The 126,577-nt window shown below is 39.1% G+C and overlaps 1 protein-coding gene and 1 pseudogene across 2 annotated transcripts; both read right to left on the bottom strand.

Moving 5' to 3' along the window:
• Positions 1 to 21,746: 21,746 nt before the first annotated feature.
• On the bottom strand, positions 21,747 to 61,821 carry Mrap2 (melanocortin 2 receptor accessory protein 2). Of its 2 annotated transcripts, XM_047558788.1 has the most exons (4): positions 61,701 to 61,821; positions 41,743 to 41,876; positions 33,953 to 34,052; positions 21,747 to 23,368 (listed from the first exon to the last, which is right to left on the bottom strand). In XM_047558788.1, exons 2-4 carry the CDS (start codon positions 41,867 to 41,869, stop codon positions 22,975 to 22,977), a joined length of 621 nt encoding a protein of 206 aa, XP_047414744.1. In that variant the 5' UTR covers positions 41,870 to 41,876; positions 61,701 to 61,821; the 3' UTR covers positions 21,747 to 22,974. The 2 variants fall into 2 exon arrangements, with proteins under 2 accessions (XP_047414744.1, XP_047414745.1); XM_047558789.1 differs by lacking the exons at positions 33,953 to 34,052; positions 41,743 to 41,876; positions 61,701 to 61,821 and adding an exon at positions 33,839 to 33,929.
• A 40,055-nt stretch (positions 61,822 to 101,876) lies between these two features.
• On the bottom strand, positions 101,877 to 102,320 carry LOC124989246 (40S ribosomal protein S23-like; annotated as a pseudogene).
• Positions 102,321 to 126,577: the final 24,257 nt, after the last annotated feature.

A 126,577-nucleotide genomic window follows, 5' to 3' on the forward strand; every position in this document is an offset into this window, starting at 1 on the left:
ACTCCTGAATATGTGTCAATAGACACATGGACATACTTTAGATTTCCAAATTCAGGGATATGAGTGACATCCATTTGCCAAACATGATTAGGCAAAAGGCCACGTGGATTTACTCCAAGTGATTGGACTGGAATAAGAGGTGCACAGTTTTGACAATCTTTGACTATTTGTCTGGCAATATCTTTTGAAATAGGAAATTTTCTGCGTAGGGTAGTGGAATTTACATGAAATTTATCATGGAAAAGTTTGGCCTGTTCTGTAACAGAGAATACATAGGTTGCTTTAGTGGCTATATCAGCTAAGTTATTGCCTTTTGTTAAAGGTCCAGGCAGCTTGGTATGAGCTCTAATATGACCTACATAAAAGGGATGGGATCACTCATGGATCAATTGTTGTAAGCTGTTAAAATAGGAGGTAATGGTAGAGTGTTGAGAAATGTAAGGCACTGTTTCTAACACAGCTAATGAATTTTTAACATAACAGCTATCAGTAAGTAAATTAAATGGTATATCTTTAATAATTTAAAGGCTAGTATAACTGCAGCTAATTCAGCAATTTGGGCAGAAGAGGCTGGAATAATAGTAGTATGTACTTCTTTATTAATTATTACAACTCCAGATCCATTTTTGGATCCATCAGTAAACACTATAACACCTTCTAGTATGGGATTAACCTTCATTATTTTTGGGAAAATAACAGGAGTGTTTAAACAAAATTGAATCCAGGGATGTTTAGGATAATGATTATCAAATTCTGCATTTGTAGAACATCGAAGTATAGCCCAATCTGTATCATGATTAATCAACCATTGTAATTGTTTAACAGTATAGGGAGTAATAATAAACCTTGGATGTGTCCCAAATGTAGATATGCAGCTTTCTATGCCTTTGAATATTAGCTGGGACACAGCATTGGGGTAGGATTGAAGCACCTTAGAGGGAGAACTAGGCAAATTAAGGGTACATAAGGGACCCCCCTGCCAGATAATACCTGATGGACTGTGTGCTTCCGGGATGACAATAAATGACAGGGGTTGAGTTAAATCACAGCGAGATACTTGACAAGATTTTAGACGTTCCTGAACTAGCTGAATAGCCTGTCTAGCTTCAGGTGTGAGAACTCTTATAGAATTTAAGTTAGGATCTCCCTTGAGCAAATCAAAGAGAGGCTTCAGTTCTCCTGTAGATAGTTTTAGATAAGGCCTAATCCAATTGATGTCTCCCAATAACTTTTGAAAATCATTAAGCGTCTTTAAGTGATCTATTCTTATGGTAAGTTTTAAAGGTTGTACTGTAGTAGCTGATAATTTAGTTCCCAAATAGTCTTGTAAATTTCCTGTTTGTATTTTGTTTGGGGCAATAATTAGACTCCACGATGCCAATTCTTTGGTTATAAATATTAAAGATTCCTTTAAAAGGGCTTTTTCTTTATGGCATAAGAAGATATCATCCATGTAATGATAAATTAAAAGTTGTTTAAATCTTTCTCGGGTAGATTTTAAAGCTTTATCCACATAAATTTGGCACAAGGTAGGACTATTAGCCATACCTTGGGGCAATACAACCCATTCAAATCTTTGATCAGGTTGAGCATGATTGATAGAGGGTAAGGTGAAAGCAAATCTCCAGCAATCACTTTTATGTAAAGGTATGGAGAAGAAACAATCTTTTATATCAATAATAATAGTAGGCCATCCTTTGGGCAGAGCTGAAACTAAAGGTAGGCCATATTGAATGGGCCCCATAGGGTACATCTGATCATTAATTGCTCTGAGATCATGAAGCAGTCTCCATTTCCCTGATTTCTTTTTAATAACAAAAATAGGTGTATTCCAAGGAGAGGTAGAAGGTTGGACATGACCAGCATCAAGCTGTTCCCTGACTAGATTTTGGGCAGCCTCTAATTTTTCTTTGGTTAGGGGCCACTGAGGTATCCATCGAGGCTTATCATCTTTCCAAATTATTGGAATTTTATCTGTTTCAGTGGCCCCTAGGAAAAACCCAGCCCTGTGGTATTAGCTTTTGGAATAGGTATACTTGGAGGGGAAGTATTACCTTGATTGTGTTTGCCTAAACCTTTTCCTTCTTTATACCCCATATGTTGTAACATATTTTTAATTGGAGTACCTTTATAGATTTGATCAGTAGTTAGTTTAACATCCATCTGTTGTAAAATATCCCTTCCCCATAGGGAGATGGGTAAATTACATACATATGGCTGAAATATTCCAGAATGACCTTCATTATCTTTCCATTGTAAGGAAGCTGCACTCTGGTCGGGACTGGAAGCTACGCCCAGTCCTCTTAGGGTCTGGTTGGCTGTAACAAGTGGCCAGTCTTTTGGTCAGTCATTGGAAGAGATAATGCTTTTATCTGCTCCTGTATCTAATAACCCTGTAAATTCCTTTCCCCCTATGGTAAGTTTTAATAATGGACGGTCCCCAAGATTCATAGTGAAGCAAGCAAAAGGATCCCCAGCAGATTCAAATTTTTGAGATCCCCTAATTTTATCGCTTCTGGACCATAGGGTATGATTACTTGGTAGAATTAACATTTGAGCAATTTGATCTCCCGGAGATATTACTGTAATTCCTCTAGGAGATGAAACCATAATTTTTACTTTTCCCTCAAAATTAGAATTAATAACCCCTGGATGAACTATAAGTCCCTTTAGAATAGTTGAGCTTCTTCCTAATAATAGTCCTACCGAATTTTGTGGTATTTTGCCATTCCAATCCGAATCTATCATTTGAACTCCCATATCAGGAGTTAAGACCAGTCTGGAGGTGGCACAGATGTCCAGTCCTGCATTCCCTTTAGTAGCTCTGGATTCCCTCCTTTCTCCGTAGGGGGGTACCATTGCCTTGGAACCTGTTGAATTACCCCGCAAATTTGTTGTGGGCCCTGGGGTAGGCCCTGCTTCCCGTTTTTTGTCAGTCTTGGGTTAGGTCCTAAATAATTACCATTGTTGTCCCTAACTGATTGGCACATATTTGCCCAATGATTACCCTTTTTACATCTAGGACATAGCCCTGGTTTTTGAGTTTTATTTGGAGTTTTATTTGGACAATTGGCTTTGTAATGTCCAAATTGTCCACAAAGAAAGCAAGTCCTGGAGGTTATTTTATATGATGGGTTGGTATTATAGGGTTTTTGTAACCCTTGTACAATGGCTGAAGCTAACACTTGTCCCTGGATAGTAGAATCATTTATATCCCTGCAAACCTTTAAATATGCAGATAAATCTTTATTTTTCCAGGGTCTAATGGCTTCTTTACACCATTTATTAGCCTGCTCATAAGCTAGTTGTTTGATCAAAGGCATAGCTTGATCAGCTTCCCCAAATATTCGACCAGCTGTTTGTATTAGTCTGTCTACAAAATCTGCATATGGTTCATTAGAACCTTGTATTACTTTAGATAATTGACCTTGTAAATCCCCTGAGCCTTGAAGAGTTCTCCAGGCTCTTACTGCAGCAGTAGCAATTTGTTGATACACCGCGGGAGGATATTGAATTTGAGCCTGAATATTATCATATTGTCCTTGCCCTGTGAGCATATCTATATTCCATGCAGGATTGCCTGCTGCTACATTCCTTCTGGCTGTATCTAAACAGATCTCATGGTGAGTTGTTTTCCACATTAAATATTGTCCACCAGTCAAAGTAGCCCTAGCTAAATTTTCCCAATCTCTAGGGATCAAATTTAAAGATGAAATAGTCTCTACAAGTGACATGGTGAATGCAGCTTGAGGGCCATAAGTACCAGCTGCTTCTTTTAATTGTTTTATTAATTTAAAATCCAGCGGTTGATGATATCTCTGATTTTGTGGATTTTCAAATACGGGAAAACAAGAACTAGTATTAGGCTCACATTCCTTCCAGGATTGTTTTAGGGGGTTCTCTGGGTAATTATATTCAGGAGGAGGCACTTTAGGAGGTTCCTTGGGCTCCGGGAAATTAAACTGTACATCGGAGCCATAGGATGGTGGAATTGATTGTGGTAATGGGCTATTAAAGGATTTTTGTATGTTAAAACTAAAGTTTTTAAGCGAAGGATATATTTTCTTACTACCAGGTGGTGCCAACTGCATATCATTAACCCTTGGTTCAGGTTCCTCATCTGATAATTCCTTTTCTGACTCGCTTTGGTCAGATTTAAGGGGAGGAAAGGAACATAACGATCTTTGTTCTTTCACTTCCTCCAAAATATTATTTCCTTCATTTAGAGGGGGTTGAAATTTCCCTTTTTGTGAGGTCAAACAACCTTTTACAAGAGACCATATAGCCAGAGAGACACGACACATCAGTTGTTCATCAGAGCTCTTTATCCTCAGATGATGATTTTACAAGGCAGTTACAGTCATATTTATATGAATCATGAGCCAATCAGGTTACAGAGCATGTGGGGAGAGCATGATAATAATGTAATACAATAAGCATGATAACAATGTAATACAATAAGCATGATAACAATGTAATACAATAAGGGTGAAGCGAGCATGAGTCACCTTGTCCAATCAGAGCAGTCCATTCTGGCACTGGCTTAGTGCCGGGGCAACTTCCTTAAGCAGTGTCAGCTGTTTGTTGCAAACCAGGTTGCCCCGGCTCAGTGCCAGGTGCCACACTGAAGTCCTTGTCAGCTGTTTGTTGCAAACCAGGTTGCCCCGGCTCAGTGCCAGGTGCCACACTGAAGTCCTTGTCAGCTGTTTGTTGCAAACCAGGTTGCCCCGGCTCAGTGCCAGGTGCCGCACTGAAGTCCTTGATGTTGCAACCCAGGCTGCCCCGGCTCAGTGCCAGGTGCCGCACTGAAGTCCTTGATGTTGCAACCCAGGCTGCCCCGGCTCAGTGCCAGGCTAGGATGGGGTCCGCGGTACCCCAACAATCTGTTTCCTTATTTCTTATCATACAAATTAAAATGTCTTGACTACACGTCAGTATTTAAGTATTGTTAACTTTACATCTTAGTGTTTAAATTCTAGTATATTGGGAGAAGAGGACTTTATGTTCACTTGGGGAGTGGATTTGTGCATTTTTGGTTGTACACAGAATAATTTTTTTGTGTTTAATATATCTATGACCTTGTTTTTATTTGACGGTTCCAAGGAGATGTATGGGGATGCCAAGGTGAAAAGAGGTAGACTCATGATGGTTAATTCTGGGTACCATCCTTTCTGGGTTAAGCAATACACAGAAACCTAGAAAAGCATTATTTCTGGGTATGTCTGTGAGGTTGTTTCCACAAGAATCTGGTAATGCAATCAGTACACAAAGGTAGATCTACTCTCATCTAGTGTGAGAGGACACCATCCAACTGACTCAGGAGAGCCTAGAAAGTGCAAAAAAGAAAGAGGAAAGGCGAGTTCACCTTCTTCTGAAGCTGGAGCAGCCATGTTTTCCTGCTCTTGGACATCAGAACCCTAGGCACTTGGGCCTCCAGACTCAAGGAGTGGCACCAAAAAACCCCTAATTTTTCAGGCCTTTGGTCTTGAACTGAGAATTTCACCACAGGCTCCCCTGGTTTTCAGGCCTTTGGACTTGAACTGAGTTCTGCCATTGGCCTAACTGGTTTTCCATCTTGCAGCCAGCACATCACGCACCTTAGTCTTCATAAACATGTGAGCCAATTCCTACAATAAACACCTCCTGTATATATCCTACTGGGTTCTTCCTCTCTAGAGAGCTCTAAGACACCACCAACTTCATCTTCCTCACCAAGTCACAAAGCACTTGCATCCACAGTTCTTCCCCTTCGGGAACCTTATCAAGTTAAATAACTTGCTGCTTTTGTGCAGACACTTCTAATTTAATCTTCTACTTGTGAGCACACAGTATTCTTCAGTTAGCATCTACTGATAAACGCTGAGAAATGTAGGCTCTGATAGTGGAGCCTTATTCCACGCTATAGAAATACTAAATTTGCTTTTAAGTACTAAATATTTTTAAATACCAAATAGAGGTTATTCATCCCATCATACCTACTAAGGATTTCAATTAGGTCTAAGATCTTCAGGTACACTGTTCAACAGAATATTCTTACTCAGAAAAAGATAAACATTGTGTAGTTATTTGGTTACTTGACATCTTGCTTTAAAAAGTTCTTAGCAATGAATGATGGAAAAAGTGATAGTTGAAACTTACTGTTAATTCTATTTTAGTATCTGAAACTGAAGCCAGAATTGGGGACAGGCAGTTAGTGTAGAAATAGGGGATGGGGTGAAATCGAAGAAATGAAGCCATTAAGCCATCTGCCTCTGGAAGTTGGAGACTGCCCCTGGAAGAATGGAATGTCAAGGATCTCTGGAGCCCATTGATTACCAAATTTACCTGCCTTTATCAAGGACTGCAAGCATGGAGCTGCTAATTAATCCCCCCTGGGCCCTTACCTGCCTGAATCACCTTGGCCCTCCCCCTGCCCATGGCTTTTCACTTTATGCAAAACCAGGCCTAGTCATATAGGCAGGAAGGAGAGATAAGGGGGGAGAGAACTGGAGAACAAAAGAGAATTTAACCTATAACTTCTTGGGACTTTAGAACATCAGCCATGGCCCCCTTCTTCCTGCCGGGAGAAGTCTGTATTATTACCTTTAAATAAAACCTGCTTAATCTGCTTACCTTGGCGTGCTTCTCTAGTGTTCAATCTTCAACATTAGAAGGAGCAGAACTCGTCACCGTTAAACAGCGTTATCAAAGCCACTAATATCCTTTTCTTTCAGTTTTCATAGAAAAGTCTTTAATCAAAAACACATGTATTTCAGCCAGGCCTGGCAGTGCAGCTGTAATCCTAGCTACTTGGGAGGCTGAGGCAAGAGGATCACAAATTCAAGTCCTGCCTCTCAATTTAGTGAGATCCTGCTTTAAACAAACAAAAAAAAAATGTTTAAAAAGGAGTGGGGATGGGTATTGTAAGGAAAAATGCAGCTCAGCTCAGGACCCACGGCAGTTCCAGACGGAACTGGCACTCCGTATGCCCGGTCTCAGTTGCAGCTCCACAATAGCTCCCAGAAAAATCCACGATGGACACAGGGCCTCACGCAAGAGACTTTATTATGCGGACGACTAGTGCGTCCTCTCCGGGGTGAAAAAGAAAGGAAAAGAGAGAGATGGCGTGGACGCTTCTCCCAGATATTGGAATCTCCCAGGCTGGAAGGAACCAATAGCAGAGGAGAATACTTGCAAGCTGGCTGATGAACCAATAGCTAGCTAGCATGTTAGGACATAACGTGGGAAGCAAGAAATGGCTGTAGTGTAGGCCGGAAATTCCTCTAACGTAAGAGGTGGGAGGAGCACAGATTGACAAGTGGTTGGGAGGCAGGGAGAAATGGCTGTACCTGAAGGGCAGAGTATCGGTTTTGTATTACAGGTATCAAAATGATGGGATAGAGAAGGTCACTTTCCTGGTTGCTCCGTGATGAGAAACCAAGAAAGCAGACATCAGCTTCTCAGCAAGGTGGGTGAAAAAGGCAGGAGACACTTCACTGGGAATTAATTCTGGACATTCAAAGAAAATCCATCTGGCAGAACAATCCCCCACACACAAAAATGTGGAGGAATAAGTCAATTAAAGGAACCAGCATTTTTAGGATGCCTGAGGCATGTCTGGATACAGAGAGATCAGAGATGAAAGACAATGCCTAACTAACCTGAAAGGTATGCTGCACAAGATCCTTGTGCTGGAAAGCAACCCCATCTCTCTGGGATAACAGAGGAAGGAACAATTTTGCAGCTGTAGCACAAGAGCCAGAAGGTGGGGAAGTGATTCCTGACAACTGAGTTTGGCTGGAAATACAGGCCTGGCAAACCCACACTGCAAAACAGAGTGTGCATAAGTGACCAGGAGAAAAGAAAAGGCAGAGAGGGGTTTACACGGGGGAATACATGGGAAATACCCCATCCCCCTCCAGACTGGCTGCCTGACAGACCAGCTGTGAGAGATGCGCCCAGCTAGGAATTTGGAAGGGCAGGGGTGAGATTGATTGAGTTTAGAGACTAAACCCGAGAGACCAGAAAACACAGGGTCCACAGGCGACTGTGGGAAATAAGAATTGGCTCTTCCACCACAGAATCGGCACCCAAGGGACCTCCTGGGGAGCAGTCTCCCAGAGAGTTCTGACAACTGCCAGGCTGGGGAGGGGCACTGATTTAAAATCTTCAGACCAAGTGCCATTCAATGAAGAATGTGGAGCCTACCTAAACCTAAACCCTGCCTCCAGGAGCTCGGCCTTTGGGATTTCCTCTCACACTCCAGAGATCCCACCTAACAGCTGGAAAGGGAAGCAGAGAATCTCTTGAACTCCAACAGAAACAATTCTTCAACTTTTCATTGAGATATTTTCTTCATATCTTTTTTTCTTTTCTCTGTTCAGTTGTGACTTGAATGGATACTTATACATATTCATATTGATTTCTTTTTTCTCATTTCTAAAATTTTTTAAAGGCAGTTATTTTCAAGGATCAGTATTTTAAGGACCATGATATTTGATTAGTATATTTCTGTTTTGTTCTTGTATTCTTTTGTTTTTAGATTTTTATTTTATACATTTTTTGCTTTTACATATCTATTTCTCTTGATTTTCCTTCTTTTCCTCTTCTAAAAATGAATCTCTATTGAACTCTCTTTCACTCTAATTTTTTTACTTCTATTTTCTCTCCTCTTCCCTCATAATCATCACATCTTACATCACTTCTGTTCTATCTCTGTTCACCACTTGAAATTATAAACACTATGTTTATAATTTATTTTTACCATGGGAAGTAACTGATCATATCATTTCTATTTATTGTGACAACATTGTAGATGTCCTAAGCAGTATAACTATTTGGTGTAATGCTGTAAATGGTTTGCATTGGTTGTTGTTATTATCAGTCTCCCCTAAAATGTGAGGTACTGGAAACCTTCAGGAATACTGTAAGTCCACAGGGTAGAAACTCTACTTCCTCAAATTCATACTTTAGATAGATAGACACACAAACAAGATGAAAAAGCAAGGTAACTAATCACCCCAAAAAACCAAGATACTCCAATAACAGAATCCACCCATGACACAATGGAAGTAATGTCAGAGAAGGAGTTTAGAATATTCACAGGTAAACTGATCTTTGAGATAAAGGATGACGTAAGGAGTGATATCAGAGAGAAAATACAGAAATTGAAAGATTACTTCAATAAAGAGAGTAAGAAAAAAAATCAAGCAGAAATCCTTGAAATGAAGGAATCAATAAACCAAATTAAAAATTCATTGGCAAGCATCACCAGCAGACTAGATCACTTGGAAGACAGAGTTTCAGGCAATGATAACAAAATATATAATTTTGAAAATAAAGTTGACCATGGATAAAAGATGTTTTGAGACCATGAATAGAATTTGCACAAACTGTGGGATAACCTGAAAAGACCAAATTTAAGATTTATTGGGTTAGCTGAAGGCTTAGAGATATAAACCAAAGGAATGCACAACCTTTTCAATGAAATAATATCTGAAAATTTCCCAAACCTTAAGAATAAAATGGATAATCAAACACAGGAAGCAAAACAAATACACAAAATTACAACAGACCCACACAATCACATTATTATGAAAATGCCAAACATACAGAATAAGGATAGAATATTAAAGGCTTCCAGAGAAAAAATAGAGGGAAATCAATCCAGATCCCAGCTGATTTCTCAACCCAGACACTCAAAGTTAGGAGGTCTTGGAATAATATATATCAAATTCTTAAAAAAAAAAAAAAGGATGCCAACCAACAATAATTTGCCCAGCAAAACTAAGCTTCAGATTTGATGATTAAATAAAAACTTTCCATGATAGAAGTTAAAAGAATACAAAGAATTCACAACTAGAAAGACTGAACTACAAAACATACTCAATAAAATATTTCATGAAGAAGAAATAAAAACTAAAAATGAAAACTAGAAAAGGGAGGTACTACATTAGAAGAATAGTTAACCAAAGGAGAACCTAAATCAAATTAAAAATCAGAAATAAATAAAAATGACAAGGAATAAAAATAATTTCTCAATAACAATATTGAATGTAAATGGCCTACACTCATCAATCAAAAGACACGGGCTGGTAGATTGGATTAAAAACCAAGACATACAATATGCTGCCTCCAAGAGACTCACCTCATAAGCAAAGACATCCACAGATTGTAGGTAAAAGGATAGGAAAAAGCATATCATTCAAATGGATCTCATAAAAAAGCAGGAGTTCCTCATATCAGATAAAGTGAATTTCAAGCCAAAGTTAATCAGAAGGGACAAAGAAAGTAATTCCATACTTCTTAATGGAATTATACATCAACAAGATATAATAATAATAAGTATTTGTGCCCCAAACAATGGAGCATCTACATATGTCAAACAAATCCTTTTCAATTTCAAGAATCAAATAGACCACAACACAATAATACTGGGTGACTTTAACATGCCTCTCTTATCACTGAATAGATATTCCAAACAAAAACTAAAAAAGCTATAGAATTAAAAAATATGATTGATAATTTAGACTTATCAGACATATACAGAATACTTCATCCATCTATGACTAAATGCACTTTCTTCTCAGCAGCACATGGACCCTTCTCTAAAATAGACCATATCATAGACCACAAAGCAATTCTTAGCAAATACAAAAAAAAAATAGAGATGATACCTTGCATTCTATCAGATCATAATGGAATTAAGTGAGAAATCAACAATAAAATAAAAAATAAAGGCTACTCTAATACCTAGGGACTAAATAATACACTATTGAATGACCAATGGATAGCAGAAGAAATGAGGACTGAAATTAAAAAAATACTTAGAGGTAAATGAGAATAGCAACACAAAATATCAAAATCTCTGGGACATCATTAAGGCAGTTCTAAGAGGAAGGTTCATTGTATTGAGCTCATTCATTGAAAGAATAGAAGGTCACCAAATAAATAACCTAACATTACATCTCAAAGCCCTAGGAAAAGAAAAATCAACACCAAAAGTGGAAGACAGAAAATAATTAAAATCAGAGCAGAAATCAATGAAATTGAAACATAAAAAACATTTCAAAAAAAGTCAATGAAACAAAAAGTTGGTTCTTTGAAAAAGTAAAAAAAAAAAATTGATGAAATGAAAACAACTCAAATTACTAATGTTTTCAAAGAAAAAGGAAATATCACCATGGCCACTATTGAAATACAGATGATAATCAGAAACTATTTTGAAAATCTATACTTCAATAAAACAGAAAGCCTTGAAAACAAATTTCTAGAAACATAAAATCTACCTAAATTGATTCAGGAGAACATAGAAAATTTAAACATATCAATTTCAAGCAATGAAATTGAAGATGCCATCAAAAGCCTACCAACATGGAAAAACCCAGGACCAGATAGATTCTTAGCCAAATTCTACAAAACCTTCAAAGAATAACTAGCATCAATCTCTTCAAATTACTCCATGAAATAGTAAAGGAGGGAACCCTTCCAAACTCATTCTATGAAGCAAGTATCACCCCATACCCAAACTAGACAAAGACACATGAAGGAAAGAAAACTTCACCAATATCCCTCAAGAACACAGATGCAAAAAATCCTTAATACTGGCAAATCACATATAAAAAATAGTGCACCATTGTTATGGTTTGGATGTGCAGCATCCCCCAATAGCTCATGTGTGAGATAATGCAAGAAGGTTCAGAGAAGAAATGATTGGGTTTTGAAAATCTTAACCCAATCAGTGAATTAATCTCCTGATAAGGATTAACTGAGTATAACTGAAGACTGGTAGGATGTAGCTAGAGGAGGTGGGAATTGAGGGTATGACTTTGGGGTATATATTTTGTATCTGGTGAGTGAGGTCTCTCTCTCTGTTTCCTCATCACCATGTGAGCTGCTTCCCTCTGCCACACTCTTCCACCATGATGTTCAGCCTCACCTCAAACCCTGAGGAATGGAGCCTGCTGTCTATGGATTGAGACTTCTGAAACCATGAGTCCCTAAATAAGCCTTTCCTTCTTTACAGTACTTTTCATCAAGTTCTTGTGTCACAGCAGCAAAAAAGCTGACTAAAACAACCATGATCAAGTAGGGTTCATCCCAGGGATGGCTCAACATACAGAAATCAATAAAAATAATTAAGCACATCAATAGACTTAAAGACAAGAATCACATGATTATTTCAATGGATGTAGAAAAAGCATTTGACAAGAATACAAGAATACAAGTAACAATATATGTTGGCAAGGATTTAGGGAAAGAGATTCATTCATACATTGCTGGTGGGACTGCAAATTGGTACAACCACTATCAAAAGCAGTATGGAGATTCCTCAGAAAACTTGGAATGGAACCAAAATTTGACCCACTTATCCCACTCCTCAGTCTATACCCAAAGGACTTAAAATCAGCATAATACAGCAATGCAGCCACATCAATGCTTATAGCAGCTCAATTAACAATAGCTAAACTATGGAACCAACCTAGGTGCCCTTCAACAGATGAATGGATAAAGAAAATGTAGTGTATATATATATACGCAATGGAATGTTAGTCATAAAGAATGAAATTATGGCATTTGCCAGTAAATGGATGGAACTGGAGACTGTCATACTAAGTGAAAACAATAAGATGGGGGAGGGAAGAATAAAAGTTCACTAGGTTAGACAAAGGGGAATGAAGGGAAGGGAGGGTGATGAGAATAGGAAAGACAGTAGAATGAACTGGACAGAACTTTCCTATGTTCATATATGAATATATGACCAGTTTAACTCAACATCATGTACAACCACAAGAAGGGGAAGTTATACACCATACAAGTATAATATGTCATAATACACTCTACTGTCATGTATATCTAAAATTAAATAAAATGAAAGTTTTTATTACTGCAAGTGGAAATTTATTATAATTTACTATAAAAAGAAAAAGGGTCAGGGTGGAGTTCAGTGTTGAAATCCACTCTGGGTTCAATCACCAGTACTAGGGGGGGAAAAAAACTACATGAATTTCTTAGAATCCATCCAGACTGATCAGAGATTAGGTTCTAGCCTTAATTAACCTACTTTCCCCTCTCCTAGTCTAAACCATAGTAGGTCCATTTTTCTTCCTCTAGGTTTGCTGAAAGTTTCAACCACAACCACCTAAATAGTACAAATAGGAGGAAACATTTCTCTTTCCCACTTAAACACCTAAAGATCGTTCTAAGAATTAAGGCTATTGAGGAAAAGTATGAATCAGATGGAAAATCTACTATGTAGGAGGAGGAGGAGCATCAGGTTTATCAGAATACATTGAGTCCTTAGTAAGTTTAGGGAAAAAAAGAAATGGAGTATTTCATAGAGAAGCAAACAAAAATAACAGGGTGATTGTGCATCCTGGACCTGCTTGAAGCCCAAAAGTGAAAAATCAAGACCACAGTGGCAGTCTGGCCAAATCAATTCATCTTGGTAAAGGATGCCCTGCACTTGAACTCTTCCTGAACATCCACCAATGATCCCATCCTGTGGTACTCTCATCACAATGAGAAAACTTATGCAGCTACAGAGGACAGATAATAGAAATGCAACTTCACATGCTTTTTGTAACTTCTTCTTGGAAAGGAGTCTGGAAAGAATTTGGAGGGAAAACTTGTGAGGTAGACAAAAATGAAGTCAAGGAGAAAAGAATTTTGAGTTATTTGTAAAAGGGAAAATTTGAACTTCCTTATTGGGAAAAATAACTGGTGGAATGATCCCATCATCTTGGGGCTGTCCATGAGAACAATATCATTATGGGTGAAAGGAGCCCTAAGGAAAAGGGACAGGTGCTCACTCCCCTCGTTTGGGATCCAAATCTTCACACAGTCCATCCTCTCACAGATAGTAGGGGACAGGAAATTAACCACATGCCTTTGTTCCTTGGCTTCCTATGAACACAACTTTCCCTCCTCCCAGTCCCCAGAGACCAAACCTGCTCTCAGGAACAACTAAATCTCCAGCAGGATAACATTGGATTTACTTCTCTACCCTTCCTCTCTCCTGCATGCCAGCTCCTATATCCAATTCCACTGTCCTCATAAAATTTAATGTTTAAAAAGAAATAAATTTATCATCTTACATTTCTGTTGGTCAGAGGTTCAGAGCTGTTCTCCTTGTACTAAAATCAGAGTCTCTGCAGACCTATGTTCTTTTCTGGAGCTTAGGACAAGCTCTGACTACTTGCCTTGCCCCATTTCTAGAGGCCACTACACTCCTTGACTTGTGCCTCCCTTCCTCCATCTTCATCCCATCTCTCTCTGAGTTCCTTCTGCAGCCATGTCGCCCTCTGACTCTAAACTCAGCTGGGAAAGATTCTCTGATTTTATGACCCTACTGTGTGATGGGCCCATGTGGACGATGCAGGATCTCTGACCTATACCCATATCCCAAGGATTTTAATTTTTTTTTTTTTTTTGCGGTGCTGGGGATCGAACCCAGGGATCTGTGCTTGCAAAGCAAGCACTTTACCAACTGAGCTATCTCCCCAGCCCCCAAGGATTTTAATTTAATCACGTTTGCTAAGACCCTTTTGCTGTGCACAATAACATCTTCGCAGGTGAAAATCTTGGGGAGAGGAATTGTTCTGCCTACTACACGCCCCTTCCTTCAGGCCATCTATTAATCTAACCATGTCTTCCCTACTTCCAACTTTGCTTTCGTCCTCCCCTTTCCAAGACACCATCTCCCTCTTACCTCGCCACACCGGTTTTCATGATCATGTCCTTCTCTTAATGAGATAGGTATTCGGCACCCAATGTCTTTTTGTTCACAATGTTCACAATCACACATCCCTTCAGTGACCATCTCTTTATTTCCTAGGATCTTTCATGGTAATCAGTTCCAGGATGGCAATGGTGACAACACAGCCCTTTCATTACTGAGAGAGAGGGAACCACTACAGAGCTGCCACAGAAATGGACTCACAGGCATTGACTGCTACTGTGCTTAGTAAAACCAACGAAGAATTACTTCTGAATTTTACATCTCTGTGTTTAATATTTTAATGTAAATTTTCTTTAATCATTAACCAAGGTTCTACTTTAGTACAAAAACCTGGGGGCACTTCTCATAAATTGTTTACTAACCTTTAAACAAACATGATGCTTTAGTGAAGATTAGTGCTGGCTATAAATAAATAGGATTCACATGGTCTCACCAGATGTCATGAATGTGGAAAGACTAAGGAAGAACATTTTTAAAAATTCATAAGTGTCCTAAGCTTTAAATTGCTTATAGAAGAAACCTTCACTAGTCAGGTGAATGTCACATCGACATAATGCCTGAGGGTGATGGGAAGTTGATTTTCTTACTCATGGTTAACATAGTTATGCTGCTAATTTGTTAGGCACTAAAACATTTTCCTTGTTGTATTTGTTCCTAATAAATATGGAACAGTTACGGTTCTACAAAAAACAGGCTAAACACATTCCCATGCTGCCAGATCTCACTAGGTTGAATTTTCTCCCCTAAGAAGGATATGATTATACTCCAGACAAAAACTCTTCTTAAGAAAAACAAACTTTCAGAGGTTGAAGGCACAACAGCATTTTCCTCAAAAGGAAGGCTAGAATAGGGCTGGAAGACCCAGGGAAATATAGTTGGTCTGGGTAGACACACTGCTTCCCTGGCAGTCAGATATCATTGATATCTTTAAGGCTATGATGTTCCCCCAATAGTACAAGGATGAGAGAAGATGTTAACAAGAAATTACTAAAACACAGCTGCATGTAATCACCATATGAGTCAATTAGAATATGTTTGAATATTTGGAAAACAAGTATCCCATTATTCTTTAAAAGTGCAGTAGTGCAATAGAAATCATAAAGGCTGAAAGACTTTGGAGATATCAAACAACAGAATAAACAATTCTAAATCTGTTAGATTCCTTGACAATATGTAGGAAGTAGCTATTTGTCTTCCACAGGTCTCTTAATACAAGGATTACTGCAGCAAAGAAAAAAATTAGCTGTTTGTTTCAGACATAGGGAACATGCCAAGATTCTGATCTCAAGAAATTTACTGTACATTAGGAAAGATCAGACCTATAGCTAAATATGAATAGATGCAATAAGAATATTGTGAAGTGTGAACATAGCACAGAAGAAAGAAAATGTATTAAATTGTGCACTTTAAATATTTAAAAACTATTTTGTCAAGTATACTTTGAAGTTGTTTAAAAAAAATGGAATTTAGACCTGGCCCACCTTGAGGCCCAACTGGAGTGAAATGGTAAACTTCCCACCCTATTTTCCTACAGGGAAATGGGGAAACTTCTCTCATGGAAGATAACATCATATAGATTTTACATATACTATGTCTGCCAAATAATAGGAAATGTGTAGAACTACAATGTCAAGATTGATAATATGAGAATAAGAAATACCAAACAATAGATGCAAACCCACTGATGAACTAGTTATTAAAGATAAAATAATCTTTTTTAAATACTATAAAATAATTATTTTTAATAGGTTCAAGAACACAGAAGAGATGACAGAAAAACAAATGAAAAGATATTTTCATCAGCGAAATATACTAAAATATATTTTAAAGAAACACAAGACAGATATTTGAGACTGAAGACATGAATGTTCTTCCAGTTCTAGAGACATGGTAGACTAAACTGATTTGGATCCCATTTAAATAAAATTTTTAGTAATGTTGGATAAAACAGAGCAACAACAAAAATGATAGAGTTAAACAAGAGGGAAAAAGAAGTTTCCAGGGGTCAACAATAAAGAGGAAACTTAAAACCAGACTGGTAAGCTTATGAGCTGATGGCACAGTTCCCTAGAGGGCTGGAATCCTAATATCCAAAAAAGGGGCAAATCCCAGGTGTAGACCCTCTTGGTTTACTGAGACTCCCTGCATAAAGGTTATTGGAAGGGCTGTAATGGTAGTGTTAGGAGACATAGATTACATAGGCTTTGAGGTCACTATAAGGACTCTAGTTTCTGCATGCAATGAAACAGGAAGACACTGTAGGATTCTGAGTAGAGAAGAGCTATGGTTTGGACGGGAGGTGTCTCCCAAAAGCTCACATGTGGGATGATGCAAGAAGGTTCAGAGAAGAAATTATTGGGTTGTGAGAGCCTTAATTCAATCAGTGAATTAATTCCCTGATGGGGATTAACTGAATGGTAACTGAAGGTGGGAAGGGTGTGGCTAGAGGAGGTAGGCATTGGGGCATGGCTTTGGGGTATATATTTTGTATCTGGTGAATGGAGTCTCTCTCTGCTGTCTGATCATCATGTGAGCTGCTTCCCTCCAACATGCTCTTCCACCATGATATTCAACCTTATCTCAAACCCACAGAATGAACCCTGCTGTCAATGGACTGAGGCCTCTGAAACCATGAGCCCTCCATAAACTTTCCTCTTCTACAATTATTCCAGTCAGATCTTTCAATCACAGTAGCAACAATGCTGACTAAAACAAGAAATAACTTATATTGGAAAAGAATCATGGAGATTTCTATGTTGAGGATTCTTATAGAAGGCTTACAAAGATTAACTTAGTGCAAAGGCAGATGAGTGCCTTAGAAACATTGCCCATTATGGTTGGTAATGGGTGCCCCCTTCCTTTACGAGTCAGCACCCATTCCCAACTATTGGTGATGTTGGTCAATGCTCCCTTCTCTCAAGAATTGTCCTTGGTCAAAGATGAAGCTATCTTACAATGATAAAAAGGTCATGCCTGCCACAAGAGGGGTCTGACTCTGTCATGCAATTTGTGCAGCAGAGCTTCCTATGAGATCAGAATGAGTCCTATCTCCAGTTGAGATGATGTTCTTGGTAGCTTGCTCAGCCTGAGCTACTGCCATCTCTCCCCTTCCAGTAAATCACTTCAATAAGAATCTTCATCTCAGTCTGTGTTTTTGTGGGACTTGACCTAAGGCACTCTTTCTATAGTAATTGCCTTTCTACTTATTATCTCTTTTTAATGCAATTCATCCTCATCATTTTGCTTGAAGCCAAAGACTGGCGCTTCCAGTCTCATTGTGGGAGTTCTTAGGCTCCATGGGTACGATTCAGACAGACCTGTATACAAACTCCCCTGCACTTACACTTGGCTCTATTCTGCTGTCCAAAGAGATGTTTCTGAAATCAAGTCTAACACTGTGTTAAAGTTTTAATATCCATCTTTATTAATTTTATTATGAATGCACACCCAAGGCAATATGGGTCAGATCAGGTTCTCATTCATTTAAAAAGCAAACCGTAATTACATAGTCCCTCCAGGGCCAGTTCTAACCCCTGAAGTAACAATGCAAACTAGGACAGTCTCCTAAGCATATAAAATCTGTAACCTAGATGAGAAAAGTAGATTCTCTGCTTAAATACAGGAGGAAGATGCAGAAAAAGAGAAAGAAAAACCTTTGCTCATAGACAACAGAGTGGAAAGGATTCTGGAAATGTAAATACATCTTTTCCCAGTATATCTGAACTCTATGAGAGATGCCTTCCCAGATCCTAGAACTTGTTTTCCCTTGAAATGTAAATATGTAACCTCAAAATTGGGCATATGTCTCTGGAGTCCTCTCACTAGCTATTTAGTTACAAAATGAACTTGCCATGGCTTGCTCTCAGCCTGGAATCAAAAGTTGCCACAAAATTTATTCAAAATTACCAACTTTTAGGGAAAAAAAAATATATGTTCTTTATATCCCAAATGTGTCTGCCTCAAGAATCAGCAGAGGCTAATGACTTTCTACCTCTGATTATGGGCTGGCTCAGGTCACCTCCCTTAAGAGCCTGGTCTACGGAAAGTTTTTATATTTCTACCATGCACCATTTCTGGGTGGCATGATGGATTATTGTCCTGACAATAAGATTATTCCAGTAGTAATAAAATATTTCATATACATAGTGTTTGTTCTGTCAGTCTTAGTTATCGAAAGGGGGGAAAAGTCCATTGAATTTAACCTGAGGTGTTATGAATCTCTGAAAGATAAATTCAGGAATGTTTAAAATCACCCTAATTATTTTTGAGATTTCTTCAAAGTTGTCTTTTTCTACAAATTCCGGATGACTTATACAATATACTCTCTGGTCATTGTAGGTTTGGTAGACAGTTCTCCAGGGAACTATCAGTTTCTATATTTCATATAGAAGAAACACTGAAAGCTTTTGTCTCAATTGTCTATTCAATGATGTTTGGAGAGAGAATGATCTTAGAAGATGGAGATTGTGTTTTCCTCTAGAGAAGAAAGCAGGCTTGCTTGCTATCTAGTATTAAAAATATAATGTCTCCTTAAGGGCAAAGTTCAAGCAGATTTGTTGCAGCTCTTGCTAAAACATGAAGTTGGTTAATCTCAGGGTTGTTTTTGGAAGTGTTTTAAGATACCATGATAGAAACTGCCTAGATTACCTTAAGCAGATTGTCAATAGCCGTATGGATGCTAATGACTCAGTGAGGACTCAGAAGGAAATGATAGGAAAAAAAGAAACATGTCTCATGAAACACTTATATCATGAGAAGCCCATTGGTACAAATACAGACTTTACAGGTGAAAGTTCAGATGGAAATGAGGGACATGTTATTGGAGACTAGAGGAAAGGGGAATCTTTCGTACATAGTGGCAGAGATCTTAGGAGATTGTGCCTTGCAGTTAATAAGAAGAAAACAAAATCCATAAACAATGAACTTGGGATATTTAGCTAAGGAGATTTCTAAGCAAAGTCTTAGATTTCTTTTTCTTGCTGCTTATAGTAGAATGAAAGATAAAATAGATAAATTGAGGGAAGAACTATGAAATGAAAAGGAACCAGGGCTTAATGATTTGGGAAATTCTCAGACTATTCAGATCACAAAAGACACTAAAATTTAAAAATTCACTTTCAGGGAGTGAATACTATGAAGAGAAAATGAAAGGTATGACAACTTTTGCTAGAATCTTGAAAGGAATAAAAAGGTAGACTATTTGATCACACAAAGGGCCCTTTGAAAAGATTAGGAGTGTGATTCATGATCCTTTCATCTTTCTGAGAAAAAACTAATAGAGATAAGGTTATCAGGAACAATCTGTGGAAGAGCCTCCCATCTATTGGAATGAATTCCTGAGATATATTCAGGAGACCCACAATGTTCTTGAAAATGTTATACCAGTTAATACTGCCAACTTGAACTGAAAGGGAAAAAAGCAAAGGAAGGCAATCAGACTCCCCAAATTCTACATGTGGGAAACAGACTGGTAAAACTACTCAGTTATAAATATGTACTACCCTTCAACAAAAAGGAAGAGTGATTCCAAGAGCAGAGCTGCAGGCACAGAAGATGTGGCCACAGCTAAAGGAGACTCCAGGCTTGTCAACCCAATGGAATTTTCTCAGTTGAACTTGAAATATCTTGGAACTGGTGACTCTTTCATTTTCTCTTTTGAATGGGCATAGTTATAACTGGTATCTTTCCCTTGTATTTATGGAGCAAATAACTCATTTTCTAGTTTTAGAGGTCCACAGATGGAGACTACTTTTCCCTGGGGCAGCTCAAACCCAAGATTCATCAACATCTGACTTAGATGGTTAAGATAAATAAACTTGGGAATTTTTAACTGATAAGATATAGACAACATATTAGACTCTGAGTCGATGCTGTAATTGATTGAAACTTTGGAGTACGTTGTGATGAGGTGACTATATTTTGCATGTGGAATAGACATGACTCTCTGGGGAAAAGAACGACCAATAGACACTTCATGTGAATGTTGGTTTCTAGAACTTTGCAGATGTGATCAAGTGAAGGATCTTGAAATGAGATTATCCTAGGTAATCCAATATCATCACCAGAGTTCTCATAAAAGGGAGGTAGTCAGAGACAGATATGTTAAGTGGCAGAAGAGGTCACAGTGATATGGGGCATAAGTCTAGGAGTATGAGCAACCTCTGGGAGCTGAGAAATGCAAGAAAATGAATTCTTCCACAGAGCATCCAGATGGAACAGAGCCTTGCTAAACCTTTGACACTAGCCCACTGAGACTACTTTAGACTTTTGTACTCTATAACTGTAACAGAATACATTTGTGTTGCTTAAAGTCACTGAATTTGTCACAACAGCATTAGGAAACAAACCTTGAAACCCACATATATATGAAGTGCATGCAGCCTGCTGTGCTATAATAAAGTGCTTGGTCTCTCTGACTAGGAGTCTTGGGTCTTCTGAAAGTATCTATGACACAGAGACAAGGTAATTTATAAGGGGGATAAAACTTTAGACACTTCACAATTCTTAACATTTAGTTCATAAAAATGATGGTAAAATGTTTTTCCAACTTTCGAATATCATTTAGTCTTTTAATAAATATACTTCTAAATAAGATACTTTAAATTTGACCTTAATAATAAATAGCCCATGTTTTATATTTTATCGAGTAAATTATGAATAATATTCATATTCTGAATTAATAAAATCAGCATTCTTGCTCTTGCTTTCTTGCATAAAAATATTCATGAAATAGTATCTATTTGTAAGAATTTGTTAAATTTTATTTAATTACAATAAATATTCCATGCTTTGTTCTGCTGTTTAGTGATAAAGCCTTAAAGAATATTATTTTCTTAAAAGACATTATGGGAAAGGGATTTATTTTGGTGGAATAATTCCTAAATAAAATCTCATGCATGACTGGTTACTTGAATTACAGGATGAGTCAGCATTGCCCACCCCAAGAAGAGGCATTACAGATGTGGAATAGTTTTTAAGGACATAAATAACTGGATGTGTAAAAATAAAGAACCAGAGAAGATTCCTGTGCAGTCATATGCATTTATTCTGTAGCTTAAACAAAACAGGTGGTGAACAAATTCACAAGGAAAATGCACTAAGTGATTAGTAGTTGGCCATGCATACAACTGATGTTGTTTCTAATGCTAGTGGTTGATTTGATTCCTTCATGAAATTAACTGTTTCCCTCATGTTAACATAATCCAGGCCACCCTGGGTATCTGTGTGGTATGGACAAACATACAATACCCTGAATATATCAGCTCAAAGCCAGATGATTGTCACTTACACATCTGTCAAGTAACAGAGGATATTGAAAATTATGTATGTGTGTATAGATACATATATCTATACACACATATACACTATATGTACACACACACACATGTAGATAGAGTTGTGGTGGTGTTGTTCTGAAGCCAATGGTACAGCAGTGTGTGACAGTAGATACAACGACACAGACACACAAAAGGTATTCCACTCACTCAGCTGACAACTTCCCTGCATTTCTTTGGGACAGAAATGTCATATGAGGTCCCATGAGTTGGCACTCATTCCAAGGGGGACAGATCTATCCCCGCTTTTAAGCATGGGTGGTTGGAGAACCTCAGAAGAGCTGTTTTAGCACAACCCAGCAGACAGGTTGGCCAGTCACTGTGAGTCTCCTGACATCCTGGTAAAGGTCTCCTACTAAAGCATGACTTAGTTAAGGATTGACTGAAAGGTACAGAGACTTGAGGACCTTACAAGGGATAGGAGTGCCTAGTTTATATTGCTTTATGCATATCTCAGCTCGTCTTGGATGCAAAACCATAAGTTCACAGACCATTAGAGCTGGGATAGATCATCTACTCCAGACACATCACCTGACCACTAAAAACATGGCAGCCCAGAGAAGTAAAGCAATTTGCTAAAGGGAGAGCAATGGTGGAAGGGTCAGATTAGAAAGCAGGGTTAAGCAGTGCACTAACCCTTGCTCAGGAGTGCCAATGTAAGCATCTGGCCAAATTTTTCAGCAAGGAAATGAGATAACATAAAATAAACATGTTAATCCAAAAAATTCCCGTATGTGTTAAAAACCAAAACATCAGTTCTCTTCTGAGGGGTCTCTCTCTCTCTCTCTCTCTCTCTCTCTCTCTCTCTCTCTGTCTCTCACACACACACACACACACACACACACACACACTTTTGGTGGATGGGGACAGCTTGCTATATAAAGACAGAACCCACATTCTCAGAAAGACACAGAGCATGTGTTAATCTAGGTTTTTGTGGGAAGTTTGGCCAACTGGCTTATTTTCTAGAATAATAGGTGGTTCCGAAATCAGAAGATCATCTTCCCCAAAGGAGGAGCTCTGGTCTGTGTTCACAAAGTTGGGGATGTCAAACTTCATGAGCCTATTGAGCTCTTCCTCTGGCTGCCTGCTGCTTTGGATGGCTTCCTGGAGTTGGAACCCGCTGTCAATGGCTGTGGTCTGGTGACAGGCTTTGGCCCTGCCCAAGTGTTCCACTTCATTGATGTAGCAGTGAAAGAGAGACCTCGACTCATCATTGCCCTGGCGAGAAAACACCTTGTCTGGCTCCAGAGGTTTCCCAAAGTCTGACACAAAGCTGTTCATTCTGAATCTTTTCTCTGAAGACTCTGCATTGCTGTATAGAAAATGAAAATAAAAGATTGCTTATGCTGCAGTTCATTCACCTGCAGGATCATGGTTTTCTATGTGTAGGACAAGCCAGCGTATTTCCACCAACTACCTACTTATGTCCCTTTAAGGACACACACACAAACATCAGAAATGACAAACATTACTTTTGGACATATACAAATAAACCCAAGACGAAAGCCTCAAGATGAAGAGTCCCTGAACCACCTCGAAGACAATCAGCTCACTGGGGAATCCTCCAATATACCAGTGTATCCCAGGGGATTCTTTAATCTCCACATCAGACTTAGTTGAAGTGCTTCTTAGAATACAAATCCCTGGATCAGATTCTCAGGATCTCTGCAGATATGCGAAGTAAAGTATTTCATAGAATCCCCAAGGATCATCACTGTACTAAAGTTTTGAGCCACGAGCCTACATCATGCTGCCTGAACAACAATACTCCCTGATAGGGAGCATTTAACATTTGTCAAAACACAATAATATCCATTTATCTCACTTGATTCTCAAAACTGACCAATGTAGTCACTTAGGACAAGAATTGTTATACCCATTTGCAAAATGGGTATAAACTAAGGTAAGGAGCTATCAAATTGACCACTTGAGGTGTATAACCAGTTAGTGATATGAGTGCAAGTAAAACTTAAATGCCTGATTCCTGATTTCATTTAGTGTGGAAGAAATTAGTAGTCAATGGTCATGCAGTGAGTAAATAAATAAATAAAATAACTCTCAATTAGTCCCATAAGTCTGTGAAAGAAAGAGCATAAACTAAAATCCCTGATATTATTCTCCTTTATCACTATCCTTTCCAATGACTCTGGAAGGATATGTCACACGTTTTCAAATCAGAACAGAATGAATGAAAATCAGCCTCTAGCGTCTGTGTTTAATGGGTATGTCATCTTCTCAGAGATACTAGTTCTTAAATGCTTCCTTCCCATCCCCAAACTCAAGAAAAAGTGCTTATGATCAAATTCTTACAGGGCATGGAAGCATGGATCCTATTTATAGGTCTGGAAAATCTCATATCTATCACTAACCTCCAAATTATCAAGAACCACCTAAATTTCAGATTGTCAGCAATCCTGGAAGCTTTGCGATCCAGCAGCTGAGGTATTTTTATATAGCTCCACCTGCTAATATGATTGCCTAGGTAACATCAAGCAAGGAATTTCACCCAGAAGCCTGTGAGTGATGGTGGTTGTTTTTTTATTTGTTTGTTGGATTGTTTTGTTAGTAACAAGCCTGGTTAACAAATTCAATTGCCTGCTAAACTAAACAAATGTGTCAAGATCAACAGTACCACATCCACTGTTTCCTGTACTTAGAATTCACTTTAGACTATGAGTGCATGCTTTAATGCAAATTTAAGTTGTCTTCTTTGTCTTTCTATAAATGACTGTTCCTTCAATTGTCACTTCCTTGGGTTTAAAAGGTGTTTGAAAAAGGGGATGAGTGTGCCAGTCAGTGTTTAATAAGCTAAAATGTCATCCAGGACAGAGGGGCTTTAAATCATTTAGAAAGTGTGTAATTAAGACTGCCTAGGCCCATACCATTCCCAGATTCAGGGCCAAGCAACTCTGAGAAATACTTTTCTGCCTGACCCGGGCACCAGCTGAGCATGAGAATAGACCCAGAAGCCCACTGTGCAAAGCAGCCCTTCCTTATATAAGCAATTCTCAAAACTCAGAACTGGCCCACAAGCCATCCTTGCTGAAGGACCACAATGCCCCCATGGCCACGCATGCCCTCCAGCTTTGTCTCAAGGATTTCATGTTGTCACAACAGTGCAATGTGTCTGATTCTTCCCCTAAGAACAGAGAAAAGTTCACCTCTGTACCTTTTGTGTGGCAAGTATTAAATAATCAACACATCTTCCTTCTCTTTTTTTCACTAACTGATAAACTAGAGGAGGTATTAGTTTCCTCTCATCTGCAAATTCACCTTCTATGGTTTCAGTTACCTGTGATCTGAAAATATTGATGGAAATTTCTGGAAATAAACAATCCATAAGTTGTAAAATGCCATCTAAGTAGCATGATGAAGTCTCACACAGCCCTGCTCTGAAGGACATGATCATTCTTTTGTCCAGTGTGTCCATGCTGTGAATACTACCTGTGCTGAGGCAGCTGAAGAAGAGCCAGGGAGAACACACACTTCCACATGACTTTCATTACAGTATAGTTTATAATTGTTCTATTTTACTATTATTGTTGTTAATCTATACTTTTATAAATAAAGCTTTATTGTAGGTATGTATGTATAGGAAAAACAGTACACACAGCATTCAGTATTATCCAAAACTTAGTGAAATCCATACCCCACAGATAAGGAGATTACTGTATGTAGAAAAACTCTGATCATGGACACCACTTGGTTCAATTCAGTTACTATTCACTATTCAATTCAGTTATACACCATCTCTGGGTAAAATTTACCTACTACCTCAAGTATCAATTAAAATTCAATGAGTTTTTATTAATGAATACACACGTGTAAACACTACCCCAATCAAGACATAGAATATTTATTTCCTTTATCTAGAAATTTTCCTTATATTCAATTTCCATCCTTTTAGGTAACAATATTCTGATTTCTACTCCATTGATTAATTATGTCTAATTCTTGAATTTCCAGTTAGTTGCCACTTCCTATAGGCAATGTTTTGATATTTATCATCACACATTAGTTTAGCCTATTCTAGAACTTCATATAAATGGAATAATAGAATGTATAGTCTTTTGTGCCTGAATTCTTTTGCTCAATGTAATGTTTCTAAGATCCATTCAGGTTGCATGTGACAACAATCTGTGCTTTGTCCTGCTGAGAGTATTCTACTGTATAAAAATACTACCATTTGTTTATGCATTCTCCACTGAAGGGCATTTAGGTAATTCCCAGCTTGGAGCAGTTGTGAATAAAGCCATGATACATGCTATTGGAAAGTGTCTTCAAGAATATATGTTTTTATTGCTCTTGAATAAATACCTAAGAGTAGAATTACTGAGCCACATAGGAGATGCATGCTTAACTTTACAAAAAACTACAAACAGTTTTTCAAAGTAGTTGTTACATTTTAGATTCCCACTGCAATGTATAAAATTACCATTGTTCTCCATTCCTGCCAACTCTTGACATTGTTAGTCTTTTAATGTTAGTCATTCTAAAGGAAATGAAATGGTATCTCATTGTAATTTAAACATGCATGTCTCTGATGTATAATAAAACCAACTGATTTCTGATGTTTCTGCACATATCTTTTGCCCACATATCTTTTGGATTTTTTTTTATTATTGACTTGTAAAAGTTTTGTAATATATTCTGAATACAAATTCTTTGTTAGATATACACACTGAAAGCATTTTCTCTTGATCTGTGACTTTGCATTTTCATTTTCTCAAAGAGTTCTTTTGAAGAGTTCTAAATTTCAACTAAGTGCAGTTTATCAATTTCATTTTTATATTTAGTGCTTTTATATCTTCTCTAAGAACTAACTGCCTATCCTAAAGTCACAAAGATGTTCTATGTTTTCTACAACTGTGCTGTGCAATACAGTAGCCACTACCTATGTGACTATTTAATTAAAATTAAATACAACTCAAAATTTAGTTTCTCAGTCATATTATTCACACTGCAGCTACTCAATGTTTACAAGTGGCCACTGACCTCCTAACTGGACAGCACAGAAAACACTCTCATCACTGTAGAAAATTCTATTAGCATGGTTCTAGGATCTTTTACTTTGGGGAAATAAACCATGATGAAATCAGGGTCAAGATTCATCTTTTCCCCTTGTACTCATACATTGTGCCTGCACCTGTTTATCCAGTAGTTTAAAAATATTTTCCTTTCAATTGACCTTATACAAAAATCATTTTATTTCTACATGCTATTAACAAACATAAGAAAATGAAAAAAATTCCATTCACAATGGCATTAAAAAATAGAATACTTAGGAATGAATTTAACAAAATATGTTCACGACCTGTGCATTGAAAATTTCAAAACTTTACAAAGGTATATTAGAGAACACCTAAGTGTATGGAGAAACCATGCTTGAGAATTGAAAAGTTTTAGGTAGAAAATCATTTAAGTATGGATGTAAGCTAAATCAGTTGCCTTCTTTCAACAGATGAAAGCTCTTCCATTTTGGTCTGTTTGTGTTCATTTTTAAAAACCTCTCTATGATTACTTTTTATATCTTGTCCATATTTTATAATTGGTATCTACAAGATTATTCTACAAGTGCTTCTGCCATTACTAGAACTGGGACCCATATGCCTAATTCCTCTTGGCCCTTCATGAATGATCTATGGTGTCATCTCTTGTGAGAAGCCTTCCCTGATTCTCCCAATCTAGGTTAGTCTGTTTCTCTGCATCTTCTCACTCTGTATTACACTCATTTCTTTACTTCTCTGTCACCCTTATTAAGTTCATGAATTCTTGAGGGCAGGCACTGTGTTTCTTACTTATGTTGCAAGTACCCAGGACAACAATAGGCATACTCTATACACTTTTGTTAAATGAATGACTGAATGCATCAGTCATGAAGATATCTTAAAAGTCAAGCAATGCTTGCCTTGGCAGGATACCTCTTCTACAGTTTCTATGGGGTTGGAAATAAATTCAAGGGCATGCACAGGTTTAAAAACAGTAGCAGATGAACCTATGTGGAGAGATGGTTGACTCCAACTATGCACTCCAGAGTCCATGATATGAATAAGAATAAGAAATGTGGAGACACTGACTGAATTAGTAATTGATATCATGTTATAACTACAATTAAGAAAAGAATATGAAGTATTGCCAAAAGTGATCTATAGATTCAAAGCAACCCTCATCAAAACATCAATGACATTCTTCACAGAACTAGAAAAAAAGAGTCTTAAAATTCATGTGGAAGAACAAAAGACACAGCATAGTCAACGCAATCCTGAGCAATAAGAGCAATGTTGGAACCATTGTAATATCATCTCAAATTATACTACAGAACTATAGTAACAAAAACAGTATGGTATTGGCATAGAAACAGACATGAAGTCCAATGCAATAGATGATACAGAGACAAATACACATAGATAAAATCATCTGATCCATCACAGAGGTGCCAAAAACACACATTGGAGAAAAGATAGACTTTTTAACAATGGTGCTGGGAAAACTGGATAGTTTTAAGTAGAAGAATGAAACTAGATCTCCCTCACCCTGTAAAACAACTCTGAGTGGTCAAAGACCTAGCAATTAGACCAGAAATATTGCAACTATTAGAAGAAAACGTACAGTCAACACTCCCAACATTATGGTACAGACATCAATTTCCTTAATAAAACTCCTAAAGCTCAAGAAATAAAACCAAGAATCAATAAGTGGGAAGGTATCAAATTAAATAGCTTCTGTACAGCAGAGAAAATAATTAAAAGCATGAATAGAGCAATGACAGAATGAGAGAAGAACTTTGACAGCTATTCTTCCAATGGGGGACTAATGTCCAGAATATATAAAGAATTCAAAAAGTGACAGAAAATCAAATAACCCAGTCAATAAATTGGCAATTGATCTAAACAGTCACTTCTCAAAAGAAGAAATACAAATGGTCACTAAATATATGAAAAGTGTTCAACTTTCTCAGCAATCAGGGAAATACAAACAAAAACTATACCGAGATTTCATCTGTCCAATTAGAATGGCAATCATCAAGTATACAAATAACAATTGGTTAGGATGTTGGGAAAAAGGTACAGTTACACATTCTTGGTGGAACTACAAAAATTAGTACAACTACTTTGGAAAGCAGTATGTTTATTCCTCAAAAAACTCGGAATGGAACCGCCATATGACCCAGCTATCCTAATCCTTAGTATTTATCCAATAGAACTAATGTCAGCATACTATACTGATGCATGTGTATCAGTGTTTATAGTAGCATAATTCTCAATAGGCAAGTTATGGAACAATCCCAGATGCCCATTAACAGATAAATGGAAAAAGAAAATGTGATGTACACACACACACATACCCACACATACACATATATGCAATGGACTTTTAATCAGCAATAAGGAAGAATGAAATTATGTTATTTGCTAGTAAATGAATGGAACTGGAGAATATTATACTAAGAGAAATAAGCCAGACTCAGAAAGTCAAGGGTCAAATATTTTCTCTCATTTGTGGAAACTAAAGAGAAAAAAGGGGGATCTCAGGAAAATAGAAAGTAGATCAACAGAGTAGAGAAAGGAGATAGGATAAGGAGGGCATGGGGAAGTTCTGGAGAATTAAATCTACCAAATTATGCTAGGTCCATGTATGAATATATCAAAATGAATCTTGCATTTGCATCTAATTATAATGCACTAATTAAAATAATAATATAATATAATAGTAATAGAAGGGAGATCAGTAGAGTAGAGCAAGCAAATTAGGGGAAAAAAAGAGGGAAGGGAAAAGAGAAGTACTGGGAAAGGAGATTGATTGAATTACATTAAGTGCATGTGTGAATACACCATATAAATTCCACTATTTTGCAAAATAAAAAGAAAAGTATATGAACAATATTTCTCAGAAAATTTAGACTTACTAAGAATGTCAATAACTTTACTTTTGCTAGGTTCATACCCATTCTATATTGTGTCATCGTGAAATTAATATCTAGCAACTGTGTTCACAGGAAGTTCTGTGTCTTCCTAAGGTTTAAAAACCACTGCTGTTCATTTCAGTAGAAACCTGAACCCATTTTTCTCACTGTTTTGTTTTGTGAATTTGTACTCCTCATGTTCAATTTGTACTTACCTTACTGACTGCAAGATCACTGAGCTACCCCAAGTAGAACAAAGACTGTTCACACTGCCTGACTCTTGACCTTTTCTTCTCACCATGGGCTGCACTGTGTATTCTCTGCACATGTGGAATTTTCTGAATTTGAACAGAGAGTAACTCACAGGAAGATCCATCCAGTCCTCCAATGTCCACAAAATGATTGCCATGATGCCCCATCGCCCACTTTCCCACACACTAAGTTTCATTGACTCCCAATCTCTTTGGCTGATATTCTCGACCTCCCACTCTTGTATCACCTTCCAGTGTCTTCTTGTACCAGTCTCTAGCCAACCCTAAAGTCCAGTCACATGGGACCTGACTGCCCTGGGTGTGCCTCTGCTTATGCTATCCTTCTATCTAATAGGCCAGTCCATTCCTTAAATTCCTTCTTCACAGCTGAACTCCAAAGCCACTGCCAGACATGGAGAGTCTGATTTCTCAACAGGAAGGAATCTGTCCATCCTCTGTGTTCCTACCATGCTTTCCTTACCTTCTCTCACAGGATGTCTCCTTTTCTGTCTTGAGTCAGAGCTATGTACATGATCTTTTCTCTCCTATATAGTGATATGCATACTATGCTCATCTTTGTATTCCTCAAAGGATCTTGCAGTATTTAGACTTCAATGAGTGTTTTAGGAAAGATCGTGAATTCAACAGCTATGTAGGTTTGCCCAAAGCCCTGACTTCTATGAAAAGCACAGCAACCCCTCAGTTTGTCTTTCTGTGATGGAAAAACCAGTAAAGTCAGGAGGATAGACTACTCCTACTCCCCATCTGCAGAGGTACAACCCAGGTAATGTTCTGAGTTATTCCCCTATGGATTGACCAGATTTATAAAGGTGTTAATGGATGAAGTGCTTGCTGCTAATGCTGTGCCTTTGCATGTTGAGGACTGTCCCCATCCACTCATGAAAAGCAAATACAAATCAGTCTTGGGGCATCTGGTATTGCCAGTGGTCACTTCTAGAGGACTTTTAAAGACATACAAGTTAAACAAAGAACTACTGGGAGTAACACTTTCTTTGAGGAAATAATAATAACTATCAACCTTTAAGGGGCCAAAGCCTGTATTTAGTGCTTTAGGCTATGTCATAAGCCCTAAGAGAAAGCATGCTGAATAAACTGTTGTGTAGAAAGGCCTTTTGGTTGCTTTCATGGAGTGCTAACTTACCAGGGAGAAGTCAGTCTATATGGAACAGGGAAGATTCTACCACCTTAGAACTACCCTTGGCACAGCTTGAGTAAGCTGTAACTGTGCACTCAGTAAATACTTCTTGGGTAAATTAAAAGTAACTTCCAAACAAAGGTTTACAGATTGAACCAGGTATATAATTATCAGACTTTCTACCTGTTCACAGTGGTAGACATCTTGGGATGACAGGATTTCCCAGGAAACCACTCACTACACATGCACTTTACCAGCCAGTCTGAGGGCCAAGGCCATTGTCAAAGATTTTGACCACTGACATTTTCCTTCCATTAGCTCTAGTTGAATACACCCATCCTTTAAGGGAGTACTGTATTCAAGTAAATGACAACTTGAGATAAAATGTGATTCCCATTTTTACAAGGTCAGGAATAATCCTGTTCTCACCCCTAAATGAAAAACACCCCCACCTGGATGAGGGGCACTTGCAAAGGCTACAAAAGGAGGGGATTTGAGATATGCACTGGTTGAGGCTTGATAAATTTTTAAGAACTCCAAAATATTCCATATCAAAATGTAATCCAGGCCTTTCCCATCACTCTCTACCTGGCAGATTTATGATAATGGAGCTATAATGCTCTAACAAGACAGCATTCAGAGTTCAGAGTAAATGACTCCTCAGCCGAAAAGCAGGCAAACTGGTTCTTTATCCTCTCTGGTCCATAAAGAATCCAGATAAGAGTTTAAGAGCTTTTTTTTTTTCTTCTTCACTCTGAGATCTCCTTTCCTCATGGTCCCAGATACCTGATTCTCTTCTCTTTAGATCACACAACAAGACCACTCTTACAGGGGCAGTCAGGTGTGTGGCTAATTTCAACCAATGATGAGCAGCGAGAGGAAGGGGTGTGTGCCACCTGCAGGCCAAAGAACAGCAACCCAGGAGGCTGAGGGTGGAGATGTTACAGCGGTAGGTGGAGAAGCTTCTATCTGCTCCTTACCAGCCCTGGCAGCCAAGTGGTTTGAGGAAGAATAAACCTTGGTTGTGTTATATTATGATTACGGGAGCTGCCACTCTCTCATAACCTAGCCTGGCCCATTACACATTCCCTCCCAATGCCTTATCTTACACTGCCTCAAACTCTGTGCAGAAGCATTTAAAGTGTGGCCCTGAGGGCTGATCCATCATTTTTTTTTAAGTAAAAAAAGTTTCTCTTTGGTCTTGTTATAAGCATGGAGAATTACAGGGAGCCCTGTTCTGTGACTCTCTCTCAGAACTGCAACTGAAAAGAAATCATCTAGTGGGAAAACTGAACTTCCAACTGAAAGTGTGAAAAATGCAAGTCTTAACTACCCAGAGTTCACTTACAGAAGTGGACTGGTCAGCCTTCTCCAGAAAAACCGAACCAACTAGATGTATGTCTATAAAGAGATTTACTTCAAGGAGGGACTCATGTGATTATGGAGGCTGGCAAGTCTAAACCTGCAGAGTAGGCCAGCAGGTTGGAGTACCTGCAAAGAGCAGCAGTTTCCAGTCTGCTGGAAGTTTCTTGTTTGGAGAGATCAGCCTCTTTCTGTTAAGGCCTTCAACTGAGTAGATGAGGTACATGCATATTATGGATGGTAACCTGCTTAACTGAGAGCGTACTGATTTAGATTTTAACCTCATCTAAAAAATACTTTTGCAGAAATATCTAGAATATACACATAAAATTAATCCCCACAGAAAGTCAAATTCTATCCATGTGTAAAGTCATCTCCCTCCTATGTCACACTAGTCAATCTCAATAATCCTGCAAAAATCCATCTGTCCCTCTGAGGAGAAGAAAGATAATAAGGTATTACTATTCCTTGACCACTCTGTAAGATGTGCCCTAACCTGAGTTTGTTCTGTTTTTCTTATAACTCTTGCAAACCACACCCTATTTTCAAATTCCCTGGACCAATACAATAAAAAGTCAATGAAGATATTTTTGAAGATATAGAGAAAAGGGAAAGTTTGTGTCTTTCTGTTAAAGAGGTTCTCAGCCATATGTCTTCTTATACTTCAACAAAATTGTATTTTCCTTTCATTTAAAACGTTTGTGTGTAAAGGATTTTTCCAACCCCTGCTGTCTGGGGATAGCTGAGGGTTAGACAGAATTGTTCCCTTTGCCCTGGCATTTGTTTTAGTTCTGGTGCAGGCTGAAGAAATAAACAACTTGCCAAAGACTGTGTGACAAGACACAATCATGCAAGAGTGCAGCTGCTGGGCAGTGAGGAATAGAGACACCAAATACAAACATGTCAGAATTTGTGTGAAATTTCTTCCATTCACTCTCCCAGGTCTTCCTCTACTCTCTTCATTATCCTTCTCTGTGCTCTGCGAAACTGGCCTCTGAAGAAGCCTCTGGCTATTGGTTGTGTTCAGTCAACAAAGAGCAATGGCAAGAATGCAAAGGAGGGGGCAGAGGCCACAAGCCAGGAGGAAAGTGGTTTCCCACCTCATAGTACCTGGTCCAGGTAGCAAGACTGCTACTTCCTCCATCCCCTGGAAGCAACCCCAGTGTTGTACTAGATTCTGCTTCTTTAGGTCCCTCTGGAGTGTAACAGACATCACAGACTTACTCTTGGTGTGGGGCACCTGTCTTGGTCAGCAAGGTCAGCACGAAAAACATGAAAATCACAAAGACTGCAAGGCCAACCCAAAATCCAATCACGATGGAATCTGCAAGATAGTTAACACTGGGATTAGTATTTCACAGGAGTTTAAAACATAAACATTTGAGGAATACAAGCTTTACAGAGATGCCTCGGTCCATGAAACATGACAGGAAGTCAACAATCTTATTGCAGAACACAAAAGAGAAAGAAGCTGTGGCCTCCAGGTTTCCATCTTGGATAATGTGAAGACTTAGGCCTCTGGATGCTCAGTTTCCACATCTCAGTGAAGAATCCAGGACAAAAGATAAATCATCTAGATTCTACTTTACTGTCTTGAATTAGAAAATACATGTGTTTGCAGAGACTGCTATACAGAGTTTAAAATGAATGGATTCCAGCCCACCCAATTGTGTTTTCACATATATTCATGCTAGAATAATTCAGGTCCCCATTGTTTCTTGCAAAGAACAACACCCAGTCTCCTGCGTGTTCTCCCTGCTTTCTGTCTTCCCAAGTGCTTCCTCTCTGTACAACCTGCTTCAGCACAACTCTGACGATCCAGCTCTTTTAGAAAGGTCCTTCAACAAAAGTAGACCCAGCCCACTCTTCCAGATTGAGCTTCCCTGTGTAGAGCACTTCATACCATGTCTGGCATTGGACAAGGTATCTATCCTACAGGTGCTGGCTATCATTGGAATTCTCATCCTTTTTCCCAGGTTACCCCAATTAAATCCTATTTTGTTTCCAATCAGGCTAAGACACATTGTGCCACTGTATTTACCTTAGCTTTTGGCCACAGCTGCTCACATCCACACCTATAGAGTTTGTTACCACTACCTATGGAACAACTTTAGCCTCCCTGGAGCTGATGAAAGTCTACCTATCCTTTAAAGTTCACTCTTGATGTCATCTGCTTCGTAAAGCCTCAACTTACTTCCCTACCTGATGGGCTTTCTGCCTCCTTTGAAGCCCAGAATATTTTTTATTTGTTCTCTAAACAGGCCTTTCCTTGTTTCTATCTTGAATCATAGTCACAAATAGAGACAGTCCCTGACTCAGAATTTTTTGACTTTATGATGATGTGAAAGCACTATAAATTCAGCACTAGGATCTATTGAATTTTGATCTTTTCCCAGGCTAGCAATATCTGTATTATACTCTCTCACCTACAATATTTTCAATTTATGGTGGGTTAATCAGGATGTAACCACATCACAAGTCAAAGAACATCTGTACATATTTTGGGGACACAGTGATTAGACCAGATTGTCTACAGAGCCTGGCACATACACACTAGGGTCTCAAATCTGAAAAGCAACAGAGTTGAGTCATGCTGCATTTTCTTTTTCTTTATTCCTTTCTTTTTTTGGTACTAGAGATTGAACCCAGGGATGCTTAAACACTGAGTCACACCCCCAGCCTTCTTTTTATTTTTTATTTATTTATTTATTTATTTTTTGAGACAGGGTCTTGCTTAGTTGCTTAGGGCTTCACTAAGTTGCTGAAGCTGGCTTTGAACTTCTGATCCTTCTACCTCAGCCTCCCGAGTTGCTGGGATTACAAGCATGTACCACCATGTCTGGGTCATTCTGCATTTTATGATCTATACTAAGGAGTTTACCTGTGTGGGAATAGAGTGAGAATGATTAGCATTTAAAAAAAATGATTGTAGTTATATGTTAAATACTAAAATACAATGAATCATTCTAATTAAATTATGTATATGTAGCATTTCTTCTAAAGTGAAACAAATAAGGTTAACAATTTACTCCACAGAATTCACACCTTCCTTCTACATTTCTACTGCCTAGATGTTAAACAAGTTTCTTTAGCACTCTAGATACAAACAAATATATTATTCCTAGAGTCCTAACTGTAAGTGCCACAGAAATAACAATTTCTTTAGACTTTGCCTTTTGATATAATGGACATGAGGCCTAGAACAGGACATCAGGACAAGTACCAAAAACACATGTACTCCATGTACTCAAGGGCAATAACATGTAATAAAATCTTGGTTGTCTGGGCATGAATTGTGTAGAAGTACCATACAGATAATGTTTCTATACTGTGTACTTTATCAACTGCTGCAAAGAAAAAGAAAATTCTAAAATTATACACCAATGTTATATTGAAGCTCTCAATTCATAATTTAGTCTTGTCCTGGTGATTGACATTTCTCAAACCCGTCACTAAGAAGATACATCCATTGGTGCACCATTTCACACTGTGAATGGTGCACTAATCTCCAGCAGGCTTCCATTTCCCTAAGCCAAGGGAGAGGTGGAGAAGCAGGTGCATTTAACCTGGTCCAGTCTCTCCCTATCCCTCCCCTCTGTGCCCCAGGGAACCAATCAAAAAGCAGCACTGGGACAAGGTGGGCGTTCACAGTTCTCAGAGAAGTCAGAGGGTACAGCAGGGGTTTGCAGAGTGGGGAAAAAGAGGGTCATGGTTAAATTATGGGAATTCCTGTAATCCAATAGCCTTTGCAGATATTTCCATAATAATGTGACATCCACGTTTCCCTAGACAGAATTTTTGAAGTACCTCTGCTTATTCACATTCCCCTTCAAACAAAATTCTGCTTCTTCAAATTATTTCCACTAATTTCCCTCACCCTCAATCTCTGCCACATGACCCAGTCCCAGGACATTACCTCACCCTGAGCTCCTTACAAAGAACACTGGAGATCCTCCTCTTATCCCAGGAACACCCAAATTCTCTTACTCTATTTCAGTGCCAAGTTTCAGGCAGGTGCTGGTCTTTCACAAAGCACCTTCCTATTAAGAAGTCAGAACAAAGGTGTACCTAGAGTGGGGGTCCAGTGAGGTCAGGTGGCAGATGCATTCTCAGGGGTCCTACCAAAGCCAAATTGCCACACACTGTGCTGTCTATAGACACTGAGCTACCAGGAGATTAACTGCCATTAGAGGCCAGAACAAACTGCCTAGGAGAATTCCAAATGGTATGTGTCATAATAAAATATTTCCCTTTATTCACAATGAATCCCACATATAATTATAATACATTAATAATAATAATAATAATAATAATAATAATAATGATAATAATAATGGAAAAGAGATCAGTAGAGTATAGCAGCAGATGGGGAAAGGAAGAGGGAAGGGAAAGGGAAGGAGAATGAGATTGCTCAAATTATGTTATGTGCATGTACAAATATGGCATAATGAATCCCACTATTATGTATAATTATAATATACCAATTAAAAATTAAAAATAAGTAAAATAAAATACCTCCTCTTAACCTCACCTTTAACAAATGGAATGAAACAAGAGAACTGAAAGCTGACATGATTTTTTTCTCCACCCTTTGGTGAGATTACAGCAATCACCCCATCCCAATGTCTCCTTTTCCCACCTCCTAAGAATAATTATGATCTTTCCATTTCATGGCTCTTTGAAAAGTAAGGGTTAATATACTATTTCAAAGAGGGGTTCAGGACATCGAAGCCAGCACTGCCCTCATACACTTCTGGTTCCTAAGGAGTTAGGGTCAGTTTTGGGATGAATTCCAGACAAGGAGCCAACAGAGGTATGCTCACATTTGTCCCAATGACACATTTTTTCCTAAGCCTTTGCAAGTGTGAGCTCTGCATCTCACCCTGAAGACCTGACTTCCTGCTGACTCATTCATGAGTGTATCTGCCATTATCTGCAAGTTGGATATGAAAAAATGTATAGAATTTTCCTACCACTGATGGCTCAGAATTAAAGAGTACCCTTCGGTTTTCAGCAAGGTGGATTTGTTAAGACATAGGTTTCTACTCATTGGTTCATAGGATTTTGCTTCTGCCTCTCTAACAATACACTGTTTCACCCAAACCTTTCATCAATGATCTATTTCTCTCCCTCTCTTTAGAGCAAGCTCATGAGAGATTTGTCTGTGTGTTCTGTTTTTGTACTGTTTCCCATTCTTCTATTCTCATTTTTCTCTTGAACTGACCCCATCAGCCTTTCGCTCCTACCACTGCACTAAAACTGTTTTTAAAATCATTGCCAGTAGCTTCTACGTTGTAAATCCAATGGCTGTGCCTCCACCAGCGTGACCTAATGGCAGCATCTGACAGAGACCATTATCTCAGCCTTGAAAAATCCTTTCTTCAGTTAGCTTCCAGCAAACCACAACGGCTCAGTTTTCATCTCTTTCTGCACATTCTTCTCAGGTTTTTTTGCTACTTCCTTCTCAACTTCCCAACTTCTAAACATTAGTGAACCCTGGAGCTTGGCTCTCGGACCTCATCAGTTTTCTTTCATTTTTTTCTTTTTCTTTTGGTACCAGCAGGGGCACTTAACCACTGAGCCATATCCCCAGTCTTTTTTTATATTTTATTTAGAGACAGGGTCTCACTGAGTTGCTTAGGGCCTTGCTAAATGGCTGAGGTTCTTTTTGAACTCAAAATCCTCTTGCCTCAGCCTCCCGAGCCACTGAGATTACAGGTGTGTACCTCCCTGCCTGGTCCCCATCAGTTTTCTATCCACTTAACCACTCTATCATCCAGTTCCTTTGCTTTGAATATCATTTTTTATGCTGATGATTACCAAATTTACACCTTCACCTCACATTTCTCCCTGGACGTCTTCTTGGATGTCTTGTAGGTGTCTTAATTTAACAGGTCCAACCCTCTTTGAAACCTGTGACTGCCTTACTCTCCCCTGTCTCAGTTAAGGGCAATTCCATCCTGCCACTTACTCTGATCACAAATCTTTATAGCATTCTGGACTCTCTTACACTCATTGGCAATCCACTGATAAATTCTATCAGATCTATCTTCTTAAAATATCCAGAATTTATGCATTTCTCACCAGTCTACTGCCTGCACCCTGGTCAAGTCACCAGTGCCAGCTGTCTGGACTATGGCAATAGCCTCCTGACTGATCCCTGCTTCTAATCTCATCCCTTTTGCTCCCTGGTTGCAGAGTGAGTCTATTGAAACCTAAGCCAGATGCCATTCCTCTGCTTCAGACCCTCAAATGATTTCTCAGAGTAAAAGTCAAAGTTCTTAGCATGACCACTTAGGTCATGCCCTGGACCCCCTCACCTCTCTGATTCTGTCTCCTGCTGTGCTCCCTCTTTTGTACTCCCCTGGCATCATACTGGCCACCTCCTTGTTTCTTGTATATTCCAGTTCACTCCAGTCATGGAGACTTTTCTGGAAAGTTCTTCCTTCAGATGTTTCATAGTCAGTCTCACATTTCCTTCAAGTCTTTTCTCAAATCTCTCCCTCTTGCTAGAACCTTCCACGCTATCTTACACCTACCTCCACACTTCACATCCCTTTCTCCATTCTTGTCCTTTTTTGTCACCATCCAATAGTTTAGGTTATCTATTGTTTGTCTCTCTCACTAGTCTGGGAGCTCTGTAAGAGGAGGTATTTTTGTCCCTTTTCAGTTCCCTCTTATATCCCTCTTGTATAGTGCTACATATAATACATGCTCAGTACATGCTGAAGAGATTAAAGAACAGATTTCCACTTTGCTGACACATGCCCATGTCAGATACATGCCCACCTCCGATTCATCGTAAGGTTTGACACCAGATTCAAAACTCAGGGCAGGTGAGCTGGGGGTGTAGCTCAGTAGTAGAGCACTTGCCCAGCATGTGCAAGGCCTTGGGTTCCATCCCTAGCACTGCAAAACAAACAAACAGAACAAACAATAACAACAACAAAACCTGAGAGCAAAAGGAGACTTCACAATGACCTTTAGAGATTGTTGCTCAGAAGAAAGCTTCTTTGAAAGTAGGAATCTTAATGTAGTAAGCAAATGAACTTAGTCTAACTAAAGATATACCTATTTGCAAAGCAGGGTATAGGTAGAGGAAATGAAGATAATTGTTAAGGTCATTCTTAGCCTTAAAAAGTGCTTCTCCTTGAAATGTTCCCCTTCTGTTCTTTTTACCTAACTAGTTTTATATTTTGTTCAGCAAAGCAATGTGTCACACTTGAAGGTCAGAATCATAACTTCTTAAAGGGGAAGCTACTGTATGTAGCAATGCATACATTCCAATAGTTGACTGAATCTTCTCCCTGTCCTATATATCTGGGGGAGGGTTTATTTTCCATTCTTCTCTCTGTCTCATGCATTCAGGTTTCTGACATTAACAGTCTTTACTTTAATTAGATCTCTTACATCTCAGAAGAGTAAGGACTCACTCGGGCATTCTTGTATTTTCATGATGTGAATGTTGAAACAAAAACAATCCTCATTAACGGTATAGTTAATAAAGTAAGCATGTAAGGTGTCACAGCTCTGCCTACGTTTTACAGGACATTTTTCAAGCTATAAACATTTCTAAAATGAAAAGACTATGCTCAAAAAAGATTTTAAGTTGTCTCTGGAAATGTGCCAACCAAAATTATAGCAGCAGGCCTGTCATCTGTGCCCCACGGACTAAGAGAAAGAAGAGCAACTGACACAAAAATAAAGTTCAGGTAGAAGTTCACATCATAGGGAACTATGTGGCAATTTGTCCAGTCGTTTAGATTTCCACTGTAATTCCTAACAATTAAGTGTCCCTATCTAAAGGTTATCCCAGAAAAACAACAGATTAAAGAATCTACATGAATCTTAGAAGGTGGTTTCACACAGAGACCATAAGAGTCATCATCAAATAATTAATGTCAGCATATCCTAAGGGGTTTGTGTACTTCCCTGTTCTATAAATACTGAACAAATGTCAATAAAGAAATGAGTGAAAGTACTGAATTATTTCTAGGGGAAATGTGTACATGATTTAGTTAATGATATTTGCTTGAGGAAGAAAGAGAAAAAGACCTCCTTGCATTAAATGAGAATAGCAAACGGGTGTGAGCAATCACAAATGCCAAAATAGGTGAGAGGGGAAATGGCCAGGAAATAAGTGAGCAAGGACAGCATTTCTTTTGCTACATTTGCATCTCTGATTCTAATCTCTCTTATATTTCCTAGTTTGTCCCATGAGTCTGGACCAGTTAAGAACCTAAAATTCTTGCAGTGCTATGCAACCTGAAGCAACTGAGCATCCCAGGGATATTTATGAAGCTACCCAACAGAACCTCGGAGTGGGCAGCAGTTCCTACCTATTATACCAACTCCATTTAACAAAACAGGATGCTTCACACTGACTAGTCAGCACTGGTTATGGTGGGAGTTGACTAGTAACCTTTCACAGAATTACCTTTCATTGCTTTGTGCTGGCTGGATCATTAATTGCCCCAATAACATGAAACACAACTCATACCTGCAGCACTAAGCTGGGAATGATGGCAGGCTATTCTCGCCTGTCATTATGAACACATACAGACTGCTCTCCACAGATCCAGAACACCAACTGGGTTTAAAGGATGCCCTTGACTTTTTACAAAAGAAAATTCTTCAAATAATATTTCCAGATTCTATTTTTGTACACACTTTTTGTTAGTTCAAAAATTCATAGTTTAGGGGAGCTGGCATAGAAAATACCAAAACAAACAAACAAATAAACAAACAAAAGAAACTCAGTCTGAGACTGACACTGATTCACATTCTCCAATTAAGGGAATATTTTAAGTCCTTCATGAATCAGAATCTCCATGACCTGCATGTCATACCATCCCTGAGCAATCAGCCCATGTGTGGAAGGGTATTTGTGAAGTTTTAGAGGTAGGAGACAGAGTTCCACAAGACAGAATGTTCAGGAAAAGTAATGAATGGGGATTTCACAGGTTAAGACAAATATATATTATGCATACAAGGGGGAATTGCATAAGACTTACATTTGTGAGCCTTCAGTCCTTCAAAGGAGACTGGTCCGATCTCATAATACTCATATTCCCAGGTGTAATCAGAATTAGATGCAGATTGCTGGGAGGTTCTGTTAGAAATTAACCTCTGGGCAGACATCTCCACACTGCACAAATGAAGAAAGGCAAGTGGAGAACTCATTAATTCACTCACAACTGCACAGTTACCCTAATTACTCTTGACCACACTCAGTAGTTCAGGGGTAAAAGGCTCAAGGAAGTCCTACCCAGTTAGTTATGCAAAGGTTCTCACAGGCTGCCTACACCTCCTACCATGAGGATATATTTCCTCTTAACTCTTCAATAGTCTAGAATATACTTGAAATCAGACACTATGTCTTTTTGTGTGTGTGAACTTGACTGGCATGTAACTAATATTCAATAACTTTATGTAGGAAAAAGGGGCAGGAGCGAGAGAGTATATGAAGATCTGAGCTTACAACTTCAGCCCCCCACCTATGCCAGCATGAGTATGTAAAGAGCCTACAAAAGATAAACAAAACCAGTGTCCCAAATAAACTAGCTCAGCGTGTCTCTACTGAGCACCTACTATGCAACAACAAAGATGCACAGCCTAATGAAATGGAGTGAAAAGGTGTAGCAAAGAGAAATGGACCACAAAACTTGCACAATAGGGTAAGACCCGCAGTGGAGGGCTCCCTCTTATCCATTGCTCACTCCTAAGGTTTGCCAAATTTCCAGAATATTCCAAATACCTTCCTTGTTAACTGTGATTATTTGGGACTAGAAAATTTGACTTCTTTGAAACATGTTGAACTGTGTATCCAGGACTCCAAAAGTGACAAGTTAACACTACATGTGTCTAAGTACTGTGTTTGAATAGCTGCTGTGTGTAAGAATGTCCATTGTAGGGTGGGCAGATATGCCTGAGACAGACACCAGGACCCACAGACCTTCCTTTACAATGGGGAAATAGACAAATGGACGAATAACAGTAATGTAAGGGAAAACCTGAATGAAACCAAGATTCATTGAACAGTGATTACCACTGTGTTCCACCCTGCAAGAGCTCACCATGGGTCAGTTACCCACGGCCCTCTTTAGGCACAACCCCCAAGACAGGTAAGGAAAAATCATCTCCACCCTGATCCCTTCTTCCCCAATCCCAGACCTGGAACCTACATAAAAAGATTCTAACCATTCGACATCATATTGCTCAGAGGACCGGGAGCTCTGGTCCTAAGATGCATGACTGTCAGGAATTTGAGCATGACTCTGAGGCCTCAGCCAAACAAATCCCTCCTCTGAAGGTAGAAAATAATGTGCTCTCATTTGGAAAAGACAGTCACACAAATTACAAGGAAAGCTGACCTTTACTTTAGGTAAGCAATCAGTTGCCTTTTCAATATGAGCACAAAAATATGGTTTCATCTTGGCCTTTTAAAATATTTGAACAAGAAGTTATTTCCCTCAGTGATGAAATAAATTTCCTCAGGAAATGAAAATTAACAATGCAAACCTAAGAAGCACTGTCCTCATTTATGGGTTCTTCCTCTAGCAGAGAACTGTGAGACAGAAGGAAAAGTAGCTCTTCAGTTGTACGGTTCAGAGATAAATAGTGAAGTAGGATAACACTTCAAAGGAAAGTGTTAACAATCTCATGCTATATAGGAAAAGGCACGGGATTTAAAGCCGGAAGACCAGGTTCTTCATCTTTGCTCTGCTTCCATTTGCTACATCAATGGACAAATCTCACTCAGCCACATTTTCCTCATCTGCAAAACTGACCATGACTATCTAAAAACACCGTTGTCAGGAAGTGGCTGTGGCCATGGCCACTAAGAGACACCATCCTTGCCCACTAGACCCACTGCTCAGCCTCCTAAGTAGTTTTTCTGTTTCCACTCTTACCAACCCCTGGAATTCATTCTCCACTCCTCAGCAAGTGATACGCTATTTTAAAAAGATAAATTGTCCTTGTCACTCTTTTGTTTGCTACTTTTAATGGCTTCCCATGACCCTATGGACAAAGTCCAAAATCCTAAAATGTCATAACATGGTCTCCTCTTACTTTGAGTCATTCTACCTCATATCTTATCAAATTATAATGATTTTATTATAGTTTCTCAAACACCTCATATTTTCTGCCACCTGTACACAGGCTGTTCCTGTAAGGAGAACTTAGATGCTACCTTTCACTTGAGCCTGAAAATGTAAAAAACTTGATATCTCTAATCTTCATCTTGCATCTGCCTCATTGCTGAGTCAGTCACCTCGGATTCCAGAAATAATAGGTCTGATGATAAACATCTTGTGATAAGTCAAAACTACCACCCAGGGAATAGCAACTTTCTAATCACAGACAAGATCCTGCCTTACCAACCCTGAAATAATGATTGACCAGACCAGTCAGACCAAGACTGCTTGACTGTGCATACTTCTGGTCCCCACCCCGCTGCACCTGTATATACGATCTGGAGCTCATGTTGGTATTTCCAAAAGGAGCCAAAAGGAGGACTAAAACTCTAATCTCTGTGTCTTCCCAGTATAGCTCTTTTTCCTGCTCTTCACCATTACTTTTTCCTTTTTTTTTTTTTTTTTTTGGTAAGTGGCCAGAGCTGATTTGTTGGGACCCCAGAATTGGACCTCAGGCCTAGGATGCTGGTAACATTCCCTCACTCTGGCCTGAGTGTTCATCATATCACCTCCACTGTAATTCCTTCCTCTTTCTTGCATACTCTCATCATTTAGATCAGGGGCTGGAAAAGCTGGCCCACTATTTGTGATCTTGTGCAGCCTATGAGGGAAGAAGGTTTGTATTTCTAAATGATTGAAAAAATTGGAAGGATAATATCTGTGACATAGAAAATTATATGAAATTCAAATATCAGTGTCCATAAATAAAGTTTTATTATAACACAGCCACCTGTTTGTTTTTGTATGATCTATGGCTTCTTCGGCATTACAACAGCAGAGGAAAGTAGTTGCAACTGAGATGCTATGTACCCAAAAGCCTAAAATATTTACCTTCTGGTTTTCATAGAACAATATTGCCAACTTCTGCAATAGAGCCATAAAAATAAGTACCTTTGCTTGGTTTTTGACTAGGAAAATAAGATGGTAATAATACCTACTTCATGGGATTACTGTAAAGATTAATTACAATGTTGAATGAAAAGCAAATAGCCAAGAATCAGGTTAAGATTAATAGATAATAGCCAGCACTATTATTATTAGCTAAGAAGTGCTGGTCTGGGACAGAAAAACCTAGGTTTGTTCTTCAGACACTACTAACTTCCCAGACAGCCAATTCCCATCGAATTTATCATATGGTTAATTCATCCATTTGTTCTATATAAATAAAGTAATAAATGTGTCCAGATTATTTAAAAGCTATGAGGACCAATATTTATGTTTGGGATTCATGCGGTTCCACCAAATAAGAAATACGGTAATAATCCTTTCTTTTTTTTTTGGTAAAGGAAATAAGATGAAGTCTGATTTGATCATATTTTTACTGGAAATCAACATTATAGCTAATGAAATAAGCAGAGCAGAGGAAGGCACAAAGCTTTGTCTAAAGAGAAAAATAGCAAAAAGCACACCAAAGAAAGAAAATAAAGATGGAAAAGGTTGTCAGTCCTCCCTCTAAGCAGAACACTAGGAACACGAGAACCATTCTCCCCACCCCCTGTCCCCTGCCCCCGCCATGCACAGCACACAATGGTGACACCCCCCTTCTGTGGCTGCCAGGGACATGGGTCCAGGTCATTCTGCTGTTCTCTCAGGTCAGAAAACATCAGTAACACCACCCTCACGGGGCTGTTCAGGTATTAGTGAATTAAATATGTCTGTGTCTGAGAGTCAGATGTCAGGGAATATCAACTGCCTTCTACCACAGAGAAAGTACTTTTATATACTTTCTTTTTCTTTTCTGTGCACCCTTCCCTTTCATTTAAATAAACCATAGGGATAGATTTTAAAAGGATGTTATGTAAGGGTAAGAAAATTCCGTGTGCCAAAATCCTGAAAGTAGAAAGGCCCTGGGAAGAGAAGTTGAAAGCCCTGACAAATACATGGAGTTAGAGTGAGTAGAAACCAGAGCCAGCCCAGGGGTCCTCCAGGGATGCAGAGTGAAATGCAGCATCACCTCGCCCTAACCAGCCGCCATTTTGGTAGCCTTCAGATGAAATGACAGGCTTTTGCTTTTCCTTGACTATCTATCTCCTCTCAGTTGTTGAATCCCAAATAAATGTTGTGAGGACACAGCTTCTGGCCTCTCCTTTAAAACAGTCATCTAGTGCCCCTGAACAAGTCCAGGAGGTAACATTTTTTTTCATCCAAGTCTCAGGTTAATCAGTTTAAACCATCAGATAGATGCACAAGGACAAAAAGCAAACAGAAGTCTGTGGTAAGGCAGTGTTTTGTATCATGACCCTTATTGACAGCAAGCGCTGCCTTTCTGAGCTTTGCTGAAACATAAGCTGGATCTGTTTGTTATTTAGAAATTGCCCACATGTCTGGGTAGCAACTCCCAGAGCCTGACATCCTCACCACAGCAGAGTGTGTCTGGCTTACACGCAGTGAGGGCAGTCTGACAACCAGACGCACTCTCCCGGGTGCTAAGAGCTGGCAGCTGCTCTCCCAAACACAACAAACAGGAAAGCAGAGGGGCTCTGCAGGAGGCTGCCCTCTGTGCCCTGCTGCACTGCATTCACCCCCATGAGATTTTCTTCATTAAGAATAACTTCTTCGGGCTGGGGAGACAGCTCAGTTGGTTGAGTGTTTGCCTCAAAAGCATCAGGGTCCTAGGTTCAATCCCCAGCACCAAAAATAAATAAATAAATACAACTTCTTTGACAGAAAACACATCCTAAACAAGCTTTTTGGCGGGGGTGTGGGGGGGCAGGGGGAACCCCCACACACAATAAAAAACAAGCTCCTTGGAGCAGCAGAGAGATAAGTTGCTCTTTTGAGCAGCTGAAAGCTCTGTTGCCATCAAAAACATAATGAAAATTAGGCTTGCATCTTTAAGCCACACCTGAAAAGAAACAAATACCTATTTTAGGTGTTTACAAGGTAGTTTGAACCAAGGCAATCTATGGGGGAGCAGGGCTGGGAGATCTGTCTCAACCCAAGCAGAAAAATCACCCTTAGCAGGTGCCAGACAGCTTTCATCAAACTATCCCCCCTCTCCTACCCACATCCCAACACTTTCACCCCTTCTGATTATCCAATCTTTCCTTCTGTTTCAATTAGCTTTTTTGTTACTGTGACGAAAAGACCTCACAAAAACAATGTAGAGTAGGGAATGTTTATTTTGGCTCGCAGTTATAGAGGTTCAATTCAGGTAAACTGACTCCATAGCTCTGGGCCCAAGGGTGAGCCAAAACATCAGGATGGAAAGGCTTGATAGAGGAAGCAGCTCCAGACATGGCAACAGGAGCAGAGCGTGAGCTCCACTGACCTGGGACAAAATATAAACCCCAAAGGTACGCCCCAGTGATCTATCTCCTCCAGCCACACCCGACCTGCCTACCAGCATCACCCAGTTAATCCACTCCTCCCCGAATTTGGAGAGATGTGTTCAGATGCGGAACTTCCCATGGAGTGAACAGAGGCTCTTCATCAATGTCCACGATGGGTTGTGACAATACACACACCAAGGGGCTGTTTGGAGTTAAGGAACCTTTACTTTCATGTTAAGGGGTAGTTGTTCAAGTGCCTGCCATCTCGGGTATAGGACTGGCACATCAAGGAGAAGTCCAAGAGATGCCCAGGAGCACTAAAAAATGAGTACACTCACTGCACACACATACCTGAAAGGCATTCCAAGAAGCTGCTGGTTAATGCCACAGATGCAAAGTTCCATAGTGACCAGCTTGTAAAGATAATGGTGTTCAGACTTGAGACCAAAATTCCCAATGGTGGGGTTATGGATGCAGCTCAATGATAAAGTGTTTGTCTAGCATGTGAAAGACCCTGGGTTCGCTTCCCAAAGCGCGCATGCACACACACACACACACACACACACACACACATACAAATTCCTAATTACATTAATTCTCAATCCCCAGGAGTAGGCATGCCACCCAATACTACCAACTTCATTTCTGGCCTGGGCCATTAAGTTCTCTCTCACTAGTTAACTCTTCTCATTTATTTCTTCCTCTCATTCCCAGGTACAGCTAGCCACCTGCAGCACAACACAGAAAAGCACCTCTTGACTCATCACCTTTCTTTCTTCTAGCAAAGGCAAAGCCCAGCCAGGCAGTACTGGGGTAGCTGGGCAGTCCCAAGATCAGAACTTCAGAAACTTAATTTCCTCCTTTCACAGAGGTGTGATCAGACACCCAAGTCAGAACGGCCAGTGCACGCAGCACACCCACGTCCAGGTGGGTAGGTACATACAGAAAATATGAGTCTGCAAGATTATGAGTTGGCTCCCAGCTAGGCCAGAGCCAGCAACTCCATAAGGCCACACATGTCAGCCAGGACCTGTGGCATCAGCACCCGCAGCTCCTCACAGGGCGGCACTCCTCAATGCAGACGTGCTTCCCACTTCGCTTCTCCTTTTGACGGTTCTGTGTGGACTACCACCTTGTACTTGCACTTGCCACTTTGATTCCCAAGTCTGCCAATTTCTTTTGTTAAAAGGAAAAACCTCAGAAAAATTAAGTTTAAAAGTTTAACTGAGAAAAGAATGATTCAGAAATCACACAGTTCTCAGAAATAGAACAGGTTCTAAAAACTTCACTAGCCAAGTGGTCAGGCTGCATGGATGGACAGAGGGAGAGGGCAGGTATAGGGACAGTGGAATCAGTTACAGCTTGGCATTTTGTGTTCTCTGAATCAGTTGGCCACCTATGTGCAATTTAACTCAGCCACTGTGATTGACTGAGACTGTTATTTGTTATGAGATCATACTCCTAAATTAGGCTCTGCTCGTTTATGTATTGTTAGGTTGCAGTTCCTTCCATAAGAACTCTCATGTGGAGGCATCCGCAGGCCAAATTTAGTGTAACACTTTTCTATTGAATCCATCAGAAACTTCACAGCATGTGGATTTTCTTCTTCTCCAATTAAACATTCCCAGGATGTCTGGGAATGTCCTTCTGACTGCTGTCCTTCGACGTGAGCATGGCTTTTACTTTGAGGACCAACACTCTGGCCACTAAATCCAAGCCAGATCAAAACACACATGCACACCCTGGGCTTCCCCTTTCTCAAATTTCTCCATACTATCAAGTTCTATACCATTCCCTATTATTTCATAGAAAGTACTCGGTTACCCAGAAGATTCCAAAAACACAGTGACTGACAGCTAACAGAGAAATTTAATACATATCCTTCCAGTTCATCCCTACTTCTCCAGAGAATAACAGTAACTTATTTTCAGAGCAGGACATGGAACAAAACATATTCCCATATGTTCATCTTAAAACCATCATCAATGACAAGAGAACAACTTCCAAAAATAGAAACAGGACTTCGTATTTTACTCAGATAGCAATTCAACCCCACCTGAAATAGAGACCCACTAAAGTATCAAGAGGGCATCACCCTTCCATCAACCAGGGCCTCAGGGAGAACAAGCAATTTGGACCCCATCAACCTACTCCTCCAGTTATGCCCCGTGTACAAATACAGTAGTAAATAGGCTAGAAAGTAATTTTTCAGTTATTGTCTCCTGGCTGTGTAGTACTTACCAGTTCACTCCAGAAAATGCTTATTACCTAAACACTTAGACCCTAGAACCCAAGACTGTCCTTGACCTGTGGAGATATTTTTGGACATGGTAACAGATCTTTCCAACACAGCAAAGATTTCACTACAACAGTGTTAACCAGTCCTCCCTTGGCCTTCTCTTTTCCTCTGGACTCTTTTTGTACAAACACCATTAGGACAGGGGCCTCCTCTGCTTTGCTCATTATTGAATTTCCAGCAATCCACATGTTAGATCCAAATGTTGGTGCCACCCCCAAATTCATTTGTTGGAACCTAATACACAGTATTAAGAAATACTAATACAGAACCTAATACAGTATTAAGAGTGGGGCCTTTATACCCAAAGGACTTAAAATCAGCATACTACAGAGATACAGCCACATCAATGTTCATAGCTGCTCAATTCACAATAGCTAGATTATGGAACCAACCTAGATACCCTTCGATTGATGAATGGATAAAGAAACTGTGGTATATATATACAATGGAATATTACTCAGCCATAAAGAATGATAAAATTATGGCATTTGCAGGCAAATAGATAAAATTGGAGAATATCATGCTAAGTGAGATAAGCCAATCTCAAAAAACCAAAGGATGAATGATCTCGCTGATAAGTGGATGATGACACATAATGGAGGATGGGAGGGGTTAGTGTTAGGGTTAGAGTTAGGGTTAGGGAGGGGGGCAAGAATGGAGGAAGGAAGGACTGTATAGAGGGAAAAGAGGGGTGGGAGGGGTGGGGGGGAAGGGAAAAAATAACAGAATGAATCAAACAGCATTACCCTATGTAAATTTATGATTACACAAATGGTATGCCTTTACTCCATGTACAAACAGAGAAACAAGATGTATCCCATTTGTTTACAATTAAAAAAAAAAAAGAGTGGGGCCTTTAGGAGGTCATGAGGACTCAACTCCTGTGAATGTGCCCTTAGAGAAGAAGCTCAAGTGGGCTCTCTTGCCCCTTTCTACCATGTAAAGACAGAGCAACAAGGCACTAATTAGGAAGTAGAATCTGGGCCCTGATAAGACACCAAATCTGCCTTGATCTTGAACTTACCAGCTTCCAGAACTGTGAGAAATAAATATCTGTGGTTTATAAGTTACCTAGTCTAAGGTGTTTTGTTTTAGCAGCATAAACAGACTAAGATACTACACAAGGCCTGGGTCATAGCATACATGCTTGGGGAATATGTTTTTCATGATGCTAAGAAACCAAAAGATAATTTTCTTCTCTCCTTTCTAACCCTGAACCTGAGAACGGTGGTTTCCATTCTAATAGAGACTTTGGTTGGATAAGGAATGCTAAGCCCACACGGGGATAGAACACAGGAAGAAGCTGTAAAACCTTCAACTGGAGAGGCTTTCTGGAGAAGAGATGAGGCATGGCCCTGAGATGCAAGGGGGTTGTGAGCTCACTTCTCCTGGCAGGTGAATAAGGACTGCACCTTAGCCCCTAACTCTGCAGCTTCAGGGAGCTGGATCTTCAGTCTTGCAGGGGTGCAAAGGCCTTTTGGGAGTGAGTCACACCGATCAAGCACAGGGAATGATTTATAACCAGAGCATTCATTTGTTGAATTACAATAAGGAATAAAATAGCCAGGCAGACCAAAGCACATGTTTTACACAGTCTGGGAACAAAATTTAAGATCAGAAGATTAGCTGGTGAATGTGGAATCAGGACAAGGGAGTTATGTAATAAAATTAAACAGGACTCTATTACTCTACCCCACACATGGGCCATTACACTACCTGTCTTCCATCATAACACCACAGTCCTTTCACTGCCTCCCCTGGTGAGCCTGTGGTCCCTCCACAGACCAGTCACAACTTTAACTCCTGCCTCTTTCTGGTCCTTGCTTTTCCTGAGCTGTACTTCAAAAAAAAAAAATCCTAGAACTACTGAGGGTACTAGCAGAAACGCAAGCCAACATCTCTATTACAGTCAGGTTTTCTGAGTTGCCAGGACTGCCTATTTATTTTTGCTCTATTCCTGAGCCTTCAATAAAATTTATTTAAAATCATTAGAATCAAGTCAAAGAACCAACTATCAAGAAGCAATCCTTCATAATGAATTATTAGTTCATACCCATTAGGGAGGTTATTATCAAAAATCAGAAAATAGCCAGGCACAGTGGTGCACATCTGTAATCTCAGTGGTTGAGGAGGCTGAGGCGGCAGAATCATGAGTTCAAAGCCAGCCTCAGCCACTTAGCGAGGCCCTAGGCAACTTAGTGAGAGCTTATCTCAAAATAAAATATAAAAAGGGCTAGAGTTGTGGCTCGGTGGTTAAGTACCCTAGGTCCAATTCCTGGTACAAAAATACATATATCAGAAAATAGTAAGTATTAGTAAGGATGCAGAAAATGAACCCTGTGTCTCACTGATGGGAATATAAAATGGTACAGCCACTGTGAAAGATGGTTTGGGGATTCCTCAATTTAAACAGAGAATTACTATGTGATCCAGCAATTCCACATTAGGATAAGTGCCCAAAAGAACTGAAAGCAGGGGCTCACAGGTATCTGTATTTCCATGTTCACAGCAGCATTATTTACAACAGCCAAAAGATGGAAACAACCCAAGCACCCACTGATGGATGAACAGATAAACAAAACATAGTATATACATTTAATATAATATGACTGGCCCTTAAAAAGGAATGGAATTCTGAGCATGCAACCAGATAGGCAAGTGTGGAACACATTATAATAAGTGAAATAAACCAGACACATATTACATGATTCCACTTAGACGAGTGAGGTATCTAGGTTTATAGAGACAGAAAGTAGAATGGTGGTTTCCAGGACCTGGGGGTTGGTGGGAAATGGAAATTTACTGTTTAACACATACAGAACTTCAGTTTGGAATAATGAAAACGTTATGGAAATAAATAGTGGTAATGGTTGCTCAACAATGTGATATCCACAATGTTACCAAATTGTACACTCAAAATGGTAAATTTCATGCTTTGAATATTTTACCAAAATAAAGTAAAATTCTAAAATTGTTTAAAATAATAAGTAATAGTAGTGTAGTTCTTCCTAATCAATGCACTTGAGGAGAGGTTAGTCAAGAGCTGTCTAAAGCAAAAGAGGAACACAGCAGGGAAAGATGGCACCAGGACAGCTGGGCACCTCTCCCAGGGAGAGGTTTTCCTCCTGCCAACTTTCAAAGACCCAGCTTTGCTCCTCTGAAGAACCCTCTAGACTTTCCTTTTTCAAGTAAAATGAATACACTAAGCTGTGAGGAACTCCCTTGTCCACCACAGGAGTCACCAGCAGCTAACAAATACCTGTGCTGGGTCCCTGACCAATCTGGAAACACAACTCCTGCCCCAAATCTCCTTTTTTATAAGCTTCACTTTCTGTTGTCATCAGATCACCTTATTTCAGGAGAACTTCGTATGTGTTCTTTATGAAGCTTTCAGGTCATTCTCAGGGATTACATTTGGGAAGTCAGAGGCTTCCCAAAGGCAAAGAGAAGCACCTTGATCTCTTTAAATGGGCTCTAGTCTCTGGGGAATGTTTTATGAAGACCAGCTGAATTTCTTGGACGTGGAATAGGGTTGCCAACATTTTTATTTTGTCTAGTAAGGAAAAAAAAATTTTAAATGACTGTCATTAACAATGATCATTTCATAAATTAAGAAGTCATCTTAAACACCTTCCAGGAAGGGATGATACAGTTTCACAGTAAAGGCTCTCCAAGAGAGGTAAGCTGATAGTCTGGCATCAATACTGTCACAGCATGTAGACATTTCCAAGTGGATCCAAATTACACTGCATTCCTCTGCATTCACATGAGAGTCACCTGTTACAGCTTAAATAATCACCTCCAGAGAAAGCAAAGGAAAAGGACTGAAAAGGAGGTGATGAGGTTCCTTTCAGATCTATCATTCTGTAACTTAATCAAATAACAAGTTGTCTTCTATTCGTGTCATTATACATTGAGTTAATGTATACTCAATGTATCTCTTTGCAAAAATTACGTGTGTGTGTGTGTGTGTGTGTGTGTGTGTGTGTGTAGGTGCACATGCATATGAATATGCATGTGTGTGTCTGGTGCTTTTATGTATGGGCTGAACTGTCCCCCGACCCCCCGCCAAATTCATAGGTTGAAACCCGAATCCCCAGTGCCTCAGAATGTGACTATATTTGGAGATAGGGCCTTTAAGGAGATGATTAAGTTACAAAGAGGCCATTAAGGTAGGTCCTGTTCCAATCTGATTGAGTCCTTGTAAAAAGAGGTGACTAGGACTTAGGCACCAGGTACGTGCACTGGGGATGAACATGCGACTAGCAGCAGGGTGATGGCCACCTGCAAGTCAAGAAGAGAGGCCTGGAGCAGAGCTTTCCCTTGAGGCCCTCAGAGGAAACCAGCCCTGCAGACACCTTGATCTTGGACTTCCAGTGCCCAAATGTGAGAAAATGAATTCCTGTTGTTTATGCCACCTAGTCTATGGTATTTGTCAGAACAGCTCTAACAAACATAGAGATGCTGAAATTAGTTTTTGAAAAACAATGTTCTCTGATGAATTAAACTGCCGTGAGAAAACTGTCATTTAACTGAATTAGAAATTCCATTAAAATTGACTTGCTGTATCCCATCACTCTTTTTTTTATTTTTTTAGTTGTAGATGGACACAATACCTTTACTTCATTTATTTGTTTGTATGTGGTGCTGAGGATCAAACCCAATGCCTCACCCATTCAAGATAAGCGCTCTACCACTGAGCCACAACACCAGCCATCCCAATCACTCTTATTGTAACTAAACGACAAATATATTTTTGAAAAGGAAACCATTTCCAAAAAGTCATTAATCCAACCCACTATATTCCATCTTCAACAAATACATTTATTAAGTGCTAATAACCACACCTTTTAAAGACAAGAAGCACTAAAATTAGTGTGAATTAGTTAAGACCAACAAGGATATTTTAAACACAATGAGCTTCACTATAAGAGATTTAGTGGGAATCAAAAAGTTGAGGCCTGTGCCCTCTAAGAATTAGGGCTTATATTTGAAACCATCCTCTCCCCTATTAAACTTCACCCTCTCAAATACACATACACACACACACACACACACGCACACACACACACCTGATGACACAGACAGCAGGTTCAACAAGGTCTTTAAGGAAAAGGGGGCTCACTATGGCACAGGAACCTGAGCTAGGAGCCTTCAGAGATGGTCCTCTGAGCCTCTGCCCATCCTCTTCTGCCAGCCAAGCTGAACTTCTTTCTCCCTTCTTTCTGTATTCCTGCCTTCTCTGGAGGGCAGGGCTCAGTCACTTCCTCCATAGAGTCCTGCCTAACTATTTCAGCCCACAAGGATCTCTTCTCAAATCCCATGACACGGATGACTTGAATATCTCATTTTAATAACGAGAATATAAATCAGACTGCCTCTCACTGAACACTCATACTGATCTATATAGCTGCAGTTTTTAAACTTCATGGCCATATGAATGAAAAAATTTTAATTAGACCATTTTCACAGTACTGGGGAATTAGCCATCCTTTAAATTTTAATTAGTGAAGTTTTTGAAGCATGTGGCACAATAAGATTACAGAGTGTGATCAGTCATATCTAAAGTCACTTTGAAGATGACTTGCCAAACAAGTCTAGTTTGTATTTCCTGCTAGTAGTATCTATCTTCAAGCAGCATGTGCCATTCTCTACAGCCCTAAGCTAAATCATTCTTTTGACAAGCAAGCAAAAAAGAGAGGGACTGGGTGTTTCTGTTCCACAGTAAAGGAAATGTAAAATAAGAGGTTTAATTAAGAGATTGAGGTAGAGCAACAAGAAAGCTCTTTTTTTTTTTTTTTTTTTTTTTTTTTTGTTACCAGAGATTGAACTCAGGGGCACTTAATCTACAAGTCACTTCCTCAGCCCATTTTATTTCTTATTTTGAGATAGGGTCTCGCTAAGTTGTTCAGAGCCTTCTTAAACTGCTGAGGTTGACATTGAACTTGCAATCCTTTCCTGCTTCTGCCTCCCAAGTCGCAGGGATTACAGGCGTGCACCACAGCACCTGGCAAGAAAGCTTACTTTCTAATGACCATCTTATCTTCCTTGGTCTGGAGTTCTAAAACCAGGGTGAGTGTCTTTTTTTAGTTATCTTCAGACATCAGGATAGCAAACAATCATGAAAAAAAAAATTGATGCTTTTCCCTTGGGAGTGTGAAATGTTTAAGGTTTTATTAAATGTTTAAGGTCTACCAAATAATAAAATCATGTGAGAAAATTGTTTCCGACTATGAACAACACCTATCCCAATCACATTCACCTCAGTACAGTGGCCGATGACAAGCAAACCAGAGCCTGGCGGAGCAAGTGTAGTGCAGGCTCCAGGTAGCCCATGACCTTCTCAACTTGCAGGGAGGCCTGGCCAGAAGATGGTCAGAGAGGGGCCTTGTAAAGTGAGGCCTGGAAATAGGGTCTCTCACCGTGCTTAAGTCTGAGGATGCCCAATAGGCCCCTAAGTCTCTGAACATACCTAATTCATCTTCCTGGAGCTCAATTGTATAAATAGACTTGATGGATTACTTTATATGTCAAATAAGTAGTAAAGGTACGTTACAGAGTGAACTGCAAATATAAAGTGAATATTCATGATAAATATACACCAGGTTTTTTATGATATATGAAATACATACCATATACATGAAACATATATATCATGCTTCTGGTACTCTTGGCCTCTGCTTCAGACTCCGAGGAACATGAGTTAACTCTCCCCTCCCATCAGGCTAATTTAGTAGAATGTAGATTTATAAGACAGAGTTTCTAGGTCTTTATCTTAAATTTCTGCTTCTCCCCTCCCCACATTTTTTCTTTTAACCAAGATAGAATTATTACTGCTGGAACAACATAAACAAAGCCTTGTAGAAAAGCAGGTAATGTTCACAATCACATCCCTTCATGTGTGTCTCGATTTTTCTTTCTTGATCCACCAGGCAACTTACAGCCAGCTGTGAGGATCACCACCCTCAGCCGCCCTGTCTTCCCATGGTATTTCTGCTGTTACCACAGACAGGCCTGAGAAAAAGAAATGCACCACTGGGGAGAGTAATTATTTGAAGCATATTAATTATTTTCACTTGAAATGGTATAAAATTTTACTAATGTCCTCTGGTAAGGCAATAATTACATAGGTCTTGATAACAGAAACACGAGCAACTATTAAATCCAGATTTTAATTTCCACATATTTTTTTCTTTTTTTCCCAGGTTAAACTTGAACTCCTGGGCTCAAGCAATTCTCCTGCCTCCCTTCTGAGTAGCTAGGAGTACAAACACATGCCACTACACCCCGCTTAACTTCCATAATTTTAACACCTCATAAAGAGACTCTTACCTTCTGCATTATTACACATCTCAGCAACACTATAATGAATGAATAATCATGTTTGCAAGTAAAGAAGCAAAAACACATACCTCCCCCTCTTTCCAATAGGACTAAGCATTCTTCATATTTCAATCAAGAAAAAAAAATCACCGTGCACTCTGACATCAGCCAAAAATAACATGACCATCTTATCTGGAAGTTGGTCCACCAAATAATAAAACCTTAAACATTTCACACTCCCAAGGGAAAAGTATCAATTTTTTTTTTCATGATTGTTTGCTATCCTGATGTCTGAAGATAAGTCATGACTTTGGGGAAAATAAAATCATGTGAGAAAATTGTTTCCGACTATGAACAACAGAATAACGTACACATGAGAATATTGGTAATTTTGTGAAATTTGTCCTTCAAATATTTATTGTGGTTTCATTCAATGGACCAGTCTTCCAAAGAAGGACCCTTTTGCTCTCTGGACAAGTAAATGTTTTCTCTTTTAACTGCTTCTGACTTTAAATCTTCCTTTGTCAGAAGTAAATTTAACATCAAGCAAACAGCTTGATAGTCTTTACTCTTAATCGAAGCATAGATAACCTCTTCTATGAGCTGGCACAACTTATGCGACCTGATCAAATGTCTACTTTATTTTTGTTTTCTACCATCCCATAAAGCGTATTCAGGGGATTTATCTTCCCTCCCTTCCAATAAACGCTGGAGCAGATTCCATGACTTTTCTGCTTGCGCAACTACTTCAAAGTCCCAAAAGAATTAAAATGTCCAGTCTTTGGACACAAAAGAAACTCTGACCTGATTATAACATGAAATCCACCCTCTCTGGACAAAGTCCTGCTGTGTGCTGCCTCCTGAGAGACCTGGGGAAAGGCTGACTTCTTTTTTTCCACATTCACTCAATTGCTGGCAGTTTCTCACCCCTCCAAAGATCAAGGCAGGAGGACAGGCCAGCATTAGCCATCTCCACTCTCTCTCTTCATGGGTGTCTGAGTGATGCTCATCTTCCTTCAGCTGGCTGCTCATTCCTTCCTCTGCCTCTAGATTTCTGGAAACTAGTATCTCAGATGTTCTTACCCTCTGACCAGCCCTCCCTCCCATGTGGTCCTACTTGGGCCCCAGGAAATCTTCAGGTGTCCTTTGCCCCACCAAACTTGGGAAAGTGGGTGATCCAGTTGCCCAGGTCACCATGTTGAGTCCCAAAAGCAGAACACACATATACAGGTAAATTTGTGATCGCTTGAAAGCCCCCATCACTAGGTTTGGGATAAAGGAAGTAGTCACAGACCTTTCTGAAGACATTTCTTCAGCAAGGTCTTCAACAAAGTCATTTCTTTCAACATTTGTTTGCTTGTTTGTTTTAGGTGGGGTGCTGGGGATGGAACCCAGGGTCTCATGCATACTAGGTAAGTGCTTCACCACTGAGTTACATCTCCAGACCCAACTCTCACATTCTTGAAGTGGCCAGTGGGTTCACAAGTTACTGAAAGTTCTCAAAATATCTATTCTGACACATTTAGTTTCTTTGGAAGCTCAATGAACCTCAGTCAAAAAAGTGTGCCTCAGCCAAAACTTTAAGTAGTACCCTGTTTTATTTACACACACACACACACACACACACACACACACACACACATTTAGGATTAACTTACAATTATTTTTTAAAGTTATTTTTTGCTCCAATATTTCTGATAAAATTGAGGAAGTTGAGCATTGAAAGGGCCTTCAGAGATAAAATTCAACACCTCCACTAACCCAGTGAAGAATCCCTCCTCTGTGCAGTCCTGACGGATCACTCAGCATTGGCTTGACTGCTAGTGCTAACTCCACAACTAGGAACAAATTTACTCCCTCTTCTTTAGATATCTGAAGACTGGCCTCAAAACTTGGCCATACTTCTCTCTGTCAAGTTTACACTCCCTGTTCCTCCTACAACCTGGTTTCCAGACCCTTGTCATGTAGGCCATCACCCCTAGATTCCTTGAAGTTGTCCCCAATCTCTATAAGGATGCTGTCCAGAATGCTACATGGAGTAGAGGACCTGGGGCTCCTTTCATCCAAACACCACAGGGAGGAGGCAGCGGAAGTAGTTAGAGGCCCAGGTTCTAATCTCAGTTGTACTATATATTGACTACAAGACCATGAGTAAGTTATTCCATCCTTCTGTGCCTCTATTTCTTCATCTGTTAAGTGGGTACAAATACAGGAGTGGAGTTACAATTGTGAAACACTCCTAATGGTGCCTGGCACTTAACAACTTCCATACAAATGTCTATAAGAAAAGGCATGGGGCTGGGGAGATAGCTCAGTTGGTAGAGTGCTTGCCTTGTAAGCACAAGGCCCTGGGTTCGATCCCCAGCACCCAAAAAAAAAAAAAAAAAAAAAAAAAAAAAAAAACGAAAAGGCATGTCCTTATCAATGCAACTCAAGTTTGCTTTTGAGCAGCTACTTTACACTTTGATTCATTCGGGACTTGTGATGTATTGAAAACTGAAAATTTTATCTTTCACATGAACTGCTGGAGTTGTTCCATCTTTTACTTTTTAGATTGACTCTTTGAACCTCAATGCATAATCAGAATTTTAAGCCTACAGTGAACCACATATTCTACTATTATTATCTCTTGTCCACACATAACGTATTATGGGTCTCATGGATTACCCTCCCAGATTTGTAGTTACTGCAACTCTGATCAATGCCCCCTCTATGTCTTTCTCTTAGTGAGTGATAACAAGAAGGAGAAGGGACAGGAACAGAGCCCTCTGCATTCCACCCTTTCCTCTCCTTATTCTTAGGTATAGCAGGAGACTGCCTAAAGTGCCTCTGTGAGGGCCAGACACCCTTTAGACTATCCACTGTTGGGAGGTGTCAGTAACTAACTTATTTGTAGGTCCCTGGCTTTGGAAACTCGATTGGTGAAATGGAAATAAGTCACCTTGCTGTGAGAACTAATGGAGTTTGTGCGTTAGGAAACTCCTGGCCAACTTGTTTTAATGACCCTGAAGACATTAAAAAAGTCAAAAATAAAGAATTCAGAGGTGAATTCTGATTGGTTACACACCTCAGCATCTGGGAGCCAACAGAAATGAAAAGCTAACCTTTCCAGAATGTGATCAAGTCATTTGCAAGATAGAAGATGGCCCGCACTGTAAGCAGGGTGGGGTTAGCCTGAAAGGCTGAAGGGTAGCAACCAGCGGTAGGTATGCAGAGGCAGCAGGATAAAACACACACACATACACACACACACACACACACACACACACACACACGAGTTCACAAAGCAATACCTCAGCTCATGCAGTGTGCTCTGATGTTTTCCCTCAGATTGAGTTTCATGTTTTAGAAATGCTGGTTGCAATTCACCAAACTGGTATTATTACCCATCATTGCCCTAATGAGTCATAACTCACATTTAGAAAACAATAGACATTGCACACCCAAATCTACAGCCCAGTAGATGGCTAGAAAAGGGAAAGAAGTTAGGTCAGTATAATTTATCTCTGTAAATGCCTTTCTCAGTGGTCCTGAGCTATCTTCTTAAAGAATTTGTTCCGGAATGTCACCAGGACTCAATTATTCTTTTGAAAGGTTCCTGGCCCTGTTTTCATCTCCATACCTGTGCAAAGGGGACTATACATGCTTTCACTGCTCTAGGATGCCTGTCACTTGAACATCAAATAATCTAGTTCAGTTTCAGGCTTTCAGACCTTCTCACAGATGTTTAGGTTGGATTTTCCATTTTGAAAGGAAAGATAAAGATTTGGAGTAATGCGCTGGGGATATAGCTCAGTTGGTAGAGTGCTTGCCTCGCATGCACAAGACCCTGGGTTCAATCCCCAGCACCATTTAAAAAAAAAAATAGATTGGGAGACAACACTGTCTATCCTGCTACCTGTTAATATTGCCTCACCTTCCATAAACACTGGATAATCTCCCTCATGGGAATAAAGCTTATCAAGGGTAGCTAGCTTATCAGGGTCTCTCCCTTTCCCACCTTATTCTTGTAGGCCATCTTCCAGCACCTGTTCTTGGTGATGAACACAAGCACACCAGATTCACAGTCCTAGTTTCCAGACCCCCTCCTCCCTCTAATTTCTTCACCTGTCACGGAAAATGCTGCTACTTTGGCTATTTTCCCAGGAATTAGTTTACGTATAGGAGTCCCTCTCTCTTCCCTGGAGTATCATGGACACCTTCCTCCAAGCTTCTTTTGATTACAAAACAAATTGATTATAATATCTGAGATTCCAAGTCATCTAAAACGCTGTGGAGACCACAAAATAGGTTTCTAATAAGACTTCCTCAATTCATTACACAGAAAGGATGGAAAAGAAAGGCGGGATGAAGCCATAACATCCCTCTAATTAGTAAGAAGACCTGCAGGCAGGCTCCCCAGTCTGAACAAATCGTTAAGCCAGGGTTCATTCTGGGAACCTTCTCCACTGCGGCGGGCGCGCGCCTGGGGCCGGGGGACAATGCATTTCTCCCGGAGGAGCAGGGTCTTCTAGTCCAGGACGACTGTCTGAGTGGCGGAGACAGGCAGGCCCTAGCAGCGAGGAAAGTTTTCTCACCTGCCCGGCCGAGCTGCGGGAGAAAGCCCACCCAAATGCGGAGCGCCCTGGCTTCCACCTTTTTTTCGGACACCCTCGGGCGGGTCCAAGCACATCAACCCGCTGCAGGGAAGGTTTAAAGTAGATGGTCTCACGGGATCCACACTCTCTCCCTTGGTACCCTCGAAACCCTGATCTTCCCCTCCCACGCCAAACTAAAAACCACCCCAAACCCAAGTGAGTCCTACTGACTGGCCCAGAACCGCACGCGTCCCGCGCCCGGGTTTAGCTCGGCCCTGGGTGCCCCGTCCCGCCCGGGGTTACCAGCTGGCGCGCCCGGGCCCGCGAGTCCCGCCGGTCACAGCTCCTCCGAGGTGCGTGAGCACCGCCGCCGCAGCTGCCGCCGCCTCCTCCCGCAGCCTGGGGCTGGCGAGTAGTTCCCTGCGCCGCGGTGCGGCGAAGACGCGCGCTCCCGACCTGCGGCGGAGGCGGCGCTGGGCGCCGGTCCCGGACTGGAGCGCCCCGGACACCTCCCCAACCCGAGGGCGCCTAGGTCGAGAGGAGGTGATCTTTGCAGAACTCTTTTTCTTGGACACACCGTCTCTCTTAGTTTCTACCAGAACCTGCCCGAGGAAAGGGAAAAGAATCTCAGGGATGTCTTGGCCATCCCTTCCTCTGCGGCCGGTCCCTGGGGCCAACTTTGGGTAACGCGCTCCTGAGCTGAGCGAGAGGAAATGGGGTAGCGCGAATTGAGGTTTATGAAAAATCCTAGGCACTAGAGCCAAGTTCAGTAAGGTCCTCCATAACGGGCAGCCTAATTACTATTACGATTTTAGAGTCTCCGTCTGCCCACTGGTATGGATACCAGTGGGCCATCAAATGTCCTCCCAACAGGTCCCAAAGGGATAGGACTGAGACCAGAGTACTTTCATGTTAGCAGGCTTGGTTCATTCCTCCTCCCTTCCAGCAAATATTTATTGAGTCCATATTGCATGTCCGACACTGATATGGGCACTACAAATACAACTTCCTAGCACTTATATTCTGGTTAAAAAAAAAAAAAAAAAAGACAGACAGTAATCATAACAAATAAAATGCTCTCTGCATAAAACATAAGGCAGGAAAATGGGATAAGGTTTGGGGATCAGGTGAAGTTTTTAAAAGGATCGTCAGAGATGGCCTCACAGTGGAATAAGAAGTGAAGAGAGTGAGAGCAAGTCAGGCTGGTACCTAAGAAGAAAACACTTGCTCTGTGCCAGGCACTGAGATGTTCTTTGTTGTATAGGCATTTATTTTTTTACTCACAGATGCCATATAAGGCAGGTAGTATTAACATTTCCATTTTAATGATGAGGAAACTGTAGCTTTGGGAGGTTAAATGAATTGCCCAAGATTACATTAGTAAATGAGGGAATTTATCTATAAGCTCAGGAAACCTGGCACCCTGGAACCCTAGTTTAACTATGGCCATACTGGGGGAGGGGGTGCGGTAATGTGCCATCACTTTGCACAAGCAGGCTGGCAGTAGTATGGGTAACTCAATCTGGTAGCACCAGGAAAGAATTTCTGGAAATGACATCTGATTCACTGATTTTTCTTAAAGTAGTTTCATTATCCCATGTAAAATGAAATATTTTGAAAACCATCTTTATAGCATATGTGTGTGTTCCTCTGCCTCATCCACAGAAATTTAATTCTAAATTACATAATTAGTCCATCTGTGATGAGAGAAGTTAGTGGTTCTTGAATCTTTACAGTGATTCGTTCTAGTTTCACATTCCTCTTTGTGGGGATACTATCCATCACCCATACAGTAGGGCCTACATCATATATCATCAGGGTATAATCCATTCAGAGAGCAAGGTCACCGAACTGCCACTGTTGAAGGCCAGTCATGACAGGCCAGTCTCTGCCTTAGCTGTATAGCATCAAGAGGTTTCATTCTGGCCAGAGTGCCAGGGGTTCATGAGACAAAAAGCCAGGACACTGCTGTGTGGAAAAAGCAGGTCATTAACTGTTAGTTTCAGAAGACAAAACTGCAGTATCCAGGGTAGAAACATCATGCTCACATGTCTGCCCTAGATATCTCACCTGCAGCATTCATTCCTGACTTCTTTACCCAGTGTCAGCAACATCTTTCTACCATTCCTTCAAGGTCCATCTCAAATGCCACTTCCTTCAGAAAGCCTTTCTTACTGCCCAGCTGCAAATGAACCCTTATGGGAAATCAAATACCTCTCCTATGGCACCTGCCTTTTCTACTCTATTTTAGAGTTTATTTTATATATCTTAAAACCCCATAGGCCTGTTTTATATTTACCCTCTCCATAGGTTCCAGCATGTCTTGCATCCAGTGGGCATTTAATGAGTCAGTTGTTGTTAATAAACGAAGCTGCAAGAACACAGATTCACTGTTGTTTAGTTTTGTCTTTTCCTTCCTAAATATCTTTACAACCTATAGAAATTTAGGGGCAAGGCTGAGCTATATGTAGCTATAGATATTGTTTGTCAATATAAGTGGACAATAGTTTGCCTTAAGGTAAATTCTATTTGCTCCATTTTGAAATAAGAAAACGGAGGCTTAAGAGTACCTTGCCTAAGATCACAATACTAGTCATTGATAGAACCAGATTTTAAGTCCAGGACTATCTGCCTCTAAAATGCATGTTTTCTTTTTAAATCACAAGCTCATACTTCCCCTCATTCGGTCACGCGTGTATTCCTGATCTCGTTTGATCTTTTAACAAATATTTGCAAACATTTATTGTGCTGAGCTGTGTACCAGGCACCTGGAAAATTGCAATGATTAAGACTTAGTTCTTGACCTAAAGATTGCTTATAATCTATAAAAGAGACAAACAGGCAAAGAAATGATCAAAACTTAATATTATGACCCTTATAAAAGAGAGTCTTAGATTCCCAATAGGAGCTTTTTGTTTCACCTTTGGTGATAGGAAGTGACAAATTACAGTAAGAATTCATGGGGAAGGAAGAATATAATTTTAATTTTGAAGATATGTAGTAGTTTGTTATAATGATAATGAAAAGAAGCAGATAAACAACAGAGGAAGAAGCATATGCATGCAAAAACTTGGAAGCACGAAAGAATAAAATGCATTCATAGGATGGCTATGACATTCAGGAAGATTACAGCGTGATCAGAGCACTGGGGAGATGAGGCTGGAAAGGAAGCAAGGACACATCATAAAAGGTTCATGGAGTACCTTCATGGAGTCCATTAACCCCCGAAAATGCCTCCTGTGGGAGGCCAGGGGCCAGGAGGGCTCAAATCTATCCCACACCCTGTCACTGAGATTTAATTAACCTATTGGAAGGGCCAATGGGATATACTGGCCTAACCCTAGTATTGAACTGTAGCTTTTTTTGTTTATTATCTTTATGTTCTCACTAGCTCCATGAGGGCAGTAACTCTTCTATCTCAATCCAGCACCAGGGACAGTGCCTGGCACATAGGCAAAGCAAACATGTTGAGTAAATGAATGGATGCAGAGTCAAGGAAAAGATTGTGTTTGCTTTACTGTTTACTATTCATTTGTTTCAGAATGGAGATTTAAACATGTTTATAGATTGAGAACAAGGATCCAGAAGGGAGAAAGAAGTTGAAGTCATACCTGAAAGAGGAAATAACTAATAAATAAGAGGCTAGAGAAAAAAACAAGAAAATAAATTAAGGGAATTCTGGAGGGGAAAAAAAAAAAAAACCTGAATTATCCTTTGGGAAATTCACTTATTTATCCATTCAACAGTGAGTATTTTGTATTGTTCTGGGCCCTTCCAGGGATTGGGGAACTTATTTGAAGGGCAGGATGGATATAAAAGAAAACATAAGATATATTACTTTGTATTTCTTCAAGATGATACCATCTAGTGAAGATGTCTTTCGTGGAAAAAAAATATAGCAATGAACCATAACAAGAATGTTCCCAAGCATCTGAGTTAATAAAAAAAAAAGATTTGGAAACAGAATGAACTGGGAGAATACCCAGAGGTACTACTTAAAAAAGAACCAAAGATAAGGAAAAGGAAGTAGACAATAAGGGAACGTGGGCTCTGACTGGCCTTTTGGCAGTGGGCCAGCTGGCTGCTCTCAGGATCTAGAAAGCAGAGGCTCTGAGTTGCTCAAGACCTGTGATGGCAAAATTTACTTGCCTATTGATTCAAACCTACGCCAGCAAAGCTACGCCAGTCAAGACCTATCTCAAAGAAGGACACATTGCAAATACTTAATATGTCTAGGTATGAAAACCTGGCTGTGTTTCAATGAGTCCAACAACAAGACAAGAAAGTAATAAGAAAGAAAAACTGACAGTTTTTAGATGTTAAAATAAATAATATGACACAGCTACCCTCTGACTTGATTGATTTCTTTAGTGAATAGGGTAATCTATCATTTGTCCAGATCAAAGGCAAAATCTCTCTCCCTCTCTCTCTCTCTCTCTCTCTCTCTCTCTCTCTCTCTCTCTCACACACACACACACACACACACACACACACACACGTGGATTCCTCTAGCAAAGGAAGAAAACACACAACTCTTCAAGAACACAGGTTCCTCTTCCTGCTCACTTATGTTTCAGAAACTAAACAGGAGAGCAGATGTTCAGAAACCTGAGGCCTCTACAGCGTGAGCAGCACAGGCTGCAGCTGGCCATTCTGATCATGCGTTTGCCACTTGGTCATGGCCGCAGCTCACCACACATTGTTCCTCAAGTAATCTGAAGGCTGTTCCTCATTATATTCTTGTTTCTTACTTCTTGGCATCAATTGGATGTATGCGATTGACCTTGATTTTATACTGTTAACTCTTTTCAAATTAGTGCAATCATTCCTGAATATACATCTGATGCTTTCACTTGCTGGTTTTTTCTTTCTATTCTTTGGATCACAAGCCAGAGCACAGCAACCCCTGCAGAAGCTTACACACAGGTTCCCTCCAAGTGATGTCCACCCCATTCCTTCCCTTCCAGTGCTTGAGCATGTACTCTGAGCTTCCCGCTTGATTCTCATCCTATTGTCTCTCCAGTGGAACTGTACAGACATCCACCCACAGAGTGTGCCACCAGGCAGACAAAGTCTCTAATGTGTTTTAGTTCACGTTTGGCATTCAGTCAGGAAGATGGAGCTGTGAACCACTCTGAAATGTCAACTAGAATACATTTTATACTACCAGAGAGAAAGAGAGCACACGCACACCAGGAGAAACCAAAGGCTTATAGGGATCATGAATAGCCGGGGCTTTAACACTTGCATATTCCTTCCTTTCCTCAAAATTGAACTGGTGCATTTTTAGAGTGAATATTTGGTGACTTCTTCTATGTTTACTATCACACAATAATGAGAAGCTTCAGTTTATTGGCTCTGGGCCCATCCACTCTGACAGCAAATGAAAGAGAGAGACAAGCTTGTTTCTTGTTATTGTTTATATTGTATGACAGCCAATACAAGTCATGCCAGAATTATTCCAGAATGGAAAAACATTGAGTCCAGCTCTAACACTGGTGGTTACAGTTATGTGAGTGTTGTCCCACATGTAGTCTTGCCCCCTGTCTTTTTTGTAAGCCTGCATACCTGCCTGGCAACCCCTACAGGGAGGCAATGGCCAGCCTGGCTCCATCTTCTCATGGAAGTCACCTTTCCCTTCCTGGCCCCTTTGCCTCCAGAGAATTTTGTACTTACCCTGCTCACTTGCAGCCTTCGACCTCATTTTCTGGTTTCAGCTTATGAGCCAGCCCATATATCTCCTGCCATCATAAAACACGAACTGACCCAGCTGCAATCCCCAAAATGCCAACCACAGAGCTGACGTGGGAGCTGGCCACTACAGAATAACTACAGGTTCTTTAGTACTGCTGGCTGGAACCCATCCATCATATTCCACATCCTCCTTAAAGTAAAAAAGGTGAATTATTTTATTAAGGTGTACATTTATTCAATAAATCTATTTTTTGTGCATATATCACAATTTAGGCATTGATTCAGATACTAGGGATCCAAGAGTGAGCAAAACAGACAAAATTCCCTCCCTTCATGGAACTGACAAATACCTCAGACATTTTTCAAAATCTTGCACAGCTATTTTCTTGTTTGACCCCATGATACTTGCTTGAGGAAGCAGAGTAGTTCTTATACCCATTATGGAGGAGGAAGCTAAGGCTTAGAGGTTCAGTTACTTGCCCAGGAAAACACAGTGAGGGGTGGAGGAAGAATGAAAGCCCAGCCTGCTGGTTCCTGCTCCAGTCCTCCATGCCTGCCTCATCACCTGACCTATGGCCCCTTGCAAGTGGGGAGGAACGGTATCCTGACAGTTCCACCTCAGAATTTTGGAGCTGGCAACTCATCCTGTTTCCCAAAAATCACCACAGCTTTTTGTAGCAAAGAGTAATCTTCAGAAACAGTGTACATTTCAAGTCTAACACATTTTAATTTTTAAGCTATGAGTTTCTTAAAGATGAATGCTGTATCTTATTCATTTTTGAAAACTCCATACCTGGTGCATAGCATGTCCTTTATACGTTTTTGTTAATGGATAAGTGCGATCCATAAAAATCAAATGTTCTTCTTATATTGTGTTTTGTTTAAAGTATGATGTTACAATAACTTAGAAATGGAAAACTATGATGTTTACTATGATGTTGAAAAAACTGGAAATGGAAGATAGATATTTATGTTTCAGTAGCAGAAATGCTTGATAACATGAGGATTGATGCTTTGGGAAAACAGAGGTCTGGTTTAATCTTCATTTCAAAGCATTGGTTATTTTGAGAGCTGCAAGGTTTTTTTCAGTGCATTTCTGTATTTTCTGCTTAATTAAATGCTGGCCTTCAGATTTCTAATACTTTACCAAGTTCTTCATTGTAATGACTGGATTGTATTTACCTAGAAGTAGGGTTATCTTGTGATGTCACAGACATTCTTTACTCTTGGAAATTAAGACAGGAAGAACATCTTTTCAGCAGGTTTCCAGCAGGTTTCTGTATAGAGGGAAAAGTCATAAAAAAGATGGGAACACACACTTTCTTCAATTCTCATTGATTGAGGACAAAGCCAGATTAAACCTTAGAAGAGGGCCTTGTGCACACACACGCACTCACACACACACACACACACACACACACATCAGCCATGGGATAGGGAAACTAAAATGGACCCATGGGGAGAGACTCGGTAAATGGAGATCTTTGAAAACATGGTGAGTTATGTTGAGCTTGCTGTTAAAAATAAACAGAGCATTCAACATATACTGATCATAGATTGGATGTATTATTAAAATGTCACCCATCTGAGGAACTTACGCAACATGCCCACAAGCAGTTAAGGGCTAGACTGTTGAACCAAAGAGGAACATTCTGACCTCCAAGTGTAGGGTGGTTGCCATGAGACTGGGTTGCCACGAGACTTGATCTCCAAGAAAGTTTGTAAACATTTTCTGAGTCAGCAAAATCTAACAATGGCTCACCTGCTTAGGATCCCATCCTCAACCCCTGAAAATCATCCCCTTCGCAAGTGCTTCTCCCTCAGGGCCTAATCACCTCTGGAAGTCCCCACCTCTTACTATTCACACCTTGTGGTTTAGGATTTCAAAATATGAATTTAGGGAGAACACAAACATTTAGACAATAGGAGATACACACATATGTGTATGTGTGTGCTTTATATACTTATAAATAAGCATTTACAAATGTATAAATTTATAAACATGATACATTTATATATTATATGGAACATATGAAATGGAGAATATTTGATGAAAGGAAAGGGTAGAGGTGAAAATAATTTATAACACATATCTACCTAGGTAAAAGGGAAAACCTGAAAAGTTCAATACTGAAAACAGCTCTAAATTCATGTGTATCTACGTCCAAAACAATTGCTTATCCTGTTCATTTGTGAATTAATTAATTAATTAATTAAAGGAATAATTGGTCGGAAGGATGAAGGCAATTCAGGGGAGGCAATTCAGTAGGAGGTAAGAATACAGGTCAGAATAAAAGAGACAAAGGCTGAATCTCTTTTCTGCCACTAACTTGACCTGTGCCTGTATCCTCACCTATAAAGTGGGGATAGACAGTGCCTCCAGGATTACTGTAACTGTGAAATGAGGTCACATATGAGAAGAGCTTGGAATGGTGACTGTCACAGAGTAAATACCGATCACAGGACAGCAGCTGTTATTTTTGGTTCTGCAGGATGTTTGTAACAATGGCATGGCCAGTTTCCATTCTGTGGAAAAAAGATGAAATTTCAAATCTGGACCTTTGATTTTTGAGCACCAAAGTAAATAATTTTGGTATTCTGTGCAAGTCAATGAACCTACCTATGCTCCTTTTTGTGACAAAGCATCAGTCATCCAATCCTCATAAATGAAAACCAATTTTGCTTTAATTCCAGAGTCACATAAAAAGTAGAATCAAGGATGGCCCACTCCAAGGGAGTTTTGCCTCAGGATTTGAATGAGTTTTGCCTCAGGCTTCCCATGAAGCCAGAATATCCCCCAGGAGATGTTGCTGCTGCTGTTCTCTGCCACTCATGTTTTACTGGGTTGTTTTTTTTTTTTTTTTTCTGTGTCTGGGAGCATTTTCTGGAACTGGGTTACTTCCTTCTCTCAAATAAAATAAAATAAATGTTGGTTGTTTAGTTCCTTAAAGGAACTAAAGCAAAACAATGAAGAAAATAAATCTCCAGGCAGAAGCATTTCCAACTGTCAGAGGAATGGGAGAGGTCTTATGTCATGGCTCCTGTTTCCTTCTTTGAGAACAATGGTGGACCTGTAAGAGGTTGGCTTCAAACATGGAGCAGTGCTCCCCAAGTCTTTGCAAATGAGCAACTGTGGTTGGCATTTTGGGGATTGCAGCTGGGTCAGTTCGTGTTTTATGATGGCAGGATTAAGCATCAGGTCTACAATCTACTCACCCTACTAAGGAGTTAGGGTTGTCCCACTGCAAGTAGTAAGGAAGGTGGGGACTTACTTTCATCTCTTTGTTAAGATGTTGATGAGTCATCTGCCAATCAAAGTAAGGAAATAGCTAGTGGGGGAGTCCTGTGAAGAAAGGTTGAGCTGAGTGCACCAGGTTGACTTGGATTACTTCTGGGAAACAAACCTGGAATCTGTGAATGTCTGGGGCAGGTCTCCCATCACAGTCCAGTAAGTTACATAACTACCTAAGAATAAAATGGAGAGATTTCATGACTCAAACAGTGTTCTGTTAAGTTATCTGAGCTGCGCATATGGTTTGATATCTCCTGTGTTCCCCTGGATTAGAGTGGATCAAAACTTCCAGAAAGAGCCTGGACAGCTAGGATGACAGTCCTACTCGGGTGTCTACTTCCCTCATGCTTCTCAATTCCTGTGTCCTTGAAATTATTAGTAAAGTTTGCCACTGGGTAAGGTCTCTGATTTTTGCCAGTCTGGTGACCAGTCAGGAGTGTGGTGAAGGAGGAGGGAAGAATGTGTTCAAGTTCAAGTGGAAGGCACCAGGCTAGAAGGGGAACTGTCTGCCTTCTGAAGAAGGTCCATAAACTGAAGACAAGTACCCCTTTTGAATCCCTTGGATGTCATTCCATTTTATTCCAGTTGGAAAGATTTCTCACAGATTCAAAATAAAGGGCTTTGCCATAAACTGTTCTTTGAATTTCCTCAAAGGATGCTGCTAAGCCTATAACATAAGAACAGGGATGGCTCCACCAGACATTGTCAATATTGTCAGAGGGGTGGAATGCTTGAGGAAAAGTATTTAATTAAAAGAAACAACCATGCAAGGTAGGAATGTCCACATTTTCTAGGTGGCCTATGGATCAGCCGGTTCCTGGGCCCACATCTCTCCATCCAACCTCCAGCTCTGCCTCTAACCAATAGGTTACTCACCACTAGGCCTAAAAAGTCCACTTTCGTCCTCTGACTCCCAGTCATTTTTATTTTCTACCCATTTCCTCTTGTTTTAATTCCCTCTGGGCTCAACCTTGGTGAGATGCCTGTTTTTAAAGAAAAATTAAAAAATTAAACTTCACAAAACACTTCCTTATCACAAAGGGAGAGTTGGTTCCTGTTGGTTCTCTTGAGTATTCTGTGGTACATCCTAAATGAGTAAGTAAGCATGTTGCCCGATTAAATTTGGAATATGAATGTGGATGTGGTTGCTGTAGTCACCAGAAACAGTTATTAGTGGAGTGGAAATGAGAAACCGAATGAGCTGTCAGTTCCCTCCCAGGACCAGGTGAAATCATTTAGCTCCTAAATCAGACAAACTAAGCCATGTATGTTTTTAGATGGCAATTAAATTGTTTGAAAACCAATTCTTCCCTCCAGCTTTGAAGGCAAACTCAGGGCTTATAGTGCTGATTAGAGAACAGAGTTTCTGCCAAACTCTAATGGATGTTCCACCAGATTTTGAAAATGGAATAAAAACAAGTCATCTGTGGGCTACTTTTCAGATGTCTCCTTGAGCAGAGGAGGCTTAATTCTACGCCAGACACAAGGTCTAAATCAATAATTCATGTTTCCTTTCCTTCAATTTCATATAGATGGTATATTTCTGCGTACTCCCAAAAAGACAAAGCATAGCATGTTTACAACAAAATAAGAGGCCTTGGAAGCTAATGTACATGGTAAAATTTTCATTTTCCTTCCCCAAAAGACAGTTGCTTGTTAAAATTTAACATACATTTACATGGCATTTGCTATATGTCATGTACTCCCATGAGTACCTTGTAAAGATTAACTTGTTTTGTCCCACAGGAAATAGAGGCTCCTTCCATGTGCCAAGCTCACATGAAGACTATTTGAGAGCATCTTCTAATGAGTGAAAAGAAATAACAATGTGACTGGAAATATCATACAGCTGGGGCTAGAAAACCCTGAAGTAAATGCTAATCCAAAATATATCAGGCAGTTTGAAGAACAGCAATATGTCCCACATTTATTGAACGTCAGCACTAGACAGTAAGAGTAGAAATCAAAACTAACATTATTAACTGCCTTTGTGTCCCTCGTTCTGAGCTAAAGTCTGGTGATATATCAACGAATAAGATAAACTCAATGCCCACTTCGCTGAGCAAACAAGTTTTGGAGAAACCTGCCAGTAAAAAATTAATTACAAATATAATTATAAATTATTTAGTACTATAAATTAGACTGCAGTTTTGATTTTGTCAAATACTGAGATTCCCTAATGTAGCAGTTATAGTCTCAGGAGCCTCTTAACCATTCTGATAATTCCTCATTTTAGAGTTTATCTAATATACATGATATTGAGCACAGGGTGGTTGAATTGTAATTTACAAGATGTTTGCAAAAGGCAAAATTAAATCAATACAGACAGTGAGAGTGACAAGTGCCACAAGCACATATATGTGACTCCAGGCTGTTCATCCTTTTAGTGAGAAGAAGGAGGCAGCTGGTATTGGGACCTTCCTTATAGTCTTTGAAGATTGTATTACCCTAACAGACCTACATGTTCCTCTTAGGGAGAATGAACTCTCATTTCTTCCTGTCATCTTTATTCATTTCTAAATACATATCTGGAGAAGGTAGGCCCTTCCTAAGCAGAATGAGCCAAACTAGGTAGGCAGACCTTTACCACACCTGTGTTCTCTGTACTTGGCTTCATGCAAAGTAAGTAGTAAGTGTTTTGGAAGGGGACCATCTTATCTTTCTTTTTATTTTTAACTCTGCTGTTTTCTATCAGAATAGCATTTGGGCTCGAAGCAGAAGGGTCAATGCTACAGTCATGGGTACTACTTTTGATCAGTGTTTCATTTTCATATTCCCTAGGCAAAGACCAAAAACATTTTGTAAGAAATTCGTATGGAACGTGTCAAAGTATATACAGTAAATGATAAGTGTGCCATGCAGTATGCCTGGACACCTAACTAAAGAATCTCCCTGTGGAGGGTTTTGGTGTCATACATGGTATGGAAAAAAAAAAGAAAAAAAAAAAAAAAGCTTTTGTCATAGCTACAGACTGATATCTGCAAAAGTCTGTTTAAGAAAAAGCTTTAGGAGTCTCTGTGTTCAGTGGCCTACCAAAATGAACCAACTTTTTCCCATTCCCAGAAAAAAATAGTTGTCTATAACAATATCTGACTTAATTATTAGTGTTTCATGATCAGTCTGGGGATTCAGAATTACAAATGGGCAATGTGTTGGCAAATGGGACGTATTAAGAGATAAAAGTATCTTGAAAGAAAAAGACATTATAAGGCTCAGAAGCTGTTTTAAGTCATTCCCATTTGAGAAGCAAGACATGAAGAAGAGATTTTTTAAATAAAAACTTCATTCTAAAGGATATATGAGGACTTTAATTCACTATGTGTAAGAAATGTGACTAAAGAAAAAATATTCAATTAACATTTCCTTTTCAACTACATCATTCATACTGAAAAGGACTTGGGGAAGAAATATCTAAAACCATGCAATTGATTGCATAGCCTGTGACCAATTTAGGGCTTGGGATTTGGAAGACTGCATAGTTTACTTAGACCCCAGATAAAGAGTGTCCACAGTTCTTCCAACACTGTGTAAAGATGGTTACACTGGATTCCCGTTCAGCAGTAACAATGGCATTTTTATATCCTAGCAGAAACATACATTTATAGTTCACACTCTTTTTACTGATCTGAGCCTTCCTAAGTAGCCAGTGCATTCATTTCCCTGGGGCTGCATATGTCTCTTTAAAACTGAATATGAGGCCCCTAGAACAAAAAGAAAGGAAAAAATTCTGTAGTAATTTTTGATGCTGTGATCCAAAGAACTAGTATGTCCTTTGAGAGTGTCACAAAGATAAAAAGAAGTAGAGATTCCTAAGGGTATATCTGCTGGCAATAGAAGAAAAACATTATATAGCAATTGTGAAAACTTGAAAAACAAATTATTGTAAAGCTCTGTTGCTGGATCCCATCATTGCTCAGAATGACCTTGTTTTTGCCACACATCTCGCAAAGTCAGGTAATATCAATTATTTCCTTCTAGTCAATTGGTAATTGTGTTTAACCTGATTAGCAGCAAGTGACCCTAAAGTCTGAGAAAGTTCAAAGTCTACTATCTCATTTCCTGATATCCAGAAGTACAAATTTCAAACTCTGGCTCTCTGAATGAACAAATACAGAGGAAAACTACCAAAGAAGTTTTATTCTTCCACTTTCTCCACTTTGCCAGACCAAATTCTAAGTACTCTGCTATATAAAACCATATAAAATCAAAACAAATTCTATGCCTCATTCTAAATGATTAAAAAACCCATCTCGTTCTTTTGTTTGTTTCTGAGAAGAACATGATATCAAAGTTTTATGCGTATTTGTGTTGCCTTTCTAAGCCCTAAGACAGGGGTAATGTGAGTTGAGAGGAAATGCAGGACAAAAATAGAAAAACAAACAAATAAAAAATTCACTAAAAATAAGCCAGAAACTGACTTAAATTCTGTCTGACTTTTTAGACAATTTTTTTCCCCTACCAGCTCTTGCATTTGAGGCAAGAATACCTATTAGTAGGGTACAAATTTCACCAAGGGAATTATAAGCCTCTTTCTCTGATCAAAATCAAAATCTAACCCAGAATGTCTTGCTGGAGTCACTGACTAATTGTGACCCAAGCAGTAGTTCCTGCTTCTACTGGCAAATCATCATCCCTATTTTATTTTATAGTCTTTTCTAACTGAAGCTGAAGACATGATTGATGGAATGACTTGACTCCAAGAGCATAAAGAAATGAGCAGCGAGACTAGAAAAGAGGAAACCCTTACTTGTGATCACAATGATCTTCGAAGTCATCATTTATAAAATTGTATGCTTATAATTTTGGTCAGTATGTATGTTTCCTAGGGCTGCGGATAACAGGGTTTCAGAAACTTGTTGGTTTAAAACAAGTTTTCTTCTTCTCTCACATTTCTGGAATCCAAAACTGAGAATTTAGAATCCAAAATTGAGGTGTCAGCAATCTGGCTCCTTCTAGAGGACTGTGAGGAGTCCATTCTGTGCCTACCTCCAAATTTCCAGTGGTTCCCCTGGTCTTTGGCATTCTTCATCTTGTAGATGCAGCATTCTAATATCAGACTTCCTTGTTACATAGTGTTCTTCTCTTTGTGTCTGTGTCTCTGTTATCTATCCTTCTAAGGCGAGAGTCCCCTTGGAGAGGAGCCCACCCTACTCCAGGTTAATGTCATCTTAGCTTATTTCTTAATTACGTCAGCAAAGATTCTATTTCCAAATAAAGATACTTCAACACATGCTTCGAAGTGACATACTTCAAATCACTACAGTCAATTTTTTGTTCTAATTTTAACAAAAGTGACCTTTAAGGGCAAGAAATCATTTCGTATAAACTGGTTTTTGGATGCATTCACCCCTGAAAATAAAAGACCTTGATTTATGAGATTTGGATGTCAGCAACTCATGTGTTATTCAAGAGGCCAAAACTTGAGCAAGTGGCTTTAAAAAGAGACCCATCAGGACCATTCCCTTTTACCCCATTAAAATAATTCAATTGAGTTTCTATACCTGGTAAGTCTCTAGAAATATCCCATTTGAAGTTCATTTCTATCATCCAGACTTAAGTATGATAAGAGAACAACATTTAGGGTGTCAGAGTTTGTGCAACCCAAGTGTTGGATGCCCATTTCAGAAGTTTTACCAATGACCCACCAAATGTGGACCACTTCTGGTGAAGTTCCACAAAATTTCTTGGAAAGTAGTTTTTTGGATTTCGAAATACAGATTATGTATCCATTATCTAAAAGGTATGGGATCCAGAGTATTTCAGATTTTTTTCAGATTTTGAAAGTCTAAACCCGAAATTCATTTATGTTTCATATATATCTTTTACACATAGGCTCAAGGTAACTTTATACAATATTTTTATTGTGCCGGTGTTTTGACTGTGACCTATCACATGAGGTCAGATGTGACATTTTACATTTGTAGTATCGTTTCAATGCAAAAAGTTTTGGATTTGGGAAAAATTTAGATTTCATATTTTTGAATTTGGAAGCTCAGTCTATAGTAATGAGAGGATTGCCTACTGTTAAGGCTTCATTTGGTATTGTTCCTACTATTCTTGATGGCATCCTGGGAGGAACTTATCTTGGATATTCAAGTTAGAATAACCCTTTTTTTAACTAAGCAAGTTAGGCAGCTTTGAGGGAAAAGCCAGGGAAATATCATCAAGCTATTGTGACTGACTGTTCTATTTTTACCTATTGTAATTAAATGTACTAAGCCCGTAATTTGGGAGAATAAGAAATACAATGAAATCAACAACTATATAGCAGTTGCTTTTACTTACACAATTTTCTCAACATTTTATAATGAACATTTTCAAGCATATGTAAAAGTTGAAAGAATTTTACAGTAAATATCACCTAGATTGTGCTATTAACATTTCATTACACTTGATTTCTCATCAATCTATCAATTGATCCAATTCTCTATTTATATATGTCATCTTACTTTTATGCATTTCAAAGTAAATCAGAGATAGCAGTACATAACCCCATAAATATTTCAGAATGTATATCATTAACTAGAGATTTCCACATCTGTTTTTAAACTGTTGAGTTGACCACATAAATTAGGAGATACTTATAGAATAATGCATAGCACCTCCACAAGGATAGCTCCTTTCCTGGTAAGCATACAGGTAGCATTTTCCTTTTCCTGAACATTTACAGAAGAATATCTAAAATATAAAATAAGCATAACTATATTAAGATATTTTATGAACAGAAGATCAGGAATTCACTGAGTAAAGGGAGTATCTCTAAGTATTAGGAAAATTGATCAAATTACATTACATGCATGTGTCAATAGGCCACAATGAAACCCACCATTCTGTACAATTAATCGGCACCAGCAAAAAGAAAGAATATGTTGAGCCATCTTGTCCACAAAACTGGAACTGTATGCAAGAATTTGGGTTGGTATGACCTCAGAATTTAGGACTCACCTGTTCTCAGATGTCCTGTAACTATACTGAATGTGCTAATTTAATTAAGGCTTTCTAAAACCACAATCTTTATTTCTCTACTAGGGAATCTTTCATACTGCTTTCCTATATTGCTTTCCTCTTTCATATACAAGCTTAAACTCTAGGTCTCACCAATAAAAAAATCCCATAAAGCATAATCTTTCATTAATATTTGTCAAACACTACTTTTCCATTAAAAAAGAAAGCACTCATCCTGTTGAGTTTCATGGAATACTGTGTCTCAGGGATTTCCTAAATAATATAACCTTGTTCTGACAAAAAAAAAAAAAAGGTTTAAGTAAAACATGGAATTCCATTCACTAAACGGAATTAGCAAACACATGAAACTATTCTTGAAGTTAAAAATTTAATGAAGTAATTGCCTTTCTAAAGGAAATCCAGGAAATGAAAGTGGAAAGTGGAAGAACTCAGGGAAGAGATGGCAAAGCAACAGAAAGAGATGAAGCCTGGGCTGGTGGAAACCAGCCGAGAATTAGAAAAAAATTACAGACAGAGGAAAAATTGGAGGGAATAGACACCACAAATAATTTAAATGAAAGAGAAATTTGTTTCTTTTAAAAGTTGAAAAGAGAAAATGAAAAAGAACCTGGCGAAGAAAACCCAATATTTGACTGAAATTACCAAATAAAAAAATAACAGAATATGGGGATTAGAGGGACAGAAACAAAATAGTAAACATTATATGACCCCAGTGATAGAGGAATTGTAAATGGTGTACTGCTGGCAAAATACAAGTGATTCGCTGCTGTAGTTTGAAGAAGAAAAATGGGAAAAGTTAGGAGGAAAAGTAACAACAATGATCTAAAGTAGTTCTGAGTCAAGGATATTATTAAAGTTTATAAAATACAGCAATATTGATATAGGCACATATAAATAGCACAAGAAAAATATTTAAAAATATATTGTTGACCATAATTGGGAGGTATGGGAGAGAGAGTTAAGGGAAGGATATGTAAATAACCTTTTTTATCATTGCTTGTGGTAGGAAAAATAGATTTTCACTAAATAAATGAATGCTAAGAGTATTATGTATCTATAATTACAGAAATAACCACAAAACAAAAATACTAAGCTTCTAAATAGCAGATGAAATCATTCACAATGTAAAACAAAGGGAGGAAAGCAGAGTGAAATACTTTAAGTTATAAAAATAGCAAACATAATATAATAAATTTAAGACACACATGTCTCTCAAATTAATAAATATAAATGGATTTAACTCATTCATAAAAAAATGTTGATTAGGTCAAAAGTAAGCACAACTCCAAGTCATGTGTGTGAAAGACCAAAATAATGCAGAAAGATTGAAATGAAAGTACGGGCAAAGTTATACAAGGTACATATAAACCAAAGAAAGCAGGCCACCTGATTATAATTCCAAAATAAATGGTGCATCAGGAAAAGAACATTAAATGAGACATGAGAAGGTACTGTGTTAGTCAGCTTTGCCTTACTATGACTAAAACACCTGACAAGAATAACCAAGGGGAAGAAATTTTTATTTTGGCTCATGGTTTCAGAAAGGTCTCAGACCATGGTTCTCCGACTCCATTGCTCTGGGTCCAAGGCACAACAGAACATCCTGACAAATGTGCATGGCAATGGAAAGCTGCCCAGATCACAACAGCCAGGAAGCAGAGAGAGAGGGCAAGGAGTCAGGGATAAGAGATGACCCTGAGAGCACAGCCCCAGTGGCCTACTTCTTCCAGCCACTCCACCTGCCTACAGGTACCACCCAGCAATCCATTCAAATAATTGATCTATCAATGGATTAATCTACTGATTAGGTTACAGCTATCATAATCAAATCACTTTACCTCTGAACATTGTTGCATTGCTTATCACATGAGCTTTCAAAGGACACCTCATATCCAAACCACATCGGGTATTTTATAGTCTCAAAACTTGTAATCAACTATAACTATATAGCAGTTATAAACATTTATTTAAGCACAAGATAACATAGCATAAATGGTCATAAGGCAGAAAGTACAGGAAATACCAGAAAGGTTAACAAATCACGTTTCTAGGAGACTTTGGTTCATCTTTCAATCCATGAGAGATCAATTGGCAAAAAAACAAGCAAAGATACAAAAGCCCCGAATAGCAAAATCAATAAAGGAAACACATTGACAAACATTCAACAGTCAGAAAATAGAGACTGTCTTTTTTTTTTTTTTTTTCAAGCAATCAAGGCATAGTTATCAATACTGAACACACTAGGCAACAAAGAAAATCCCAATAATCTTCAGGATGAGTTTTGGCAGTCATGAAAATGGATACTATGTTAGTCAGTTTTCCACTACTGTGGCAAAATACAACTTACAAGAAATAACGGTTTACTTTGGCTCATGGTTTCAGAGTCTTAGTCTTTGGACACGTGGCCCTGTTGCCTTTGAGCCTGCAGTTGCACAGTATATCATGGTAGGAGAGCATGGTGGAAGAGGCCTGTTCACCTCATGATGACCAGGAAGCAAAGAGGGACAGGAAGGAACTGTAGTCCCAATATTCCCTCCTGGAGCATGCCTCCAAACTAACTTCCTCCCACCAGGCCCCACTTCTTTAAAGTTGCACCACCTCCCAGTAGTGCCACTGGCTGGGGACCAAGCCTTCAATGCATGGGCCTTTGGGGCATTCAAGATTCGAACTGTGAAAGACGACTTTCCATTTATCCAAGTCTTGTTTTCCCTGAGTATTATATCTTCACATAGGCTTTCCTTAATTTTTGTTATATTTATTTCTTGATATTTTAGCTACTACTATAGTAAACTGGTTCTTTCATTCCAGAATATATATTCAGCATAACAATAACTGTGTTATAGAATACACATACACATTTATACTTATAAACAGAGGGGTAAATATATATACATATGTAATTTCTGAATATTAATTTTCATTGTTTCATTTTGTTTTCTTGAAATGGGGTCTCATTAGATTGTCCAGGCCGGCCTAGATTCCTTTAATCTCAGCTTCCCAAGGAACTGGGATTACAGGCCTGAACCACCAGGCTTGGCTTAAATATTAATTTTATATTATACTTCCTTATTGACCTGCTGACCATTTCTCAGTTGGTTTTCATTGTTATATACTAGGAAACTACAGTCAGCTTCACAATACTCCTTAGTACTGAGGATGGTGGCTGACAGAGGATCCTGGATGTCCCCTACCAAGGCTCTTATAGATGGGCAAACTCATTTGCCTGAAAGAGAAAATTTTTTTGTCTTCTTTCTATCTTCCAAAATCTTTTAGGCATGTGTTTTACTCATACAATGTAAATTGCATCCACAGGGGTAAGGAGAGTCTTATAAATTTTTCTTATCAGCTTTCAACTCCCATGACACAGGAGAAAGCATAATAGAGGGTAGGGATGAATGCTGGTTGCTAAAAAAAGTTGTCCAACCTGAGTACAAACTATGCATAAGACTCAAAAGATGTCAAAAGATAAAGAGAAATGAGCAAAGGCTACAAATAGTTCACAGAAGAATAGGCACAGGTATGAATCAACAATTTATGAAAGGATACCCGTTTAATGCCTCTTAAATGTATGAAAGAATTTTCACACTAATTCAGGAAAAGAGAACTGTAAATTGATCTATTTTTAGAGCAACTTTCAATGTTTGGATGCCTCATAAAGTTGATAACACTCTATTGGTGAATGTGTAGGAAATAGGAAAGTATAGCATTGCAAGAATACAATTGCCTTATCTATCAAAATTATAATTGCAATCATTTGACACAGAAATTACACTTCCCACAATTCATCATCTAGACACATGTACATTTGTGAAATTGTAATTGCAACATCTACACACAATTTAAGTGCCCATCCACAGGGAATTGGCTAAAGGAATCATAGAATAGTCCTACACAATGGAATATTATGCCTCTCAAAAAATGAAAAAAGAAAAACTGTATGGACCACTTTGAAATTAAACAAAGTCCAAAACATTGAGAAATCAAACATTAGTTATTAAAAAGAAGAAAAACAGCATTGCTTGAATTGTCTCTTATGTACATAAAAAAAATCTGGAAAGGCAAATAGGGAACTAATAAGTGATTACTTTTGGAAGGAGACAGTAAGAAAGGGGAAGATGGAGGACAGGGTGGAAATGATGTTACATGGTTTTATGATCAACTTTATGTGTAGTGTCTAGTCAAAAATAATTGAATGGTTTTATTTAAAAAGAAGATTGAGGGGTTTCAAGATGGTGGACTAGGGGGCAGCTGCATTTCACGTTGCTCCAGGACGCAAGATTCAAAAGAGGAGATAGTTAGAGACTTGGGACCAACTCAAAGCCACTGGGTGAGTCTCTCCCGTTGGGGAGGCGTCACAGATGGGGCGGTAGCCCCGGAACGCAGGGAACTTTATGAAGTAGAGTTGCCCGAAGAGACGCCCCTCCCCCCACTGGAGCGGTAAACACGGACAACTGGGATCATCGTAGAGGAGGCGGCTCAGCACAGCGCTTGGACTCGGAGCAACCACTGGGGCTCCGGAAGGCTGCCTGAGGAGGAGCTGCGTGGCGAGCTGTTTAGACCCAGAACGACCGCTTCTGAACACCAGGGGGTTGCCCAGAGGAAGAGGAGGAGTGCGGCGGGTCGCTTGGTCTAGGAGTGACTGCATCAGAGCCACAGGCTGTTGCCAGAGGAGGAGGCGAGTGGTGAGTTGATTGGACTAAAAGCGACCGCTCCTGAACACCGGTGGCCTGCCTGGAGGAGGAGCGTGGTGGGTCACTTGGTCTCGGAGCCACCGCTCCTGAACACCCGGGGGGCTACCCCGAGGAGGAGGAGGAACAGGGCAGGTCACTTGGACTTGGAGTGACTGCCTAGGGCTACGGGCGGTTGGCAGGAGGAGGAGACACGAAGTGAATTGCTTGGGCTGCTAGTGACTGCGAGGGAAACCTGTCCAGAGGAGGAGGTGTGTAGCGGGTCTCTGGGTATGGGAGCTATTGTACGGGGCTCCAGGTGGCAGCTCAGAGGAGGGGCCACATAGCCAGGCAATTAGGTGCAGATCAGGGTCCCAGGAGCTAGGTGGCTTCTTGCTGGAAGAGCTGCACAGAGACACGCCTAGGGGCGGAGCGAAGTTTCCAGGACTGGGGGCAGATTCTCTGGGAGAGGAAGCCTAAGGAGACTCGTCTGTGAAGGGTGAGGCTCCCAGGCCCAGGAGGTAGGTCTGGGTCCCTGGGAACGTTGCAGAGGAAGACAGCCCAGCCCAGGTGGTAGTTGTAGATTGAGGGGAACCCCTAGGAGGGGAACTGATCAGCAAGACGTCCCCACCGAGTGAGTCTTCCCTGCTGGGTGAGGTTTTCCCACAGGGATGGTAAAACCAGAGACACAGGCACAAACAGGACTTGCCTTAGCCCGCAGCCTAGTTCCCCGTTGGGTGACCATTGGTCAACAAGTGGAGGCACCTCTGCCCACTAGCAAGGAATATACGCCACCTGAGGGTCACCACCCCTAGAGAGGCAGCTTCTTCGTGGAGATCCGCATTATCAACTTCCTCCAAGACTTCAGGCTACTGAAGGATAAAAGGGGATATACTAGCAATCTTCAGGGACATTATAAGTCAATAGAGGAAATCTGCAATATCTTAATGACCAACTGATTCCTGAACAATATGAGAAAACAAGGGAAGAAAATGCCCCAAACAAACCTAGATGTTACATCAATAAAATCCAACGACAGCATGGCAGAAGAAATGACAGAAAGGGAGTTCAGAATGTACATAATTAAAATGATTAGGGAAGCAAACGATGAGATAAAAGAGTAAATGCAGGCATTAAATGATGAGATGAAAGAGCAAATGCAGGCATTGAATGATGAGATGAAAGAGCAAATGCAGGCATTGAATGATAGCACCAATCGACAGTTAAAAGAGCAAATACAGGAAGCAAAAGATCATTTCAATAAAGAGTTAGATATATTGAAAAAAACACAAACAGAAATCCTTGAAATGAAGGAAATAATAAACCAAATTAAGAACTCCATAGAAAGCATAACCAATAGGATAGAACACCTGGAAGACAGAACATCAGATATTGAAGACAAAATATTTAACCTCGAAAGCAAAGTTGAACAAACAGAGAAGATGATAAGAAATCATGAACAGAATCTGCAAGAACTATGGGATATCATGAAAAGGCCAAATCTGAGAATTATTGGGATTGAGGAAAGCTTAGAGAAACAAACAAAAGGAATGAATAATCTATTCAATGAAATAATATCAGAAAATTTCCCAAATCTGAAGAATGAAATGGAAAATCAACTCCAAGAGGCTTATAGGACTCCAAATACACAAAATTACAACAGACCCACACCAAGGCACATTATTATGAAAATACCTAACATACAAAATACAGACAGAATTTTAAAGACTGTGAGAGAAAAGAACCAAATTACATTCAGGGGGAAAACAATACGGATATCAGCAGATTTTTCAATCCAGACCCTAAAAGCTAGAAGGGCCTGGAACAACATTTTTCAAGCTCTGAAAGAAAATGGATGCCAACCATGAATGTTATACCCAACAAAACTTACCTTCAAATTTGACAATGAAATAAAATCATTCCATGATAAACAAAAGCTAAAAGAATTTACAAAAAGAAAGCCAGCATTACAGAACATTCTCAGCAAAATATTTCATGAGGAAGAGATAAAAAACAAAGAAGCATTTCAGCAAAGGGAGGAATTACCCTAAAGGAACTGTCAAATAAAGGAGGAACCAAGATGTGTCAAAAAATAAATAAATAAATAAATAAAATTTTAAATATGAACCAAATGACCAGGAATACAAATCATATCTCAATAATAACCCTGAATGTTAATGGCCTGAATTCATCAATCAAAAGACATAGACTGGCAGATTGGATTAAAAAGAAAGATCCAACAATATGTTGCCTGCAAGAGACTCACCTCATAGAAAGAGATACCCATAGACTAAAGGTGAAAGGATGGGGAAAAACATACCATGCACATGGACTCAGCAAAAAAGCTGGAGTATCCATCCTCATTTCAGATAATGTGGACTTCAAGCCAATGTTAGTCAGAAGGGATAAAGAAGGACATTTCATACTGCTTAAGGGAAGCATAAATCAGCAAGATATAACAATCATAAACATCTATGCCCCAAACAGTGGCTCATCCCTGTATGTTAAACAAATCCTTCTCAGTTTTAGAAACCAAATAGACCATAACACAATAATACTAGGTGATTTTAACACGCCTCTCTCACCACTGGACAGATCTTCCAAACAAAAATTGAATAAAGAAACCATAGATCTCAATAACACAATCAATAATTTAGACTTAACAGACATTTATAGAATATACCATCCAACCAAGAGCGAATACACTTTCTTCTCAGCAGCACATGGATCCTTCTCTAAAATAGACCATATATTATGCCACAAAGCTAATGTTACCAAATACAAGAAGATAGAGACACTACCTTGTATTCTATCAGATCATAATGGATTGAAATTAGAAATAAATGAAAGAGTAAAAAACAGAAACTACTCTAGCACCTAGAGATTAAACAATATGCTATTATATGATGAATGGATAACAGAAGATATTAGGAAGGAAATTAAAAAATTCTTAGAGGTAAACGAGAACAAAGAAACATCATATCAAAATCTCTGGGACATTACGAAAGCAGTACTTAGAGGAAGATTTATTTCATGGAGCGCATTTAATAAAAGAAGTAAAACTCAAAAAATGAACGACCTAACACTACAGCTCAAAGCCCTAGAAAAAGAAGAACAGACCAACACCAAAAGTAGTAGAAGACAGGAAATAGTTAAACTCAGAGCTGAAATCAACGAAATTGAAACAAAAGAAACAATACAAAAAATTGACAAAATAAATAGTTGGTTCTTCGAAAAAATAAACAAAATTGATAAACCTTTAGCCACACTAACAAAGAGAAGACGAGAGCAAACCCAAATCACTAAAATTCGGAATGAACAAGGAAATATCACAACAACACGACTGAAATACAAAACATAATTAGAAGCTATTTTGAAAATCTATACTCCAACAAAATAGAAAATTTTGAAGACATCAACAGGTTTCTAGAGACATATGAATTGCCTAAACTGAACGGGGAGGACATACACAATTTAAATAGACCAATTTCAAGTAATGAAATAGAAGAAGTCATCAAAAGCCTACCAACAAAGAAAAGTCCAGGACCAGATGGGTTCTCAGTTGAGTTCTACAAAACCTTTAAAGAAGAGCTCATTCCAATACTTCTCAAAGTATTCCATAAAATAGAAGAGGAGGGAACCCTCCAAACTCATTCTATGAAGCCAATATCACCCTGATACCTAAACCAGACAGAGACACATCGAAGAAAGAAAATTTCAGACCAATATCCTTAATGAACATTGACGCAAAAATTCTCAACAAAATTTTAGCAAATCGCATACAAAAACATATTAAAAAGATAGTGCACCATGATCAAGTGGGTTTCATCCCAGGGATGCAAGGTTGGTTCAACATCAGGAAATCAATAAATGTCATTCACCATATCAATAGACTTAAAGTCAAGAATCACATGATTATTTCAATAGATGCAGAAAAAGCATCTGATAAAATACAGCACCCCTTCATGCTCAAAACACTAGAAAAAATAGGGATAGTGGGAACATTCCTTAACATTGTAAAGGCCATCTACGCTAAGTCCATGGCTAATATCATTCTAAATGGTGAAAAACTGAAAGCATTCCCTCTAAAAACTGGAACAAGGCAGGGATGCCCTCTTTCACCACTTCTATTCAATATTGTCCTTGAAACTCTAGCCAGAGCAATTAGAAAGACCAAAGAAATTAAAGGGATATGAATAGGAAAAGAAGAACTCAAACTATCCCTATTTGCTGATGATATGATTGTATACTTACAGGAACCAGGAAATTCCACCAGAAAACTTTTAGATCTCATAAGTGAATTCAGTAAAGTAGTGGGATATAAGATCAATGCACATAAATCTAAGGCATTTTTATACATAAGCGATGAATCTTCAGAAAGAGAAATCAGGAAAACTACCCCATTCACAATAGCTTTGAAAAAACTAAAATACTTGGGAATCAATCTCACAAAAGAGGTGAAAGACCTCTATAATGAGAACTACAGAACACTGAAGAAAGAAATTAAAGAAAACCTTAGAAGATGGAAAGATCTCCCATGTTCTTGGATAGGAAGAATTAATATTGTCAAAATGGCCATACTACCAAAAGTGCTATACAGATTCAATGCAATTCCAATTAAAATCCCAATGGTGTACCTTACAGAAATAGAGCAAACAATTATGAAATTCATCTGGAAGAATAAAAAACCCAGAATAGCTAAAGCAATCCTTCGCAGAAAGAGTGAAGCAGGGGGTATCGCAATACCAGATCTTCAACTCTACTACAAAGCAATAGTAACAAAAACGGCATGGTATTGGTACCAAAATAGAAAGGTGGATCAATGATACAGAATAGAGGACACGGACACAAACCCAAATAAATACAATTTTCTCATACTAGACAAAGGGGCCAAAAATATGCAATGGAGAAAAGATAGCCTCTTCAACAAATGGTGCTGGGAGAATTGGAAATCCATATGCAACAGAATGAAACTAAACCCATATCTCTCACCATGCACAAAACTAAACTCAAAATGGATTAAGGATCTCAGAATCAGTTCAGAGACCTTGCATCTTATAGAAGAAAAAGTAGGTCCAGAGCTTCAACGTGTCGGCTTAGGACCAGACTTCCTCAACAGGACTCCCATAGCACAAGAAATAAAAGCAAGAATTAATAACTGGGATAGATTCAAACTAAAAAGCTTTCTCTCAGCAAAGGAAACTATCAGCAATGCGAAGAAAGAGCCTACAGAGTGGGAGAAAATCTTTGCCAATCATACTTCAGATAGAGCACTAATCTCCAGAATCTATAAAGAACTCAAAAAACTCTACACCAAGAATGCAAATAATCCAATTGACAAATGGGCTAAGGAAATGAATAGACACTTCACAGAAGAGGATATATAAGCAATCAACAAACATATGGAAAAATGTTCAACATCTCTAGTAATAAGAGAAATGCAAATCGAAACCACCCTAAGATTCCATCTCACCCCAATTAGAATGGCGATTATCAAGAATACAAGCAACAACAGGTGTTGGCAAGGATGTGGGGAGAAAGGTACACTCTTACATTGCTGGTGGGGCTGCAAATTAGTGTAGCCGCTCTGGAAAGCAGTGTGGAGACTCCTTAGAAAACTTGGAATGGAACTACCATTTGACCCAGCTATCCCACTCCTTGGCCTATACCCAAAGGACTTAAAATCAGCATATTACAGAGATACAGCCACATCAATGTTCATAGCTGCTCAGTTCACAATAGCCAGATTGTGGAACCAACCTAGATGTCCTTCAATTGATGAATGGATAAAGAAAATGTGGTATATATATACAATGGAATATTACTCAGCCGTAAAGAATGATAAAATTATGGCATTTGCAGGCAAATGGATGAAACTGGAGAATATCATGCTAAGTGAGATAAGCCAATCTCAAAAAACCAAAGGACGAATGATATCGCTAATAAGTGGATGATGACACATAATGGGGGGTGGGAGGGTTCAGTGTTAGGGTTAGGTTAGGGTTAGGGAGGGAGGCAAGAATGGAGGAAGGAAGGACTGTATAGAGGGAAAAGAGGGGTGGGAGGGGTGGGGGGGAAGGGGAAAAAATAACAGAATGAATCAAACAACATTACCCTATGTAAATTAATGATTACACAAATGGTATGTCTTTACGCCATATACAGAGAAACACATGTATCCCATTTGTTTACAATAATAAAAAAAAAAAAAAGAAGATTGAGGAAGTAAAAGAACTTTGTGGCACTTCAGTGGATTGCTAGAGTCAATGTCAGAAGGTTTGAGAATAAGCCCTAAGAGGAATGAGAATTTGTTATTTAGCTCAGAAAAGGAAAAGATGAGAATTCATAGGCAGAACTACAACTATAAGAAAGCTGCCAGCCACTGGTCAACTTTCTTGTAAACAGAAACCTGCAGAGATGAAGTATGATGGTTTAGCTTGAATATCTAAATAGCACTGTGAAAAGAATATGTAGACTCACCTTCTTAGATGCCAACCTCTCCTCTCCACTCCATGGGTCATTCTTCTGATGCTACTTATACAGTTTTCAGTTTGCCTACTTAAATACCCTGCACTAACTTTTGCTAGAGCCCTATTGCTTTAGAGTAGAGTCCAAAGTCCTTTATAACCTGTACCAGCTTATTCCTCAGCTTAAGGGGATTAATGGGCACTTTCACACTCAAGGTTTTAGTCTGGCATAACTTTCTATTTTGAAAACACACTGTGCATTTATTTTATGACTCTCTGCCCTTACTGATTCTGGCCTCACTTGCTGGAATACCCTTCTACTTATCTTCCTAGAGAGCTCTCCTCACTCAAGACCTCAAGAATTTTTGGAACCCTCCCTAAACATGCCGTAAGTTGTCATGCTCACCTATGTCTTCCCATGCCATCTGACCATATTCCTGTTTTATTGGAATAGAGGTATGGTACCTTGTTAAATTTTGAGAGATGTCAGATATTAATCATCTCTTTATCTGTAGAAACCAATGTGTTAGCCCATAGCTAGCTATGGAATTCTCTTGGTCACATCCTGAGTGGATGAGAAAAGGGTTAACTGCCAGAGGACGATGTTGGCTGTAAATCAATCAGTTACCCATAAACTTATCTAATTAATAAACACATCAGTGCCAATACTCTTTTCAAATGAGAGGGGGTGTGACAGGTCTGGCCATACCAGCTTTGGCCTCTAACACCGTGGAGAAGCCCAACTCTCTTTTATTTATAGACACACAGGTAAAGGGGCCCAGAACAAGAGGAACTTCTTTTGTGATGAACAGGATAGGATGGAGTTAGGGGAGCCATTTTCTTAGGGGGACTATTGCATAAGCAGACAGGGAACCACTCCAACAGCTCCATATACCCCCCAGCAATCTGGGACAGACTTCCCTATCTGCCAGTTTTGGGAAGGCAGGCCTCTGTGTCATGAGGCTCAACCTAGTCTGATTCTGCTAAATAAGGATGGCTCTCCACATCTCCCCCTTATTTTTTTTTTTTTAAACACAAATGATGGGCAGTTATTTTGAGGTTCCAGATCTTCGTTTTGAGAGCTGCTCCAAGATCCCGGCTCTTGGTTCTGAGGGTATGGCAACCTGACAGGTCAATAGAGTTAACGTGGCTACAAACATTGTGATTGGAGATTTAACTTCTCCTTTTATTCAATCATCCTTTCAACCTGTTGAGTCAGATTCCTCATTTGTCCCCATGATGGCAGGTGGAGTGTTTGGTTCGCTTGGGTTTTCTTCTTCCTTTTACTCAATGGCTTCCTGTCCTCCATGGGGGTTAGGGCTGATGTCTCTGGTTCAATCTTCAAACTTTTGAACCTTGGCTCCAGGTTCTCCATGCTTGATGGCACATTCAGGTACCCAAACAGACAGAATGCTCCTTCTGAAAAGAGGCCTCTACCCCCATTATTACTAGCTCTGGTCCTTTCCACTCTCCTGTTTATAAATCTTTCCATCAAACTAGACCCAATGGACCTGTCTTGGTGGAAGTCATATGCCTCTCAGCTGCTGTGTGACCTTCAGAATCACAATTTTAAAAGTTTAAAACAAAGAAGGCATGATTAAGGTTATTTTGCAGGGTCTTACTCCCCCTTTTTGTTTTTGTAATTGTAGCATAATAGATAAATTAGTTTGTTCTCCAATGCCTTGATCTTGAGGATTATAAGGATTATAAGTTTTATGTTCAATACAAAATTGGTGGCAAAACTGTTGAAAACAAGAACTAGTATAAGCTAGAACATTTTCAGTTTTTATCTGTAATGAACAGCCTAATACTGCAAAAGCAGCTAGACAATGAGACATAACATGTTGAGTATTCTTTCTTTTGTAGTCTCCAGTCAGGACTTCTTCTAGGGGGCTAACACAAGTGTACATCTAACGTTACATTTAACTATTGCTTCTTTTATAAATACCCAAGAATGGCTATGTTTTGTTACAACTCTTTTACTAGGTGTTTAAATCAAGCTGGTTGAATTGACCTGTTCCTGTCTGTTAAGAGTCAGTTGAGTTCCCACAGGGGTCACTCATGAGGAACTTGAGAGCAGCTTCTTATCTCCTTTAGTGCCATTCACTTGGTAGGATCTCCTTGAAGAGGTCTCCTTGGAAGTACCAGGAATGTGCCAATGACCCTGCTCTGCAGCAAGTGCATTGATTGGCTTTTCATTCTCTAGTGGTCTCATCAATCTCCCTGATTGGAAGGTCATGTGGTCCAGATTGCAAAGCTCCTTAGAGAAGTTCTCTTGTTCCCTGGGTTCAGGTAGACTCTAAAGGCCAGAGAAAAATATTGGTTTTCTTGGCCCCTTTATTTTATTTTATTTTATGTTATTTTATTTTATTTTATTTTATTTTTATTGTAAACAAATGGGATACATGTTGTTTCTCTGTTTGTACATGGAGTAAAGGCATACCATTTCTGTAATCATACATTTACATAGGGTAAATGTGTTTGATTCATTCTGTTATTTTTTCCTTCCCCCCCACCCCTCCAACCTCTCTTTTCCCTCTAAACTGTCCCTCCTTTCCCCATTCTTGCCCCCTCCTATCCCCCATTATGTGTCATCCTCCGCTTATCAGTAAGATCATTCATCCTTTGGATTTTTGAGATTGGCTTATCTCACTTAGCATAATATTCTCCAATTTCATCAATTTGCCCGCAAATGCCATAATTTTATTATTCTTTATGACTGAGTAATATTCTATTGTGTGTGTGTGTGTGTATATATATATATATATATCACAGTTTCTTTATCCATTCATCAATTGAAGGACATCTAGGTTGGTTCCACAATCTGGCTATTGTGAATTGAGCAGCTATGAACATTGATGTGGCTGTATCTCTGTAGTATGCTGATTTTAAGTCCTTTGGGTATAGGTCAAGGAGTGGGATAGCTGGGTCAAATGGTGGTACCATTCCAAGTTTTCTAAGGAGTCTCCACACTGCTTTCCAGAGTGGCTGCACTAAATTGCAGCCCCACCAGCAATGTATGAGTGTACCTTTTTCCCCACATCCTCTCCAACACCTATTGTTGCTTGTATTCTTGATAATTGCCATTCTAATTGGGGTGAGATGGAATCTTAGGGTGGTTTTGATTTGCATTTCTCTTTTTACTAGAGATGTTGAACATTTTTCCATATGTTTGTTGATTGCTTGTAGATCTTCTTCTGTGAAATGTCTATTGGCTTGAAGTCCACATTATCTGAAATGAAGATGGATACTCCAGCTTTTTTGCTGAGTCCATGTGCATGGTATGTTTTTTCCCATCCTTTCACCTTTAGTCTATGGGTATCTCTTTCTATGAGATGAGTCTCTTGCAGGCAGCATATTGTTGAATCTTTCTTTTTAATCCAATCTGCCAGTCTATGTCTTTTGATTGATGAGTTCAGACCATTAACATTCAGGGTTATTATTGAGATATGATTTGTATTCCTGGTCATTTGGCTCATTTTTGTTTTTTGACATGACTTGGTTTCTCTTTTATTTGGCTATTCCTTTAGGCTAGTTCCTCCCTTTGCTGACATGCATCATTGTTTTTCATCTCTTCCTCATGGAATATTTTGCTGAGAATGTTCTGTAGTGCCGGCTTTCTATTTGTAAATTCTTTTAGCTTTTGTTTATCATGGAAGAATTTTATTTTGTCGTCAAATCTGAAGGTAAGTTTTGCTGGGTATAAGATTCTTGGTTGACATTCACGTTTGCTTTAAGGGCTTGATAAATGTTGTTCCAGTCCCTTCTAGTTTTTAGGGTCTGGATTGAATAATCTGCTGATATCCATATTGGTTTCCCCCAAATGTAATTTGATTCTTTTCTCTCGCGGCCTTTAAAATTCTGTCTTTATTTTATATGTTAGGTATTTTCATAATAATGTGCCTTGGTGTGGGTCTGTTGTAATTTTGTGTATTTGGGGTCCTATAAACCTCTTGTACTTGATTTTCTATTTCATATTTTAGTTTTGGGAAATTTTCTGATATTATTTCATTGAACAGATTGTTCATTCCTTTGGTTTGTTTCTGTGTGCTTTCCTCAATCCCAATAATTCTTAAATTTGGCCTTTTCATGGTTTCCCATAATTCTTGTAGATTCTGTTCATGATTTCTTACCATCTTCTCTGTTTGGTCAACTTTGTTTTTAATGTCTGAGGTTCTGTCTTCCAGGTGTTCTATCCTAGTGGTTATGCTTTCTATGGAGTTTTTAATTTAGTTTATTGTTTCCTTCATTTCAAGAATTTCTGTTTGTTTTTTTTCAGTATCTCTAACTCTTTATTGAAATGATCTTTTGCTTCCTGTATTTGTTCTTTTAACTGTCAGTTGGTGTGATCATTTAATGCCTGCATTTGCTCTTTCATCCCCTCATTTGCTTCTCTGATTGTTTTAATTACGTACATTCTGAACTCCCTTTCTGACATTTCTTCTGCTGTGCTGTCATTGGGTTTTATTGATGTAGTATCTAGGTTTGTTTGGGACATTTTATTCCCTTGTTTTCTCATATTGGTCAGATATCAGTGGGACTCTGAGATATTGCAGATTTCCTCTATTGGCTTATAGTGTCCCTATAGATTTCCAGTGTATCACCTCCCAGCCCTCAGTAGCCAGGAGTCTTGGAGGAACTTGATAATGCCGTGCTTCCAAAGAAAGCTGCCGCTGGGTCTGGTGGTGGGGGCTGGCTGTGCACAGAAAGCCTCTCACTGGGGGGGGCCTGCTCCGAGCAGCTCCCTGTGGACTGGGCCTGCCGTGGGAGGGAGCCTGGTTGTTCATGGAAGTGGTAGCCTGGCTGCTCGGGGAAGTCTCTTGCTGACCGGCCCTGCTCCGAGAAGCTGCCCACTCTCCAGGCCTGCCACCCGGGCCAAGCTTTGCCCAGTGGGAGAGACTCACCCAGAGGCTCTAAGTTGGTCCAGGTCTCTCAATACCGCTCCTTCTTGAATCCTGAGTTCTGGAGCGACATGAGATGCAGTCACCCTCTAGTCTGCCATCTTGGTCCTCCCGTCCCCTACATTTTTTAAAAAATATTTTTAGTTGTAGGTAGAACAATATCTTTATTTTATTTTTATGTGGTGCTGAGAATTGAACCCAGGGCCTCACATGTGCTAGGCAAGCGCTCCACCACTTGACCCCTTTATTTTAATCTCAATCTCTAAGTTTGATCTTAAACATCCAGTAAGCCAGTCTCACCAGTCATAAAGTAAGAGTATTGGGCTTTAACTTCAATGTCTATAACTTTACAGTTATTTACCCCCTTTTATTTAACTGGGGTCTATATTTCTTATCTGTCCTCTAAGTGATGGCTTATTATCTCAAATTAATTTAGGTTGTTTTTTCTTTTTTTTAACTTTTTTTTTATTGTAAACAAATGGGATACATGTTGTTTCTCTGTTTGTGGTTGTTTTTTCTTAAAAGAGTACCTCTGTAAAACTTTAATAGGAAACTGTTTTAGAGTTTACAAGGAAAATACAAAGTGGAATTAACAACAGTAAAAACATATTTAATTTGTGTAATAGCTATCTTGAATTTTGGCTGATCTATACATTATATCCCCTGTTTGAGATCACAGTAATTTTATAAGAAAACCAATCTTTTGAATGTAACTTTAAGTGAGTGGAAATCTGGCTTACTTTGGAGCCACTCTAACATGTAGTAAGATGGGAGGCAAATCCATGTCTCAGGTAAGGTGAGGTTATTCACAAATCTTAGGTAAATTGTTTTAGTTTTGAAACTGAAGTTTGCCTCCTCTTTAAATATCAATTTACAAAGTTTATATATATTGTTTCCTGAGACTTTATGAATGTTAGTCAATACAATATGACATTACATCTAAAACATGAATCAAAGAAAGGCTGAGAAAGCATTTAACTTTCCTTTTGTGTGGCAAAATGCTTTCATGTTTCATGATATTAACCTTTAAAAAAATCAACTCTCACTAGCTTTTAGAAATACATTTACATTTTTATCCCAGTGTAGAAGGTAACATAAAATTTTACATATATTCTATTGATAACAGGTCCTCTTATACAACATTAAATGATATAAATAAATCTCCAATAAAATTTGCTATTCTTTTAAGTTTAAAATTATCATTACAGACAAGTTTAGTTTGGAGAATAGCAGCTTTATAAATTTTCTGCTTTAAAGATTTGTATATCTGGAAGATACGAACACATTCTATATGCAAAGAGAGTAATAGCACAATTATCTTGATATTTTTATATTAACCAAGTTTAGCTTTTAAAGAAAAATTTAGACTTTGTAACATAGTATAATACTCTAACAGTTGTTTAACCATAATTGTATAAACCCCAATTTCTTTAAGACCTATTGTTTTGAAGAATAAAACTTAATAGACACAGTATTAAGAGTAAATTAGTGTTTTTAAGAAATCCTTGTCAGTTCAACATATGGATTAAACTTTGGTTTATATCAGTGCATTATTATTTGACCTTAGGAAAAACCTTAAATAGCTTTAACTGATTGTTTACCGGTGACGAGTCCTGCTTCCTCAGGTGTTGAAGTATAACGCCGGAGAAGCACGCCGAGGCAAATGTAGAGTGGAAAATGCAGCTTTATTAAAGAAAAGGAAAAGCAGACTTCTCCCGGGTGGAAGAAGGGGACCCAAAGGCGGAATCCATGGGATGAGCAAATCTTGTCCTTTTTATGGGTTTCATTCTCCCATCTCTTTTCCCCCTTATCTCCTCCCTTCCTGCCCACCGGATTAGGCCTGGTTTGGAAATGTAAAAAGCGAAAAGCGGATGGGGCAGAGGGAGGGTCAAGGTGTCTCAGACAGGCAAGGGCCCAGGGGGCATTGATTAGCACCTTCTTGCCTGCAGTCTCTGGCAAGGGCAGGTAAATCTGGTTATCAATGGGTTCTGCATGTCCTTGATATTCCATTCTCCCATGGCAGTCTCCAACTTCCAGAGGCGGATGGCTTGATGGCCTCTATTTTCTCGATCTGACCCGATTTCCTATTTCTACACTAACTGCCTGTCCCCAATTCTGGCTTCAATACTCTAACAGTTGTTTAACCATAATTGTATAAACCCCAATTTCTTTAAGACCTATTGTTTTGAAGAATAAAACTTAATAGACACAGTATTAAGAGTAAATTAGTGTTTTTAAGAAATCCTTGTCAGTTCAACATATGGATTAAACTTTGGTTTATATCAGTGCATTATTATTTGACCTTAGGAAAAACCTTAAATAGCTTTAACTGATTGTCTCACATACATATAACCAACTTGGTTACATACAAACTTGTTGAAATTTGCCCTTTACTTACACACAGACTTTCTTAGTACTTACTTATACCCTCATGTATTTCATCACACAAGCACTTTCTTACCCAGAAACATTTTCTTCTCCCTTCTACTAAATATATTTCTGTACCTAGAACTTTTTTTTTCTCTTTCCTTTCTGTTAACCCCTTTTTTTGTGCACAGTTTGAAATAACTCATGAAATTTTTGAATTTAGATAAATTATTCCATTTTAATAAGATGAAATATTTTATATTATTTATAATACTCTAATTGAAACACAGTTGAAACTTTTGGATCCTTTTGTATATACAATTGTACCTGTTAGGACTTAACTCTTAGTAACCTTGTTTTTTGTGATGACACAAAGCCATTTTAGACCCTTTTTATTTACCAATCTATGAAAATGCCAATGTTTAAGTATGTTACCCCATGGAATTTAATGAGTTAATGAGTACTCGATGTTATTTAACAGCATTTTAACTTTGTAAATTAATCAGATGTTTCTAACAAACACATTTGTGTAATCCCATACATGTCAAAACTAATTTACTTATTTTACTATAAAAACCAAAATATGTGTTTGAACAGTATTTGTCATCTCTTTCCTGTTGAAGAGAAGTCCTAGAAACAATAGATATTAGATATTTTATAGACAAACATTTTATTAGTTTGACCACCTAGAGACTTTTGCATTAATTTTAAAGACATTTTACTTTCATTTGTTTACCCAATTTAGTTTGAACCTTTTACAATAACATGAATTAAAGGTATCTGGATCCATTTTTTTTTATTTGAATTCATGAGCACTCACTATATATCAATTTTGATATGTGTACATGATATTTGGATGCACACATAGACAACATAATACCCAACAGCCCGATATACACATAACATAAAAGAAAAAGTCTTGTAGTTTTTACAGGTGAATCTCCATTGCAATGTAGCAGATATTCAAAAACTTCATCTCCATTGCAATGTAGCAGATATTCAAAAACTTCAGATAAAAAAACATTTATTATCATGAGCTCAAAAAAATATAGAATTTAAGGAAAAAAACAAAAGTACTGAAAAAATGACATGACTATTAATTATTTTAGTAAAGCACCATACAATTTACTTTTGTTGGAATTCAGGTAAAAGACTTTTTTTCTCCCCTCCCCCCCCCCTTGGGTTTGAGATTGGTCTTCTACTGAGCTTGCAGAATCCATTTACATTTCAATGTAAGTCTTGACTGTGATCTGGAAGGAGCTGAGAGAGAGATTACTGGTTCCAGCAGAAACTTGCTGCCTAGGGCATTTTAACCATTTTTATTTTTAGGATAGGTTTGGATGTCAAAGAAAATGATGAGACTTTATTCTCCATTAATTTTGGAATGAAACTACTATGCTAAGCTCCTTAGTGAGATATACCATTGGCTATTGACCTGGTTTGTCCATGGCTGCCTATCCAGTATTTTGGGGTGAATATTTTTAGGGTTATTTTCCTCCAATGATAAACAGGTTAAATCTTGTTCCATAGGTAAGCTGAGGACAGGGGCTTGAACTAAGGCCCCTTTTTGATATTTTAAAAACCCTTAGTATGTTTTGGTTCTCATATCAGGGCAGTTGTCTTTGGTGTAGAGTTTGTTAAGGAGGTTGTAAAGAGGTTTAGCCAATTCCCCACACCCAGGAATCCAAAGCCTGCAGTATCCAGTTATTCCCAGAAAGTATCTGAGTTGCCTTATGGTCAGGAGCAGAGGATATTGTCCTGTGGTGGTTATTTTCCTGTCTTAGCTTGTGGGTTCCTTGAGACAGCTGCAATCCTAAGTACTGAACCTGTTAGTGGCATAATTATGCTTTCTTCTTTGAGATTTTATAATCCCTATCAGCTCTGTAATAGCCTTTTCATATTCCTCCTGGGTGGAGGCACATAAAGGATGTCGTCTACATATTGGAGAACAAGTTCAGATGTTTTATCTCTGAAATTTGTTGAGTCCTTAGCTAGGGTTTGTCTGAACAGGTGAGGCTGTCCAAATTCTTGAGGCAATACTGTCCAGGTTAGTTGAGATCCACTATCTGATTCCTCAAAGGCAAACAGATATTGCGATTGAGAGTCTAGGGTATACAGAAAAAGGCATCTTTAAAATCTAACAGAATAAACCAAGCAGCAGCTGGAATTTCAGATAACAGAGTACATGGATTAAGAACTACAGGGTGGAGGGAAATTACTGCTTCATTAATTATTCTAAGGTTTTGGACTAGGCAGTTGACTTATGAACTCCTAAAATGGGTGAATTGCATGGGCTATTGCAAGGCATTAAAAGTAGCGTCATTTGAGGTTTTTAATGATCTTTAATAAGCCCTCTTTCTTGTATTTATGCTCCCTTTCTTTCTTTTACTTTTGATCTCTATTATTAAAAATGGAAGATGCAAGCAGGAGGAGATCATCTAAGGATTGATCAGGGCCATATGCCAATTTTGTAATTTCCTCTGAATGATCTAAAATACCAAGAAGTGAGTGCACCCTACATCTTTTATAGATTAGGGTCTCCTTTGTTCTGGTCTTTCCCCACTTATCTTTCTCCTTCCTGCCTATGTGACTAGGCTGAGGAGTTGCTGGTGACATGGCAAAAAAGGTGAGAAGCAGATGGCAGGGGGAAGGGCCAAATGGAGATTCAGGTAGGGCCTGGGGGCATTAACCAGCTGTTCCCTGCCTGCAGCCTTTTGGGTGGGATAGTATAGGCAGGTAACTTTGGTGATCAAAAGGGTTCTGGAGACACTGACACTCCAATCTCCCAGGGGCAGTCTCCAACTTCCCAGACTCTGATGGCCTCCATTCCTCGATTTGACCAGATTCCCTATTCTACACTAACTGGCTGTCCTCAATTCTGGCTTCAACTGGAGCAGAACAGTTCAAATGCAAATTACAGAGGTCCCATGCTAACTCATCCTCCTTTGACTTGAATGCACTCCAGTCTCTGTATAGAGATTTTACCCCCACCCTTCAGTATCTCTCTGTCCACAGGGAATTGCTTAACTACTAAAAACTTTTTTAGTATGTTCCCAGAAGACAAAGAAGTCCTGGAGGATGAATATTTCTGACTCTTAGATTTAAAAACTCTGAGTAACATTTCTAAGTCTTATAATTAAATCTCCCAAAGTCCATAAATCAACATCTTGGTCCAAATAAAATCAAGTTTCTATTACAGTCCAAACTCTCTCTTCATTTTCAATTGTGCTCCTAGGCATGTTTTTTAAAATTCCCATAACCTGTGCCATGGTGCTTCCAATCCCTGTGCTACTTCTTCTCTCATCTTGGTGGCCTGGCCCTCAGGGGCTCTGCCTGGGCAGGGAGCAGCCATGTTCTGTAGGAGCATGCTCTTCTGTCTGCTGCCTTCCATTCTTCCCACCCAGGAGCAGAAACCATGCTGTTTCTGGAGGGCTGGAAGCTGTGGCGGGAACATGTACATTTAACCCAGGAAACTTGCCAAGTATTCTCCCTTTCTTGGGTCAGAGATTTTCCTGAATTCCTGATTAGGATCTTTTCGTCTCAGGATTCTAAACTTTTGCACCTATCTCAGCCAAATTAGGTCTCAGTTTCAAACAGGTAACACAGAGGCAGGCAGTCTTCAGTATTTAAAGTTACCAGGTCTCCATTTACATTTCAAAAACTGTAGAAGTTGTATTCTTTCCACTGAACTATCACTCTGGCTAAGTATTGGATATAGCTGAGTAAATTTTATTTCTCTATCTGTTGAGAGTGAATTCCCCAGGTTTAACGTCACACAATTAAATTCCCTTTCCTTTCTTACTAATAAACTTATTCACATGTGTGTGCTTCCCACAGGAAAGGGGTCAACACCTTACCTTTATTGTTTCTTCTAAAATCCTCTCAAACAGTCGCTGTTCAGGTGCCAAATGTGGAGGCCTCTCAGCCACATCCCACATGGATGAGAAAAGATATAACTGCCAGAGGATGAGGTTGGCTGTAAGTCAATCAATTACCCATAAACTTATCTAATCAATAAACACACAAGAGCCAATACTCTTTGCAAATGAGAGGGAGTGTGACGGATCTGGCCATACCAGCTCTGGCTCTAACAACGTGGAGTAGCCCAACTCTTTTATTTATAGACACACAGGTAGAGGGACCCAGAATAGGAGGAGCTTCTTCTGTGATGAACAGGATGGGGTGGAGTTAGGGGAGTCATTTTCTTAGGGAGACTATTGCACAAGCAGACAGGGAACCACTCCCACAGCACAACATACCCCCTGGCAATCTGGGGCAGACTTCCCTATCTGCCAGTTTTGGGAAGGCAGGCCTCTGTGTCATGAGGCTCGACCTAGTCTGATTCTGCTAAATAAGGATGGCTCCCCACAGCTAGCATAGTACCTGACCTCAAATTATGCTGACCATATGAAGAATGAGGTATATACATAGCATTACTGGGTCTGAGAAAACACACTCATTCTGTGTTTATAAATTTCAAACACTTTGAGAAAATCAAATGAGTACTAGTCTGCTCTACTGTGTTTACATCTTCAGGAATGAAATCCAAGTCAATCCAGCAATGTACTGAACAGATCCTTAATATATCAGAAAATATTCAATTTCAAAGGATTCACAATGGCCTTGCTATTTAATACAGTTATACAAAGAATATAAATATGCAAAAGCATGCTTTGAAAGTGAAGCCCATTAGTTGTACATCATACATGAAAATGATAACTTGTGTGGGTAGTTTTTGGTTATGTGTGTATTTAAAACTTCCAAACAATGCATGATTCATTTTAGCATTTTGGTGTATTCCCTTAAAAAGGAAAAGTTCAAAAATGTTTTTACCTTGACCTCACTAACACTGACCTCTACCCCCAATAATAAATAGAAATAGGACCTCTTTATGAAGCCTTGGTTTTGGAACTATCAGAAAAGCACAGTTTGATTGCATGTTTCATCAAAACTGCAATCAAATTCAATCTCAGGTTCATATTTTATATTCAAAGACTTGTTCAAATACCTGAGTCCCTATGCAAAAATTTCATTTTTCATAATTGGGATTTATCAGGAAATTGAATCAACCAGGGATACCTATGCTCTCTTTCATTCCAATTCTTTGAATCTGCGTAAAAGAAGTATAATAATACTCCCCTGGAGTCAGGCTGAGCGAGCCGAACTTCCATTTCAGTCATAACTATTATAACTTAGACAAATATTTATCATCATCATGTCTTTGTTTTCTTACCTAATAAGGGTATCATGGTTTGGATGTGAGGTGTCCCCCAAAAGCTCATGTGTAAGATGATGCAAGAAGGTTTGGAGGAGAAATGATTGGGTTATGAGAGTCTTAACCCAATCAGTGAATTAATCACCTGATGGAATTAACTGAGAGGTAACTGGAAGGCAGGTGGGGTATGGCTGGAGGAGGTGAGGCATTGGGGGTGTGGCCTTTGGGTTTATGTTTGTATCTGGCAAGTGGATCTCTTTCTCTCTGCTTTCTGATCATCACATGAGTCACTTCCCTACTCCATACTCTTCCACCATGGTCTTCAGCCTCAGTCTCATCAAGCCCAGAGGAATGGAGCCAGCTATCTATGGACCAAGGCCTCTGAAACTGAGAGCCCTAAATAAACTTTTCATCCCCTAAAGTTGTTCTGGTCAGATCTTTTAGTCACAGAAGTGAAGAAAAAACTGACTAAAGCAAAGAGGAAAACTATGGTATGCCCTAGAGAGTTTTGAATTATGAATAACAAAAATTGATAGTGCATAGTACCTGGCACTTAACAGATTCTTGATAAACTTCACTTATTTTTATAATGGTTCTACCTACCAAACAATTTTTCCTTCTCCTTATTGCTATTTCCTCAGTTCAGATCACTCTTGCCCATCCCTAGCCTACCCTAACCAGGCACACCCATCTTGGTCCTTGTAGACCAGTGTTGACTCACCTGAGAAAATGTCTTGCCTCTTGCCCACTCTCCAGGCCAGATGAGTCACCCTTGAACATTTTCTCTTAACATTCTGGGCTTGCCTCAGTCATTGCCTTATTACAGCACATCATGGTGTTTACTTGTTTATCTCCCCTACTTTAACCTAAGTTCCTTGAGTAGAGATTGCCTCTTTTATATCAGTAAACTTTATGATCTTGGTCTTTCTTTCTTGCCTTCACATAGGGTCAGAAGAGAGACACTGGCCACTTCAACAACTTTAAGGCAGACTCCAGGAATGGAAACCAATAGCATGAACTTTTCAATGAAACCCAGCAACCAGAACTTCATCATTTTCCTCAATAAAGTTCAAGCAACCAGCACTGGTTACAAAAGCCGTGATTTTCTTGTCATTCTTGAGCAACTGGACCCTGACACACTTCCTAATGGTAGAATTTGAATGTTTGATTTCAACCTCTACTTTTTCCAGCACAATTCCCTTTGTATGGGAAGAATCTTCAAAAGGGTTGGCCTTCCGGCTGTGCCAAGATGGGCTTTCTTATAGTGTTTATCATGCTACTTCTGGTCCCATTGGTGACTACAGAGCTTCCTGGCAGTGCAAAGTCTGACACTGACCCATCCTGTCAGTGCCATGGATTGAGAGCAAGAGCAAGATTGTGTCTTGATCTTTGTTGACTTAGGATCTTCACTTCTTGCACCATGTCTGCATTTAGAAGGGAGACAAAAATAAGGAGTCTATAAATACTTTAATTCAGATAGTTAAAATTAAAAGAATCTGTAGGTGTTAATGGTGTTTGAATAAGACCCCAGAATCTGGAGTTCTACTTCTGGATGCTTATCCAAAGGAATTCAAGTCAGGATCTCAAAGCGGCATCTTCAGACCCATTTTCACTGTGGCATCCTTCACAACAGCCAAGACATGTGCTGTGTCTTGAATGTTCGTGTCTCTTCCAAAATTCATGTTGGAACTAAATCACCAATGTGATAATAATAGGAGGCAGGACCTTTAAGAGTTGATTAATCTTTGAGAGTAGAGCCCTCAGGAAGAGGTACAAGGGAGCTGTCTCCCTCTTTTTTCCTTCTCTGTTTCTTCCACCGTGTGAGGATAAGGTGTTCATCCCTCTGGAGGATGCAGCTATAGGGCACCATCTTCAAAGCTAGGTACCATCTTCAAAGCAGACAACAATCCTTTCTAGACACCAAAACTGCTTATACCTTGATCATGGACTTCCACCCCCGGAATTGTGAGAAATGAATTTCTATTGCTTATAATCACCCAGTCTGAAGAATTTTGTTCTAGTGCACAAACAGACTAAGATAACATGAAAGCTAAATGTCCACTGACAGATAAACAGCTAAAGCAAATGTGGCATACACATATAATGAAATACTACTCAGTCTTAAAAAGGGAAGGAAATCAATCCTACTCTTACGACAACATGAATGAACCTGGAGAGCATTATGCTGAGTGAAACAAGTCAGACACAGAAAAAATGTACAGTGTGATGGTACTTATATGATGAATCTGAAATAGACTCATGGAAGCAGAGAGTAGAATGGTGATTCCTGACAGGGACTGGGAAGGGAGGGGAGAAATGGGAGTTATTAGAAGGGAGACATTTCACTTATCCAAGTCCTAGGAATCCACTGTGTGGCACAGTGTCTATAGTTAATAATACTGCATGGTATACTTAATAATTTACTAAAAAAGTAGATCTTACGTTAAGCGTACAAAATAATAATAAATTAAAAGGTTGAGAGAAATATGCAAGAGTCCTCAACAACCACCCTTTCAAATCGCTCTTTCCACAAATGTTTCACTAGTAACAATTAGTTTAATTAACTAGATCATCTTTCAAAATGGGAAAAACTACCGAGGATTGGAGGAAGAAATAAGTGAAACATTGGTTTAAATGTTGTAGTAAAATAATCAGAGCCACTTCTATCCCAGATCCACTCCCAGCTAAGGTCAGAGTCAATCCTACACTAGAAGAGAAGAGGAAAAGAATTTAAATCTAAAGACTCAGATTCTTACTCTCGCTCTTTATATATTCTTGATGCAAAACAATACATTCAGGTTTTGTATTGCAGAAATCTGGAGAGGTACTCAACTTGGAAAGCTAAGGAAATCTGGTTTTCAAGCCTAAGGCACTCAGAGGCCTGAAATAATTCATTTTTTAACACAAATAAACAGAGAAAGAAATTTATTTATAATTATCATCTACCATTTAAGGAGGGAAGATCCTAGTGATTTAAATAAAGAGTTTTTTGTAGAGCATGAAGGAGGCACCGTCTCCAGTGTGTTGACCTCTGGCTGGCTGTCTTGACAGAGGGTTTTAACAGGTGGCTGTGGGAGCCCCAGCTGGAGGCTGCACCAAGCCCGGCAGTTCTTAGAATGGAATGTGGAGGAGGAAGGTCTGGAAGGAAGAAGGTGGGAGTGAAGCAGAGGGAGAGACTCAGCCATAGCTACATTGTTCACAAGGAGAGAAGGCAAAAGGTGCTGAGCTCCGGGTCCTACACCAGCTTCCCCACCACACCTCAGTGAAATGTGCATCTCTCATCAATGCCTCTTATTATAATGAAGAATAAGGAGATCCTTTGAGTTTTGCATGGGGTGAAACAAAAATTCTCCATAGGGCTCAGTGTCTGTCTCACACGACTCACTAATTCCACCATCATCAGCGCTTAAAGAAAAAACTAACCCCAGACATCATAGGCAGTACCTCCTTCAGGGGCTTGCTGTTGGTATCGAGTTAGAAACAGTGTGGTTTCTTGGAGCCGATAATGGGTAAATTCTTTAGAAATCCTTGAAATAGTGTTTAATCTGCCATGCTATTACAATCACAGCTGAGGCCGCTCTGCTGACAGCGCTGTAAATATTTCCCTTTGAAATTACAACAGCCCCATGGAGGGCCGTCTCTGTAGTAAAATCCTCCCTCTTGGCTGATGAAACTGGTTGCTATGGTAACAGGCATTAACAGCAGAAAGTCATTTTTCATCCCCAGGACAATGGCTTCCCCTTTTGCTAAATAATGCCAACACTTAATCAGGCAAAATAACAGAAAAGTCCCAACTGTGGACACTGAAATTCACAGATACTTGCTCCTCCAAACCCTCTCCCTGTAGGAGAGGGCCAGCACCTGATCTCTACCAAAAATAATATTCTGATCACTCCTCCCTATACTATAAATCTCCCTCTCTTTGCGCTGATTTAATAGTGACAGTATCATTCTCCAGTTTTTCTTCACACATGCTTATGGCCAGGCGCAAAGCCAGGCCAACCTCAGTGATTGTCCTAGAGTCCTCTTCATCCACACTCCAAATCCAACCAAACAACTTCAATTGGGTCCTTATCTGTGAAGATGATTGCATTCTCGTCCCCTTCCTTCCCACATTCCACATTCTATTTCATGCAGGGCAACTTTTCCTAAAAGCCCCAGATTCATAATTCTAAAGACACTTCTTACTTCCCCATCTGTTCTCTTCTGCAGGCGCCTCTGGCTGCCAAGTTATTCAGATCCGTCTTTGTCATTAGTGTTGCTAGTCTTCTACCATCCACTGCCAGCCAGGCAACTTGTCAAGTGCAGAACTCCATGAAACACACTTCCTGTGCTAATCTCTCTCTCTCTCTCTCTCCCTCTCTCTCTCTCTCTCTCTCTCTCTCTCTCTCTCTCTCTCTCTCTCTCTCTCTCTCTCTCTCTTTCCATCTCTGTTTGCTGGCATCATACTCTCCTACTCTCATTATCTCTCTTAGCTCTTTCTTCATTCCCTTATTTTAATGTTATGGATCCAAAAATATTTTTCTTTTTTCTTTCCTCAACCCTTAAAAACAGAGATCTCCTTGTAGGATGCAACCTGCCCTTATTAAGGAATTGCTCAGAGTGAGGGAAAGAAACTCAAACCTGCATTTCTTAGAGGAGCTATGTGAACAGAATGTACCCTGTAACTGTCTGTGGATCATGAGGGAAGGAACTAGAGGTGAAAGTCACTTGCCAGATTCTCCCAGTAAATGAGAAGTGGACATAGGAGTAGACCTTAGAACAAACCACAGTTTCATTCTTCACCTTTACTCTGTAAATGATGCTACTTATCAGAGGTCAGTTTCAAGTTTTTGTTTTATTGTCTATCCCGCATATAAAAAGAAACAGCTGCAGAAATAAGTTCCCTGGATTCTTATTTTAGATGAGTTTCAAGAACTAAAAGGATTTGAATTGGAACATTATGAAAAATGAAATGCCTGGGTTGTTTCTAAGAATAGGCTGAATCCATTTCCAAAAGAGATGGACAAAATGCATCTATTGCTCTAGCATGCTAATACATATATGGAAGATGTCAATTACTCTGGAGAATTGACAAATTGGTAACACAGTTTTGTGGTTTACTTATACCCTAAATCCTGCTTTGTTATGGTTCTTAACTTCATCTGGGTGGATGACTGCACATGTGCCCCAGGGAAATGATTTCTCAGTTCAAGGTTGAAGTTCATAGTATTTACCAAAAACTCCCAACTCTTCTCTGCTTCTCTTCTAGGTCTCTCTACATTTTGCAACTTAGACATACTGACACATCTTTCCTGACCTGTCTCTTTGCTGCTCGTATGTTTGAGTTCTTATCTTTGAGACATCAAATGCCATGAAATGAAATCCACACAATGCCATGTAGCCTGACTCTAAGGATCTGCTTGCCACATCATCTCAGCACATTAGGTGAACCCACAACCATGAAGACCAGCACCACAAAGCCTCATGATGAGCTGAGTCCCTGGGTCTGGACAGCTCCCACCCCTTTTCTTCTGATTTCCTCAAGCTCTCTGCTCATCAGAAATGCCTTTCAAGTGCCCAGCACTGCATTCAAGTTAAGCAAGTCCAGTCTTTACCTGCAGGGTGCCTAGGAGACAGTAAATCAGATTGAATGCTCAGAGAGCTGGTAAAGCGGCCAACGCAAGCATCATCATGCAAACCCTGAGTAAAGGCATCCAATGCATAACAGACTAGTGAGTTACTTGTTAATCCCAAGCCAAAGAACTTGGCATAAGAAGGGACCAATTTTAGTTCATCATGAGAAAGAAAATTACGTGGCACAGACATCAAATGGTTCCCTCTAATTCATGTATTTCATGAATTGGTAGCAGAAGCAAAGCTATAGAACATTTTCCTCCAGATTACAATACCATCCTAGAGTTCTCTTTTTGTCTAAATGGTGTAGGACAAAGCTAAGGCTGGGCAGTATTTTCCCAAAGTGCAGGCTGAGCATCCTGAGGGACTTATCTAAGATGCAATTTCTTGAATCCCATCCTCAACCTGAATAAAAAAATCTCCAGTGGGTGGGGATGCTGGAGTGTATAACTAGATCTGCAGATGATTCCTATGGATCCTCAAATTTGAGAACCACAGAGCTAGGGAATATGAAATTTTATTATCATCCATGTTTCTGAAATGCGCTTGAAGCCCCAAGGATCTTGGTTAGCAGACTCCCAGGCTCCATCCCTTGAATATGCAGGTTTACTAGGTCAGAAGCAGGGTCCTAGAATCTGTGATAAATGCCCTCAGGTATTGTTGTGATGGGTCAAGTTTGGGGAAACTCCAGTAGAGGATGATTGCTTTAAGTATGGTTCAGTTATATTTTATAATAAAACTGACATTTACAGAGTCTCCACCACTAAACACTGCTAAATATTTTACTGTTACCTACTTCAAAACAATCTTAAGAGGTAAGTGGTATTATATCTATTTTATGGAGTAGGAAAATGAGAATTAGTCAAGATACCTTGAGGTCACACAGCTAGTGAGTAGTGGAGATAGAATTTGAACTCAAGCCATAGAAATCTGAAATCCCTGCTCTTTTTGCACAGACTAGCCTGTCTCCCATCCCCACGCCAGACAATTGCCAGCATGGAGTGATTCTACCTAAGGTTTTCTACTGTACCTACACCTGAAAGATTCTCCTTTCCGTGGTTTTGCCATTTTTTGAATTAGGACTTAATACTCCAGGTCACAAAATCTGTTCTTTGTTTTGCAAAGTATTTTTTCTGACTCAAACCTTATTTTCAAGATTTCATTTTAAATTGAATTTTTCTGATTATATGCCAAGTTCACTATGGGACACCAAAAGTTTCTACATCATATGCTAGGTCACCCCTTCTGTGACCTTACTGGCAAGAGGCTAGAATGGATGGCACAAAATCTCCCTCTGGGATGCTGAAATAAAGAATCTTTGGTTTTAGGCATTTCTGGTGAATTATTCTTATAAAGTATGTCTGTGTTCTCATGTCATTCTGAATCAGACTGATCACCTGAGCTCATGAACTATGTTTGAAGTTTGCTAAAGAAAATTTGCTTTTGAAAAAAAATAATTTTCAGAAAACTATGTGTACATATATTGCTTTGGACCATGGTACATAAAATAGAAGGTTGTGGCAGGGTTGTAGAAGGACATGGAGTGGCCTCTGCAGGCAAAGGAGAGGGAAGGAGAATTAATGGATATTAAACACCAAGGGGAACTTGATGGTGGTTAAAATTAATGAGCACACTATTAAGCTTGATTTGGAGAGTAGTTGCCTTCCTGAAGGTTATTTTGTGCAAGGCAGTCCCTGAGCATCCAAGCTGTGATCATGAATAGCCCAAATGGACAGGAAAAACAAGTCAGTAATTGTTTTTAAAAAGTAACTGCATTTTTGTTACCAAATGAAACAGTGGCCTCTTGAATTATTGGGAATGCTTAATGTAGGACTCAGACCTGACTGTACAGTGTGCGAGACTTATTGATATTAAGATACTTCTTCTACAATACTGGGCCCAGTCCCTAGGGCATAATAATTCCTGAGATTTCATAGGCCTCCAGGTGCTTATGTAAGATGATTTTTCTTTTCTTCCAAAACTGAAGAAGAACATTATCCTCATTAACATCTCATAGGAAATTAAACACATCTGCCCTCCAGGCAGTAGTTTAAACATGGAAAAGGAAGATTTGCAACTAATCCAATTAGAAGTGATTTGAAACTTCAGCCAACATAATGTGACTCTTTCAAGTGTATAAGAATTACCTGCACCTCTGTTCAGATCATGGGCTGTCAGCAGACAAGCCCCGTCAAATCACCTTTATGGTGTGCTTTTCTGGATGGTCTTCTGCCTGTCTTTGACATTTATACGTATAGGTGGAAGGACGCCTGGAAAAACACTTGTGTTTGAATGGCGGTTATTTCACTTGTCCTAGATGTGGAAGTTTTTGTTTTGTTTGTTTTTTGAAGTACTTGGGATTGAATCCAGAATTCTGTGCATGCTAGGCAAGTAATCTACCACTGAGCTACACATTTAGACTGAAGATTTTGTTTTCTAGGTAGGATGGCTCTTCTCAAGATGCAACTAGATGAGATCCATTGGCAGATGCTGAGGCTGTCTATGACAAGTGAAGACTCTAGTCCAGAGAGCAGTTCACAAAACAGGCAGGTGTAGGGGAAAGAGGCCTGCGTATTGAGACCCCTAATCTACCATGATTCTGAAAGACTTCTAAAGGTCAGCCAAGCCATGTGTATTCTTTTATTTATAAATGTATTCACTAAACATTTATAAAGAGATTACAGCACACCAGGTACTGTTTAATAACTTTACAAAGAGTCACTCATGGAATTCTCATAATAACCCTGTAAGGGGGATACTGTTATAATCCCATCAAACAGAGGAGGGGGTGAAGGCACTGGCAAGTTGAAACCCTGCCCAAAGTCACCCAGCTAAGAAGTGGTAGAGCCAGGCAGTAGGCTCCTGAGTCTGCTCCCTTAGTCCCCGTGCTGTGCTGCTCCCAAGCATGGAATAACAGGCTATGCCAGCAGTTGTGGCAAAGTTAGAAGCAGGCAACATCAGAAGTCCAAGCTAAGGGTATACAAAACACATATGTTAAAGGTAGGGACAGGGCCCACGCAGTGGGCCAAACCACTGGATGATCAGGAAGGAGGCTCTGAGCCAGGGGTGGGCATCTGAGAGCTTCATTCTTCTTCCTAATTTGTTATATGATATCCATATTCTAAACTTGATCCTTTTTTTTTTTTTTAGTTATACTTTATATGTTCTCTTGATTAAAGAATCTACTCAAACCAGTCACTGTGGCACATAACTATAATCCTAGCTACTTGGGAGGCTGCAACAAGAGGATCACAAGTTCAAGGCCTGTCTCAGAAGATAAAAAATAAAAAGGGCCAGGATGGTTGCTCAGTGATAGAGTACCCCTGGGTTCAGTCCCCAGTAATGAAAAAAAATCCATCTATGTGCCTACTTTATAATTCATGTACTCGTTTATTTCTTCAGCTATTCAGACATTCATTCAACAAACATTTACTTAATGTGTCAAATATGCCAGGAACTTTGATGAATGCCAGAGGAGAAAGTACATCAATAACTTCAGACTAGCAGTTAGGTTTAATAATATCCCTAAATGAAAGTAGTTCCTTCTGAAGAACCCTGCAAATAATTGCACATTTAGTCTTATTTTAAAATGAAGTCTAAATAAATAGCAAGTTAGAAAGAATGCCCCTGATCTAACAGCAATACACATTTAATATGGAACCTGGTCATCAAACCATTTGTAGTCAAGTGAGTACATACTTTTCCCACTGCTAATCTGATATTAAAAATAAAGACAAAGCAGTAGGAGGTACAGATATGTTTTTAAACAAATTCATTGAAAAGAAAAAACTTAATAATATTGAATCATACATCTAAACTGAAAATTTATATTATTGTTTAAGGAATTATCATTTTATGATAAAGGAATCATTAAATTTACTTTCATTAGCAGACTCTACCTTCTTAATAAACAAGGTAAATATAATCAACAATTTCAATTAAGACAATAAAATGAAATTGTGTGAACTAGAATTTACATTGGCTCAGTGATTATCAATATTTTGGTATCAGGCTCCCTCTACCCTGTTAAAAATTATTGAGAATTCTAAAGAGCTTTTTTTATAATAAATAAATAATATAATAAATATAATAAGAAAACAGACTATTAAAGCATATTTATTCAATGATGAAAAATAATAGTAAGTTCATTTTCACATTAACATAAATAACACATCAATAAAAATATGGTTTCTGGGACTGAGGGTATAGCTCAGTGGTAGAATGCTTACCTGGCACAAGTGAGGCCCTGAGTTTGATTCCCAGCACTGCAAATATACATGTAAATACAAATATGAATAAATAAATATACACATATATGTATATATATTTGTTTTCCTAAAATAAGAAGACACTTAGTAACAAGAATGATATCTTATTTTTGTACCTCTTTTTACTATCTAGCTTAAAGACAGCTAGATTCTTGTATTTGCTTCTGCATTCAACCTGTTCCAGTATGCTGTCTTGGTTGAAAAAAAATTCAAACTTTACAGAGATTCATCATTGGAAGTAGAGGAACATTTGAATAGCCTTTATTTAAGTAACAGTGGATAGCCTTCTTTGATACAACACCAAAACTCAGCAAGTGGAATTTTCTGATAGGTAAGCTGCATTGTGGAAACTGAAATGACGTTTATGAACTTTTATACTTGGTAACATTAAAATCCATTTGCCTATCTTGCCTTTTGAGTGAATCTTTCACTGATGTAAATTTTTTCAAAATCATGTGTTGGTAAATGATGGTTCACTAAGTTATACAGATCTTCCAAATGTTGGTTTAAAAAAATTGCACTAAATAACAAAGTCACATTTGTCAATATCTCCATAAATCTCATAGAAAATGTCTTTCAGTACTGGACAGATGTCAAATTCAGAGTGGAAGACACAAGTTTTCCAAAATACTAATCTCTTTTAAGCTAAAACTTTATCACTAGCAAATACACACACACACACACACACACACACACACACACACACACACCCCTTCATATGCACAAGCACACAATCAACAAAATCAGCAAACAAACAAACAAACAAAAAGATTTCAGTGTTGGCAGTGACAGGCTACATGATTTATCTTCCAGAAAATGTCTGCCAAATATGTAAGTCTGAATAACCATAGTTTGTATTTCACTTGCTCTTTCAAGTAAAACTGTTGCTAGCTCAGCTTGCAACTCAAATTGCTTTTCCATCAGCAAACTTCTTCCTGCTTTATTGAGCAGAAGTTATTTTCACTGAGTTGCTATAATACTGGAAAGTAGTGCTGCTGTGATCTCTCTTACTAACTGTTCATCCAGCAGCATTCAGCAATATCTGTATAAAATCATAAAAGTCTCTCATTATTGTTTCTGTTACTGAATGCAATATAATAACTTATCCTAGAAGATGTTTCAGGGAGTTTTCATTCTAGTTCAAAAAACTGTAATAATTTTTAGCACTTAAAGAGCCCATTGAGTTGACATTTAAAACAGTCAGTGTTTTTTCTTTAAACTCTTGAGTGCTGCTGTCAAAAATGGCCACAGCTGACAGTCTACATTATCTGAAATCATCCTGGTGCATAGGACCCAATATGGAAAATGGGTAATATCTAAAGCATGAGGGAAACATAACTCTTGTTATTTGTTTTTCTCATTTACAGTTCTGCAGTTTCTTTGGTAAGTTAGAGAACTCTCTGGTCAGTTTTCACGTTTTTCAGCGTCTTTAGACATGGATAATGCAATGTGGGTTGAGAAAGCAATCGTGGGGGATGTAAGCCAGATGAAAGTGTAGGAAGTCACAGGCTCCACCCCCTCACAACTAGCAACATCCACAGATTAGGAATCTTTTTGAAAACCCCAGTACTTGGAACTGAGCCTGAGACACTTGTGTGGTCCACAGAACTGAATGAAAACTGAATTAGAAGGAAAAGAATGACTACAACTTTAACTGTACCATTTGTCTCCCTCCTCCAAGTTGACACAACACCAAATGGAGAGGACTTCACCAGGTTCAGTCACCACAGCAGGGTTAGGTTTAGAACTGAAGGGAGTCATTCAGTTTCCCTGTCATTCCAAGACCCTTCCCAGGAAGCCCACTGCAGGCTCACCAGTTCAGGGTCATAGTATCATAGTGACCAATGTGTGGATCTTGGCAGTACCTCTATGTTGCTACCAGATGTGTCACCTGATTAAGAGATACCAACGAGCTTTATAGCTCACCTGCAAAGTTGAGCTGGTTGTCTTCAGAAGTATGGTGAGAAGTTCAATATGACTTGAGTCCTTAGACCCTCAGGTCAGCCAATCTTAAGCTCTACCCCAACAACCCTGCACGGGTAGGGAGACTTCTGTCTCTGACCATTTTGGAGCAGTCTGAACCTATTTGACTTAGGGAGTCAAGCAGTGATTTCACTTTGACAAAAGGACTTCCTTGATGATAGAATTATTATTATTATTATTATTTTGGTTGTAGATGGACAAATACCTTTGTTTTATTTATTTATTTTTATGTGGTGCTAAGGATCAAACCCAGGGCCTCAAACATGCTAAGAAAGCACTTTACCACTGAGCTACTACCCCATCCCCTGAAAATATAATTGTTTAATTAGAATATCCTAAAGACTCCACAAAAAGACTCTTAGAACTGATAAACAAATTTGGCAAAGTTGAAGGATATGATCATGATACAAAATCAGTAGATTTTCTATATGCCAATAATAGACTTACTAAGAAAGAAATCAGAAGAAAAATTTCATTTACAATAGGCTCAAAAAATAAAATACCTAGGGATAAACCCAACCAAGGAGTTGAAAGACATCAACAATGAACATTATAAAACACTGAAGAAAGAAATTGAAGAATACAATATGAGATGGAAAGGCCTACCATGTTCATGGACTGGGAAAACTAATATTGTTAAAAGGCCATAGTACCAAATGCAACCTACAGATTCAATGCTATTATGGTAAGGATATGAGGTGTTTCCCAAAAGCTCCTGTGCTCATGTGAGACTATTCAGAGGTAAAGTAATTGGATCCTAGTTTGAATGGACTAACTGGGTGGTAACTGTAGGGAGGTGAGGCATGGTTGATGGAGATGGGTCACTGGGTGTGCCTTGGCAAGGTGCATATTCCCTGTGGTCTCCCACCCATCCCTTTCTCTGTTTCTTGACCCTGCCATTAATTGAGTGACTTTCTTCCACCGGGTCCTTCCCCCATAATGTTCTGCCTAACCTTGGAACCAGAGCATTGATGCAGCCATCTATGAACTGAGACCTCTGAAACCATAAAACACAAATAAACTTTTCCTCCTGTAATTTGTTCTTATCAGGTATTTTGGTCACAGTGACAAAAAGCTGACTAAATATAAATTAGTACCAGGAGTGGGATTGTTGCTGTGTTTGACCTGATCATGTGGTTCAGAAACCTTTGGAACTAGTTTATGAGAGTAATTTTGAAAATCTTAGAGATGCAAGCTTGAAAAACTTTAGAATATTGTAAACAGAGCTTAATGAACAAGTCTGGTGGGAGCTCAGAATACCAGAATGCCAATAGGACTGTGGAGAGTAAAGACTGGGCTCATAAAGTTTCAGAGGAAAAGAAGGACTCAACTGGAAATTGGATTAGAGATTATTCATTTTGTATTCTGGCAAAGAAGTTGTCATTTTATATTATGGAAAAGTTTTGTCCATGCCCTGAGTCTTTCTGCAAGGTTAAATTTAAAGATATTGAACCAATTAATCTGGTGGATGAAATTTCAAGGCACACAGCATTCAGAGGATGATATAAGTAATTCTGGTGACTTTTAGGTAAGTTTACTGTAATAACCAGGAGCAAAAAAACTGAAAAACTTGCAGTATGGACATAAAAGTGTGAGAAAAATGGATTATAGTGGCTTTAAAAGAGAGTATAGTCACTAAAGAGATGCTAAGTACTTTATTAGAAAATTAGGAAAGATGATCTGAGGGCATCTCAGGAATTGACAATATCACACCAATCTCTGGCTCGAAGGTGTAAAAATTCCTTTTAGAAGAGATGTTGAGGCCACCCTGCTGGCAGAGGGGAACCTAGGAAGTTGTTTTACTGTGTTCAATTGCTCAGGCATGGTCCTGTGAAGTTTCCCTACTTCTGCTGATGGTGGTAGACCTTGGTGTCATCCATGTATTGCTGGTTCTATATGAATGCAAAATTCTAGAGTTAGAGGGTAATAGTGGCTTCCACTGAGATTTTAAAGCAAGGCCTCAGAGTCGAGGCAGTGTAGCAGGGTTGGAATCCCTATGGGCAGATCCTGAGAGGGTGACACATAAAGATGTGAGAAGGAAGCTAAAGCTGCAGTAGAGATTCTCAAGATTAAAAGACATCAGTGAGGTGGAACATCTGCCAAAGAAAGTTGCAGGAATTGAGCAGAGACAAGACAAGAAAGAGGTCATGTGGACTGCAATTAGAAATGTTATAAGTTTGAAGCTACACAGTCCTTTGGAAAGGACAGCATGATGTAATGTGCCTCAGATGTTAGACATGGAGCTATAGGATTTGTTTCCCTGACTGGATTTTGGTTTTGCTTTGGTTCATCCCTTTCTTCTATGTCTCTATTTATCCCTTTTGTAATGCAAATGTTTACTCTGTGCCATTATGTATTGAATATGTGTAACTTCCTTTTGAATTTTATAAAGGCTCATAGTCAAGAATTTGCCTTGAGTCTCAGATGAGATTTTGGACTTGGGCAATACTAAAATTGTTAAGACTATGGAACCTCCTGGAGATGGACTAAATGCTTTTTGCTTTGTAGAATGGACATGAGCTTTTTGAGCCTGAGGCAGAATATTATGATTAGAATATAAGATATTTCTCAAAAGCTCCTACATTATTGCAAGACTATTCAGAGATGAAACAATTAGATGATGACAGCTGTAACCTAATCAGTCCATCCTAGTTTGAATGGCTTGACTGGGTGATAACTGTAGGTAGGTTGGGTGTGGCTGGTGGAGGTAAATCACTGGGGGTGGACCCTAGAAGGATACCTCTTCCATGTAAACCCTTCCCCTCTCTCCTTGCCTCTGCTTCCTCACCCTGCCATGAGCTAAGCAGCTTTTCTCTGCTGGGCCTTTCCACCATTATGTCCTGCCTCACCTCAGGACCAGAGCAATGGAATTGGCCATCTATGGACTGAGAGGTCTGAAACTGTGAGCTCCAAATAAACTTTTCCTCTGCTAAGTTGTTCTTGTCAGGTATTTTGGTAACAGAGATAAAAAGCTGACTAAAAGAGATGCAATCCCCATTGAAATATCAATGATATTCTTCACAAAACTATTTAAAAAATCCTAAAATTCATATGTAAGCATAAAGGATCCCAAATAGTAAAGCAATCTTGAGCAAAAAGAAAAACACTAGAGCATCACAATATCTGACTTCAAAATATACTACAGAGTCATAGTTAAAAAACAGCCTGGTATTGGCATAAAAACAGGCATGTAGACCAGTTGAATAGAACACAGGACCCAGAAATAAATCCACATATGTGCAACTTTCTGATTCTCAACAAAGGTGCCAAAAACATGGGAAACAAGATAGCCTCTTCAACAAATTGTGATGGGGAAATTGGATAACCATATGCAAAAAATTGAAAATAGATCACTGCAAAAATCAACTCAAAATGGATCAAAGGCCTTCATGTAAGACCTGGAACTTTGACTATTAGGGGAAACATGGGGGCAACACTTCAAAATATTGGCACAGCCAACAATTTCCTGAAAATGACTGAAATAGCTCAAAGAAAGGAAGCAGGAATTGACAAATAGGATTATATCAAATTAAAAGTTTTTTGCACAACAAAGGAGAAAATCTTTGCCAGTTATCCATCAAAGAAGGCTAATACTCAGACTATATAAAGAACTTGAAAAGGTCAACAACATGAGAACTACTAATCTACTCAATAAATGGGAAATATTCTGAATAAACATGTCTCAAAAGTAGTACAAATGGCCAATAAATATATGAAAAGTTCTCATCATCTTTAGCCAATGGGGAAATGCAAATCAAAACTCCATTGAGATTCCATTTTACCCTCATTAAAATAGCTATTCTATACACATGCATATATACATATATATAATATATATTTATATACATATATGCATATTTATATACATAAAACAAATGCTGGTGAGGATGAAGGAACCCTTTTGCACTGTTAATGGGAATGTAAATAGTTCAGTCCCTATGGAAAACAGTATGGAGTTTCCTCAAAAATCTAAAAAGTAGACCTACCATTTGATCCAGCTATACCACTCTTGAGTACACATCCAAAGGAAATGAAGGCAACATACAAAATACTCATGCTTATTGTGGCACTAAGCCTAGATATGGAATCAACCTAGTTGCTGAAAGACACCCAATGGAGTTTTATTTATCCATAAAGAATGAAATCATGTCATTTGCAAGAAAATAGATGGAGGCTATCATGTTAAGCAAAATTAGCCAGACACAGAAAGATAAGTATTGCATATCTTCTCTCACTTGTAGAAACTTACAAAAAAGATAGGCTCTATTAGGAAAAGGGATCAGAGGGGAACAGGGGTTGGAGGGTGAGGTAAAGAAAGGGGAAGTCAAAGAGGGAAGTAGTGTGGGTGGTAACAATGAAAGCCTGATAAATGCATGTATGGAAATGTCACAGTGAAGTCACAATTAATACAATGGAATGATTTTTTTAAGTTTGTCTACTACTTTTCCCAGGCAAGGAGACTTCCACCTCCATGCATTTTAGATGAAGTTAGACCCATTTGGTGAAGGAAAATAAAAAGTCACTAAACAGTCAAAAGTCCACACCAAAACTCCACTTTCATACAGAAGCAATTCTCAGTCATGCATTTCTAAGGAATATTATCTAGTCATGCCCACTCTGAGCAGCAACTCTGCCTACTTTCAGAACCCACCTACAACCCTGTCCAAGTATGAACTCCAAATAGTGGAATTACCTGGTCAGGGACTACATCCTGTGATCTGCTTGACCAGAAGTCATTGGAATACCTAGTCATCAGCTCTGCTGGATAGTACACTCTAACTAGTAGTCTCACTGGACAGCAGAGTTAATCATTTGAAAAGACAAATAAAATTAACAAAGCCTTATCTAGACTAAGAAAAAAGAGAGAGGTTGCAATGAAATAAAATCAAAAATACAAGAAGACATTACAGCTGATACCATAGAAATACAAAGAATTCTAACAGACTGTTATACAAGTATAGTCCAACAAACTGGATAACCTAGAAGAAATTAATAAATTCCCAGATACATATAAATCTATCAAGATTAAAGCATGAATAAATAGAAAATCTGATAAGAGAAATAGGAAATAAGAAAATCGAATTCTTCCTTCAAAGGAAAAGTCCAGGACCTGATGATGGTTTAATTGCTGAATTCTATCAAACATTTAAAGAAGAACTACTGCTGTTCCTTCTGAAACTTCCAAAAAATGGAAGAGGAGAGAATATTTCCATTCTTTTTATAAGAGCAGAATTAACCCCGATACCAAAGTCAGACAAGGACACTGAAAGAAAATTTTAGGCCATTACCCTTAAGGAACATAGATTCAAAAGTCTTCAATAAATCATGAGCAAACAATTCAACAACATATTAAATGTATCATTCACACGACCAAGTGGAATTTACCACTGCAATGCAAGGATGGTTTAACATGTTTGCAATTGATAAATGTGATATGTCATGGTAACAGAATTGAAGACAAAAACATCATTTTTGTAGGTGCAAAAAAGTACTTGAAAAAGGTTCAATTTTCTTTCATGACAAAATCACATCAAATTAGGTATAATAGGAATGTACCTCAGGACAGTAAAGGCCATATGCAGCTAACTTTATACTTAATGGTGAAAACCAGAAAGCCTTTCCTCTAAGCTCTGGAACAAGACAAGAATGTCCATTCTCCCCACTTCTATTCAACATAGTACTGAAGTCTCTGCCAGAGCAATTAGGCAAGAAATAAAAAGTACCTAGACAGGAAAAGAAGATGTGAAATTACCAGTGTTTGCAACTACATGATTTGTATATTAAAAAAAAAAAAAAAAACTAAAAACTCTACCACAAAACTATTAGAATACAAGAAAACAGTAAAGATGCAGAATACAAAAGCAACTATTCACTAACAATGAACTGTCTGTTGGAGAAATGAAGAGAACAATCCCATTTATAATAGTTACCCAAAAAATGAATACTCAGGAATAAATTTAACTAAGGATGCAAATAAGTGGAAAGATAGCCTATATTCAAGAATTGGAAGAATTAATATTGTTAAAATGTCCATGTGATTCAGAGTGATCCTCAGATTCCTTGTAATTCCTTTTGAAATCCCAAATGTCATTTTTCACTGAAAACAAACAGGAACGGAGGATGTAACTCAGTGGTAAAGAGCATGTTTGGCATGCATGAGGCCCTGGGTTCAATTTTCAGTATCATATCCACCATAGAAAACAAAAGAAAAAATCCTAAAATTCACATGGAACAACAAACTAACCCCAATAGCCAAAGCAGTCATGAACAAAGTACAGGCTTCCCTCTATGTGATTTTGAACAATTCTACAAAGCTAATGAAAAAGCATGGTTTGCCTTGCATGTGAGAGGCTCTGGGTTTAATCCCCAGCACCACAAAAACAATAATAACAACAACAAAAACAAACAAACCAGCATAGTTCTGGCAAAAATAAAACAAAAAGGACATATTGACAAGTGAAACAATAGAGAGACAAGAAGGGAGCCAAGGACTGCACATTCAACTGATTTTTGAAAAAGTTGCCAAGAATACACAATGGGAAAGGGACATTGTCTTCAATAAATGGTGCTGGGGAAACTGAGTACTTAACATGCAGAAAAATGAAATTAAATCCTTATCTCACACCATGTACAAAAATAAAGTAAAATGAATGAAAGATTTAAAAGTTAGATCAGAAACTGTAAAACTACCAGAAAAGAATGTAGTGGAAAAACTACACAACATTGGTCTGGGCAATGATTTTTTTAGATATGACCCACCAAATTCAGGGAGCAAAATAATAAAACTAGACAAACTGGCTTACATCAAAATACAAAGTTTCTGAGAAATAAATAAAACAACCATGTGAAGAGACAATTTGTGGACTGGGAGAAAATATTCGTAAGCCTTACATCTGCTAAGTAGCAAAACGCCCAAAATATATAAGGAAATCAGACAACTCAATAACCAGTGTCTTAGTCAACTTTCTGTCACTGCAACAAATACTTGAGATACTAGATTTATGAAAGGAAAAGTTTTATTTTGGCTCACAATTTTGGAGGTTCTAGTCCATGATTGGTTGACCCTTGTTTTAGTCCAAATTTTCACTAAATGGACCCAACCAGAACAACTAAGAGAATCCAACCAGAACAACTAAAAGGATCCAACCAGAACAACTGTAGAGGAGGTTAAGTTCATTTGGGAGCTCACAATTTCAGAGGTCTCAATCCATAGACAGTAGACTCCATTCCTCTGGGCTCAGGGTGAGACAGAGCATCATGGCAGAAGAGTGTGGCAGTGGGAAGCAGCTCACATGATGATCAGAAGGCAGAGACAGAGACTCAACTGTCCAGATACAAAATATATACCCATTAGCCATGACCCCTGGTGAACCACTTCCTCTAGCCACAACTCATCTGCCTCCAGTTACCACTCGGTTAATCCCATCAGGGATGAATTCACTGATTATGTTAAGGCTATAACCCAATCATTTCTCCTCCAAACCTTCCTGCATTGTCTCATATGTGAGCTTTTGGAGGACACCTCACATTCAAACCATAACAGTCCTATTGCTTTGGGGTGAAGAGGGTGCACATCATGTAGGGAGTGTGTGTCGGAGCAAAACTGCTCACTTCATGGCCAGGATACAAAAGAGAGGAAGAGAAAGGGTCTAGGGTCCCACCAGTCCCCTTCAAGGGCAGTTTCCTGGGGTCTAAGCCTTTAAGGCACAAACCACTGGGGGACAATACATCAAAGGAAAAAAAAAAATAGGCTGGGCAAGGTGGCACCCGCCTGTAATCCAGCAGCTCAGAAGGCTGAGGCAGGATGATTGTCAGTTCAAAGTCAGCCTCAGCAACTTAGTGAGACCCTGTCTCAAAATTTAAAAAAAAAAAAAAAAAAGTAAAAAAGGGCTGGGGATGGGTTCAATCCCGATATAAAAAAAGAAAAAAAGAAAAGAAATTTTAAAAATTGTTTAAACTACAGCAGCAAGAAAAAAAAATTTTAAGAGGGCAGGGATCTTGATAGATATTTTCCAAAAGATATACAAATGGCCAAAAGATATGAAAAATACTCAACAATGCTAATCATTAGGGAAATGAAAATTACAACTACAGTGGACTATCATCTCACACCTGTCAGAATGACTTTTTTCAAAAGTATGAAAGGAGAAAAAATAAATAAAAAATAAAAAAGTAAGAAAGATAAGGAGTGTTGACAAGGATCTGGAGAAATAAGAACCTTTGTATACTGTTGATGGGAATGTAAATTAGTACATCCACTACTGAAAACTGTACGTAAGTTCCTTAAAAAAATAAGAACAGAACTACAATATGATTTAGCAATCCCACTTCTGAGTATTTATACAAAAGATTTGAAATCAGTTTTTCAAAGAGATGCCTGCACTCATATTTGTGTGTAGCACTATTTAAAATAGCCAAGTTATGAAATTAACCCAAGTGACAATCAACAAATACATGAAAAAGACAATGTGTTATCTATACATAACAGAATATTAATCAGCCTGTAAAAAGGAAATTCTGATATTTGCAAAAATATGGATGGAATCAAAGAACAGTTTGCTAAGAGAAATAAGCCAGGCACACAAATACAGAATGTTCTCACTTATACATACAATCTCAATCAAACTCATACATGCAATGAGTAGAATGGAATTTACCAGAGGCTAGCAAGTAAGAATAGAAAACTGATGGTCAAGGGTACACAGAGTCAGTTAGGCAGGAGAAATGAGTTTAGGTCTTTTCTGAAGTCTGTTGTACAAAGTGGTGAACACAATTAACAATACTGTATTGGATTTCAAAACTGCTAAATAATAAGTTTCAAGCATTCTTACCACAAAATATGATAAGCATGTGAGGTAGTGGATATGTTAATTAGCTTGGCTTAATTATTCCATAATGCATTGATAAATCATAACATCACTTAGGACCCCATAAATAAATGCAATTATAAATTATCAATTCATAAAAGATATAATTAAAAAAGATAAAGCAAGTCTTCTAGTCCCTCTTTTTTATGCCAATAATCCTTTATAAATATATTATAATTTTTTTGTTTCACAATGTATATACTTGTGAAATATAAAATAGGTTTTAGATAAAAATTTTAAATGTAATAGTCAACACATTTTTTTAATTATTGTAAAATTGCCTGTTATATCATCTCTTTGATTCAAAATTATATGTGACTGTGTGTGTACAACAGAGAAAATATGAATGGTCACTGACTTGTTCATGGTGATCACCTGACTGGGGGAATTTTAACCATTTTTTCTTTTTTCTTTGGTGCATTGCCTACATTTTACCATGTATTGTTTATAGCATTTTGCATTATTTTCTTAGTTGCTGGAGGAAACGCTGTTCCCAAGGGTCAGTGTGCCACTGCGCAGACTCCCTGGGGAAGGCCACCATCACCGGAACACTCGCGGCCCTGTGGTGTACTCCGGTATGGAGGGGTGGACCCGCCAGATCATTGGTAAGTTTGTCTAGAAGTGGAAAGGGAACTTGTCTACCCTGAAATCACAACCACAAAGGTGGATTTGAATACCAAAAACATGAATATTTTAATTTCATTTCCTAAGAACAAAAACTGTCAAAGTCCACTAGAATATCAATTCATTCTCTTGCAGATCACAGAACCAATTTGAGAAAACAAATTGTCGAGTCATAGGAGGCCAGCACTAAAAAAATGCTTAGAGATTATCTGGCTTAACCCTGTCATTATTACAGATGAGAACATTGGGCCCCCATAGGGGGGAACCAAGTCTTCTTGTCATGTGGAAATTTCAAACTGAGTGTGTTTGTGTGTGTGTGTGTGTGTGTGTGTGTGTGTGAGAGAGAGAGAGAGAGAGAGAGAGAGAGACAGAGAGAGACAGAGAGAGACAGAGAGAGAAAGCCATTTGAGAGGCCTGGAATTTAGAGCCCTGACTTGTCAGTCCTGGAGAAACAATGGTCCGTCCCTTATCTCCATCCCTCCCTTGTCAACCTCAATCAAAATTTTCTGTAAGCCTCTTGTCATAGTTTCCAACATGGTGGCTTATCCAAATAGAATTACATTTTACTCTAAATGTCTTGTTTCCTTCAGACATGACACCTCATTCTTACGAACACGATATCCAAGGCTCAGGGCAGATGAGCAGCATAGGCTGTATTTATGCTTATTAGCATCAACTGCAGACAAAAACCTCATTTCTAGCTTCCTAGGTTCAGTCTCTGTTGAATTTATCATTTCTATTCTTTTAATATCTTTGCTGTAAGGTCCATCAGATGGGGTAGGGCGGGGGAGTGTTGGTCTGCAAACAGTAAGCAATGAGTTGGGAGGAAATAAATGGAAACACTCAAAAATCTATTGAAGATATATTCATTGCCCTAAAAAAGAAACTGCTTAATTAACTATAAAATATAAAGCCAGAGTGTACAGAATGTGGCTGCTGAATAACCTTCAAACAGAAGGGCTATGCACTAGGGTTGTCTAGGAAAACAGAACCAAGGGAGGTGGGGGAAAGGGAGGGAGACGGAAAGGAGGGAGAAGAGGGATCAGGAGAGGAGGAGGAGAGGGATCAACCTCACAGAGGCTCCAAAACTGCACACCCGACCCTTACAGGCTCTTTTATTTGCTCTGCAGCCTGCCTCAGCCCTATCTATCAAAATCCTACTTTCTGACAAAGGTCAGCTCAAATACTAAATCCATTCGGAATCTTTTTCTGTGTTCAAAATCAAAAACATCTCCTTCTTCTGTGTTCTCCAAAAGGATAGGTTTCTTTAATACTTTAAAAATAATTGCCAGGTGAAGAGGTATACATCTGTACTCCAAGCTACTCAGGAGGCTGAGGCAGGAAGATCACAAGTTCAAGGCCAGCTTGCATGATTTAGCAAGGCCCTGTCTCAAACAGAGAGAGATAGAGATAGAGATAGAGATAGAGAGAAAGAGAGAGAGAGAGAGAGAGAGAGAGAGAGAGAGAGAGAGAAAGAAAGAGAAATCTGCCTCATAATTGGCTTTTATAATGCATAATCTGCCTTTGAGCACAGGGACCACGCTACATCCACACAGGACAGGATCTCCTGTATTCAATCTACTGGAGAAACAGAGGTGGAACAATTTCTTAAGGTCACCAAGAAGCATGAACATAAACTTTACTTCAAAATAAACAGGCAAGTTCCTCCTGTAATTATTTGTCCCCCACATCTACACCTGCACTTGCCAATTGGGGTCATCTCATTCCCACCAACTCATGCTACCTTGACTCTGGCCTCAAGGGAAGAAGCATAGGGATATGTGATCACTTTATCAGCTCAGCGTGGATTTCGCTAACCACTGACTCTGCTTTCTCTCCATTGTTTTTCATAACCCAGGACCTTACACGCACTAGGCAAGTGCTCTACCACTGAGCCACACTCCTGTGCTTTGTCCAGACTAAGACCCACTTGGTAGGCCAGAACTTCAAGAGCCAGGCTTTCTCCACCTCCCCCGAATCCTGCATGGCTGAGCTGAAAAGAGGTTTAGGAGTTACTCAGGGCCAGTGTCTTGGGTAGGGAAAGATCTGGTATGAATTCTGAATGTTACACTCACCAGTTCAGGAACTTGATCAATTAGGCAACTTCTTGTAGCATCTATTTCTCAACTTGCAAAATGAGAATTACTAATACAGTGCAGCTCCTGGGGTTTAGTGAGGAACAATGAGATGCAGTGTGGACGTGCTTTGAGCATTCGCTACATCTCAGTTCTCCTGAGGTAGGGTACCCCATGGCTTAGTGCACTCACTGCCCCAGAAACACTTTGACTGAGGCACTTGGTCACCAAACTTTCAACAAGGGCCAAATTTAGGTCTTTATATAAACTGGTGTAAGTGTACCACATTATAACACAGTGTTCTTTTATTTCCTAGGGCAGTAGCTTTGAAGCTATTTTTGAAATAGGACATTTTTCAATAGAATGTTTAGGTTCCTCTTCGCTGCCTCTAAGCAGTTGGTGGGATCAGCCTGCTGATAAGCCAGCATGACTCTCATCCAGCTTTCATGTTCTAAATAGCCTGGCTTTTCCCTGACTGGGTCAGCCCAAGCCCTCATCCCCAAATATCTTGGTATGGCTCAGCCTGTACTCTTCTAGAAATGAAAAAGTAGCAGAAAAGGTCACCAAAGGGCATGGTCTAGATAGAGTGAGAACGCTTTCCTCCATTCTTGAGTACATGTGGGTGGGAACCCAGTTGGGATGGGAGCAGATGGCTCCTGCTCAGAGAGGCTCTGGTTGAGCAAGGGCACTGATCTCCCTGTAGATGAGGGCTGAGAGCTGGGTATGCATCGCCTGTGCTGGAAGGCACCACCGCTGTTCCAATTAAGAAAAGCTATGCTCCACCACTCCTGCTTCCTGGCCCCTCCTGCCTCTTTCCTCGTGACTGGAGCACCTCAGCAGATGGCACACCGGCCCCCCTGGTGTGCCCCTCGCTGCCTTTGTAGTACCCCTCAATCACTTTGCGCCTCTGGTCACAACTTCTTTCACCTGTCCATGACCCTTCTGGAAGTACTTTGCATCCTCTCGATAACTTAAGCTTCCTCCAGGTACCCTGATATGATTTCTTAATGCTGATTCTGTCTCTTCCTTTTCAGAGCATGCTTCGCCTATTTCTAATATAACATTTATTATTATGCACCATAATTGTTAGCTTACTTAAGTTGTATGAGGTGTAAATTAGGAGCTTCTTAGTTAAAGATAGAGTTCATTACACCAAGGGACAGATGTGTTAGCTCAGAGTGGGCTCAGAGGACATGGGAAATTCTGAGTCACCAAAGGGACCAAATTGGGTGACAATAAAGACATTAAAAAAAAAAAAAAAAAAAAAAAAAAAAAAAAAAACTCTTCCAAGTACTCCCATATCACCTGGGTGCTTGCAGATAATGGAGACAGAGAAATCCCCGCCTTTGTCTTGGCTACATGTGGAGGGGCTCACCAGCAGATGAAGTGGCAAATGCTACAAGAACTCAGTCCATGTACTGTGACTTACATTTGTTAAGCGATGTTAAGAGTCATCGCTGTATTATCTTCTTCTCCCTTGCCTGCTATGCTGTGACTTAGCATTTCATGAGCTCTTCAATAAATCACAGCATTTAAATAAGACAGAAAATCCTTTTCCTCATACCGCTGAGGTTTCATAGCAATTTGTTGTACAATTAAAAAAAATGAACATTTTCTGAAAATGTTCCCTTAGAACATACCTTGTAGCTCAAAAGAAGATTTTAAACCTTTTCTTCAAGAACTACTTGAGTCTTCGGAGGAAATGCCAGCCTCAGTTCTTCATGGCTTAATCTCATTTCAAGGATCGCACACTTATTCCTCTCAAGTTCTACTCCCCAAGCCAGGAAGAAGTCAAGTAAAGCTGCCTTAGTTAGCAGAAAAGAAAGGTAGAAGCAAACGTAATTAAACTGAAGGCATAAATACATTAGAGAGGACTGACAAATTTAAAGACTTGGCCTTTAAAAGCCACAAATAAAAAAGCTAAACCTTTAAATGATTGATGAGCAAGAGTAAGAGAAATGGTAAAATTGTAGGAAAGAGAAAATAACCTTAACTGCAGATATAGAAGTCATGCCAAAAATAAAATACTTTGAACATTTTTTGTTAGTAAATTAGAAAAGTTAGATGAAAAAAATTTTTTCTATAAAGACTGACTCCAAGGGGAAAAAAAATCACAGAATCAAGCAGACTTTAAAACATTAAAGATAATCAATTCATCTGAAAATGACTGGTAAAATG

This window comes from Sciurus carolinensis, chromosome 7, assembly GCF_902686445.1.
Source record: "Sciurus carolinensis chromosome 7, mSciCar1.2, whole genome shotgun sequence".
Taxonomy (NCBI): domain Eukaryota; kingdom Metazoa; phylum Chordata; class Mammalia; order Rodentia; family Sciuridae; genus Sciurus; species Sciurus carolinensis.

What these genes read in the sequence shown, in the direction of transcription:
- Mrap2 (XM_047558788.1), bottom strand. Translation starts at nt 41,869, where the DNA reads ATGTCTGCCCAGAGGTTAATTTCTAACAGAACCTCCCAGCAATCTGCA. An exon ending in AGGACTGAAGGCTCACAAAT is followed by an intron (nt 34,053 to 41,742) that starts GTAAGTCTTATG and finishes ACTATCTTGCAG; the next exon opens with ATTCCATCGTGATTGGATTT. An exon ending in ACAGGTGCCCCACACCAAGA is followed by an intron (nt 23,369 to 33,952) that starts GTAAGTCTGTGA and finishes TTTTCTATACAG; the next exon opens with CAATGCAGAGTCTTCAGAGA.